Source organism: Bos indicus x Bos taurus, chromosome 26 (genome assembly GCF_003369695.1).
Source record: "Bos indicus x Bos taurus breed Angus x Brahman F1 hybrid chromosome 26, Bos_hybrid_MaternalHap_v2.0, whole genome shotgun sequence".
Taxonomy (NCBI): Eukaryota; Metazoa; Chordata; class Mammalia; order Artiodactyla; family Bovidae; genus Bos; species Bos indicus x Bos taurus.
The window spans coordinates 35,001,561-35,145,739 of NC_040101.1; the positions used below are offsets into that span (position 1 = coordinate 35,001,561).

General features: G+C 39.8%; 1 protein-coding gene across 1 annotated transcript; it reads right to left on the minus strand.

Moving 5' to 3' along the window:
* Positions 1–45,135: 45,135 nt before the first annotated feature.
* On the minus strand, positions 45,136–108,451 carry LOC113884486 (cytochrome P450 2C9-like). The gene is made up of 9 exons (XM_027529109.1): positions 108,224–108,451; positions 105,674–105,836; positions 105,367–105,516; positions 81,647–81,807; positions 80,247–80,423; positions 65,419–65,560; positions 60,849–61,036; positions 46,683–46,824; positions 45,136–45,717 (listed from the first exon to the last, which is right to left on the minus strand). Exons 1-9 carry the CDS (start codon positions 108,389–108,391, stop codon positions 45,536–45,538), a joined length of 1,473 nt encoding a protein of 490 aa, XP_027384910.1. The 5' UTR covers positions 108,392–108,451; the 3' UTR covers positions 45,136–45,535.
* Between the last annotated feature and the right edge of the window lie 35,728 nt (positions 108,452–144,179).

Genomic DNA, 144,179 nt, shown 5'->3' on the forward strand with positions numbered 1-144,179 from the left:
CTTTGTGACCCCATGAATCACAGCACGCCAGGCCTCCCTGTCCATCACCAACTCCTGGAATTCACTCAAAATCATGTCCATCGAGTCAGTGATGCCATCCAGCCATCTCATCCTCTGTTGTCCTCTTCTCCTCCTGCCCCCAATCCCTCCCAGCATCAGTCTTTTCCAATGAGTTAAGGAACTCATTGGAAGTTAAGGAACATGATAAAAAGCTGACCAAACCAAACAAAAGAGGAAGAGATAGAGAGTCTAACTGAAGAGAATTCAGAATAATGATAGTAAAAATAATCCAAAATCCTGAAAACAAAATGGAGTTACAGATAAATAGTCCTGAGGCAAGAATTGAGAAGAGGGAAGAAAAGTTTAACAAGGACCTAGAAGAAATAAAAAAGTCAATCAATAATGAATAATGCAATAAACTGAGATCAAAAGCACTCCGGAGGGAACCAACAGTAGAATAACTGAGGCAGAAGATAGGATAAGTGAGGTGGAATATAGAATGGTAGAAATAAATGAAGCAGAGAGGAAAGAAGAAAACAGAATTTTAAAAAGTGAGGACAACCTCAGAGACCTCTGGGACAATGTTAAACACCACAACATTTGAATCATAGAAGTCCCCAAAGAACAAGACAAAAAGAAAGGCTATGAGAAAGTACTTGAGGAGATTATAGTTGAAAACTTCCCTAAAATGGGGAAGGAAATAGCCACCCAAGTCCAAGAAACCCAAAGAATCCCAAATAGGATAAACCAAGGTGAAACAACCCAAGACACATATTAATCAAATTAACAAAGATCAAACACAAAGAACAAATACTAAACACAGCAAGGTAAAAACAACAAATAAAACACAAGGGGATTCCCATAAGGATAATAGTAGATCTTTCAATAGAAACTCTTCAGGCCAGAAGGGAATGGCAGGACATACTGAAAGTGACATACTGAAAGAGAAAAATCTACAATTCAGATTATTGTACCCAGCTAGGATCTCATTCAAATATGAAGGACAAATCAAAAGCTTTATAGACAAGCAAAAGCTGAGAGAATTCAGTACCACCAAACGAGCTCTTCAACAAATACTAAAGGATCTTCTCTAGACAGGAAACACAGAAAAGGTTTATAAACTTGAACCCAAAATAACAAAGCAAATGGCAACGGGATCACACTTATCAATAATTACCTTAAATGTAAATGGGTTGAATGCTCCAACCAAAAGACAAAGACTGGCTGAAGGGATACAAGACCTCTATATATGCTGTCTACAAGAGACCCACCTCAAACCTAGGGGCACATACAGATCAAAAGTGAAGGGCTGGAAAAAGATATTTCACACAAATGGAGACCCAAAGAAAGCAGGAGTAGCATTACTCATATCAGATGAAATAGACTTTGAAATAAAGGCCATGAAAAGAGACAAAGAAGGACCTACATAATGATCAAAAGATCAATCCAAGAAGAAGATATAACAATTATAAATATATATGCACCCAACATAGGAGCACTGCAATATGTGAGACAAATGTTAACAAGTATGAAAGGGGAAATTAACAGTAACACAATAATAGTGGGAGACTTTAATACCCCACTCACTCCTGTGGATATATCAACTAAACAGAAAATTAGCAAGGAAACACAAACTTTAAATGATACAATGGACCAGTTAGACCTAATTGATATCTATAGGACATTTCACTCTAAAACAATGTATTTCACCTTTTTCTCAAGGGCACACAGAACCTTCTCCAGGACAGATAACATCCTGGGCTATAAATCTAGCCTTGGTAATTTACAAAATTTGAAATCATCTCAAGCATCTTTTCTGATCACAGTACGGTGAAATTAGATGTCAACTACAGGAAAAAAAATATTAAAAATACAAACATATAAAGGCTAAATAACACACTTCTGAATAACCAACAAACCAGAGAAAACACAAAACCCCAAAGCCTATGGGATTCAGTAAAAGCAGTGCTAAGGGGAAGGTTCATAGCAATACAAGCCTACATCAAGAAGCAGGAGAGAAATCAAATAAATAACCTAACACTACACCTAAAGCAACTAGAAAAAGAAGAAATGAAGCACCCCAGGGTTAGTAGAAGGAAAGAAATAATAAAATTTACAGCAGAACTAAATGCAACATAAACAAAGAGACCATAGCCAAAATCAACAAAGCTAAAAGCTGGTTCTTTTAGAAGATAAATAAAATTGACAAACCATTAGCCAGCTCATCAAGAAACAAAGGGAGAAGAATCAAATCAACAAAATTACAAATGAAAATGGAGAAATCACAACAGGTAACACAGAAATACAAAGGATCATAAGAGACCACTATCAGCAACTATATGCCAATAAAATGGACAACTTGGAAGAAATGGACAAATTCTTAGAAATGTACAACTTTGCAAAACTGAACCAGGAAGAAATGGAAAATCTTAACAGACCCATCACAAGCATGGAAATAGAAACTGTAATCAGAAATCTTCCAGCAAACAAAAGCCCAGGACCAGATGGCTTCACAGTGGAATTCTATCAAAAATTTACAGAAAAGCTAACACCTATCCTACCCAAACCCTTCCAGAAAATAGCAGAAGAAGGTAAACTTCCAAACTCATTCTATGAGGCCACCATCACCCTAAAACAAAAACCAGACAAAGATGCCACAAAAAATAAAACTACAGGCCAATATCACTGATGAATATAGATGCAAAAATCCTTAACAAAATCCTAGCAAACAGAATCCAACAACATATTAAAAAAATCATACATCATGACCAAGCGGGCTTTATCCCAGGGATGCAAGGATTCCTCAATATTCGCAAATCAATCATTGTGATACACCACATTAACAAATTGAAAGATAAAAACCATATAATTATCTCAATAGATGCAGAGAAAACCTTTGACAAAATGCAACACCCTCCAGAAAGCAGGCAAAGAAGCAACATATCTCAACCTGATAAAAGCCATACATGATAAACTCACAGCAAATATTTTCCTCAATGGTGAAACATTGAAAGCATTTCCCCTAAAGTCAGGAACTAGAGAAGGATGCCCACTCTCACCACTACTATTCAGCATAGTTTTGGGAGTTACAGCCACAGCAATCAGAGCAGAAAAAGAAATAAAAGGAATGCAGACTGGAAAAAGAAGAAGTAAAACTCTCACTGTTTGCAGATGACATGATCCTCTACATAGAAAACTCCAAAGACTCTACCAAAAAATAACTAGAGCTAATTAATGAATATAGAAAAGTTGCAGAAGATATAAATTAACACACAGAAATCCCTTACATTCCTATATACTAACAATGAGAAAGCAGAAAGAGAAATTGAGGAAACAATTTCTTTCACCAATGCAACAAAGAGAATAAAATACTTAGGAATAAATCTACCTAAAGAAACAAAAGACTTATATACTGAAAACTATAAAACACTGATGAAAGATATCAAAGATGACACAAATGATGGAGAAATATGCCATGTTCATGGAGCAGGAGAATCAATATAGTGAACATGACTATACTACCAAAAGCAATCTATAGATTCAATGCAATCTTTATCTAGCTACCAACGGTATTTTTTCAGATAATTAGAACAAATAATTTCAAGTTTGTATGGAAATACAAAAATCCTCGAATAGCCAAAGCAATCTTGAGAAAGAAGAATGCAACTGGAGGAATCAACCTGCCTGACTTCAGGCTCTACTACAAACCACAGTCATCAAGACAGTATGGTACTGCACAAAGACAGAAATGTAGATCAATGGAACAAAATAGAAAGCCCAGAGATAAATCCACATACCTATGGACACCTTATCTTTGACAAAGGAGGCAGGAATATACAATACAGAAAAGACAATGTCTTTAACAAGTGGTGCTGGGAAAACTGGTCAACCACTTGTAAAAGAATGAAACTAGAACACTTTCTAACACCATATACAAAAATAAACTCAAAATGGATTAAAGATCTAAATGTAAGACCAGAAACTAGAAAACTTCTAGAGGAAAACATAGGCAAAACACTCTCTGATGTGAATCATAGCAGGATCCTCTATGACCCACCTCCCAGAGTAATGGAAATAAAAGCAAAAATAAACCAATGGAACCTAATTAAAATTAAAAGCTTTTGCACAACGAAGGAAGCTATAAGCAAGGTGAAAAGAGAGCCTTCATAATGGGAGAAAATAATAACAAAAGAAGCAACTGACAAAGAATTTTTCTCAAAAATATACAAGCAGCTCCTGCAGCTCAATTCCAGAAAAATAAACTACCCAATCAAAAAATGGGCCAAAGAACTAAACAGACATTTCTCTAAAGAAGACATACAGATGGCTAACCAACACATGAAAAGATGCTCATCATCACTCATTAACAGAGAAATGCAAATCAAAACCACAATGAGGTACCATTTCACGCTGGTCAGAATGGCTGTTATCCAAAAGTCTACAAACAATAAATGCTGGAGAGGGTGTGGAGGAAATGGAACCCACTTACACTGTTGGTGGGAATGCAAACTAGTACAGCCACTATGGAGAACAGTGTGGAGAGTACTTAAAACCTGGAAATAGGACTACTGTATGACCCAGCAATTTCACTCCCAGGCATACACCTGAGGAAAACAGAATTGAAAGAGACACTTGTACCCCAATGTTCATCGCAGCACTGTTTATAATAGCCAGGACATGGAAGCAACCTAGATGTCCATTGGCAGACTAATGAATAAGAAAGCAGTGGTACATATACACAATGGAGTATTACTCAGCTATTAAAAAGAATGCAGTTGAATCAGTTCTAATGAGGTGGATGAAACTGGAGCCTATTATACAGAGTTAAGTAAGTCAGAAAGAAAAACACTAATATAGTATATTAATGCATATATATGGAATTTAGAAAGATTGTAACAATGACCTATATACAAGACAGTGAAAGAGATTCAGATATAAAGAACAGATTTTGGACTCTGTGGGAGAAGGCAAGGGTGGGATGATTTGAGAGAATAGCATTGAAACATGTATATTATCATATGTGAAATAGATTGCCAGTCCAGGTTTGATGCATGAGGCAGGGTGCTCAGGAATGGTGCACTGGGATGACCCTGAGGGATGGGATGGGGAGGGAGGTAGGAGGAAGGGTCAGAATGGGGAACACATGTACACCCATGGCTGATTCATGTGAATGTATGGCAAAAACCACCACAATATTGTAAAGTAATTAGCCTCCAATTAAAAATTTTTAAAAAAAGAAAAAATAGAGTAGCTCTCATAGAGTCAATGAAACAGTCTGAAACTCAGTTGTTGTTGCTAAATCACTTCAGTCGTGTCCGACTCTGTGTGACCCCATAGACGGCAGCCACCAGGCTCCCCCGTCCCTGGGATTCTCCAGGCAAGAACACTGAAGTGGGTTGCCATTTCCTTTTCCAATACATGAAAGTGAAAAGTGAAAGGGAAGTCGCTCAGGCGTGTCCGACTCTTCGCGACCCCATGGACTGCAGCCTACCAGGCTCCTCCGTCCATGGGATTTTCCAGGCAAGAATACTGGAGTAGGGTGCCGTCACCTTCTCTGCTGAAACTCAGTACTTGGGTGCAATATCAAAAACAACAAGACGATTTTGGTTCATTTCCAAGGCAAACCATTCAATATCACATAATCCAAACCTATGCCCCAACCACATTTGAATGAAAATCTTAAATCTTAACTGGTTGTCTTCAGATGGTGGTATAGATCATTGGTGATGCTATTGGTGGTGCTGTTTGTTAGGTTTTGTACTGAAAAACACACACTGTTTTGCTATCTCTTACAGCAGAATTCTTAAACTTTTTAGTTTTCTCTTCTTCTTGAACCTAAGCAGACTTGTTGCTGGAAATCTCTTTTTTGCTTTCCAGAAAAAGGCAGAGGCTTGTGTACAGACTCCCTGCTGAAGTCATAAGGAGAGTCAGCAGGACTGTGTCCTCCATAATGTCCTCTGAAAATTCCTATCTACTGCATTCACTTTCTCCTCTCTGGCCCAGTGATGGTAGTCCTGCTATAGTACTCTGGTTGCTTCTAGAAAGAAATGAGTTTCTCCAGCTGCAACCCACACAACTAAGGTGACCAGGCACTCACTCACTGCTTTCCATCTCCTCCACAGGAGAGGATGCTGCCAGCACACAGCTCAGTCCCAGGTGAGGGGAGGGGTCTACTGTGGAATTCTTCTCTCTCCACTGCATCTAAATTCATATCCTTCTTGCTCTGAAGTTATTTTTGAAGAAATTCTAGGTTCACACAAAACTGGGCAACATGTATTCATCCAACCAACAATTTATCCATGCCCACTTCCCTGTCCCCTCTGAAAACCACTAGTTTGTTTAATATGTCTGTGAGTCTGTTTCAGCTTTGCATACACATTCATTTGCTAAATATCACATTTCTCCCATCCATCCACTGATGGACACTGAGGATTTTCCACATTCGTCTACAGTGAATAATGCCAACTTGAACATGGGTGTGTAATATCTCCTTAGCATCACGATTTCATTTCGTTTATTAAATAGTCCAAAATGGGATTGCTGGGTCGTGTGGTAATTTCATTTTTAGTTTTTTGATTTACCTGTCTTCTGTTTTCCATAGAAGCTGCACCATTTTGTCTTTTCACCAACTGTATATATGGATTTCAATTTCTTCATATCCTTGCCAACACTTTTTTCTTTCTTATAATATTCAGCCTAACAGATGTAAGGAGCTATCTCATTGTGGTTTTGATTTGCATTCTCTGAAGATTACTGATGTTGAGCCCTCTTTCATACACCTGCTTGCCATTCTTGTTTTTCTTTAGAGGTATAGCTCTTCTAGTCCTTTGCCCATATTTAAAATAGGTTAATAGATTTTCTACCTTTTACTATTGAGTTTTAAGAGTTCCTATATGTTTTTGAGATTAACCCCTTATCAGATAGGACTTTCAGATATTTTTCTCCTGTTCTGTAAATTGTCTTCTAACATTTTCGACTGTTTTTGTTTTCTGTGTAGATTTTTGTTTTTATTGTCCCACTTGTCTAAGATCACTTTTGTTGCCTGTGCTTTTAGTGTCATAAGCATGAAATCATTGTCAGAATCAATGTCATGGAGATCACACCCTGTGTTATCTTCTAAAAGTTTTATAGTTTCAGGTCTTATATTTAGTCTTTTTAGTTGACTTTTTGGTCTGGTATAAAATAAGGGTCCACTTTTATTTATTTTTTTTTGCACATGAGTATCTATTTAGTGCTGCACTCAATATGTCAGCAAATTTGGAAAACTCAGCAGTGGCCACAGGACTGGAAAAGGTCAGTTTTCATTCCAATCCCAAAGAAAGGCAATGCCAAAGAATGCTCAAACTACCGCACAATTGCACTCATCTCACACGCTAGTAAAGTAATGCTCAAAATTCTCCAAGCCAGGCTTCAGCAATATGTGAACCATGAACTTCCTGATGTTCAAGCTGGTTTTAGAAAAGGCAGAGGAACCAGAGATCAAATTGCCAACATCCGCTGGATCATGGAAAAAGCGAGAGAGTTCCAGAAAAACATCTATTTCTGCTTTATTGACTATGCCAAAGCCTTTGTGTGGATCACAATAAACTGTGGAAAATTCTGAAAGAGATGGGAATACCAGACCACCTGACCTGCCTCTTGAGAAATTTGTATGCAGGTCAGGAAGCAACAGTTAGAACTGGACATGGAACAACAGACTGGTTCCAAATAGGAAAAGGAGTTCATCAAGGCTGTATATTGTCACCCTGTTTATTTAACTTATATGCAGAATACATCATAAGAAACGCTGGACTGGAAGAAACACAAGCTGGACTCAAGATTGCCGGGAGAAATATCAATAACCTCAGATATGCAGATGACACCACCCTTATGGCAGAAAGTGAGGAGGAGCTAAAAAGCCTCTTGATGAAAGTGAAAGTGGAGAGTGAAAAAGTTGGCTTAAAGCTCAACATTCAGAAAATGAAGATCATGGCATCCGGTCCCATCACTTCATGGGAAATAGATGGGGAAACAGTGGAAACAGTGTCAGACTTTATTTTTCTGGGCTCCAAAATCACTGCAGATGGTGACTGCAGCCATGAAATTAAAAGACGCTTACTCCTTGGAAGGAAAGTTATGACTAACCTAGATAGCATATTCAAAAGCAGAGACATTACTTGGCCAGCAAAGGTCTGTCTAGTCAAGGCTATGGTTTTTCCTGTGGTCATGTATGGATGTGAGAGTTGGACTGTGAAGAAAGCTGAGTGCTGAAGAATTGATGCTTTTAAACTGTGGTGTTGGAGAAGACTCTTGAGAGTCCCTTGGACTGCAAGGAGATCCAACCAGTCCATTCTGAAGGAGATCAGCCCTGGGATTTCTTTGCAAGGAATGATGCTAAAGTTGAAACTCCAGTACTTTGGCCACCTCATGCGAAGAGTTGACTCATTGGAAAAGACTCTGATGCTGGGAGGGATTGGGGGCAAGAGGAGAAGGGGACGACAGAGGATGAGATGGCTGGATGGCATCACTGACTCGATGGATGTGAGTCTGAGTGAACTCCGGGATTTGGTGATGGACAGGGAGACCTGGAGTGCTGCGATTCATGGGGTTGCAAAGAGTCGGACACGACTGAGCGACTGATCTGATCTGATCTGATGTATTTTTCCCGCATTATTTGTAAAAGAGACTGTTCTTTGCCCACTCAGTAGTGTTGGCATACTAGATGATGATCACATGACTCTGCAAACTTGGATTCATTTCTGGGCTCTCTATACTGTTATATTGCTCTGTGTCTATTTTTATGTTAGTACAATACTGTTTAATTACCTTTTAAATATATTCAAAATCAGGAATTGTGATGCCTCCAGCTTTGTCCTTCTTTTTCAAATTGCATTGGCTATTTGGAGTCTTGTGGTTCCACATGAATTTTAATGTTATTTCTATTTTTGTATAAAATGTCATTAGGATTTTGATGCATACTGCATGGAATATTAGATGGCTTTGGGTAGTATGGACACTTTAACAATATTAATTCTTCCAACCTATAAACATGGAATATCTTTCCATTTCTTTGTGTCTTTTGAAAGTTCTTTCAGCAATGTTTTGCATGGCTCGGTGTACAGGCTTTTGTTTTCTTGGTTATTAATTTTTTGATATTTTCCTTGCTACTACAGATGTTATTGTATTTCTAATTAACACATAGGTTATTAGTAGTATATAGAGAAGCAACTGATTTTTGCATATTGATTACCTTATGTTCTGCAAATTAACTGAATTATTCCATTTATTAGTTCATACAGGATTTTATTATGGAATCTTTATGATTTTCTTCATAAAAGGTCATGTCATCTGTGAACAGATAAAATATTAGTTCTTCCTTCTGATTTGAATGCTTTTTATTTTTTTTTCTAATTTCTCTAACTATGATTTCTAATATGATGTCAGGTATCAGTGGTGAGAGTGGATTTCCTTCCTTGCTCCAGAGCTTAGGGAAAGAGCTTTCAGTTTTTTGAAATCTATGATTCTAAGTACTGGTTTTCATATGGACTTATTATTCCTAGTCTGTTGAGTTTTTTTGTAATGAAAGCTTGTTGAATGCTGTCAAATGCTTTTATTACATGCATTCAGAAAATCATGTGATTTTTATTCCTTGTTGTGGTAATGTTGTATATCATACTGTTTGAATTTTGTATGTTGAAGCTGTCCTTCATGACAGGGATAAATCTTGAATAGCTATAATGTATAGTCCTTCTAATTTGCTGTTGAATTTGTGAGACTCTGTCCTTGTCTTTCCTTTTGGCTTTGATGTAGCAGAATTCATACTCACTAAGGGTACAGAAATCTTTCCACTGGTTTCCAAATGGTTATTTTACAAAGAGAATTTATTCATGTTGTTTTGAATCAATGTGCCTACAGGGGAAAGTGTAGTTTAGCACTTCCTACAATGTCACGTTACAGATGTTTTTCATTGTGTACATTTGGTCAGACTGTGTACTTAAGAAATTGACCCGTTTCAATTAAGTCATCAAATTGGTGGACATAGAGTCATTCAGAATACTCTTTCATTATCCTTTTAATGTCCATGGCATCAAAGAGATGACTCCCAATTTCAATGATAGCTTGTGTAATTTCTGTCTTATAGCTTCTTTGAGGGTTCAGTTCAGTTCAGTTTAGTCACTCAATCGGGTCCAACTCTTTGCGATCCCATGGACTGCAGCACTCCAGGCTTCCTGTCCATCACCAACTCTCAGAACCTACTCAAACTCATGTTCAATGCATTTTTGAGGGTAGCCTAACTATAGATTTATCAATTCTATTCAAATTTTCGAAGAACTAGCATTGGTTTCATTGATTCTATTTCGTGATTTCCTTTATACAATCTTATTGATTTCTATTCTGATTTTCAACTGTAGTTTTCCTGGCTTACTTTGGGTTTGAGCATCCCTTGTGGCAAGGCAGTAAAGAATCTGCCTGCCAATGCAGGATACCCAGGTTCAATCCCTGGGTGGGGAAGAACCCCTGGAGAAGGAAACGGCAACCCACTCCAGTATTCTTGGCCAAGATATTATATCCCATGGACAGAGAGACACATGTGCCACAGTCCATGGAGTTGCAAAGAGTTGGACATTACTGGGCAACTAAACAAAAATCAACAGTGATCTCCATAATCCCTACAGGATGAAGATGCTCCTGAAAACAATTTCTTTCACTTTCAAGTCCAACCCTCAAGTAACTCATGGTAACATGCACCTAAGGGAGTTTTTCTACTCTCATTCCCTCTGTCTTTCTCTGTGCATATGAGGACCATGTGACATCCTTGTCTTTTTTTTCTTTCCTCCCTTACCTGAAATATGCACAAAAAGAAGGAAAGTTTGGTACTGGCTTATCAAGTTATGTGTTTTATTAGGAACAGGAATAGCAGAAATAGCTCTGTGTTGTACAGAGAGTAATCATCTTGTTTTATTTTTATGGAGTATATAGTCCTATGCATGTAGATACTCAACATCAGATAATTATGTGCATTATCTGGCAGCCAATATAGATGTTACAGAGTATGAAGAACAGCAGATACATTTCTGCAGTGAAATTGCACAATGAATGAAGAAAGGCCAAAGCAGGCACTCTCCAGAAAGATGAGGGCAAGCAGGTGAATGATACCGCAGATGAGAGGAAGTTGAAGACAACATCACTGAAGAAGCCAGATGATCTAACATTCCTCACATAGGAATGAAACAGAGTAGGTAAAAAGGTGGCACAGAAGCTAACCCATTGACAACTGGGATGATGTCGAGGTCCTTTGGGTCAACCATAGATTTCAAGGTAAATTTTTGTAAAATTGTGGTCAGGAATAAAAACAGCTCCATGCGGGCCAGGCCCTTTCCCAAACAAACACGTTTTCCTGAAAATAACAAACACAGAGAGTACATATTCCTTGAACTCTGTCTTTCTGGCTGTCAGAAAGAGATTATGTTGTAGCCATTTGATGAATGTTTGAATGGATGGATGGAAAGCAGGATGACTAGGGAGACTGATGGACAAAGGACACATATGCTATCCACCTGACATCTTACCATAGCAAATATTATTCTTTCAACAAATATTTACTGACTATTCCAAACACTTCATTAAATTATTCACATATTATAACCGTAATTTCATATTTTCAAGTTTCCGTCTATCTTTTTCTAGAAAGTCACATATACTGGCTGTATTTTCTGATCCCAATCTAGTAGTTCCACATGTTTCTTTCCACTCTTCACAGTGTCTGTTCTCTGCTCTAAGTATACCTACTCTTCATCAACCTCCAACACACCTTGAGATTTTACAACACACGTTTTTTTTGGCTAAGATTTGGTTCTCTTACATTTTCAGTTTCCAGCTCAAGTTTTATTTCTAAATTTGAAATAACTGGGTCACCTCTCCAAAGCTCCAGTAATCTAGCCCAACAATGATGATGTCTTATGAGGAGGGAAAGTGCATGGGCATTGGGATTGCTGTCCCTCATCATGGAGAAAGCATTTCTACCAGCCCCATAGGATTACTATGTAACTCCCAACTGATCCTTAGAAGGTATCTTGTCCTCTAAAATATTGAGGGGGAAAAATTATTACCTGTAGAGAAAGCCATGAAATAGTCACTTTTTCTAAAGTTGCCACTCTGATCCAGGAAGTGGCCAGGATCAAATACCTCAGGGTCAGGGAATTCTTTGTCATCATGTAGCAAAGAAGTCAGTGATGTTAATATATCTGTGCCCTGGAAAGAATAGATGAAGATAAACTAAACTATGGAGAAGCTAGAAGAAATGTTGCAAATCGTTTAGTCCATTCTAAGGATCAATAATGAGGAATCTTCAGTCCAAAGAAGGGCAGTGGTATTTTGAGGCAGACAGAACAAGTAATTAACAAGGATAAGTTTAAGACTAGTGGCATTGATGCTGCTAAAGTGAACTTCAACAGCATCTGAAAACCTCGGTATCTGGGTCCTAAGGTGTCAGACCTCATGAATCCAATTTGTTAATCACCATATTTGGATACAAGTGTCTGTTCCCACCAGGTGCTTTATTTTGTCATTTCAATTCTCACTCATCTCGTATTTGGATTATGGTTTAAAATGGAAGTCCCTATTGAGCTAAAAAGGTCTGGAGTTACCTGTTCATCGTGTTTTTATAAATGGATATATGCTCTTCTGTGATAATAAGAATAAGTTTGGTAACAAATATTAGTGTTTACCATTGCCATGCAGACAGTCTGTATTTATTTAAAAATATATGGTAGGGGTTCCCTGGTAGCTCAGTGGTAAAGAATCCACTTGCCAATGCAGGAGACACAAATTCAGTCCCTGGTCCAAGAAGATCCCACATGCTGTGGAACAGCTAAGCCAAGGCACCAAACTACTGAACCTGTGCTCTACAACTTGGGAACCACAACTAGTAAGCCAAATCACCACAACTAGTAAAGCCTTTGTGCCCTAGAGCACATGCTCCACAACAAGAGAAGTCATGCAAAGTGGGAAGCCCGTGCACTGCAATGAAATTAACCCCCACTCACCACAACTAGAGAAAAGCCTGCACATAGCAACAAAGACCCAGCACAGCCAAAAATAAATGAATAAATAAATAAAATTATTTAAGAAAACAAACATACAGTAGACATCATCACAGATTAATCTTAGATTTGAAACACAGGAAGAATGATAAAACTAGAAAAATCATTTCATACCAATTCATGTTAGTATCATCAATTTAAACAAGTTTTGCTAACAAAGCTAAAACTGTTGGGTAAATGATTAAGAAACACTATACTCTCAATCACCCTGCTTATTTAACTTACATGCAGAGTACATCATGAGAAACGCTGGGCTGGAAGAAGCACCAGTTAGAATCAAGATTGCCGGGAGAAATATCAATAACCTCAGATATGCAGATGACACCACCCTTATGGCAGAAAGTGAAGAGGAACTAAAAAGCCTCTTGATGAAAGTGAAAGTGGAGAGTGAAAAAGTTGGTTTAAAGCTCAACATTCAGAAAACGAAGATCATGACATCTGGTCCCATCACTTCATGGCAAATAGATGGGGCAACAGTGTCAGACTTTATTTTTCTGGGCTCCAAAATCACTGCAGATGGTGATTGCAGCCATGAAATTAAAAGGCGCTTACTCCTTAGGGAAAGTTATGACCAACCTAGATAGCATATTCAAAAGCAGAGACATTACTTTGCCAACAAAGGTTCGTCTAGTCAAGGCTATGGTTTTTCCAGTAGTCATATATGGATGTGAGAGTTGGACTGTGAAGGAAGCTGAGCACCAAAGAATTGATGCTTTTGAACTGTGGTGTTGGAGAAGACTCTTGAGAGTCCCTTGGACTGCAAGAGATCCAACCAGTCTATTCTAAAGGAGATCAGTCCTGGGTGTTCTTTGGAAGGAATGATGCTAAAGCTGAAACTCCAGTACTTCGGTCACCTCATGTGAAGAGTTGACTCATTGGAAAAGACTCTGATGCTGGGAGGAATTGGGGGCAGGAAAAGGGGACGACAGAGGATGAGATGGCTGGATGGCATCACCAACTATATGGACATGGATTTGGGTAGACTCTGGGTGTTGGTGATGGATAGGGAGGCCTGGCACGCTGTGATTCATGGGGTTGCAAAGAGTTGGACACGACTGAGCGACTGAACTGAACTGATACTCTCAAAGCCCTAATATACCATGCAACAGATGTTGGTGTATTAAGTGTAAAAAAAAAAGGACCTCTGCTCTGGAGCAGTCTGGCAAATACCACTTTATCATGTGAATGGCACTGCATAACCAATAATAATGGAATAAGTGACAGTATGGACCCTCACCTCATTTATGAAGAAAAAAGAAAAACACTAGAAAGGTTATTCTAAGAAAATTGGGATATTTTAAGTATAGCCGGTGCATTAGATAATACCATTGCTTCAGTGATAAGCCATGCTATTATTCCTCTGTGTACATAATCACTGTTATTGAGGTATTCATACTGAAGTAAGGAGGTTTTGATGGATAGCTGGATATAGATATGTAAGTGGTTATTAGTGGAAGAAGTTTTCACATATTGCAATATAGTGAAATCATTCTGGCTTATCAATGATTTAACCTGAATTCTGCATTAACTAAAACAACCTGGTATGGTCTACCAAATATATATTGTCCATGCTTCTGCTCAGTAATGTCTGACTCCTTTTGTCCCCATGGGCTGTAGCCTGCCAGGCTCCTCTGGCCATGGGATTTTCCAGGCAAGAATACTGGAGTGGGTTGCCATTTCCTTCTCCAGGGGAGCTTTCTGACCCAGAGATTGAACTGGTGTCTCCTGCATCTCCTGTACTGGTAAGAGGATTACTTTACCAGTAGGCCACCAGACAAACTTCCCTAATTTGGTTAAAAAAAAAAAAAAACAACAAAACAACAAAATATACATAAAACATCATTCCCAATAGTAAGATGTTAACCTCAACTCTCCTTCAGTTCAGAAAATTAAAAAAAAGGATGATACAAAGATATCAACCCAGATAGGCAGGATAATGTATATAGAAATTGCAATTAATTAGAGAGAAATTTTCAGAAATGATTTTAAATTTAGCAAGTTTGCCATATACAGGCCATCAAAATGATAAAATCAATTATATTTTGATATTACATGCAAAAAATAGAAAAGGCATTTAAAAATTTCATAACTACAATAACCACCTTGGCAAAATTGTCCCTAAAATATTCAAGCCAATGCCTGGAATAAATTATTAAAAAACATTACAGAAAGCCCTTTAAAACAGGCAGACTATATCATATTAATATCATGATATTCAGTCTTTCTAAATTGATCTAAAATGTCACCATTCTGTGGTGAAAAATTGAAAGCATTTCCCCTAAAGTCAGGAACAAGACAAGAGTGCCCAATCTCACCATTACTATTTAACATAGTTTTGGAAGTTTTGGCCACAGCAATTAGAGCAGAAACAGAAATAAAAGGAATCCAAACTGGAGAAGAAGAAGTAAAACACTCACTGTTTGCAGATGACATGATCCTCTACATAGAAAACCTTAAAGACTCCACCAGAAAATTACTAGAACTAATCAATGAATATAGTAAAGTTGCAGGATATAAAATCAACACACAGAAATCCCTTGCATTCCTATACACTAATAATGAGAAAATAGAGAAATTAAGGAAACAATTCCATTCACCATTGCAACAAAAAGAATAAAATACTTAGGAATATATCTACCTAAAGAAACTGAAGACCTATATAGAGAAAACTATAAAACACTGGTGAAAGAAATCAAAGAAGACACTAACAGAGGAGAAATATACCATGTTCATGGATCAGAAGAATCAATATAGTGAAAATGAGTATACTACCCAAAGCAGTCTATAGATTCAACGCAATCCCTATCAAGCTACCAATGGTATTTTTCAGAGGGCTAGAACAAATAATTTCACAATTTGTATGGAAATACAAAAAACTTCAGATAGTCAAAGCAATCTTGAGAAAGATGAATGGAACTGGAGGAATCAAACTGCCCGGCTTCAGGCTCTACTACAAAGCCACAGTCATCAAGACAATATGGTACTGGCACAAAGACAGAAATATAGATCAATGGAACAAAATAGAAGGTCCAGAGATAAATCCACACACCTATGGACACCTTATCTTTGACAAAGGAGGCAAGAATATACAATGGATAAAAGACAATCTCTTTAACAAGTGGTGCTGAGAAAACTGGTCAACCACTTGTAAAAGGATGGAATTAGAACACTTTCTAACACCATACACAAAAATAAACTCAAAATGGATTAAAGATCTAAACGTAAGACCAGAAACTATAAAACTCCTGGAGGAGAACATAGGCAAACACTCTCTGACATATATCACAGAAGGATCCTCTATGACCCACCTCCCAGAATATTGGAAATAAAAGCAAAAATAAACAAATGGGACCCAATTAAAGTTAAAAGCTTCTGCACAACAAAGGAAACTATAAGCAAGGTGAAAAGACAGCCTTCAGAATGGGAGAAAATAATAGCAAACGAAGCAACTGACAAACAACTAATCTCAAAACTATACAAGCAACTCCTGCAGCTCAATTCCAGAAAATACACGACCCAATCAAAAAATGGGCCAAAGAACTTAACAGACATTTCTCCAAAGAAGACATACAAATGGCTAACAAACACATGAAAAGATGCTCAACATCACTCATTATCAGAGAAATGCAAATCAAAACCACAATGAGGTACCATTTCACGCCCATCAGAATGGCTGGTATCCAAAAGTCTACAAGCAATAAATGCTGGAGAAGGTGTGGAGAAAAGGGAACCCTCTTACACTGTCTGTGGGAATGCAAACTAGTACAGCCACTATGGAGAACAGTGTGGAGAGTACTTAAAACCTGGAAATAGAACTGCCACATGACCCAGCAATCCCACTACTGGGCATACACACCGAGGAAACCAGAATTGAAAGAGACACGTGTACCCCAATGTTCATCGCAGCATTGTTTATAATAGCCAGGACATGGAAGCAACCTAGAGGTCCATCAGCAAACAAATGGATAAGAAAGCAGTGGTACATATACACAATGGAGTATTACTCAGCCATTAAAAGAACACATTTGAATCAGTTCTAATGAGGTGGATGAAACTGGAGCCTATTATACAGAGTTAAGTAAGCCAGAATGAAAAACACCAATACAGTATACTAACACATATATATGGAATTTAGAAAGATGGTAACAATAATCCTGTATGTGAGACAGTAAAAGAGACACAGATGTATAGAACAGTCTTTTGGACTCTGTGGGAGAGGGAGAGGGAGAGGGTGGGTTGATTTGGGAGAATGACATTGAAACATGTATAATATCATATGTGAAATGAATCACCAGTCCAGGTTTGATGCAGGATACAGGATGGTTGCGGCTGGTGCACTGGGATGACCCAGAGGGATGGTACGGGAAGGGAGGTGGGAGGGGGGTTCAGGATGGGGAACACGTGCACACCCGTGGTGGATTCATGTTGATATTTGGCAAAACCAATACAATATTGTAAAGTAATTAGCCTCCAATTAAAATAAATAAATTGATATTAAAAAAAAACAGTTAGTGAAGGTTTACTTAATATGCCAAGCCCTGGTGAGCAACTGTGGTATAAATATTAATATAATATGGTCTCTGTATTGAAAGAAATTTTCACTTCACAAATATATAATTTTCTATGTTGACAGATGTATTTGAGGGAGAAAATTATGACCATGGATCAATATGATAATTCTTTCCTATATCTGTGGCTCAGATGATAAGGAGTCTGCTTACAGTGCAGGAGACCTGGTTTCGATCTCTGGATTGGGAAGATGCCCTGGAGGAGTGCACGGCAATCCACTCCAGTATTCTTGCCTGGATTATCCCATGGACAGAGAAGCCTGGTGAGCTACAGTCCATGGGGTCACATAAAGTTGGGCATGACTGAGCGACTCACACACACACACATGCACATGTTGACAGATGTATCTGAGGGAGAAAATTATGACCATGGATCAAATATGATAATTTTTTCCTATACTCATATATCATGTTTATAGCATAAATGCATTTTTATATCTGTTCTCTCATTTTTTTTTAACCTCAATTCTTCCTCACTATCATGATATATGGGATGACATGAAATACTATGATTCACATTTGTAGGTGACAAGAGAATTTAATCAACATGATAAAGAGCACAGAGCTGGTCTTTAATGTTTCTACTTCTGGCTCATAGACTAAAACATAAAATCAGTATTTTAGGACTGAAACTATTCTAAAAACACATGAAACACAACCAATATTTTATGGATAAAGTAACTGAGCACCAGAGCAATTAAGTGATTTCTGAGAGGGTAGAACATAGCTCAGCACAGGGTACACCTGTGATGTTTATTTATGTTTCTTACACCGAAAAAAAATCTATTATTTTGACATTCCCAAAGCAATTACCTTGTAGGTTAAGATGCCAAATGAAGCATCAAACTCTCCCTTCTATCCTAGTTGTCCCCTGGCAGCACTCTCCCCCTTGAAGGAGATATTCTCCTCATTAAATGTAGATATTTCTGACAACTCATGTGCTTAAGTAGCAATTGCTCACGCGCGCGTGTGTGTGTGCTAAATCACTTCAGTCATGTCCGACACTTTGCAACCCCATGGACTGTAGCCTGCCAGGCTCCTCCGACCATGGGATTCTCCAGGCAAGAATACTAGAGCAGGTTGCCATTCCCTTCTTCCTGACCCGGGGATCGAACCAGCATCTCACACATCTCCTGCATTGCAGAAGGATTCTTTACCACTGAGCCACCAGGGAAGCCCTAAGTAGCAACTAAGTGGTGCGAAATTAAAATATCTCCTGCCATATAAATAAACAAGAAATGTCATAGCCATTAGCAATTCCTGGCCTCCAAATGTGAATGAGAGCTCTTAAACTGAGATCCGACAGATGCTGCCAGCCCTCGAAGTGACTGCTGAGGAACTGGGGGAATGCAAGAAGAAGCTTAAGGAGACTGCCATTCCTCCAAGTGAACAAGGAAACCAGATCTGGCCCAATAGAGCTGAGGTGCATATGAAAGGAATGAATTCAGTGAGCCAAGAGGCTTGCATCTTCTCATACACAAGTTAAATTCCTTAACTTGGTATCTGATCTTTGATGTTCAAACTGCTTGTTGCAAACTTGTATATAGCCTGACTCTCCTCCTGCTTCCTTGAATAAGTTTTCTCAGGGCTACTGAGATGTGGTCACCCGCATTCAGAGTCCTAACCATTCCCACCAAATAAAATAACTCTCTACTTTCAGGCTGTGACTATATTTTTTAGTCAATAGTGGGGATTGATTGACAAGACTTGTGAGTAATGGGAGACTTTCCAGAAGAATCTGGAAGTCTTTCTACTGCTGTGGGCATCCCTCTGGAGAAGTCACAAAAGTAGTTTCTGGAAATTGGTGGGGAAAACCACTGAACAGTGTCAATAGGACTGAACTGTAGTTCTATATTCTGGGCATGCATTTTCTTGTCTATCATTAAAGGGCTCAACCATCAGCCCCAGATGAACACTCCATGATACTAAGCTCTGGGCAGGACTGTGCTGTTTACACTTTCACCTCACAGCTTGGAGTAGAGAGGGAGATCTGGATCTCATGGAGAAAAGAGCAGAAAAAATTCCTCAAGAAGAAAGGAACTTGGCCTCACCTGAACCCATGGAGAGCTCAGAATCCTGAGGTTTTCATTCAGTTTTTTCCATTAGATTTAGAAAAGTCTGATCTTTATAATCAAACCAGTTCTGGAAAATAATGGAGCAGATCACACTGCAGGGAGCACAGCACAGGATGAAAGTGGGATCTCAGGATGAAGCTAAAAAATCAGAAACAATTTTAAGACATCATTGAAATATACAGATGAAACACTGGGTGTTTGACATAACAGGTAAAAGTAGTTTTAGAAACTTTAAACAATGTCTTATCTATAAAGTCCCTTAACAACATATATTCAACAAACATAAAATCAACCCTTCACTTTTATCTTAACCAAACATAGATTTCAGTGTAGGTAATTCAATCATGGGTTGTTCTTTTATTATTCAATTCATTTCTGTTGCCTTTTCTTGTACCCTTTTCACTCAAGATGCCTGTTAATTTGAAGAGAAAATGGTGAAAATACTTAAAGAGGTCATTTAAAAATACCATTTAATAACTAAAATTATGAGTGGTGCATATCATCTCTATGCAAATCCTATAATTAAGCACTGACATACAACGAAGGAGAATAGTTAGAGACTTCAAAATATTTTTGTTTAATGAGCAGCTGAAAGAATCATATGTAGAATCAGCAGAGGTGAAGCTAATGTTGGGGCCAGTGTGAGGAAAGCAGGAGAGACTCCATCTTGAAGCCTGTCATCCATCTTAAAGACTGGATGTGAACTGGGCCTGAACCCTGCCCAAGAGTGTAGAAACTGTTGCTAGTGAAAACCAGGTCTCCTGGAGACTTTCCTTCCTACAGATGACAAGCAGGGATTATAGTTGAGGTCAGGCTGCCCTGGTTAGATTAACCATGGAGACATCCCCCCTTGATGTATAATCATCATCCCCTGCCCCTCTTAACTGTAATTGTTTGTTCTCCTAGCACGTACTTGTTGTAAAACTCAATCATATACAAAAAGAGGTTCCAACATGTAACCAGTCACATAGTGGGGGGTATTAAACTGGACCTCTCAGAAACATCAGAGTCCTTGTTGGGAACTGATTCCCCTTGGATCCGCTGGCATAATAAACTATACTCCACTGTCTTGAGTGTCATCCTAGGTGTGTTTTGCAACTCCAGATTCCACAACATTTCTGGTGCGTTGGCTAGGAAGCCCTCAGAGAGACAGGGCGCCTGAGCCTCTGCCTCCAGCTTGCTGGGAAGAGAGCCTCCAGGAGGGGAAGGCACCTCCCTCTCCAGGTCTGCTCTTGTTTTAGCAACTTGTCAAATTTTTGAATGAAATCTGAAATGAAACAGTTTCATTATCACTTATCTTCAACCAAAAATCATAGCAAATGGCCATGAAAAGATGTACGATTTGCCTTCTTTCAAGCAGCAACAGTCCTGAATTTTGCCATCTCACCACTTTTTTTTAAATTAATTTTTATTGAAGTATAGTTGCTTTATAATGCTGTGTTAGTTTCTGCTGTACAGAAAAGTAAATTAGTTATACATAAACATATTTCCACTTTATTATTTTTGATATCACTTTATAATGATGTAAGGATTTTTGTTCACGACAAATGTATTACTCTGTTCTAGTTCTGACAATGACAGGCCAAAAAAACAAAAGCAATGGAAAGATCAAAATCAGAAATTTGATGTATGATGCAGGGAACCTAAAGCAGGTGCTCTGTGACAACCTAGAGGAGTGGGATGGGAAGGGAAGTGGAAGGGACTGTCAGGAGGGAGGGCACATATGTATAACTATGGCTGATTCATGCTGATGTATGGCAAAATCCATTACAATTTTGTAAAGTAATTATCCTCCAATTAAAAATAAAATAAAATTTTAAAAAATCCACAAGGAGTGTTTGCTGTAATATGTTCTATTTTAATACTTTGCCTCCAGGAAGATATTTTATTTAAAAGTAAGGATTAATTTCCTTATTCTTTGCAAGACAAGGAAGAAAATAAAACATACTTATATTGCTTAAGGATTTGCTGATGTCCTTAACATCTAACTGTAGGATATTTCCAAGAATTGGGAGAGGCACTTCCCTTTCCCAGAGCTCTGTTTCCAGAGTGAGAGGAGAAGGAGACAAGAGAGACAGAACACCATGACCAGAGCCAGATCCATTGGCGCCTTCTCCTATAAAGTCATCTTGAGCTAGCAGTCCAAGCTTTTATAACATTTCCTGCTAATCTACTTACTCTTTCATTTGGGCTTCCCAAGTGGCTCAGTGGTAAAGAATATGCCTGCCAATGCATGAGACATAAGAGACGCAGGTTCTGTCCCTCGGTTGGGAAGATTCCCTGGAGGAGGGCATGACAACCCACTCCAGCATTCTTGCCTGGAGAATCCCGTGGACAGAAGAGCCTGGCAGGCTACAGTCCATCGGATTGCTAAGAGCCCAACACGACTAAAATGACTTAGCACTCTTTCATTTGCAAACTAACCAATCGCCTAAGTTCAGTTCAGTCGCTCAGTCATGTCCGACTCTTTGCGACCCCATGGACTGGAACACGTCATCCTCACTGTCCATCACCAACTCCTGGAGTTTACTCAAACTCATATCCATTGGGTCTGTGATGCCATCCAACAATCTCATCCTGTGTCATCCCCTTCTCCTCCCTCCTTCAATCTTTCACAGCAACAGGGTCTTTGCAAATGAGTCAGTTCTTCGCATCATGTGGCCAAAGTATTGGAGTTTCAGCTTCAGAATCAGTCCTTCCAATGAATGCTCAGGACTGATTTCCTTTAGAATGGACTGGTTGGATCTCCTTGCTGTCCAGGAGACTTTCAAGAGTTTTCTCCAACACCACAGTTCAAAAGCATCAATTCTTCAGTGCTCAGTTTTCTTTATAGTCCAACTCTCACATCCATACTGGACTACTGGAAAAATCATAGCTTTGATTAGATGGACCTTTGTTGGTAAAGTAAAGCCTCTTCTTTTTAATATGCTGTCTACGTTGGTCATAAAAGAGCAAGTGTCTTTTAATTTCATGGCTGCAATCACCATCTGCAGTGATTTGGGAGCCCCCAAAATAAAGTCTTTCACTGTTTCCACTGTTTCCTCATCTATTTGCCATGAAGTGATGGGACCAGATGCCATAATCTTATTTATCTGAAGGTTGAGTTTTACGCCAACTTTTCACTCTCCTCTTTCACTTTCATCAAGAGGCTCTTTATTTCTTCTTCACTTTCTGCCATAAGGCTGGTGTCAATTGCATATCTGAGGTTATTGATATTTCTCCCAGCAATCTTGATTCCAGCTTGTGCTTCTTCCAGTCCAGCATTTCTCATGATGTACTCTGCAAATAAGTTAAATAAGCAGGGTGACGATATACAGCCTCGATGTGCTTCTTTCCCGATTTGGAACCAGTCTGCTGTTCCATGTCCAGTTTTAACTGTTTCTTCTTGAGCTGCATACAATCAGCCTGATCAATCAACTAGAAGCACTTTAATCTCTCTTCTGAGTGGACTTTGGCCCATTGATAAAGATAGAAGTTAACAGCTGTTTGCTCTTGCTTTTCTTTTTCCCAATGCCTCACCCTCGACACATATTGGCTATGTCCCAGGTAGTGGTAATTTTTTTTAAAAGAAAACCCCAGAGGTAGTTACAGCATATAGCCGGGAGTGAGAATTACTGATGTAACTTATTTGATTAAAAAAACTGCATGATATTCTGCCTTTTCAGACTGATGATCAGTTAGGAAATTAGACTTTGAAAGAGATGAGTTTATCTTAAATCTTATATGTAAAAATTTATCCTATAAAGATTTATCAAATACCAGAATACATTGTCCTGGAAATTAAACACACTGTACTAACATTACAGTCACCAAAACAAACTTGCAAATATAACTCACATATGAATGACCAAACAAGTAGTGACTTCTCTCAAAGTCACTGCAGTGTTCACAAAACAAGATTTCCCATTAAATGGAAGCCCAAGGATAACAGGGTCATAGAAATTCAAGGAATGAAAATCAGATAATGGTTGTCCCTTTCCATCACTAAAGAGAAGAAACTAGCTCAAGGACCTGAGAAAGAGCCCATTTCAGAGAATTTAGGAGGGAGGACTTCCTCCCAGTCACCTTCAGGTACAGTCGCCTCTGTTGCTTTTTTTCCCAATTGTATTCAGAAATAATGGAATGATGTATGCACAGCAAGGAAAGGAGATTCTAAACAGAACAATAGGTGTGGATTCAGTGAAGGATGGGAAGCAGGGACTTCATTAAACTGACCCACAACCCAGCATTAAGACCTGAATAGGAGATGCCATTCAATGACCACGAGATTCTAAATAACAGGGAATAATATACATCTGACCTGTCTCTTGAGAAACCTATATGCAGATCAGGAAGCAACAGTTAGAACTGGACAGGGAACAACAGACTGGTACCAAATAGGAAAGGAGTACGTCAAGGTTGTATATTGTCACCCTGCTTATTTAATTTATATGCAGAGTACATCATGAGAAACGCTGGGCCAGATAAAGCACAAGCTGGAATCGAGATTGCTGGGAGAAATATCAATAACCTCAGATATGCAGACGACACCATCCTTATGGCAGAAAGTGAAGAGGAACTGAAAAGCCTCTTGATGAAAGTGAAAGTGGAGAGTGAAAAAGTTGGCTTAAAGCTCAACATTCAGAAAACGAAGATCATGGCATCCGGTCCCATCACTTCATGGGAAATAGATGGGGAAACAGTAGAAACAGTGTCAGACTTTATTTTTGGGGGCTCTGAAATCATAGCAGATGGTGATTGCAGCCATGAAATTAAAAGAAACTTACTCCTTGGAAGGAAAGTTATGACCAACCTAGATAGCATATTCAAAAGCAGAGACATCAGTGTCTCTTTTGCTGTCTCGTACACCAGGTTATTGTTACCATCTTTCTAAATTCCATATATATGCGTTAGTATACTGTATTTATGTTTTTCCTTCTGGCTTACTTCACTCTGTATAATAGGCTCCAGTTTCATCCACCTCATTAGAACTGATTCAAATGTATTCTTTTTAATGGCTGAGTAATACTCCATTGTGTATATGTACCACAGCTTTCTTATCCATTCATCTGCTGATGGACATCTAGGTTGCTTCCATGTCCTGGCTATTATAAACAGTGCTGCGATGAACATTAGGGTACACGTGTCTCTTTCCCTTCTGGTTTCCTCAGTGTGTATGCCCAGCAGTGGGATTGCTGGATCATAAGGCAGTTCTATTTCAAGTTTTTTAAGGAATCTCCACACTGTTCTCCATGGACTCTGTGGGAGAGGGAGAGGGTAGGAAGTTTTGGGAGAGTGACATTGAAACATGTAGAATATCATGTAAGAAACGAGTTGCCAGTCCAGGTTCGATGCGCGATACTGGATGCTTGGGGCCGGTGCACTGGGATGACCCAGAGGGATGGTGTGGGGAGGGAGAAGGGAGGAGGGTTCAGGATGGGGAACACATGTATGCCTGTGGCGGATTCATTTTGAGATTTGGCAAAACTAATACAATTATGTAAAGTTTAAAAATAAAATAAAATAAAATACTAAAAAAAAAAAAAAAAACTAACCAAAAAAAAAGGAGGAAAAAAAAAAAAAAACCACACAAAAGCAGAGACATTACTTTGCCAACAAAGGTCCATCTAGTCAAGGCTATGATTTTTCCAGTGGTCATGTATAGATGTGAGAGTTGGATGATGAAGAAAGCTGAGTGCTGAAGAATTGATGCTTTTGAACTGTGGTGTTGGAGAAGACTCTTGAGAGTCCCTTGGACTGCAAGGAGATCCAACCAGTCCATCCTAAAGGAGATCAGTCCTATGTGTTCACTGGAAGGATTGATGTTGAAGCTGAAACTCCAATACTTTGGCCACCTGATGTGAAGAGTTGACTCATTGGAAAAGACCCTAATGCTGGGAAGGATGGGGGGCAGGAGGAGAAGGGGACAACGGAGGATGAAATGGCTGGATAGCACCACCAACTTGATAAACATGGGTTTGGGTAGACTCCAGGAGTTGGTGATGGACAGGGAGGCCTGGTGTGCTGCGATTCATGGGGTCACAAATAGTCAGACACAACTGAGCGACTGAAGTGAACTGATATACATTACTAGATCAATAATGACCATGCTTGAATGAGGCATGTTCTGTAAGGAAATTATCATATTGATTTTTGTTCTAAGTTGGCTAATGCAGTTACTTCTAAGCTCTTTTCATAAGGAAAAATTAAGATTTGTTGAGACTCCAGCTACAAAATGTCTTACCCTCACATTTGCAGGAATACTGACAATTAGAAAATTTTCATACCTATCATATCCCTTCAGATTCTCTAGATTAACTTTGCCTAGCATAAAATCATTCCTATTCTAAGGATGAAGAAGCTGGGTCTTAGAAATTTAATACTTTGGCCAAGGACATGGCGTCTGCAGCCAGTAGAGCTGGGGGTGAATTCTTCTGAGGCTTGTATGCTTCCCTCCAAGTAAACCCTGCTGCTGGGAAAGATTGAAGGCAGGAGGAGAAGGGGGCGACAGAGGATGAGATGGTTGGATGCCATCATTGGCTCAATGATATGAGTTTGAGTAAACTCCTGGAGATAATGAAGGACAGGAAAGACTGTAGTCCATGGGGTCACAAAGAGTCGGGCACAACTTAGCAACTGAACAACAACAAAGCAAGCATTCAGTTAAGCAAGGTCACCAACATGCACTGAGTGTGTTCTGTAATTCAGTATTCCATGATTTGCCCTAATCAGTGATGTTTAAAATAAACACTGAGTTAATAATTACAGCATCAGTTGATTAAAATAAGAAACAGAAATGTTGGTTTTAGAACCTTTGGGACTTGAATAAGCCCAGGTAGCAATGAATTTTTTACCCAGGACAAAGAGCTGTGATTTGCTACCTGAATCACATAGTGTACACTCTGAAAGAGCCGAAGTACTTTATTTTGGATTTAAAAAAAAAGAAAAAAAAGCTGAGTTGCTCTCTTTACAGTAATCATTTTATTACTCTGCCCTGATCCTACCTCCATCTGGGAAGGTTTCTGTTGATCCTTTGTCTTTCTGTAGAATGAAAGAATCATAGATATTTCAGAGGCAGGAGGGTCTCAGAAAACCACTAGTCTCATTCCTACTTTGTTTTTAGGAATTTCTGACTTAGTGAGGTGGATTGGCACCAACATATCAGTACAAGTCCCTATCTTAGGGTCTAGGTTTCCCAACACCCAGTTCAAGAATTTCTCCCATCAAAGAAATTTCCTATGGGTGTCCAGGACCTTCCTTCCCTTGTAGTTCAGTCAGTAAAGAATCTGTCTGCAATGCAGGAGACCTGGGTTTGATTCCTGGGTTGGGAAAGATCCCCTGTGAAGGAAATGGCAATCCACTCCAGTATTCTTGCCTGGAAAATTCCATGGACAGAGGAACCCAGTGGGTTACAGTCCATGGAGTTGCAAGAGTTGGGCACGACTTAGCAACTAAACCACCAAGGGTGTCCAGGAGGACATCAACCTGAAGTCCTCCACAGTCAAAGCTTGGGCAGAATTGTAAGTTGAAAGTTTCTTTTTAAATAACCATTTTCATTGAAGCATAATATACCTAGAGAAGGTTGCCTATGTCTTAAATGTACAGCTTGGTGAATTATCATGTGAACATACACTGTGCAGCCAACATACAGGTCAAGAAAAAGAATTAGACAGGACCCAGAAGTGCCCTTATATCCCCTCTACTCACTACTTACCCTGACCTGAAATGCATTGATTCATGCCATAGGTTAGCTTTGCCTGTTTGCAATCTTTAAATAAGTGGAATCATAAATTTTCTTTTTTGTATCCATCTTTTTTCACTTGATAATTCATTTGTGAGTTCAGGCAAATTCTTTACCATCTGAGCTCCCAGGGAAACCCAAGTTTATTTCTTGTTGTTACAAATAATAGTGGTAAGATTTTGCTTTGTGATTAGTGCTTTGTTTTATATGAATAACTATTCTGCAGTTTATTTTTTGCATTGTATTGTTATGGATATTAGATGCTTCTAGATTGGTATTACTTTGAATGGTGTCATTATGAAAATTCTTTTTTAAGATCTAATAACTTTAACATCTCTTTCTACACTACGTTCTGTTTTAAATTCATTTTTATTGGAGTATAGTTGCTTTACAATGTTGTGTTAGTCTCTACTATACAGCAAAATGAATCAGCCCTAGTTATACATACATCCACTTCCTTTTGCATTTCCTTCCCATTTAGGTCACCACAGAGCATTAATTAGAGTTCACTGTTCTATACAGGAGGTTCTCTATGCTATCTTTTTTTTAAGGTTTATTTATTTTTATTTTGGTTATGCTGGATCTTCACTGCTGTGCAAGGCCTTTCTCTAGTCGCAGTGAGTGGGGACTAGTCTCCAGTTGTGGTGCTCAAGGCTTCTCAATGTGGTGCATGGGCTTTAAGGCATGTGGGCTTCAGTAGTTGTGGTACACAGGCTTAGTTGCTTCTCAGCATGTGGGATCTTCCTGGAGTAGGGTTTGACCCATGTCCTCTGCCTTGGCAGGCAGATTCTCAACCACCAGACCACCAGAGAAGACCAATTATCTATTTTTTACACAGTATCAACAGTGTATATGTGTCCATCCCAATTTACCAGTCTTCCTAACCCCTACACCCTTATCCCCCTTGGTATTCATATATTTGTTCTCTACATCTGTGCCTCTATTTCTGCTTTGCAAATAGGATCATCTATACCATTTTTCTAGATTCCACATATATGTGTTAATATATGATATTTGTTTTCCTCTTTCTGACTTACCTCACTCTGTATGACATACTCTAGGTCCATCCACAACTCTACTAATTATCCAACTCTGTTCCTTTGTATGCCTGAGTAATATTTCATTGTATATATGCACCACATCTGCGTTATCCATTCCTCTGTTGATGGACTTTTAGGTTGCTTCTGTGTTCTGACTGTTGTAAATAGTGCTGCTATGAACATTGGAGCACATGTATGTTTTTTAATTATGATATTCTCTGGGTAATATGCTCAGAAGTGGGATTGCTGGATCATAGGGAAGTTCTATTTTTAGTTTTTAAAAGAACTCCATTCTGTTTTCCATAGTGGTTGTATCAAATTACTCTCCCACCAACAATTTTAAGTATGGCTTTTTGATATTCCAATGTACTGCATTTCTGTTCAGTACATACTGACAAGTAGAACTGTTGGATAGGCATGTGTTCACTTTAAGTACATGCATGTGTGTGCTCAGTTGCTGAGTTATGTCCAATTCTTTGTGATGCTATGGACCCACCACGCTCCTCTGCCCATGGGATTTTCCATAGTCAAGAATACTTGAGTGGATTGCCATTAATAAACACTGCCAAATAATTGGCCAAATGATTGAACCAATTTATGGTTTACTTTAAGAGTGCCAGTTCCTTCACTTTCTTGCCAACACTTAGTATAATCTTTTTCCATTTTAATCATTCTGATGGGTATATAATAATACTTCATTGAAGTTTCAATTTGAATTTCTGTGAAGATTGATTAACAATGTGGAGCACTTTTTCAGATGTCCACTAGCAGTATCAATCATTTGTGAAAGGCTTGTATATTTGGAAAGGAACCCATAGTTGGCTCTCTCTATATAAACATACAGATATCTACATAATTATATCGTGCAAGTGTATAGGAAATTTGGTAGTATGTATTTTGAATAGGTTGAGAGTAAAATGGTGACCCAGTGTTCTAAAGATCTGAATACTTAGTATGCATTGTCTTAAAACTAGATGATTTTCCTGCATGACCAGAATACAAACTTAAATACAAACAGGAAATTAATATTGATGCATTTGGACCATCTAATTCTTATCTCTGTTTTTTACCAATACATCCCAAATATATTCCTTATGTCCAGTTTCTTAGAATCACATCCTGCAATTAGTTATCATGTCTCCTTAGTCACATTCAGTCTGGAAGACTTCCTCAGTCTTTCCTTGACTTCCAGGACCTTGTCACTCTTGAAGAGTATAGTCTGGGATATTTGTAAAATGTCCCTCAGTTTGAGTTTGTCTGATGTTTCCTCATGATTAGATTCAAGTTGTGTATCTTTGACAGGAACATTACAAAATGTTTTTTCTGTTTACTGCATCCTGTGAGGTGACAGTTTCAATCTGTTCATTATGGATGCTATTTGCTTTGATTACTTGGTTAGGTTAGTATTTGTCAGCCTCTTCTCATCAAAGTGGATGGGCTATGACTTTTCAAACAAAGTAGCTCCCCCCACCTGCTCCATGTGGGTGCCCTTCTTACCTCTCTTGGCTATGATACTAGTAGGAGTGCTTTCTTCACCCTACTTCATGCTAAGTCCCCTCCCCAGGTTGTCTCATACTTTGCCTCTGCACCTTCATCCCCACCCCAAACCAAGATAGCTCAATAAACAAATATTTTTTAAAATTAATCAAGCTTCAACAATAAAATTACAAAGTAATTTTTAAAATATGCATACCATGGGACTCCCCTCATGATCCAGTGGCTAAGACTTCATGCACCCGATGCAGGGGGTCCAGGTTTGATCCCTGGTCAGGGAACTAGATTCCGCAGGCCTCAACTAAGGATCTCACATTCACATGCCACAATTAATTAACCTCCAATTAAAATAATTTTTTTTTTTTTAAAAAAAAGACTCTGTTGAGGTCCTTTAATGGACCAGAACCTGGTGGTCCAGAGTCGACTGATAAAAAAGTAAAGAAGAGAGAAAGAGGCTGATATTCCTTGGTTTATGCAGAAAGCCAATAAAGCCCCTGACACAGGGCTTGCTCTGTTCATGGAGGCCTCAGGCGCCCTCTCAATGGGGTGAAGGTGCAGAGCGCGTTCTCGAGAGGGTCTTAGAAGCCTGGACAGGAAAGTGAACTCAGAGACCCTCTGTGCTTCAGGGGACCAGCCTGAAAAATAGAGAGAGGGAGAGAGAGAGAAAGCAAGACACAGGGACCAAAGCTCTGATGGAGCAAAGGTGTTTTAATCAACATGGTATGGGCATATATACTGTAGTTATTCTCAGCAAAGACAAAGATTAAAATTCCAGACTTACAAAACATAGGCAATCCATATTAAAGAGAGAGAGAGTTGTAAATAATCACTTTTACCGTATGGTTCACAAGAAGGAAGAGGGTACTTATCACCATATCCCCGTGTCTTTCACTCTCTCTCTCTCTCTCTCTCAGGCTATTTCTTTGGAGCACAGAGGCTCTCTGAGTTCACTTTCCTGCCCGGGCTTCTAAGACCCTCTCAAAAAGGTGCTCTGCACCTTCACCCCATCGAGAGGGTGCCTGAGGCCTCCGTGAACAGAGCAAGCCCCGTGCCAGGGGCTTTATTGGCTTTTTGTGTAAACCAAGGAATATCAGCCTCTTTCTCTCTCCTTTACTTTCTTATTGGTCGACTCTGGACCACCGTGTTCTGATCCATTAAAGGACCTCAACAAGACCCGACACAGCCAAATAAATTTTTTTTAAGTGCATATCTTGTAATGATAATTCACAAAGAAAGAAAAATGAAAGTGCAAGGAGTAGATGAAAGAAGTGATATGGCATAATTATTCATCAGGGATTCACATTTCATGAAAAACGCTAAATTTCAAAAACAGTGATAATTGACAAAGATGTGGGAAACCCAGTACTGCCAGATTCTAAGAAAAATGTAAAAGTACACCCGCTTTGGAAAAAGACAGGTACACATAAGATCTATATGATGTCTGGGGACCATGGGTTGAAGTGACAGCTAGAAAGACAGAACTGCCTATCTCCCAGGCTAGTGGCATCCACTGGCCTGACCTATTCTGGACCCCACAGAAGGGCAAGTTAAGAAGTTTAGGGAGAAGCACACGCTCTTTAATTTTCAGTTTTCACATTTGGACATGAGACTCTCAGCTTCCCATGAAGAGAGCACCCACTCTGGGGGTGTGTGAGTCTGGTTTACATTATCCCCCAAACCTCCCATGAGTGTATGCTTTTCCAGCAGGATTTTAAGCTGTACTTAGGGGAAACTTCTGCAGAGTTCAGAGTTCACTGTGCAACCTCAGCATCAACCAATGATGGCTTTATCCCTGGCTCACTCGTTTCCTTCCTTATTGATTCATCCCACAACCATTGTTAATGCAAGTTTGTGTGCCTGATGCACTGTGAGGCCAAACAAACAGAAAGACTGGAATTTGGAGCAGAGAAATATTTATTGCAACTTGAGGTGGTTCATATCCTAAAAAGCCTTGAGCTCCCTAAACGGTTTTGGCAAAGCCTTTTTTTAAAGGACAGGTGCAGTGGGGCTGGGGGCAGGATGCCATCTGCAGGGTATGTGATCAGTCTTGTGAACAGTTCTCTGACTGGCTGATGATGAGGTAGCAGAGTGGTGTCACAGGGGTTAATATTATCAGTCCTTAGGCTCCAGCAGGCCTGGGGCTATGTATGTGCTTATGGTCATCAATCGGTTCCCCTAATTGTTGGTAAGGGGGATTCACATCTGAAAAAAAAACTCAGGAAATGTGCATCAAATACTAGTATCTAGATAATTCAGAGAGGAGCTAAAGCAGAGGATACAGGGGAAGGCTCCAGAGGGTCCTGCTCAGTTATATCATAAACAGGCACATCCCAGACAGAAGGTCTGCACTTCCCTCCTTCTTCAAAGAAACCCTCCAGTAGAATCCATGAGAATCACAATCTGTCCTTTTACTCTTTATACTTAAAATGGTAAAACATTTTAAATACAAATAAGGCATCAAGACTAGCCCAACCCTATGTACTGAAACTATTACAAACTTAAAAAAGCCTCAGAGTCTCTAAGATGAGCTCCAGTTCCTGTGTTGAGAGTCCAGTCACACCTCTGAAGGAAGCTGGCTCAAGGTCAAATTCCAGGCAGCTCCTCTGCTGGATGTGGGAGTGGGTACAGTAGGTAACATGAAATCAAGGGACAGAGTAAAAGTTAATGATGGGGCAAAAACATCTAGTAGGATGTTGAAGCATTATTGACTCAGTAGTGTCCAGCTCTGTGACCCCATGAACTGTAGCCTGCCAGGTTCCTCTGTCCATGGGATACTCCAGGCAAGAATACTGGACTGGGTTGCCATGCCCCCCTCCAGGGGATCTTCCTGATCCAGGGTTTGAACCCAGGTCTTGTGAATTACAGACAGATTCTTTACCACCTGAGCCACCTGGGAAGCCCAGAGGACTTTGGAGGTAGGTTGCAAGTCAAGTGCTCATTTAACCATTCAAATCAAAGTGAATGCATCCTACACCAACGTGGCTGAGGAAGAGAAATAAAAACCCACCTGACATGTCATCATAAAATTTTCCAGACCAAATAAGGCTCCTCTGAAAGAGTATATCAACATGTTGGGGAAAAAGGAAATTAAATAACTAACGTTGTCAGCATAAAAAAAGGGAGCGCCTGGAGGTATTACCTGATGAGGCAGATTGTGGCTAGGAGCAAGAAGTGGGATTTTTCCTTAAGACCTACAGAAAGTGACTTTAAAAACCTCAAAGAAATACCTCAAAGAATCATTTCTTTACAAAGGCAGATTCTGCTCACTGGAACTAAAATCTTGTGTTCTTTGGTTGAGATCTTGGGAGGTTGGACAAAATCTCTTCATCTGTGGAGAGGAGATTACAGACTTTACACAAAGATCTACCCACCTGTGATTAAAGTCCAGCTTCCAGGCATGGAACCTTAGATAGCTGGTGATTCCCTTGGAGCATGTTTCCCTTCCTGATCCTTGTCCAAGGGTGCTGCCTCCTCTGAGACAGGAGGGCCCCACATTCCTTGCCTGGATCTTCCCCTTAAGGGAAGGCTGTTCTGCTTTCCTCCTAACCTGAAATTTCCCTTGAGTCTGAAAGAGCTGGTGTTAAAATTAAAAAAAGAAAGACTCTCTTTTCCTCACAACCCAACTTCAAGTCCCCACTTTGTGGTGGTGGTAGTTTAGTTGCTTAGTTGTGTCCAACTCTTGAGACCCCATGGACTGTAGCCTGCCAGGCTCCTCTGTCCATGGAATTTTCCAGGCAAGAGTCCCCACTTTAGTTAGAATCAATTTTTGGAAAGCTCTGGATCCCACTGCAGGTCCTGAGAATGAAAAAAACCTTGTGAAGAACCTCACCTCTAAGTGTGGCCCCAGAGGACTCTCCCCTTCATTGTCTGTAGACATGGTGTGATCAGGCATTGAAAGCAGTTAAAACCAGCTGCCCAGCCTTATTCCCAAAGACTCATTCTAGGGCTGGAGCTTGGAATTGGAGAAGAAGTGGGTTATCCTTTCATTTAAGTCCACTGATGTGGTGGAGAAGTTAATCCTTCTGATACCTGGTGGAGTGGCTTGATCAAACCAACTTTGCCACGGATAACAGTGTTTCAACCTAGAGAAATTGTTCACAAGAAAACAGCTCACAGAAGTCACTGCAAAGTCACTTAAATTGGCATGTCCGAGAGAGGATAGAGTGATGGGGTAACACAAGAGGTGGATTCTCTGATGGTAAAGTTTTCCACCCAGGATCAGCTCCCTGAGTGATTTCACTTGTGTTTGCTTCATACCTTGTCAATATTACAGTTTTCTGAACAGTTTTTATTACACAAAATGGTTTACTCATTTATGTTGTTCTTTGGAGAAGGAAATGGCAACCCACTCCAGTGTTCTTGCCTGGAAAATCCCATGGATGCAGGAGCCTGGTAGGCTGCCATCTATGGGGTCACACAGAGTCGGACACGACTGAAGCGACTTCACTTTCACTTGCATTATTTAGATAAGTAGCATTAAAAAAATTTTTTTAACATTTTTGTCTGTGCAGGGATTTTTTCATTTTGGTTCACAGGCCTCTCTTATTGTGGTGTGTGAGCTTAGTTGCCCCGTAGCATGTAAGATCTTAGTTTCCCCTTCAGGGATCAAACCTGCATCAACTGAATTGACAGGTAGATTCTTAACCACTGGACCACCAGAGATGTCCCAATTAGCAGCAAATTTTAATTCAAGAAATCAGTCTACCTTTTCCTAAAAAATACGATATTTTCTGTGAGAGATCAGCCACCAGAATCATTTGAAATGTCCAAACACTCTTCCCTTTTTTAATGTTTTCTAGTGTGAGGAGCTCCAGAGTGCCCCCAGACTTCTCCTCAGATGCATGAGTCCTCCTCAAAGGGCCTGGAAGATCCACGAGACCCTTCACCCAGCCCTCAGCCCAAGAATCCAAGGCCAAGCCCAGGGCAGTGAGGAAAACACTGCTCTGTCACTTGTCCTGAGCCCACTCATTGGGAGCAGTCACTTCGAGCCTGGATCACTCTGTTCCCCTTACACTGGGAGCCCCTGCACAGAGGATGCATGACTTAGAGCTGGCTTGAGGAAGGAGTCCCTGAATCCTCCACCTGCACTCAATAAATGAGATAAAGAACCCATCAGAAAGCATTGTGTGCAAAAACTCTCTACAAACAATTAAATTCACTCAGTACTGTCTGAATCTTTGTGATGCCATGAACCACAGCACACAAGGCCTCCCTGTCCATCACCAACTGCCAGAGTCTATCCAAACTCATGTCCATCAAGTCGGTGATGCCATCCAACCATTTCATCCTCTGTCGTCCCCTTCTCCTCCCCCCTTCAATCTTTTCCACCATCAGGGTCTTTTCAAATGACTCTGTTCTTTGCATCAAGTGGCCAAAGTATTGGAGTTTCACCTTCAGTATCAGTCTTTCAAAAGAAAATTCAGGACTGACTTCCTTTAGGATAGAGTGGTTGGATCTCCTTGCAGTCCAAAGGACTCACAAGAATCTTCTCCAACACCACAGTTCAAAAGCATCAATTCATCGGTGCTCAGCTTTCTTCACAGTCCAACTCTGACATCCATACATGACCACTGGAAAAACCATAGCCTTGACTAGACAGACCTTTGTTGGCAAAGTAATGTCTCTGCTGTGTAATATGCCATCTATGTTAAACAGGTTGGTCATAACTTTCCTTCCAAGGAGTAAGTGTCTTTTAATTTCATGGCTGCAATCACCATCTGCAGTGATTTTGGAGTCCCAAAAAATAAAGTCAGCCATTGTTTCCCCATCTATTTGCCATGAAGTGATAGGGCCAGATGCCATGATCTTAGTTATCTGAAGGTTGAGTTTTACACTAACTTTTTCACTCTCCTCTTTCACTTTCATCAAGAGGCTCTTTAGTTCTTCTTCACTTTCTGCCATAAGGGTGGTGTCATCTGCATATCTGAGGTTATCGATATTTCTCCCGGCAATCTTGATTCCAGCTTGTACTTCCTCCAGCCCAGCGTTTCTCATGATGTACTCTGCATAGAAGTTAAAAAAGCAGGGTGACAATATACAACCTTGATGTACTCCTTTTCCTATTTGGAACCAGTCTGTTGTTCCATGTCCAGTTCTAACTGTTGCTTCCTGATCTGCATATAGGTTTCTCAAGAGGCAGGTCAAGTAGTCCCATCTCTTTCAGAATTTTCCACAGTTCATTGTGATCTACACAGTCAAAGGCTTTGACATAGTCAATAAAGCAGAAATAGATGTTTCTCTGGAACTCTCTTGCTTTTTCAATGATCCAGTGAATGTTGGCAATTTGATCTCTGGTTCCTCTGCCTTTTCTAAAACCAGCTTGAATATCTGGAAGTTCATGGTTCACGTATTGCTGAGGTCTGTCTTGGAGAATTTTGAGCATTACTTTACTAGTGAGTGAGATGAGTGCAATTGTGAGGAAGTTTGAGCATTCTTTGGCATTGCCTTTCTTTGGAATTGGAATGAAAACTGACCTTTTCCAGTTTTTTTTTAACTTCAATTTTTAATTTAATTTGATTTTTTAAATTTAAAAAATTAATTTTTTATTTAATTTAGTTTTTAATTGCTACAAACAATTAACAAGCCAAATACAAATAATGAATCATCATTGCATCCCTGGAATAAATCCCACTTAATCATGGCGTATGATCCTTTCAGTGCATTTTTAAATTTGGCCAGAGTTAGGTGCCCTTCTCATGTCAGGTAAGGAAAGTCTTAATTAGTTTTACATTCTAAGGAGTTCTCAGACACACAGTGATGTGTCTCAGCAAAGAATTTCATCAACTCATACTCTAATTTTCTCAATTTGGAAGAACTGGATCACCTTTCAAAGCCTCAGTGATTTGGCCTAATGATGTATCATGAAGTGGGGGGACTACATTGGCTTAGGGACTGGTGCTTCTGATCACGGACAAACAGCCATCCTACCAGCACCAGAGTGAGCACCATATAAGTTCTATCTGATCTCAAAAAGGTGTCTTGTTCCATGAAATACTGAAGGAAATACATTTTTTTCTGCAAATTGCTCTTTTCCAAGTTGCCACTCTCCTCCAGGAAGTGGCCAGGGTCAAACTTCCTCTGGGTTGGGGAATTCTTTGTCATTATCCAGCACAGAGGTCAGAAATGTAAATATGGTTGTGTCCTGAAATGTGTTATGAAGTCATGGAGCTGGAAGAAATGTTGCAATTCAGCCCATAGATGGGGAAGCCTAGGTCCAAACAAGAGCAGAGGCATTTCAAATCAGATAGACAAAGCAATAGGCATGGATAAGTTTAATGCCATAAGTTTAATGGCAGCAATCTTGTTAAAGTAGCCTCCCATAGCATTTGAAGTACCGAGGACAAGGGTGGTTGGCTACCAGACCTGAATCTGTCCTGCTTTCAGAGAGTCTGGACACTGGTCTGTACCCATCTGCTGCTCTATTTCATTACTTTAGTTTTCATTCACCTCACATGTGGCCTAAAATGAAAATCTCTGCACTTGAAATGTCCAAAGTATCTATTTCCAGGGCCTTTGTAAACATACAAATACATCTGACCTAAAGAAAAAGGAACTCTTCTGAGATAATGAGAAAGAGTTCAATAACAACTAAGGTGTGTTTATCACTGCAGTGTAATTTGTTTCCCTTAATTAAAAAATATGGGGTAAATCATCACTATGGATTGATCCTAGCTTAAAAACACAGAAGAGAGGATAAAGTAGAAAAAAAATTGATCATTTGGCAACAGTTCAGATTAGGACCATCAACAAGTGCAAAAGCTCTTGGGTGAATGCTTTGACTGTAGAATATCTGCAAGGTCTTAAAGTATGATGCCATAAATTTTTATTAATTATGTATTAAATGATGAAACCTCTGCAATGGGGACATCTGGGAATACCTCCTTGTTTAGTGAGGAGTTTGACATAACCAATAATGGGATGCATGATATTATGTGCCTCTATCTTCTCAATGAGATTCAGTGGGACATACATATAGCATCTATGTAGTTCTCTTGCCAAAATAACAGCTGGAATCTAATCCTTAGAAAACAATCAAACATTTCACAGACTACTAGCTTGGAGCCCAAAAAGATAAATGTAACAAATGGGAATAAAGAAACAAAGTGAATTTATTCTTGATTACAGGCTACCAAAGGGAAAAGATAACCAAATTATATGCCATTTTCTTCACTGAATTGCAAAGGGAAAAAAAGCTATGATGGATATTCTAGGAAAGTTAGAAAACTTACATATAGATTATATATTAGATGCTATTGTATCAATAATAAATCCTGAGCACAAAATGTTTGACTGTTATGAATGAGAAGATCTTTGTACTTGAAACATGAATAGTGGTATATTAAGGGATACACGTCTCCAAGTATAAAAGACTAAATCTCATTTGTAATTGAGATTATAGTGATTTCAGTGAGATTCTGACACAGGACAAGATTATGTATGTTTTTAATTTGCTATGCATATACAGTCTCCTTAAAGGTAAATTTCTGAAATAAAATTGTCCATAAAATGTAAAATTACAGACACTGCAAGTTATTTTATATTGAAAAAAGTGGAAGTGTCCAACTCTTTGTGACCCCAGGGAGTGTAGCCCATAAGGCTCCTCTGCACATGGGATTCTCCAGGCAAGAATACTGGAGTGGGTTGCCATGCCCTCCTCCAGGGGATCTCCCTGATCCAGGGATAGAACTTGGATCTCCCACATTAACAAGCAGATTCTCTACTGTCTAAGCCACCAGGGAAGTCCTATTTTTTTTTTTTAATTGTCATAGTTAACTCGAACTTCCATGGTGGCTCAGACAGTAAAGAATCTGCCTGCAATAGAGGAGACATGGGATAGATCCCTGGGTTGAGAAGATCCCCCAGAGGAGGGCATGGCAACCTACTCCAGTATTCTTGCCTGGAGAATGAACATGGACAGAAGAGCATGGTGGGCTATAGTCACAAATGAGCAACTATCACTTTCACTTTTTTCATAGTTAACTTAAATACTATATTAATTTCAGGTGTACAACATGGAGATTAGATATTTTTACAGTTTATATTCCATAAAGAAGCACAAGCTGGAATCAAGATTGCCAGGAGAAATATCAATAACCTCAGATATGCAGATGACACCACCCTTATGGCAGAAAGTGAAGAGGAACTAAAAAGCCTCTTGATGAAAGTGAAGGAGGAGAGTGAAAAAGTTGGCTTAAAGCTCAACATTCAGAAAGTGAAGATCATGGCATCTGGCCCCATCACTTCATGGGAAATAGATGGGGAAACAGTGGAAACAGTGTCAGACTTCATATTTTTGGGCTCCAAAATCACTGCAGATGGTGACTGCAGCCATGAAATTAAAGGACGCTTACTCCTTGGAAGGAAAGTTATGACCAACCTAGATAGCATATTAAAAAGCACTGGCATGACCCGGAGGGATGGTACAGAGAGGGAGGTGGGAGGGGGGTTCAGGATGGGGAACACATGTACACCTGTGGCGAATTCATGTTGATGTGTGGCAGAACCAATACAATATTGTAAAGTAATTAGCCTCCAATTAAAATAAATAAATTTGAATTAAAAAAATAAATAAAAAGCAGAGACATTACTTTGCCAACAAAGGTCTGTCTAGTCAAGGCTATGGTTTTTCCAGTGGTCAGGTATGGATGCGAGAGTTGGACTGTGAAGAAAGCTGAGTGCCGAAGAATGGATGCTTTTGAACTGTGGTGTTGGAGAAGACTCTTGAGAGTCCCTTGGACTGCAAGGAGATCCAACCAGTCCATCCTAAAGGAGATCAGTCCTGAGTGTTCATTGGAAGGACTGATGCTGAAGCTGAAACTCCAATATTTGGCAACCTCATGCATAGAGTTGACTCATTTGAAAAGACCCTGATGCTGGGAGGAATTGGGGGCAGGAGGAGAAGGAGACGACAGAGGGTGAGATGGCTGGATGGCATCACCAACTTGATGCACATGAGCTTGGGTGAAATCCAGGAGTTGGTGATGGACAGGGAGGCCTGGCGTGTTGTGATTCATGGGGTCGCAAAGAGTCAGACATGACTGAGCGACTGAACTGAACTGAAAGTGGTCACAATATACTGGCTATATTCCATGTGCTGTACATTATATCCTTGTATCTTATTAACTTTAATATTATACTTAGTAGTTTGTACTTCTTGGAGTAGGAAATGGCAACCCACTCCAGTGTTCTTGCCTGGAGAATCCCAGGGACGGGGGAGCCTGGTTGGCTGCCGTCTATGGGGTCGCACAGAGTCGGACACGACTGAAGTGACACAGCAGCAGCAGCAGCAGTTTGTACTTCTTAATGCCCTTTCTTTGTCTTACCCTTTACCTCTACCTCTCTTGGCACTGGTAACCACTAGCCTATTTTTTGTGTTGTGAGTCTCTTTCTGTTTTGTTGTATTAGTTCATTTGTTTTATTTATGAGTCCACATCAAAGACTCTTGAGAGTCCCTTGGACTGCAAGGAGATCCAACCAGTCCATCCTAAAGGAGATCAGTCCTGGGTGTTCATTGGAAAGACTGATGTTGAAGCTGAATCTCCAATACTTTGGCCACCTGGTGTGAAGAGCTGACTCATTTGAAAAGACCCTGATGCTGGGAAAGATTGAGGGCAGGAGGAGAAAGGAACAACAGAGGATGAGATTGTTGGATGACATCACCGACTCAATGGACATGGGTTTGGGTGGACTCCAGGAGTTGGGATGGACAGGGAGGCCTGGAGTGCTGCGGTTCATGGGGTCACAAAGAGTCAGACATGACTGAGTGACTGAACTGAACTGAGTAAGTGAAAGTGTCCAGTATTTGTCTTTCTCTATCAAACTTATCTAATTAAGCATAATACCCTTCAGGATTATCCACGTTCTGAAAGTGATAAATTTTCATTCTTTTTTATGGCTGAGTAAAATTCCACTGTGTAAATGATGTTAGCTGTTGGTTTGTCATAAATAGCCTTTCAGACAGCCAGTTCAGTTGCTCAGTCGTGTCCGCCTCTTTGCGACTCCATGAATTGCAACACGCCAGGCCTCCCTGTCCATCACCAGCTCCCGGAGTTCACTCAAACTCATGTCCATCGAGTCAGTGATTTCATCCAGCCATCTCATCCTCTGTCGTCCCCTTTTCCTTCTGCCCCCAATCCCTCCCAGCATCAGAGTCGTTTCCAATGAGTCAACTCTTCTCATGAGGTGGCCAAAGTACTGGAGTTTCAGCTTTAGCATCATTCCTTCCAAAGAAATCCCAGGGCTGATCTCCTTTAGAACAAACTGGCTGGATCTCCTTGCAGTCCAGGGGAATCTCAGGAGTCCTCTCCAACACCACAGTTCAAAAGCATCACTTCTTCGGTGCTCAGCTTTCTTCACAGTCCAACTCACACATCCATACATGACCACAGGAAAAACCATAGCCTTGACCAGACAGACCTTTGTTGGCAAAATAATTTCTCTGCTTTTGAATATGCTATCTAGGTTGGTCATAACTTTTCTTCCAAGAAGTAAGCGTCTTTTAATTTCCTGGCTGCAGTCACCATCTGCAGTGATTTTGGAGCCCCCCCCCAAAATAAATTCTGACACTGTTTCCCCATCTATTTCCCATGAAGTGATGGTACCAGATGCCATGATCTCTGTTTTCTGAATGTTGAGCTTTAAGCCAACTTTTTCACTCTCCTCTTTCACTTTCATCAAGAGGCTTTTGAGTTCCTCTTCACTTTCTGCCATAAGGGTGGTGTCATCTGCATATCTGAGGTTATTGATATTTCTCCCGGCAATCTAGATTCCAGCTTGTGCTTCTTCCAGCCCAGCATTTCTCATGATGTACTCTGCATAGAAGTTAAATAAGCAGGGTGACAGTATACAGCCTTGATGTACTCCTTTTCCTATTTGGAACCTTTACTATCTTGAAATATGTTCCCTTTATACCAAGTCTGTAAAGAGTGTTTTTTTTTTTTTTTTTTTTTTTTATCATGAATAGATATTGAATTTTGTCAAATGCTTTCTCTGCATCGGGGAAGATGATTACGTGATTTCAACCCTTTGTTTTGTTAATGTGGTATATCACTTTGATTGATTTGTAGGTGTTGAATCATCCTTGCATCCCTAAAATTAACCCCACTAGATCATGGTATATGATCATTTTTATGTATTGTTGAATTTAGCTAATATTTCGTTCAGGACTTCTTTGTTTATCAGGGATATTGATCTGTAGTTTTCTTTTTTAGTTTCTTGGTTTGGCATCAAAGTAGTGATGGTCTCACAGAATTAGTTTGGAGGTGTTCCCTCCTCTTCAGAGTTTTGGAATAGTTTGAGAAGGATAGGTATTAACTATTTTTTTCTGGCTGTGATGTGCAGCTTGTGGGTTCTTAGTTCCCCTGACCAGGAATTGAATCTGATCATCAGCTGTGAAAGCACAAAGTCCTAATCACTGAATCACCAGGGAATTCTCAACTATTTTTTAAATGTTTGGTAAAATTCTCCTGTGAAGCCATCCAGTCCTGAATGGTTGTTTGTAGGCAGATTTTTTTTTATTACTACTTATTCAGTTTCAATACTAGTATTACTGCAAGGAGATCCAACCAGTCCATTCTGAAGGAGATCAGCCCTGGGATTTCTTTGGAGGGAATGATGCTGAAGCTGAAACTCCAGTACTTTGGCCACCTCATGCAAAGAGTTGACTCATTGGAAAAGACTCTGATGCTGGGAGGGATTGTGGGCAGGAGGAGAAGGGGACAACAGAGGATGAGATGGCTGGATGGCATCACTGACTTGATGGATGTAAGTCTGAGTGAACTCCAGGAGTTGGTGATGGACAGGGAGACCTGGCGTGCTGCGATTCATGGGGTCACGAAGAGTCGGACACGACTGAGCGACTGAACTGAACTGAACTGAACTGAATTTATCTGTTCTGATTATCTATTTCTTCTTGATTTAGTCCTGGAAGATTGTATGTTTCTAGGAATGTATCTATTTCTTCTAGGTTGTCCAGTTCATTCGCAAATAACTGTTGGTAGTATTCTCTGATGATTCTTTGTATTTCTGTGATATTGGTTGTAACTTCTCAATGATTTCTAATTTTATATGCTCCACTCTTAATTTCCATAAAGACTCTGGCTAAAATTTTATCAATTTTCTTTTCCTTATCAAAAAACCCAATTCTTGGTTTTGTTGGTCTTTTCTATCATTCTTTTTTTTAAAAACTTAAATTTATTTATTTTAGAGGCTAATTACTTTACAATATTGTATTGGTTCTGCTTTTAGTCTCTGTTTTACTTATTTCCACTGTGATTTTTATTAATTCCATCTTTATGCAGACTATGGGCTTTGTTTGGTTTTTATAATTCCTTTATATGGCACCATTGTTCAATATTCCATGATTCACACTAATTCCATGATTCACACTAATCAGTGACTTTCAAAATAAATATTAATACAGTTAATAATTACAGTGTCAGCTTATTAAACTGGAGTCAGAAAAGTTTGGTTCTATAACCTTTAGAATTTAAATGAACCCATGTCTCGGGGAACATTTTAACCAGGACAAACCAAAGTACTACTTCCTGTCTAACTCACATGGTTCTAACTCTAATAGAACCAGATCAGCTTCTTTTGAATAAAAAAGCTATCACTCTCTTGAAGTAACCATTTTATTCCATGAATAAGGGGTGTCCTGCTTGGTACCTCCTTCCTTCTATGTGCACTTCCTCTTCCAGATGTGGGAAGTTTTCTGCCATTGTTAATTTCAATTAGCTTTCTGGTCCTTTCTCTTTCTCTCCGCTCTGTCTATGACTCCTATACTGCATGTATTGATCTACTTGATAGTGTTCTATAAGTTCCTTAAATTTCTTTTCTTTTTTCTCTCAACTGAATAATTTCCAATGACTTATCTTCAAGTTTTCTGATCTTTTGTTCTGCTTGATCTAGTCTATTGTTACATTCTCTAATGATTTTTTTAAATACAAAAAGTAATCTTCAGCTCTGACTTCTGTTTTACGCCTTTGAATTTTCTGCCCTGTTGTTGAAATTCCTACTTCATTTCTTTACTGTTCTCCAGACCACAGTGAACAACTTTATGACTTATTTTGAATGATGTTTTAGGTCAATCATACATCTCTTTTTTCTAAATTTTCCTTGACTCTCTGCATTGCAGTTTGCACATTAGACAATAGCCAGTTTCAGTCTTCACTGACTAGTCACATGGAGGAGAAAAACTTCACCAATCAGCTCAGCCAGAGATTCTGGAGGTCTCTCAAACCTGTGTGCTAGCCCAGCCTGCTTCTTATGTCCTAGAAACTCCTAGGTATCTACAGCTTGCTGAGTCCTTTCAGTGCTCCAAGACAGGTAACACAGAGGTCAGTTCCTCATGAAACTCCCCACAGCTGTGAGAGGTTGGAATGTCAGATGTGCATGCCAACTCCTTTGCTCCTCAAGGAGAAGCTGAGAGCTGGGAGGGGGATACCTGCCCAATTATAGGGCACATTGTTGGGCTTGGTAGTTGTGATGAGAGAGGATCTGCTTCTCTTTCTGGCTTTGATGTGGCTAGGTTCACATTCACTAAGGGTACAGAAGTCTTTCAACTAGTTTCAACTAGTTGGTGTTACTCTTCCAGATGTGAATTTTGACAGATTGTGTGTGAAATTAACCTATGTCATTGAACTTCTCAAACTGGTGGGCATACAGCTTCATAATAATCCCTTATGATCCTTTTAGTGCTCTGGGACTTAAAGTTATGGTCCCTCTTTTAGCAATGATATTAATAATGTGTCTTCTCTCGGAGTGGGGAATAGGTTACATATGGGTTTATCAATTCTATTCAACTTTTCAGAGAATTAACTTTGGTCTCATTGATTTTTATCCTGATTCCTTGTTTGCAATTTCACTGATTTCTGCTCTAATTTTCATTTGTAGTTTTCTGTGGCTTACTTTGGATTTAATTCCTTAGTATCACTGATCTCAATATTTTCCTACTGAGGCACTCCTGGACACAATCTCTTTCAGTTGCAAATCCAAACCTCAAGTAACTCTAGGTGACATGCAGCTAAGAGAACTTTCCTGCTTAATCTCTGTAGTCCTCTGTGCTGATCACTATGAGACCAACATGACTTCTTTGAATTACTTTCCTTCCTTTCTCACGTGTATTAGGCACACCATAAGGAAACTCTGAGAACTGGCTCATCAAATTATGCTTTTAATTAGGAACATGCATAGAATAATAACTCTCCATTGCCATACACTAATCATCTTGTTCTATTTTGTATTGACTGCATAGTGCTACTCGGTAATAGATAAAGCATTAGCATATGTGACGGCCAATACAAATGTTATATAGATAAAGCATTAGCATATGTGACGGCCAATACAAATGTTATATAGATAAAGCATTAGCATATGTGACGGCCAATACAAATGTTACAGGACATGGAGAATAGCGGATACATTTCTGCAGTGAAACTGCACCATAACAAGAAGAGAGATTGAGAAGGCATTCCTAGGCAGAAGAATGAAGAGGAAAGGAGGTGACCAATGCCTCAGATGAGAAGGAGTTGAAGACAACATCATAGGAGACAAGTCCTTACAGAGGAATGAAGCAGAGCTTGTAAGGAGGTGGCACAGAAGCGAACCCATTGGCAATTGGGGTGGTGTCGATGTCCTTTGGGTCAACCACAGATTTCAAAGTAAATTTTTGTAAAATCGCTGTCAGGAATAAAAACACCTCCATGCGGGCCAGGCTCTCTCCTGCACAAATCCGTTTTCCTGAAAATAACAAACACAGAGAGTACATACTCCTTGAACACTGTGTTTCTGGTTGTTAGAAAGAGTTGGCATGCACATCTGGTATTACAACCTCTCACAGCTGTGGGGGAGTTTCATGAGGAACTGGCCAATGTGTTACTTATCAGTGGTTAGAAAGTAACAATTGATGAATGGTTGAATGGATAAATGTAAGCCACAACAGTTAGATAGGCAGACATAGAATGGATACACATGCTGTCCACATAATTTCATATCTTAATGGCTACCCTGGCATTGGAGAAGGAAATGGCAACCCACTCCAGTGTTCTTGCCTGGAGAATCCCGGGGACAGGGGAGCCTGGTGGGCTGCCATCTATGGGGTCGCACAGAGTCGGACTCGACTGATGTGACTTAGCAGAGCAGAATGGCTACCCTTATTTACACAAATTTTTAATGAGCTTTGGCACTATGCCAAGTACTTCATTAACAATTCTCATGCAATTTGATATTTCATGTTTTCATCAACCTTTTTCTTCTCCTGGAAACACACAGTATAGTTGTAGTTTATGTTCTTAGTCTGATGTCCCTATCATCTTTATTTCTACTCCTCACAGCCTCTGTTCTCTGCTCTAACTACATCTTCATCATTCTTCAACACATCTTGAAGTTTCAAGTTTTACAACACATGGTTCCTTATGGATAAGGTGCACTTCTCTTATATTTTCAGCACCTAGCTCAAATTTTATTTCTGAATTTGAAAGAATTGGGTCATCTTTTCAAAGCTTTGGTAACTTAGAGCAATAAAGAGCATATATTATGAGAAGGGAAAGTGTGTGGGCATTGCAATTCCTACACCTGAGTATAGGAAAAGAGCAGTCCAACCAGCCCCTGAGTGGGAATTTTATAAGAAGTTCCAACTGATCCCCCCCACCCCCGCCCCCAAAGCATCTTGTCCTTTGAAGTAACGAAGGAAAAAATTTTGTTACCTGCTGAGAAAGGCATGAAGTGGTCACTCTTTTTAAAGTTACCACTGTCATCCAGGAAGTGGCCAGGGTCAAACATTTCTGGGTTAGGAAATACTTTGTCATCATACAGCACAGAAGTCAGTGATACTAATACACCTGTGCCCTGGGAAGAAAAGATGAAGATAAACTGAATTATAAAGAAGTCATGGAACTGGAAGAAATGTTATAAATTATTCATTCCAATATTATGACCTACAGGTGAGGAATTCTAGGTCCAAAGAAAGACAATGGCATTTTGAGCCAGACAAAGAAGTAATAAATAAGGAATAAGCTTAAGGCAAGTGACAGTGGTATTTGAAGTGGTGAGTTCATGGATCCTAGTGTGTTAGACCTTCTGAATCCATTCTGCTTATCATACTGGTGTCTGTCCCCATCAGCTGCCTTATTTCACTACTTTAGTTTTCACTCATCTAATATGTGGATTATGGTTTAAAACGGGGAGACTCTTAGAGTTTGGGATGTCTGGATTATAAGTTCATAAGGCTTTTATAAACAGATTTCTCATCTAATTAATAATAAATTCTGTGATAATAACAATAAGTATAATAACAACTGCTAGTATTTATCATTGCCATGCAGATTGTTTGTATTAAAGTATATGGCAGGGTTCATTAGAGATGGATGCTAGCTTAAAAACATATAGAAAGGGCGGGGGGGCGGTCCTAAGATGGCAGAGGAATAGGACGGGGAGACCACTTTCTCCCCCACAAATTCATCGAAAGAACACTTGAGCCCTGAGCAGATTCCACAGAACAACTTCTGAATGCTGGCAGAGGATATCAGGCACCCAGAAAAGCAGCCCATTGTCTTTGAAAGGAGGTAGGACAAAATATAAAAGGTAAAAAGAGAGACAAAAGATGTAGGGACTGAGATCCATCCTGGGAAGGGAGTCTTAAAAAAAGAGAAGTTTCCAAACACCAGGAAACACTCTCTCCAGGCGGGTCTGTGGCGAGCCTTGGAATCTCAGAGGGCAAAATAATCAGGAGGAAAAATAAATAAATAATTAAAACTCACAGATTACCTGCATAACAGCAACTTCCAGCTGTGCAACAGCCCAGAGGCTCGCATCCCCCACTAGCAAGCGGGGGAGGAACAGGGAGGAGCAGGCTGCACTGCTTAAGATAAGGACCTGGCCTGAATCCCCTGAGGGCAATCTGAGGAAACTAGCTTGAGATAGCAACCCAGACTGTGGAATAGCTATCCTGTGATCCTGGGAAAAGCCCTAACCACCGCCAGGCATGCTTACAGAACAAAGGACTGAGCAGAGCTAGCTGGTTGTGGACCCAGTCTATCCCCTGTCAGAGACAGGCAGGTGAGGGCAGCCAGAGCTGGAAGGGGGCAATTGTGGCCCCAAGGAGGCATCCTACACCAAACTGCAAGCAGACTTCCTTGATAACCAAGACTTTCTGGGATTCTGGACGGTCGACATCCACTGGCAGGGTGGCAGCCAGAGATCAGCTTCCCAGAAGAGACACACAGCACACCTGAGAAAGTGCGCCTGTTGTACACCCAGAAAACCAAGTGGCTGGGACGGGGGAGGAGATAAGTCGCAACCTTCAACTGAGGGTGACTACGCGTGTCAAGGACCTGGCCACCTGAGTTGCTCGGACCTGGGATGGGTGCAAAATGCAGGCCCAACAAAGTCCGCCTTTGTGGAGTACCCAAGAACATGAACCTGAGCGGCTTAGACGTGGGACGTGCATGCAAACCAGGGCCCACATCAGACAGTTCCCAGCAGAGCAACATGGAGTCTGAGCAGTGTAGACTGGGAAAGCACACACGCTGTGATTCACTGTGGCTGAATCACTGTGAACACACACCAGTGATATTTGTTTGCAGTGTTCCTCCCTCCCCAAAGCACGACTGAACAAGTGAGCCTAAAAAAAAGTGACCACCACCGCGCCCCTTGTGTCAGGGCAGAAATTAGACACTGAAGAGATCAGTAAACAGAGGAAGCTAAAATAAACAGAGGGAACTGCTTTGGTTCAGGTGCAATAGATTAAAACTGTAGTTAGCACCGATTACATAGGAAGGGGCCTATAGACTGCAAGAAGTACAAGCCAGACCGAGGAACTATCTGAAAATGAACTAACCCCACACTGTCCGCAATGGCTCCAGAGAAATTCTTAGATATATTTTTACTAGTATTATTTTTTTAATTAAAAATTTTTTATTTTATTTTATTTTTTTGGTTATTTTTAAGTCCCCATTACTCCTTTAATTTTCATTTTTATAACCTACTATTACCTTGCAAAAATAAAAAAGAAAGACTCTATTTTTAAAGCAAACTTCATATATATATATTTTATAATTTCTGTGACTTTGTGTTTTTTTGTTTGTTTTTTGTTTTTGGGGGGTTTTTGTTTTTGTTTTTTAATATTGTATTTTTGAGAATCTAACCTTTATTCAAGATTTTTAATCTTTGCTTATTGATATTTGTTATCAACTTTGTACCTTTAAGAACCCAATCTACAGGACCCATTTTTACTTGGGAGTGAGATCACTGGCCTGATTGCTCTCTCCCCCTTTTTACTCTCCTTTTTCTCCAACAGGTCGCCTCTATTTCACCCCTTCCCCTTTTCTTCTCTACCCAAATCAGTGAATCTCTTTGTGTGTTCTGGGCTGTGGAGAACACTCAGGGAACTGATTACTGGCTGGATCTGTTGCTCTCCTTTTGATTCCCCCTTTTATCCTCCTAGTCACCTCTGTCTCCTTCCTCCCTCTTCTCTTCTATGTGCAACTCCATGAACATCTCTGGGGGATCCAGACTGTGGAGAGCACATAGGGAAGTGATTACTGGCTAGCTTGCTCTCTTCCCTTTTGATTCCCCCTCTTCTCCTCCTGGTCACGTCTATCTCCCTCCTCCCTCTTCTCTTGTCCACGTAACTCTGTGTACCTCTCCAGGTGCCCATCACTGTGGAGAAACTTTTCATCATTTACATCAATGGTTTATCACTGGTGCTGTATAGAAGGTGAAGTCTTGAGGCTACTGTAAGAATAAGACTGAAAACCAGAGGCAGGAGGCTTAAGGCCAAATCCTGAGAACACCAGAGAACTCCTGAACCCAGGGAACATTAATCGATAGGAGCTCATCAAATGCTTCCATACCTACACTGAAACCAAGCACCACCCAAGGGCCAACAAGCTCCAGAGCAAGACATAACACTCAAATTCTCCAGAAACATAGGAACATAACTCTGAGCCGCAATATACAGGCTGACCAAAGTCACACCAAGCCCATTGACATCTCAAAATTTTACTGAACACTTCATTGCACTCCAGAAAGAAAAAATCCAGCTCCACCCACCAGTACACTGACACAAGCTTCCTTAACCAGAAACCTTGACAAGCCACCCATCCAACCCCACCAACAGTGAGGAACTTCCACAATAAACAGGAACCACCAAACGGCAGAATACAGAAACACCACCCCCAAATGCAGCAATATAAACAAGATGAAAAGGCAGAAAAATACCCAGCAGGTAAAGGAACAGGATAAATGCCCAGCAAACCAAACAAAAGAGAAAGAGATAGGGAATCTACCTGATAAAGAATTCCAAATAATGATAGTGAAAATGATCCAAAATCTTGAAAAAAAATTGGAGATATAGATAAATAGACTGGAGACAAGGATCAAGAAGATGCAAGAAAGGTTTAACAAGGACCTAGAAGAAATAAAAAAGAGTTAATATATACTGAATAATGCAATAAATGAGATAAAAAACACTCTGGAGGGAAACAAAAGTAGAATAAGGGAGGCAGAAGATAGGATAAGTGAGGTAGTAGATAGAATGGTAGAAATAAATGAAACATAGAGGAAAAAAGAATTAAAAGAAATGAGGACAATCTCAGAGACCTCTGGGACAATGTTAAACACCCCAACATTCAAATCATAGGAGTCCCAGAAGAAGAAGACAAAAAGAAAGACCATGAGAAAATACTTGAAAAGATAATAGTTGAAAACTTTCCAAAAATAGGGGAAGGAAATAATCACCCAAGTCCAGGAAACCCAGAGATTGAAAACTTCCCAAAAATGGGGGAAGGAAATAATCACCCAAGTCCAGGAAACCCAGAGATTCCCAAACAGGATAAACCCAAGATGAAACAACCCAAGACACATATTAATCAAATTAACAAAGATAAAACACGAAGAACAAATATTAAAAGCAGCAAGGGAAAAAAACAAATAACACACAAGAGGATTCCCATAAGGATAACAGCTGATCTTTCAATAAAAACACTTCAGGCCAGAAGGGAATGGCAGGGCATACTTAAAGTGATGAAAGAAAATAACCTACAGCCCAGATTTCTGTACCCAGCAAGGATCTCATTCAAATATGAAGCAGAAATCAAAAGCTTTACAGACAAGCAAAAGCTGAGAGAATTCAGCACCACCAAACCAGCTCTCCAACAAATGCTAAAGGATCTTCTCTAGACAGGAAACACAGACAGGGTGTATAAACTCGAACCCAAAACAATAAAGTAAATGGCAATGGGATCATACTTATCAAGAATTACCTTAAATGTAAGTGGGTTGAATGCCCCAACCAAAAGACAAAGACTGGCTGAATGGATACAAAAACAGGACCCCTATATATGTTGTCTACAAGAGACAAACCTAGAAACAAGGGACACATACAGACTGAAAGTGAAGGGCTGGAAAAAGATATTCCACACAAATAGAGAACAAAGGAAAGCAGGAGTAGCAATACTCATATCAGATAAAATAGACTAAAACAAAGGATGTGAAAAGAGACAAAGAAGGACACTACATAATGATCAAAGAAGATATAGCCATGATAAATATATATGCACCCAACATAGGAGCACCACAATATGTAAGACAAATGCTAACAAGTATGAAAGGGAGAATTAACAATAATACAATAACAGTGGGAGACTTTAATACCCCACTCACACCTATGGATAGATCAACTAAACAAAATTAACAAGGAAACACAAACTTTAAATGACAAAATAGACCAGTTAGACCTAATTGATATGTATAGGACATTTTACCCCAAAACAATGAATTTCACCTTTTTCTCAAGCACACACGGAAGCTTCTCCAGGATAGATCACATCCTGGGCCATAAATCTAGCCTTGGTAAATTCAAAAAAATTGAAATCATTCCAAGCACCTTTTCTGGCCACAATGCAGTAAGATTAGATCTTAATTACAGGAGAAAAACTATTAAAAATCAAAACATACGGAGGCTGAAAAACATGCTGCTGAATAACCAAAAAAATCACAGAATAAATTAAAAAAGAAATCAAAATATGCATAGAAATGAATGAAAATGAAAACACAACAACTCCAAACGTATGGGACAGTGTAAAAGCAGTGCTAAGGGGAAGGTTCATAGCAATACAGGCATACCTCAAGAAACAAGAAAAAAGTCAAATAAATAACCTAACTCTACACCTAAAGCAACTTGAAAATGAAGAAATTATGAACCCCAGCGTTAGTAGAAGGAAAGAAATCTTAAAAATTAGGGGAGAAATAAATGCAAAAGAAACAAAAGAGACTATAGCTAAAATCAACAAAACCAAAAGATGGTTCTTTGAGAAGATAAATAAAATTGACAAACCATTAACCAGACTCATCAAGAAAGGGAGAAAAATCATCATCAAAGGGAGAAAAATCAAATCAACAAAATTAGAAATGAAAATGGAAAGATCATAACAGACAACACAGAAATACAAACGATCATAAGAGACTATTATCATCTCACAAGCTAGTAAAGTAATGCTCAAAATTCTCCAAGCCAGGCTTCAGCAATATGTGAACCGTGAACTTCCTGATGTTCAAGCTGGATTTGGAAAAGGCAGAGGAACCAGAGATCAAATTGCCAACATCCGCTGGATCATCGAAAAAGCAAGAGAGTTCCAGAAAAACATCAATTTCTGCTTTATTGACTATGTCAAAGCCTTTGACTCTGTGGATCACAATAAACGGTGGAAAATTCTGAAAGAGATGGGAATACCAGACCACCTGATCTGCCTCTTGAGAAATTTGTATGCAGGTCAGGAAGCAACAGTTAGGACTGGACATGGAACAACAGACTGGTTCCAAATAGGAAAAGGAGTTCATCAAGGCTGTATATTGTCACCCTGCTTATTTAACGTCTATGCAGAGTACATCAAGAGAAACACTGGACTGGAAGAAACACAAGCTGGACTCAATATTGCCGGGAGAAATATCAATAACCTCAGATATGCAGATGACACCACCCTTATGGCAGAAAGTGAATAAGAACTAAAAAGCCTCTTGATGAAAGTGAAAGTGGAGAGTGAAAAAGTTGGCTTAAAGCTCGACATTCAGAAAACAAAGATCACGGCATCCGGTCCCACCACTTCATGGGAAATAGATGGGGAAACAGTGGAAACAGTGTCAGACTTTATTTTGGGGGGCTCCAAAATCACTACAGATGGTGACTGCAGCCATGAAATTAAAAGGCACTTACTCCTTGGAAGGAAAGTTATGACCAACCTAGATAGCATATTCAAAAGCAGAGACATTACTTTGCCAACAAAGGTTCATCTAGTCAAGGCTATGGTTTTTCCAGTGGTCATGTATGGATGTGAGAGTTGGACTTTGAAGAAGGCTGAGCATCAAAGAATTGATGCTTTTGGACTGTGGTGTTGGAGAAGACTCTTGAGAGTCCCTTGGACTGCAAGGAGATCCAACCAGTCCATTCTGAAGAAGATCAGCCCTGGGATTTCTTTGGAAGGAATGATGCTAAAGCTGAAACTCCAATACTTTGGCCACCTCATGCGAAGAGTTGACTCATTGGAAAAGACTCTGATGCTGGGACGGACTGGGGGCAGGAGGAGAAGGGGACGACAGAGAATGAGATGGCTGGATGGCATCACTGACTCGATGGACGTGAGTCTGAGTGAACTCTGGGAGTTGGTGATGGACAGGGAGGCCTGACGTGCTGCGATTCATGGGGTTGCAAAGAGTCGGACACGACTGAGCGACTGATCTGATCTGATATGTAAATAAAGTGGACAACTTGGAAAATATGGACAAATTCTTAGAGAATTACAACTTTCCAAAATTAAACCAGGAAGAAATAGAAAATCTTAACAGACCCATCACAAGCACGGAAATTGAAACTGTAATCAGAAATCTTCCAACAAACAAAAGCCCAGAACAGACGGCTTCACAGCTGAATTCTACCAAAAATTTAGAGAAGAACTAACACCTATCCTACTCAAACTCTTCCAGAAAATTCCAGAAGTTGTGTCTGACTCTTTGCGGCCCCGTGGACTATAGTCTACCAGGCTCCACCCTCCATGGGATTCTCCAGGCAAGAGTACTGGAGTGGGTTGCCATTTCCTTCTCCACCAGAAAATCGCAGAGGAAGGTAAGCTTCCAAACTCATTCTATGAGGCCACCATCACCCTAATACCAAAACCTGACAAAGATGTCACAAAAAAAAGAAAACTACAGGCCAATATCACTGACGAACATAGAAGCAAAAATCCTTAACAAAATTCTAGCAAACAGAATCCAATAACACATTAAAAAGATCATACATCATGACCAAGTGGGCTTTATCACAGGGATGCAAGGATTATACAATATCTGCAAATAAATCAATGTAATACACCACATTAACAAATTGAAAGATAAAAACCATATGATTATCTCAATAGATGCAGAGAAAACCTTTGACAAAATTCAACATCCGTTTACGACAAAAACCCTGCAGAAATCAGGTATAGAAGGAACATACCTCAACATAATAAAAGCTATATATGACAAACCCACAGCAAACATTATCCTCAATGGTGAAAAATTTGAAAGCATTTCCCTTAAAGTCAGGAACAAGACGAGGGTGCCCACTGTCACCACGACTATTCAACATAGTTTTGGAAGTTCTGACCACAGCCATCAGAGCAGAAAATGAAAAGGAATCCAGATTGGAAAAGAAGAAGTAAAACTCTGACTGTATATAGATGACATGATCCTCTACATAGAAAACCCTAAAGACTCCACCAAAAAATTACTAGAGCTAATCAATGAATATAGTAAAGTTGCAGGATATAAAATTAACACACAGCCATCCCTTGCATTCATATACACTAACAACGAGAAAACAGAAAGAGAAATTAGGTTTAATTAGGTCCCATTAGTTTATTTTTGCTTTTATTTCCAATATTCTGGGAGGTGGGTCATAGAGGATCCTGCTGTGATGTATGTCGGAGAGTGTTTTGCCTATGTTCTCCTCTAGGAGTTTTATAGTTTCTGGTCTTACAGTTAGATCTTTAATCCATTTTGAGTTTATTTTTGTGTAAGGTATTAGAAAGTGTTCTAGTTTCATTCTTTTACAAGTGGTTGACCAGTTTTCCCAGCACCACTTGTTAAAGAGATTGTCTTTAATCCATTGTATATTCTTGCCTCCTTTGTCAAAGATAAGGTGTCCATAGGTGCGTGGATTTATCTCTGGGCTTTCTATTTTGTTCCATTGATCAATATTTCTGTCCTAATTAAACTTAAAAGCTTCTGCACAACAAAGGAAACTATTAGCAAGGTGAAAAGGCAGCCTTCAGAATGGGAGAAAATAATAGCAAATGAAGCAACGGACAAACAACTAATCTCAAAAATATACAAGCAACTCCTACAGCTCAACTCCAGAAAAATAAATGACCCAATCAAAAAATGGGCCAAAGAATTAAATAGACATTTCTCCAAAGAAGACATACAGATGGCTAACAAACACATGAAAAGATGCTCAACATCACTCATTATCAGAGAAATGCAAATCAAAACCACTATGAGGTACCATTTCACGCCAGTCAGAATGGCTGCGATCCAAAAGTCTACAAGCAATAAATGCTGGAGAGGGTGTGGAGAAAAGGGAACCCTCTTACACTGTTGGTGGGAATGCAAACTAGTACAGCCACTATGGAGAACAGTGTGGAGATTCCTTAAAAAAACTGGAAATAGAACTGCCTTATGATCCAGCAATCCCACTGCTGGGCATACACACTGAGGAAACCAGAAGGGAAAGAGACACGTGTACCCCAATGTTCATCACAGCACTGTTTATAATAGCCAGGACATGGAAGCAACCTAGATGCCCATCAGCAGATGAATGGATAAGAAAGCTGTGGTACATATACACAATGGAGTATTACTCAGCCATTAAAAAGAATACATTTGAATCAGTTCTAATGAGATGGATGAAACTGGAACCTATTATACAGAGTGAAGTAAGCCAGAAAGAAAAACACCAATACAGTATACTAACGCATATATATGGAATTTAGAAAGATGGTAACAATAACCCTGTGTACGAGACTGCAAAAGAGACACCGATGTATAGATCAGTCTTATGGACTCTGTGGGAGAGGGAGAGGGTGGGGAGATTTGGGAGAATAGCATTGAAACATGTATAATATCATGTATGAAACGAGTCGCCGGTCCAGGTTCGATGCACGGTACTGGATGCTTGGGGCTGGTGCACTGGGACGACCCAGAGGGAGGGTAGGGGAGGGAGGAGGGAGGAGGGGTCAGGATGGGGAACGCGGGTATACCTGTGGCAGATTCATTTCGATATTTGGCAAAACTAATACAATATTGTAAAGTTTAAAAATAAAATAAAATTAAAAAAAAAAAGAAAAGAAAGAGAAATTAAGGAAACAATTCCATTCACCTTTGCAACGAAAAGAATAAAATACTTAGAAATATATTGACCTAGAGAAACAAAAGAACTATATATAGAAAACTATAAAACACTGGTGAAGGAAATCAAAGAGAACACAAATAAATGGAAAAATATACTGTGTTCATGGATTGGAAGTATCAATATAGTGAAAATGAGTACATTACCCAAAGCAATCTATAGATTCAGTGCAATCCCTATCAAGCTACCAATGGTATTTTTCAGAGGGCTAGAACAAATAATTTCACAATTTGTATGCAAATACAAAAAACCTCGAATAGCCAAAGCAATCTTGAGAAAGAAGAATGGAACTGGAGGAATCAACCTACCTGACTTCAGGCTCTACTACAAAGCCACAGTCATCAAGACAGTATGGTACTGGCACAAAGACAGAAATATAGATCAATGGAACAAAATAGAAAGCCCAGAGATAAATCCACACACCTGTGGACACCTTATCTTTGGCAAAGGAGCCAAGAATATACAATGGAGAAAAGACAGTCTCTTTAACAAGTGGTGCTGGGAAAACTGGTCAACCACTTGTAAAAGAATGAAACTAGAACACTTTCTAACACCATACACTAAAATAAACTCAAAATGGATTAAAGAGCTAAACATAAGACCAGAAACTGTTAAACTCCTAGAAGAAAACATAGGCAAAACACTCTCCGATATAAACCACAGCAGGATCCTCTATGACTCACCTCCTAGAATATTGGAAATAAAAGCAAAAATAAACAAATGGGACCTAATTAAAATTAAAAGCTTCTGCACAACAAAGGAAACTATAAGCAAGGTGAAAAGACAGCCTTCAGAATGGGAGAAAATAATAGCAAATGAAGCAACTGACAAAGAATTAATCTCAGAAATATACAAGCAACTCCTGCAGCTCAATTCCAGAAAAATAAACAACCCAATCAAAAAATGGGCCAAAGAACTAAACACATTTCTCCAAAGAAGACATACAGATGGCTAACAAACACATGAAAAGATGCTCAACATCACTCATTATCAGAGAAATGCAAATCGAAACCACAATGAGGTACCATTTCATGCCTGTCAGAATGGCTGCTATCCAAAAGTCTACAAGCAATAAATGCTGGAGAAGGTGTGGAGAAAAGGGAACCCTCTTATACTGTTGGTGGGAATACAAACTAGTACAGCCTCTATGGAGAACAGTGTGGATATTCCTTAAAAAACTGTAAATAGAGCTGTCTTATGACCCAGCAATCCCACTGCTGGGCATACACACTGAGGAAACCAGAGTCAAAAGAGACACATGTACCCCAATGTCCATCGCAGGACTGTTTATAATAGCCAGGACATGGAAGCAAGCTAGATATCCATCAACAGATGAATGGATAAGAAAGCTGTGGTATATACACACAATGGAATATCACTCAGCCATTAAAAAGAATACATTTGAATCAGTTCTAATGAGGTGGATGAAACTGGAGTCTATTGTACAGAGTGAAGTAAGCCAGAAAGAAAAACACCAATATAGTATACTAATGCATAATGTGGAATTTAGAAAGAAGGTAACAATAACCCTGTATGTGAGATAGCAAAAGAGACACAGATGTATTGAACAGTCTTTTGGACTCTGTGGGAGAGGGTGAGGGCAGGATGATATGGGAGAATGGCAATGAAACATGTAAAATATCATATGTGAAATGAATCGTCAGTCCAGGTTTGATGAATGCATGATACAAGGTGTTTGGGGCTGGTGCACTGGGATGACCCAGAGGGATGGGATGGGGAAGGAGGTGGGAGGGGGGGTTCAGGATGGGAAACACATGTACACTCATGGCAGATCCAAGTCAATGTATGGCAAAACCAATACAATATTGTAAAGTTAAATCAATAAATTAATTAATTAAAAAATAAAATTAAAAAAGAAACATACAGAAAGGATGAAAAAATAGAAAAATCATTTTATAACAATTCAGCTTAGGGTCACCGACTTAAGCAACATTTACCTATTAATGCTAAAAATGTAGGGTGAATGATAAGCATGAAATTTACCAAGTTCTAGTACTATGCCATAGATTTTTATTAATTAAGTGTAAAAAAAAGCCAGAATATAGGCCATGGAAAAACCTGACAGATACTATTTTATTATGTGAACAACAGTGCATAACTGATAACGAGATAAATGACATAATGTGGCCTCCCACCTTCCCAACGAATTTCAGTGGGAAACACAAAGCACCTATGTAGTTCTCTTGCCGAATCATAACTGGAATCTAATTTCTAGAGAACCAGCTTGAAGAATATTTTACATGAGTATTGGCCTGGACACTTCACAAAGTGAAATGTACTAAAAGAAAACAAAGAGGGCAAAGAGAACTCATAATGGAAGACTAAAAAGTGAAGATAGCCAGATTTCATGCTTGTTCTTTGGCTGGATATTGAATTAAAAAGGGAAAAAAAGACCATAAAGGATATTCCAGTAAAAGTGGGAAAATTTGAAATACAGGCTGGGGGGACCTCCCTGGTGGTCCAATGGTTAAGACTCATGCTTCCACCGCCTTAACATCTAAAGTTATTAATAATTTTAGTTTATATCAATGCCCACATTTTATTTAAAAGGGAGGTGTTATATCATTCCAAATATCCACTAGGAGAAGGATGAACTTTTTGTGGAAGAATATAAACATCGTCTGAAACTCAGCATTTTCTCATTTATAACAATTGATACTCGACAAAAAGTTATTAGGCACTTCAAAGGCACAGCTAGGTGACCACAAGTAGAAGAGGGGAAAACTTATAAAATATGTCCACCATAGGGAACATTTCTCATCTCACTTTATAAGGACAACATTATCTCAATATCAGAAATCTGACAAGAAAATTTTGAGGAAGAAATATAGACCAAAATTCTTTACTCTAAACAGCAAAGTTCTGAACAAAATGTAGCAAACCAAATTCAGCTGTGTGTATATTTATAGTATGTATATTTAGTGGGAAATTGGGGCCATACAATCATAGCAATAGTTGTAGAAATCAATATGAAAAAATTATATAGCAATTATAACCTATAAATCATAAAAAATAAAGAGGGTAAATTTTCCTAATCTAAGTTTTAAAATCTACCAAAATGTACATAAAACATGCTCAGTAGTGAGAGGTTAACCTCCACTCTCCCATAGATCAGAAATGAAACAAAGATGAAACACGGATATTAACCCAGATTACAGGGCAATGTATATAGAAATTGCAATTAATTTAGAGAAAGATTATTAGTAATGATTTTAAAATTATCAAGTTTCTTACCATTAAAATCATCAAATGATAAAAGCTGATTATATTCCCATATTCCAGATAAAAGAAATAGAAAAGACTAAAAAGTTTATAAAAGCAAGAATGATATTAAGCACCTAGGGGGGAAACAAAACAACAAAAGATTTGCAAGCCAATCAGTACACTGAAAAAATTTGAGAGAACTATAAACCCCCCAAAACTGGAAGTATATACCATATTTATTAACACAAAGATAAAATGAGTCATGATGTTAAACCTTTCTAAATAGATCAAATATAACACTGATAAAAATCCCAGCAGGGAGCTTTGATAAATTGACAAACCAGTACTAACATTGTTTGGAAAAGTAAACAGCTAAGATCAGGAAAACAATATTAACAAAGCAGAACAAATTTGGAAGACTTACACTGCTACCTGTCAAAATCTGTTATAAACTTTCTAGACTAACCTGGAAACAATACACAAACCATTGAATTGCTACACATATGATTTTTGTGCTTCTCTCATCTGTGTTCATTAAGGATTGCACCCATACTGAGAAAGTCATTTCCTAGGCAGGTTGATAAGGAGTCTAGGGGTCCCCAAGGAGAGAGGGGTCTGGAATTCTCAAGGAGGAAGAAAGGACAAACTTTTTTTTCCTTCTCTACATTCCTTAGGATTATATAACAATAATGTGTCCTGCCTGAGGACAATCTCTGGATTAAACCTTCTGGCTAATTCTGTTATCTTAAAATGTAAATTATGGGAGTAGACCTGGTCTTTACAAGGATTATATAACAATAATGTGTCCTGCCTGAGCACAGTCTCTGGATTAAACCTTCTGGCTAATTCTGTTATCTTAAAATGTAAATTATGGGAGTAGGTCTGGTGAGGTCTTTACAACCTCCAGACATTCTTTGGATTCATTGGCAAGTATATAACTTCATTGCTAACACTAGCAAGTGGGTACTCTTTCTGCCCCCTTCTGATGCCTATGTCAGAAGCTTTCTCTATCTCCTTTATACTTTAATAAAACTTTATTACACAAAAGCTCTGAGCGATCAAGCCTCGTCTCTGGCCCCAGATTGAGTTCTCCTCTGGGGGCCAAGAATCCCGGTGTCTTCGTGTGATTCAACAACAACCTTTCAATACCATGAAATGGGAATGTCAAGACCACTGAAGTCACTGTAAGAGAAACCAATCTAACCTTGGGGATGATATAGTTTCTGAGTTCAATGTCATGGGTCACCATATGGGGCAGACTGGAAGGGACCAGGTCAATGTATCTCTGGATCTCGTGGACCACAGCATCCGTGTAGGGCATGTGGCTTCTGTCCTGCATGCAGGGGCTCCGGTGTCTTCCAATCACATGGTCAATCTCTTCCTGGACCTTAGCTGATAAGAGATAGTATGACTAATGCAAAAAAGAAAAATGCATATCACATTTGCATACCAATTCAGGGATCAGTTCAGTTCGGTCGCTCAGTCATGTCCGACTCTTTGCGACCCCATGGACCTCAGTACACTAGACTTCCCTGTCCATTACCAACTCCCGGAGCTTGTTCAAACTCATGTCCATTGAGTTGGTGATGCCATCCAACCATCTCACCCTTTGTCATCTCCGTCTCCTCCCGCCTTCAAACTTTCCCAGCATCAGGGTCTTTTCCTTTTGTTTTGTTTTGTTTTTTTTTTTCCAGGTGCTGATTTTATTTTTATTTTTTAACTTGACAATATTGTATTGTTTTTGCCATATATCAACATGAATCCGCCACAGGTATACATGTGTTCCCCATCCTGAACCCTCCCCACTCCTCCCTCCCCGTACCATCCCTCAAGGTCTTTTCCAATGAGTCAACTCTTTGCATGAGGTGGCCAAAGTATTGGAGTTTCTGCTTCAGCATCAGTCCTTCCAATGAATATTTAGGACTGAGTTCAGGGATACACGAGGCATTATGAAGGTATTCCAACATCATTATAAACATCAGTTAGGACTCCCCTGGTGGTCCAGTGGAAAAGAATCTGCCTGCCAATGCAGGGAGCACATGTTTAATCTCTGGTCTGGGAAGATTCCATATACTGTGGGGCAACTGAGCCCGTGCCTTGCAATTACTGAGCCTATGTGTTGTAACTACTGAAGCCTGTGTGCCCTAGAGCCTGTGCTCCACAAGAGAAGCCACTACAATGATAAGCCTGAATGCAGCAAATAGAAAGTAGCCCACAGTTGCTAAAACTAGAGAAAGTCCACATGCAACAACAAAGACCCAGCAGAGCCAAAACTAAATGAATAAATAAACAAAAATTAAAAAAAAAAAAAATCAGTTAAATGCCCAGAACTACACCCAGACATAGAGAGAAAATGACTGTAATATAGATGTGTGCACGTTTCCTACAAACTAGGCTTAAGATACATCTATACATATCTCTATATTAACATATATGATAAAACAAATGATGAACTGTTTCAAAATATAAACCAAACATAACCTCAAGACATTATAGTCCTTGCTGAAAGAAAAATAGGAATCAGATGTTAATTTTTAACAAAATAATATAGAGGTAGAAATGTTAAATTATACATTTTGTGTATTTGTACAATTTGCAATGATACTCTTTTCATCTTCCAATTTCCATAAGCCACCACACTGAGTATTCTAGCAGTTTCTTCTGAAATTGATGCTATATTTCTAAATAATAATTCACTGTTTCTATTTTTAACATACCTATTTCTAGACAATATTGTCCTGTGGGAGATGAGAATTTATTAGTATAGCTCCATCTCCACTTCATACAGAACACACATAATTCCTGTTACTCCATTTCCCCCAATATATTTAGATCACAACTTTTGGCTGTTAGAATTTCATTTTATCATCATTCTGACTACATAAACAAAGTTTCCTGATCAGAAAACTATGATTATGTTTCATTTTTTATATTTTCTTGGACTTAAATATGTCTATTTCATCTTATAAATTTCTGCATCTTGATCTACAATTATTTCCAAATACTGAGATAAATATTCCAAACTCCAAATAATAATTTTCCTTTTATAAGGAAATCTCAGATCATCAATTACTTCTCTATTGTTTGGTCTCTCCCTTCATAGCTGCTTTATCTATCTAATCCATTTTGAAGCAGATATTTTCTATGCCTGATACCTAGCAATAGCCCTGACACTTTCATTCTCCTTCATGAGTTCTCAAGATTTCTGGAGCCATGATTTCCTATGACATGACTTCAGGCATTTGGATGAGAAAAGGGAAAGAGTAGGTAAAAATTTTGTCAAACACACTGGTCTGAAAACACCCTTTATAAAATCAATACCCAGTTTGATAGTTGCTCTTGAATTCTGATGCTGTTGTGAACTCTAATCCTTTATCTATGACCTGCTACATTTCTCTGAAAGTTTTTGCAATTTTCTCTTTTATCCTGGTGTTCTGAAATTTCATGACCCTCTGTCTTGAGGTGAATGTTTTTATTTCATTCACTCTGCTAGACATATCAAGAGAATTATCTATCTACATGGCAATAGTTAGAGGTCTTTTCTCCAGAGTGTTCATGCTCTGGAGTTTTTCTCTTGCTGCTGAATTTCAGGAAGCAGGGTGCAGAACGGAGCTGAGTCTGAATTCAAGATGTGGATTCTTCCCTAAACTTTCTTCCATGCCACACTATTTCCTCCTGTCTCTGCCCAGTGTCCTGGGTGTAGGGCCTCTTAGATACCACTTCTGTAGAGAGTAAACCTCTCTCATTCTATTGGGGGAACACAGTGATCTGATAAAGTGAAAGTGTTAGTGTCTCAGTTATGTCCAACTCTGTGATCCCATGGACTGGAGCCTTCCAGGTTCCTCTGTCCATGGAATTTTCCAGGGAAGAATACTGGAGTGGATTACCTTTCCCTTCTCCAGGGGATCTTTCCGACCCAGGGATTGAACCTGGGTCTCCTGCATTGCAGTCAGATTCTTTACCTTCTGAGCCACTAAGGAGTTGTCAAAGAGCTGTGGCTAGATGAGCTACTTTTATCAGCCTTTGTCTCCCCCTATTCTGTTTGACACCTGCTACTTCTAAATGCTGAAACTTACAGGATGGTAGGGATATAAATAACTTTTCCTAATTATGTATCTTCCTTTTCTGATATTTAGGACACAACTTAATTTTCTCTGTGCTGTGCTTAGTCACACAACTGTGTCCGACTCTCTGTGACCCCATGGACTGTAGCCCGCCGGGCTCCTCTGTCAATGGGGTTTCCAGGCAAGAACACTATAGTGGGTTGCCATGCCTTCCTCCAGGGGATCTTCCCAACCCAGGGATCAAACTCAGGCCTCCCGCATTGGAGATGGATTCTTTATCACCTGAGCTACCAGGGAAGTCCAAGGATACTGGACTAGGCAGACTATCCCTTCTCCAGGGGAACCTTCCTGACTTGGAAATCAAACCGGGGTCTCCTGCATTGCAGGTGGGTTCTTTACCAACTGAGCTACCAGGGCAGTATCTTCCTTTTCCGATATTTAGGACACAACTTCATCTTCTCTACTGACTTCATTATCACCCCTCAATATGTCCTCTGTGTTTTAGAAATTTGTTAAAGATCTATCTGTTGCTGTTTCCTGGCCTCTTCTTGTCCAACTTTAGAAGACTAATTCTCATTTGTAATAGTTCATAGTCATTGTAGAGACATCCTGACACATGACAGGACATTGTTTCTAAATTGCTATGAACAATCATAGCTCTTTAAACGTAAATGTCTTATACAATGTTCTTCGTAAAAGATAAAATTATAGACTGCCAAAGTTCTTATTTTGGCAAGCACTGTTTCTCTATAACCAGACTTCTGGACTAATAAAATACCTGTACAGGCACCTTAAACCTGAATAGTACAATTTCTTGTGAATCTAAATTTTTAGATCACTTCCAAGAAAGTAGATGTTATATCTGGCTACCTCACTAAATTTCTAGGATTTCCATTTAGGCTTCAGTAAGGAGAGTATCCTGGAGAAGGCAATGGCACCCCACTCCACTACTCTTGCCTGGAAAATCCCATGGACGGAGGAGCCTGGAAGGCTGCAGTCCATGGAGTCTCGAAGAGTCGGACACGACTGAGCGACTTCACTTTCACTTTTCACTTTCATGCATTGGAGAAGGAAATGGCAACCCACTCCAGTGTTCTTGCCTGGAGAATCCCAGGGACAGTGGAGCCTGGTGGGCTGCTGTCTATGGGGTTGCACAGAGTTGGATACAACTGAAGCGACTTAGCAGCAGCAAGGAGAGTATCCAGAGAAGGAAATGGCAACCCACTCCAGTATTCTTGCCTGGAGAATCCCAGGGACAGAGGAGCCTGGTGGACTGCCACATGGGGTCACACAGAGTTGGACACGACTGAAGCGACTTAGCAGCAGCAGCAAAGAGAGCTTCCATTTTCCCTGCCCTGGCTTTAGAACATTGCATTTTCAGAATGAGGTGGTAACAAATTGGCCTTTCCATAATAAAGACATTATGCAGCCCCAGGCCAATTCATGCTGGGAGTGCCAGCTACACATGACCTCCCATGAAATCCAGATGCTGCTTTATTGCTTTTGTTATTTTCCACAGTGTTTCACTCCTGTCTGTCATCCTCCTGTATTATGTAAAGATGTCCCAATACCATCCCTTCGTTAAATCTGAAAACATTAAGCTGCTCAAACAGAGATTTACATAATTCTCGAAGAGCAAGAAGATGGAAAACACTTCGAGTCTTTTTTCAATATCTCTTCTGCAGTCACCCTGCTCACCATGTACCATACCTGTGACCTCTGGGTGCTTCAGCAGCAGGAGGAGCCCATATCTCAGAGTGGTGCTCATTGTCTCTGTCCCAGCTCCAAACAAATCAAATACAGTGGTTGTCAAGTTTTCCAAAGTAAACTCCAATTGTTGATTTTGTTTTTCCTAGGAATGATTTGATAAAATTGTTTGACAAGCTAGTTTATCAGAATTGCCCTTAATCCAAAATAGCTCATGGTGTTTTAGAGTTAAGGCAACATACGAATTACTTGGCAATTACAGGAAAAAAAAAACCATTGTATAGAAAAACAAAATACTATAGATCAGTTGACTTAAATGTTATTTTCTCCTGCCTTATTCCTCATTTGCCTAAAAGTTCCATTCATCAGCCTCTTCTGCATTTAGGTAGTGGTTCAGATAGTAAAGAATCTTCCTGCAATGCAGGAAACTCAAGTTTGATTCCTGGGTAGGGAAGATCCCCTGGAGAAGGCAATAGCTTCTCCATCCCCCAGATATTGGAATGGCTACCCACTCCAGTATTCTTGCTTGGAGTATTCCATGGGCAGAGAGAAGCCTGGTGGGCTACAGTCCGTGATGTTGCAAAGAGGCAGACACAGCCGAGTGACTAATACATTCACTTTCAGGCTATGCAGCTTAATTTTTTGCCAGCAAGATATAAATAGAAACCTACTGGTACACTTCCTCTTTCTTACTCAAAACAAGTATTTGATAGATTGAAAGTGATTTCCGTAGAAATGGAAATCAAAAGAAAGCTGGAGTAGCAATACTCATATTGGACAAAATAGACTTTAAAATAAAGACTGGGGTTTTGCTGGTGGTCCAGTGACTAAGATTCTGCACTCCCAATGCAGGGGGCCCAGGTTTGATCCCTAGTTGGGGAACTAAATCTCACATGCTGCAACTAAGTGTTCACATACCACAATTAGAAGATCCTGCATGCCACAACTAAGACCTGGCACAGATAAATAAATAAAGATAAACAAATAAATTAAATAAAGACTGTTACAAGAGACAAGGAAGGACAGTACATAATGATCAAGGATCAATCCAAGGGGGAGGAGCCAAGATGGCGGAGGAGTAGGACGGGGAGAACACTTTCTCCCCCACAAATTCATCAAAAGAGCATTTAAACGTCGAGTAAATTCCACAAAACAACTTCTGAATGTCGGCAGAGGACATCAGGCACCCAGAAAAGCAACCCAACTCTTCGAAAGGAGGTAGGAAAAAATATTATAAACAAAAAAAAAGAGACAAAAGAGGGAGGGACGGAGTTCCGTCCCGGGAAGGGAATCTTAAAAAGAGAGAAGTTTCCAAACATCAGGAAACCTTCTCACTGCCGAATCTGCGCCGAACTTTGGAAGCACAGAGGGCAATATAACAGGGAGAAAAAATAAATAAACAATTTAAAACTCGCAGATTGCGAGCCCTACGGTAACTCCCCCAGCAGAGAAGCAGCGCAGACGCCTGCATCCGCCATTGGCAAGCCGGGGCTGGGCAGGGAGGCGCGGCGCGGGCTGCATCGCTGAGAGTAAGAATCTGGCCTGAATACCCTGAGCGCTATCTGAGCGAAATAATTTGGGCTAGCAAACCAGACTGTGGGATACCTACCACGCGAAAAGCCAGCCCTAACCTAAGACCGCCAGGCCCGCGCACGGAACAAAGGACTGAACAGAGATAGCCGGCTGCAGACCTTGCCCCTCTGGCGACAGGCAGCCAGAGCTGGAAGGGGGCAATCGCAGCCCCAGAGAGACATTATCTATTAAACTGTAAGCAGGCTTCTTTGCTAACTAAAACTTCTTGGGGGTCTGGACGGTCAACATCTGCCTGAGAAGGTGCGCCGGTTTTACATCCAGATATCCGAGTGGCGGGGAGGCGATAAGTCGCAGCATTGGCGCTCGCCTGGGAAGAGCAAATTGGCGCTCGGACCTGGGAAGAGCACAAAACGCAGGCCCAACTGAGTCTGCGCCTCTGAGGACTACCCGAGTGCCTGAACCTGAGCGGCTTGGACCTGGGAGGTGCATGCAGCCCAGGGCCAGCCTCGGATTGTTCCCGGCGGAACAACCTAGAGTCCGAGCAGTGTGGACAGGGAGGCTACACGCGCCGTGAGCGGGGGCAGACCCAGGGTGGCTGAGGCACTGCGAGCCCACGCCAGTGTTATTTGTTTGCAGCATCCCTCCCTCCCTCCCCACAGCGCGACTGAACAAGTAAGCCTAAAAAAAAAAAAAAAAAGTGTCCTCCACTGTGCCCTTTGAGTCAGGGCGGAAACCAGATACTGAAGAGACTAGCAAACAGAAGAAGATATAACAGAGGGAAACGCCTTGGAAGCTACAGGCAATAGATCAAAACCCTGTGGTTACTACGGACTACATAGGAAGGGGCCTATAGATCTTGAGAAATATAAATCTGACCAAGGAACTAGCCAAAAATGAACTGAACCCACAACACCCACAAAAAAAAAAAAACCAAAAAAGCCCTAGATATATTTTTATTATTTTTACGATCATTCTTTCTTTTTTTTTTTTTTAATAAAAAAAAAAAAAATTTTAAGTCCTCTATTGTTCCTTTAATTTTCACTTTTATAACCTATTACTTTGCAAAAAAAAAAAAAAAAAAAAAAACCCTATTTTTTTTCCTTCTTCAGCAAACTTCATATATATATATTTTATAATTTTTTGACCTTTTTTTTTTTGTTGTTTGTTTTTTTCTTCTTTTCTTTAACACTGTATTTTTGAAATTCCAAACTCTACTCTAGATTTTTAATTTTCGCTTTTTGGTATATGTTATCAATTTTGTACCTATAGTTTTTTTTATATAATTTCTGTGACTTTTTTTTTTTTTCTTCTTCTCTGTTTCTTTCTCTTCTTCTTTTATATAACATTGTATATCTGAAATTCCAAACTTTACTCTAGATTTTTAATTTATGCTTTTTGGTAATTGATATCAATTTTGTACCTGTATTTTCTTTATAATTTTTGTGACATTGTTCGTATTTGTTTGTTTGTTTTCTCTCTTTATTTTTCTTCTTCTTCTTCTTTTTTTTTTTTTAACATTGTATTTTTGAAATTCCAAACTCTACTCTAGATTTTTAATTTTTGCTTTCTGGTATTAGTTATCAATTTTGTACCTGTACTTTCTTTATAATTTTTGCGACCTTGTTTGTTTTTGTTTGTTCGTTTTTTCTTTCTTTTCCTTCTTCTTTTCTTTAACATCGTATTTTTGAAATTCCAAACTCTACTCTAGATTTTTAATTTTCGCTTTCTGGTATTAGTTATCAATTTTGTACCTGTACTTTCTTTATAATTTTCACGACCTTGTTTGTTTTTGTTTGTTCGTTCTTTCTCTCTTTCTTTTCCTTCTTCTTTTCTTTAACATCGTATTTTTGAAATTCCAAACTCTACTCTAGATTTTTAATTTTTGCTTTTATGTATTTGTTACCAATTTTGTACCTTTAAGGACCCAATCTTCAGGACCCATTTTTCACTAGGGAGTGAGATTACTGGCTTGACTGCTCTCTCTCCCTTTGGACCCTCCTTTTTCTCCACCAGGTCGCCTGTGTCTCCTCCCTAACCCCTCTCTACTCTACCCAACTCTGTGAATTTCTGTGTGTTCCAGACGGTGGAGAACACTTAGGGAACTGATTACTGGCTGGATCTGTCTCCCTCCTTTTCATTCCCCCCTTTTATCCTTCTGGCCACCTCTGTTACCTTCCTCCTTCTTCTCTTCTCTGTATAACCCCGTGAACATCTCTGAGTGGTCCAGTTGTGGAGTGCACATAAGGAAGTGACTACTGGCTAGCCCAATCTCTCCACTATTGATTCACCTCATCTCATTTGGGTCACCTCTAACTCCCTCCTCCCTCTTCTCTTCTCCATGTAACCCTGTGAACCTCTCTGAGTGACCCTCACTGTAGAGAAACTTATCATCTTTAATGTAGATGTTTTATCAGTGGTGCTGTATAGAAGGAGAAGTTTTGAAACTACTGTAAAAATAAGACCGATAATCGGGAGCAGGAGACTTAAGTCGAAACCCTGACTCCAGGGAACTCCTGACTCCAAGGAACATTCATTGACAGGAGCTCATCAATTGCCTCCATACCGACACTGAAACCAAGCACCACACAAGGGCCAATAAGTTCCAGGGCAAGACATACCAAGCAAATTCTCCAGCAACAAAGGAACACAGCCCTGAGCTTCAAGATACAGGCTGCCGAAAGTCACCCCAAAACTATAGACATCTCATAACTCATTACTGGACATTTCATTGCACTCCAGAGAGAAGAAATACAGCTCCACCCACCAGAACACCGACACAAGCTTCCCTAACCAGGAAACCTTGACAAGCCACCTGTACAAACCCACACACAGTGAGGAAACGCCATAATAAAGAGAACTCCACAAACTGCCAGAATACAGAAAGGACACCCCAAACTCAGCAATTTAAACAAGATGAAGAGACAGAGGAATACTCAGCAGATAAAGGAACAGGATAAATGCCCACCAAACCAAACAAAAGAGGAAGAGATAGGGAATCTACCTGATAAAGAATTCCGAATAATGATAGTGAAATTGATCCAAAATCTTGAAACTAAAATGGAATCACAGATAAATAGCCTGGAGACAAGGATTGAGAAGATGCAAGAAAGGTTTAACAAGGACCTAGAAGAAATAAAAAAGAGTCAATATATAATGAATAATGCAATAAGTGAAATTAAAAACACTCTGGAGGCAACAAATAGTAGAATAACAGAGGCAGAAGACAGGATTAGTGAATTAGAAGATAGAATGGTAGAAATAAATGAATCAGAGAGGATAAAAGAAAAACGAATTAAAAGAAATGAGGACAATCTCAGAGACCTCCAGGACAATATTAAACGCTACAACATTCGAATCATAGGGGTTCCAGAAGAAGAAGACAAAAAGAAAGACCATGAGAAAATACTTGAGGAGATAATAGTGGAAAACTTCCCTAAAATGGGGAAGGAAATAATCACCCAAGTCCAAGAAACCCAGAGAGTACCAAACAGGATAAACCCAAGGAGAAACACCCCAAGACACATATTAATCAAATTAACAAAGATCAAACACAAAGAACAAATATTAAAAGCAGCAAGGGAAAAACAACAAATAACACACAAGGGAATTCCCATAAGGATAACAGCTGATCTTTCAATAGAAACTCTTCAAGCCAGGAGGGAATGGCAAGACATACTTAAAATGATGAAAGAAAATAACCTACAGCCCAGATTATTGTACCCAGCAAGGATCTCATTCAAGTATGAAGGAGAAATCAAAAGCTTTTCAGACAAGCAAAGGCTGAGAGAATTCTGCACCACCAAACCAGCTCTCCAACAAATACTAAAGGATATTCTCTAGACAGGAAACACAAAAACGGTGTATAAACTCGAACCCAAAACAATAAAGTAAATGGCAACGGGAACATACTTATCAGTAATTACCTTAAATGTAAATGGGTTGAATGCCCCAACCAAAAGACAAAGACTGGCTGAATGGATACAAAAACAAGACCCCTACATATGTTGTCTACAAGAGACCCACCTCAAAACAGGGGACACATACAGACTAAAAGTGAAGGGCTGGAAAAAGATTTTCCATGCAAATAGGGACCAAAAGAAAGCAGGAGTAGCAATACTCATATCAGATAAAATAGACTTTAAAACAAAGGCTGTGAAAAGAGACAAAGAAGGTCACTACATAATGATCAAAGGATCAATCCAAGAAGAAGATATAACAATTATAAATATATATGCACCCAACACGGGAGCACCACAGTACGTAAGACAAATGCTAACAAGTATGAAAGGAGAAATTAACAATAACACAATAATAGTGGGAGACTTTAATACCCCACTTACACCTATGGATAGATCAACTAAACAGAAAATTAACAAGGAAACACAAACTTTAAACGATACAATAGACCAGTTAGACCTAATTGATATCTATAGGTCATTTCATCCCAAAACAATGAATTTCACCTTTTTCTCAAGCGCACATGGAACCTTCTCCAGGATAGATCACATCCTGGGCCATAAAGCTAGCCTTGGTAAATTCAAAAAAATAGAAATCATTCCAAGCATTTTTTCTGACCACAATGCAGTAAGATTAGATCTCAATTACAGGAGAAAAACTATTAAAAATGCCAACATATGGAGGCTGAACAACACGCTGCTGAATAACCAACAAATCACAGAAGAAATCAAAAAAGAAATCAAAATTTGCATAGAAACGAATGAAAATGAAAACACAACAACCCAAAACCTGTGGGACACGGTAAAAGCAGTCCTAAGGGGAAAGTTCATAGCAATACAGGCACACCTCAAGAAACAAGAAAAAAGTCAAATAAATAACCTAACTCTACACCTAAAGCAACTAGAAAAGGAAGAAATGAAGAACCCCAGGGTTAGTAGAAGGAAAGAAATCTTAAAAATTAGAGCAGAAATAAATGCAAAAGAAACAAAAGAGACCATAGCAAAAATCAACAAAACCAAAAGCTGGTTCTTTGAAAGGATAAATAAAATTGACAAACCATTAGCCAGACTCATCAAGAAACAAAGGGAGAAAAATCAAATCAACAAAATTAGAAACGAAAATGGAGAGATCACAACAGACAACACAGAAATACAAAGGATCATAAGAGACTACTATCAACAATTATATGCCAATAAAATGGACAACGTGGAAGAAATGGACAAATTCTTAGAAAAGTACAACTTTCCAAAACTGGACCAGGAAGAAATAGAAAATCTTAACAGACCCATCACAAGCATGGAAATTGAAACTGTAATCAAAAATCTTCCAGCAAACAAAAGCCCCGGTCCAGACGGCTTCACAGCTGAATTCTACCAAAAATTTAGAGAAGAGCTAACACCTATCCTGCTCAAACTCTTCCAGAAAATTGCAGAGGAAGGTAAACTTCCAAACTCATTCTATGAGGCCACCATCACCCTAATACCAAAACCTGACAAAGATCCCACAAAAAAAGAAAACTACAGGCCAATATCACTGATGAACATAGATGCAAAAATCCTTAACAAAATTCTAGCAATCAGAATCCAACAACACATTAAAAAGATCATACACCATGATCAAGTGGGCTTTATCCCAGGGATGCAAGGATTCTTCAATATCCGCAAATCAATCAATGTAATACACCACATTAACAAATTGAAAAATAAAAACCATATGATTATCTCAATAGATGCAGAGAAAGCCTTTGACAAAATTCAACATCCATTTATGATAAAAACTCTCCAGAAAGCAGGAATAGAAGGAACATACCTCAACATAATAAAAGCTATATATGACAAACCCACAGCAAACATTATCCTCAATGGTGAAAAGTTGAAAGCATTTCCTCTAAAGTCAGGAACAAGACAAGGGTGCCCACTTTCACCATTACTATTCAACATAGTTTTGGAAGTTTTGGCCACAGCAATCAGAGCAGAAAAAGAAATAAAAGGAATCCAAATTGGAAAAGAAGAAGTAAAACTCTCACTATTTGCAGATGACATGATCCTCTACATAGAAAACCCTAAAGAGTCCACCAGAAAATTACTAGAAATAATCAATGACTACAGTAAAGTTGCAGGATATAAAATCAACATACAGAAATCCCTTGCATTCCTATACACTAATAATGAGAAAACAGAAAGAGAAATTAAGGAAACAATTCCATTCACCATTGCAACGGAAAGAATAAAATACTTAGGAATATATCTACCTAAAGAAACTAAAGACCTATATATAGAAAACTATAAAACACTGGTGAAAGAAATCAAAGAGGACACTAATAGATGGAGAAATATACCATGTTCATGGATTGGAAGAATCAATATAGTGAAAATGAGTATACTACCCAAAGCAATTTATAGATTCAACGCAATCCCTATCAAGCTACCAACAGTATTCTTCACAGAGCTAGAACAAATAATTTCACAATTTGTATGGAAATACAAAAAACCTCGAATAGCCAAAGCGATCTTGAGAAAGAAGAATGGAACTGGAGGAGTCAACCTACCTGACTTCAGGCTCTACTACAAAGCCACAGTTATCAAGACAGTATGGTACTGGCACAAAGACAGAAATATTGATCAATGGAATAAAATAGAAAGCCCAGAGATAAATCCACGCACATATGGACACCTTATCTTCGACAAAGGAGGCAAGAATATACAATGGATTAAAGACAATCTCTTTAACAAGTGGTGCTGGGAAATCTGGTCAACCACTTGTAAAAGAATGAAACTGGACCACTTTCTAACACCATACACAAAAATAAACTCAAAATGGATTAAAGATCTAAACGTAAGACCAGAAACTATAAAACTCCTAGAGGAGAACATAGGCAAAACACTCTCCGACATACATCACAGCAGGATCCTCTATGACCCACCTCCCAGAATATTGGAAATAAAAGCAAAAATAAACAAATGGGACCTAATTAACCTTAAAAGCTTCTGCACATCAAAGGAAACTATTAGCAAGGTGAAAAGACAGCCTTCAGAATGGGAGAAAATAATAGCAAATGAAGCAACCGACAAACAACTAATCTCAAAAATATACAAGCAACTCCTACAGCTCAACTCCAGAAAAATAAACGACCCAATCAAAAAATGGGCCAAAGAACTAAATAGACATTTTTCCAAAAAAGACATACAGATGGCTAACAAACACATGAAAAGATGCTCAACATCACTCATTATCAGAGAAATGCAAATCAAAACCACTATGAGGTACCATTTCACACCAGTCAGAATGGCTGCGATCCAAAAGTCTACAAATAATAAATGCTGGAGAGGGTGTGGAGAAAAGGGAACCCTCTTACACTGTTGGTGGGAATGCAAACTAGTACAGCCACTATGGAGAACAGTGTGGAGATTCCTTAAAAAACTGGAAATAGAACTGCCTTATGATCCAGCAATCCCACTGCTGGGCATACACACTGAGGAAACCAGAAGGGAAAGAGACACGTGTACCCCAATGTTCATCGCAGCACTGTTTATAATAGCCAAGACATGGAAGCAACCTAGATGTCCATCAGCGGATGAATGGATAGGAAAGCTGTGGTACATATACACAATGGAGTATTACTCAGCCATTAAAAAGAATACATTTGAATCAGTTCTAATGAGGTGGATGAAACTGGAGCCTATTGTACAGAGTGAAGTAAGCCAGAAGGAAAAACATAAATACAGTATACTAACGCATATATATGGAATTTAGAAAGATGGTAACAATAACCTGGTGTACGAGACAGCTAAAGAGACACTGATGTATAGAACAGTCTTATGGACTCTGTGGGAGAGGGAGAGGGTGGGAAGATTTGGGAGAATGGCAATGAAACATATAAAATATCATGTAGGAAACGAGTTGCCAGTCCAGGTTCGATGCATGATGCTGGATGCTTGGGGCTGGTGCACTGGGACGGCCCGGAGGGATGGTATGGGGAGGGAGGAGGGAGGAGGGTTCGGGATGGGGAGCGCATGTATACCTGTGGAGGATTCATTTTGATATTTGGCAAAACTAATACAATTATGTAAAGTTTAAAAATAAAATAAAATTGGAAGAAAAAAAAAAAAAAAAAAAAGGATCAATCCAAGAAGATGTAACAATTATGAATACATATGCACCCAACATAGGAGCACCTCAGTGTATCAGGCAAATGCTAACAGCCATTAAAGGGGAAATCTATAGTAACAAAATAATAGTGGGCAAATTAAACTTATAGCACTGGACAGATCATCCAGACAGAAAATTAAGAAGGAAACACAAGCCTTAAATAACCCATTAGACTAGATACATTTACTGTCCTAGATATTAATTGGGAAGTCCATTCTAAGGCACCAGAATACACTTTTTTGTCAAGCACACATGGAACATTCTCCAGGATCTCATCTTGGGTCACAAATCAAAACTCAGTAAATTTTAGAAAATTGAAATCATATCAAGAAACTTTTCCAACCACAAGGCTATGAGATTAGATATCAATTACAGAAACAAAATGTATAAAACACAAACACATGGAGGCTGAACAATATGTTATTAAATAACCAATGGATTGAACATGACTGAGCACACACCCACCACATTGCAACCAACGGTATTATACATGATACTATACACAGAAAATCCTAAAGATGCTACCAAAAAACTACTAGAGCTCATTGATGAATTTGGGAAAGTTGCAGGATACAAAATTAATACATAGAAAAGAAATCTCTTTCATTCCTATACACTAACAATGAAAGATCAGAACGAGAAATCAAAGAAACAGACTCATTTGCCATCACACCAAAAAGAACAAAGTAGCTAGGCATAAACCTACCTAAAGAGGTAAAAGATATGTACTCAGAAAACTATAAGATCCCAACAAAAAAATCAAAGATGACATAAACAGATGGAGAGATATATCATGTTTGTGGATCAGAAGAATCAATATTGTGAAAATGACTGTACTACCCAAGGCAATCTACAAATTCAATGTTCAGTTCAGTTCAGTCACGCAGTCATGTCTGACTCTTTGCGACCCCATGAATTGCAGCACGCCAGGCCTCCCTGTCCATCACCAACTCCCGGAGTTCACTCAAACTCATGCCCATCTAGTCGGTGATGCCATCCAGCCATCTCATCCTCTGTCGTCCCCTTCTCCTCCTGGCCCCAATCCCTCCCAGCATCAGAGTCTTTTCCAATGAGTCAACTCTTCGCATGAGGTAGCCAAACTATTGGAGTTTCAGCTTTAGCATCAGTCCTTCCAAAGAACACCCAGGACTGATCTCCTTTAGAATGGACTGGTTGGATCTCCTTGCAGATTCAATGTAATCCCTATCAAATTACCAAGGGCATTTTAAAACAAACAAACATAAAAAGCACTTGACAAGTAAAAGAAAGCAGGCTGTTCTAAGTACTGAGTAGAAGGGACTGTTAACATGCAAAAACATTGTCCTTAGGCCAGTATTAATTTCACGATGCATTTGTAACCTCCAGTGGTCCAGTGCCATGTCTAATATTAAGTAATAAACACCCTCAAGGGAGACCAAACACTCTGAATGAGTATACTTTTTAGAAAAAGAGTCATCGCCTTTGACTTTACACAAGCTATAAGCTTGTCAATTCAAAACTATTCTGAAGTCAGTAAGAAATGCAGTGAACTCATAAAACAGTACTAGTATTTTGATTTCTTGAACTGGATTTGAAGATAAAGCCGTTACGTGTACATAGCCTATCATTATTAGGCTATAGAAAATACTGCTGAAAGGAATTATATAAAACAATGTTGAAAGATTAAAGAAAGCCTTATAAATAAAGGGCTTCCCAGGTGGTGCTAGTGGTAAAGAACCCACTGGCCAGTGCAGGTAGATGGAAGAGACACAGGTTTGATCCCTGAGTTGGGAAGATCTCTTGGAGGAGGGTGTGGAAACCCACTCCAGTATTCTTGCCTGGAGTATCCCATGGACGAGGGAGCCTGGCAGGCTGCAGTCCACAGATAGTACTGAAGTAAGTTAGCATGTATACAAATAAAAACCTTCCTTGATATAGATCAAAAGCACTCAGTATTATTATGATAGCATTACTGAATTAATGTCACAAAGAAGGCAGATAAGAAGTTTCAAAAATCCATCCCTCCACTGAAACAACAACTGGCCATGCACAAAGTGTCTGAGCAACTACTTTGGGACTCTGGAAACTAGTTAGACACTTGCAGCTGATGTGCTTAAGTGCAGTGTCTGATAAATGTGACATCTCCCATGCTGACTAACATTCCTCATAACCCAGTTCCAAGGCAGACAGTTATAGAAAGTGTGGGCTGTATTTGTGGTGCAGCCAGTGGATCTCAGAACAGGAAACTGGACCACATTCTTCTACATTGGGATTGTGTGTTTGGATCACCAAGAGGCTGGCACAGAAAGCAGCCATTGTTTCAATATCCATGGCTTTCATTGAAAACACAAAGAGAATGCTTTCTTTTCCCATTTATATTTATGCAATGGCACCCCACTCCAGTACTCTTGCCTGGAAAATCCCATGGATGGAGGAGCCTGGAAGGCTGCAGTCCATGGGGTCGCTGAGGGTCGGACACGACTGAGCGACTTCACTTTCACTTTCATGCATTGGAAAAGGAAATGGCAACCCACTCCAGTGTTCTTGCCTGGAGAATCCCAGGGATGGGGGAGCCTGGTGGGCTGCCGTCTATGGGGTCGCACAGAGTCGGACACGACTGAAGTGACTTAGCATAGCACAGGTATTTAAGAGAATCTCTGTAAGGTCACTATCTGACTATGGAGATAACAGAACAGAGAGTCAATTGACCACACAAGATAAGAAAATAGTCTTGGCAAAAATAATCTGGAAAAGTTACTACACAAAGGAATTAATACAGTCTTCATCAAATAAAAATAACAATTGTTAGAAGAGTGTAAAATATTATTTCCAGAGTTACCACATTATATTATATAAAACATGTAAGTATGGTCCATTAACAGCTGAAAAAAGATTGACACAAACCACTGTTGAGGAAACCCAGACACTGGACTTACTGGATTAAAAACTATAAGATACATGTCTTAGGTATGTGCAAAGAGAAGAAGGAAACCATGTTTGAAGAACTAAGAATATAAAAAAAGTATAAGAATAATTAGGGAATATCAATAATGAGAACAGCATTGTAATAAAGAACCAATAGAAATTCAGGAGCTAAAAATACAATACTAAAAATTTTTAAACTTACCAGAAAGTTTCTGGTATTGTACTTTTTACAATAAAAAGTAGTATACTGAAGTAAATCATTCACTACATCTAATCATTATAAACTATGTAGATAAATATCCTATTTATAATAGAATATAATATAACCATAAAAAGGAAGGAAATACTGCCATTTATGATTGCATGGATGGGACTTGAAGGCATTATGCTAAATGGAATAAATCAGGAAGAGAAAATAAAATATCATATTATCTCACCTATATATGGACTATGGGCTTTCCCAGTGGTGCAGTGGTAAAGAATCTGCCTACCAAAGCAGGAGACACAAGAGACCTGGGTTCGATCCCTGGGTCAGGAAGATCCTCTGGAGTAGGAAATGGCAACTTATTCAGTATTCTTGCCTGGAGAATCCCATGGACAGAGGAGCTTTGTGGGCTACAGTCCATGGGGTCGCAGAGTCAGATACAACTGAGCGACTGAGCACACACACATATGTGGACTATAAAATAAAAATCTGAACTCATAAGTGCAGAGAACACATTGATGGCTGTCAGAGACAAAAAGGGGTCAGAATGAATGAATGTGGTCAAAAAGTACAAACTTCCAGTTGTAAAATATAAATAAGTCCTGGGGATGTACTATACAGCATGATAACTGTAGTTAATACCTTATTGTAAATGTACAAGTCACTAGGAGGGTAAATCTTAAAACTTCTTATCACAAGAAAAAAATGCAATTATATCTGAGATGGATGTTAATTAGACTTATCGTGGTGATCATTTTGCAATACATGCATATATTGAATCTTTGTGTTGTACATCTAAAGCTAATATGTTATATGTTTATTATATGAATTCTAAATTTCTAATTTTTATTAGAAATAAAAATCTACATTGTCTACAAGTCACTTAAGACCCCAATACACAAATATGTTGAATGTGAAAGAAGAAAAAAGATATTGCAAGATTGAGTAGACAAATAAAGTCTTAAGAAGGCCTGTCCTCAAGAGAAGCTAGTTAACCAGAGCCTCACCTGCTGAGGTTTTATCAGATACTAACTGACCTGAGGGTAGAGAAATATCCCATCCAATTAGCTCTAGCTGTGGGAGAAGTGAAATTCCCAGCTCTGGCCCACTCTCACTTTCCCGCCCCATCTAAGGAGGGAGAAAAACACTGAGGAACACACATGAAGTTAACAGTCTAGAGGCATAGGCTCACTAAAATTTTGCGACCCCTAGCAAAATCACTTTCTTGGTATAAACTGACAAGTTTATTCTAATATCCACATGGAAATTTAAGAGACCACAAAAGCCAAAACAATCTTTAGAAAGAACAACAAAGTTAAAGGACGTCTCAATTTCAAAACTAACTACAAATCTAGTAATTAAGACCACCGGATGATGTGACACTGACATAAAGACAGAGATTATCAAAATAGAGTTGAGATTACATAAATAACCCTCCACATTTTGAGTCAACTGATTTCTGACAGGGATGACTCATGTGGAAAAAACAGTCTTTTCCACAAATGGTGCTCACAGACACCAGCTTCCAACTCCATATCTATGTCAATCCGTTTTACTTTACACTCAATTAAGGTTTCTCTCTTCCATCCACCTACTCTTTCCCATCACACTTCTCTGCACTGCTGAATACAGCATATACCCATCTGAAATTCCCTCCCCTGTCTTTCAATGCGAATATATTATTATATTCACAACCGCTGGACATACAGGAAGGCCAGCTGCCTCAAGCCATTCTTTTCCAGTCCATCACACAGTGTGTGCAATTACCATGACCGTCTTCATATTACAGCATGATATTTTGTATTTTCTCAAAATAATAGGACACAACTTAGCAAATAAACAACAACTTGTTTGTAATTGTTTACATTTCACCTGAGGTGTTATTCTGTCTCTCTTTGGGTAGATTCTTATTACACAAAGAGCGGGATCAATTTTTCTACTTATCATGCACACAATATGTATTTAAACTGCTTGACAGCATTGCCTCCCTGACCATTAAAATAACTCTGGTAAATACAGAACTAGTCAATGAACCACAGAATGCACAATCGATCAGATAACTGAACTGTCATTAACATTTTACCTGCTCCATTCTGATTAGGAAACAATCAATATAGTCCCGAGGGTTGTTAATATCCAGGGATGCTTTGTGTTCCATTGCTTTCTCCAACACAAAACTTTTTAAATTAGCAACATTTTTAAGTACTTTGTTATGACTTCCTGGTAAATAATCAAAGAGTGCGGGGAAATTATTGCAAACCTAGGAGAGAAACAACTGTTTATTAATGAAGATCACTTTAATAATACTTCTATACCATATGCCAAAACCTTGTCAGAAATGGTATTATAAGTATTAATATAATATGGTCTCTGTATTGAGGGAAATTCTTATCTTACAGGTACATAATTTGCTATACTGATAGATATATATGAGGGAGAACATTCTGACCAGGTATCAAATATGATAATCATTTCCTATAATCATATATTATATGTATAGTATAAAAGCACTGTTATAAAAGTTATCTCATTTTCTTATATCAACTCTTCCCTTCTATCATGAAATATGGGATGGCATGAAATACTATGACTCATATTTTGTAGATGACAAACAACAGAGGTTAAGAGAGTTTGGACAATCTGATATACAGCTCAGGGCTGGTCTCTGATGTTTCTACTGCTCTCTCATAGACTCAAACATAAGATCATATTTCAGGACTGAAATAATACTAAAAACCATGAAACTTAACTCAATGCGATAAAGTCACTGGTCCCCAGAGCAATTAAGTGACCTCTGCAAGGTCACATCATTGTCTTTTAGGTAGAGGGCAGAACATGTCAGCTCAGCAAAGGTGATGAGATTGTTGTTGGTTTGGTATAGGAACCACAAACCAACAACACCTGTGATGTTGGTTTGTGGTTCCTACACCAAACAACCCCAATCACCTTTGTCATCCCCAAAGCAATTACCTTGTCAGTTAAGATGCCAGCTGAAGCACCAAACACTCCTATCCTAGTCAGTGTCCCCTGGCAGTACTCTCCCCCTTGAAGGAGACATTCTTTTTCTTTCCAAACACAGATATTTCTGCCAACTTAATGTGCTGAAGAAGTCCTTAAGTGGTGACTGGGTGAAAAGGCTTGTGGGCAATGGAAGCTTTTCCAGAAGGACATGGAAGTCCTTCTACTGCTGTAGGCATGTTTTGGGGAAGCTACCAAAATAGTTTATGGAAAGTGGCTTTGGAAATTGGTGGGAAAACCACTGAACAGTGTCAATAGGACTGAATTACAGTTCTGTATTCTGGGCACGAATTTTCCTGTCTATCATTAAAGGGCTCCACCATCATCCCCAGATGAGCCTTCCATGATGCTAAGCTCTGGGCAGGACTGTGCTTTTCACACATTCACCTCACATCTTGGTGTATCTGGACCTCATGGAGTAAAGAGCAGAAATGATTCCCAGAGAAGAAAGGACCTGGGCCTCACCTGAACCCATGGAGAGCTCAGAATCCTGAGGATTTCGTTCAATCTTTCCATTAGATCTAGAAAAACTGGATCTTTATAATCAAAACGGTTCTGGAAAATAATGGAGCAGATCACATTGCAGGGAGCACAGCCCAGGATGAAAGTGGGGTCACAGGGCAACCCTAAAGAATAACAAACAATTTAAACACGTCATTAAAACATATAGGAGACATTTGTATTTAAGATAACAGGTAAAGGTAATTTTAGAAACTCTAAAGCAATATTTTCGGCTTCCTTGTGGCTCAGCTGGTAAAGAATCTGCCTGCAGTGCGGGAGACCTGGGTTCAATCCCTGGGTTGGGAAGATCCCTTGGAGAAGGAAAAGGCTACCCACTCCAGTATTCTGGCCTGGAGAATTCCATAGATAGTCCATGGGGTTGCAAAGAGTCGGACACAACTGAGTGACTATCATTTTCACAAAGCAATATTTTACCAGCTAATTGCATTAATAGAAAGTATTCCACATGCATAAAATCAACATATCACTTTTACCTTAACCTGAGTAGGTAATTTCACCCTAGCTATGTAAATAATGGTTTTTGAAAAGAAAAAAGTCAATTAAAATCCACTGCTTTAATGTGTACTCTTTTCACGCAAAGGGCCGGTTAAGTTGAATGGGGGAAAAAAAGAAAACAGTTTAAAAGACTATTTTTATATCATTTTATAACCTATATTTATCAGTGCTGAATATTATCTGTTTGCAAAGCCTGTAGAAAATAAAGCACTGATAAAGAAAAAAGAGAATAGTTGAGAACCTCAAAATGCTTTACATAATGTATAGTTGAAAGAATCATCTCTAGAATCAACATGGAAGTTAAACAGAGATTGTAGGTGAATTCATGTATTTAAAGGAACAGATTTTAAAAAGCAGCAAGTATCCATGCTATATGAGAAAAAACTAATACAAATGAACAATGTTGGCCACCACAACATTCTAAAGCAAAAACCCTCCAATAAAAAACAAATAAAATAAATGAGAACAAGAAAAATAACTTTTTATAAAATGGGTTTCTTGTCTAAAATATGAATTGTTGTTATTGTTCAGTCACTAAGTCATGTCTGTCTCTTTGTGACCTCACAAATTGCAGCACACCAGGCTTCTTTGTCCATCATTATCTCCCTGGATTTGCTCAAGCTCATGTCCATTGGGTCAGTGATATCATCTAATCATCTCATCCTCTGCAACACCTTGCCCTCAATTTCCCCCAGCATCAGGGTCTTTTCCAATGAGTCAACTCTTTGCATTGGTTTGGCCAAAGTATTGAAGCTTCAGCTTCAGCATCAGTCCTTCCAAAGCATATCCAGTGTTGATGATACCACTTTAATGACTGAAAGTGAAGAACTAAAGAGCTTCTTGATGAAGGTGAAAGAGGAGAGTGAAAAAACCTGGCTTAAAACTCAACATTCAAAAAACTAAGATCATGGCATCTGATCCTATCTCTTCATGGCAAATAGACTGGCACAAACTGCAGCTACAAAATTTAAATATGCTAGATCCTTGGCAGAATAGCTATGCCAAAGCCAGACAGTGTTTTAAAAAGCAGACATCACTTTGCCCACAAAAGTCCATATAGTCAAAGCTATGGTTTTTAAAGTAGTCATGTATAGATGTGAGAGTTGGACAATTCTTTATTGCCTTCTTTAGGCTGAGAGCTGAAGAACTGATGCTTTGAACTGTGGTGCTGGAGGAGACTCTTGAGAATCCCCTGGAGAGCAAGGAGATGAAACCAGTCAAACCATACCAGGTGATCTGGTATTCCCATCTCCTTAAGAATATTCCACAGTTTGTTGTGATCCATGCAGTCAATAGAGAAAAGGAAAGTTTAACCCACCAGAATAAAAGTTCCAAAGAATAGCAAGGAGAAATAAGAAAGCCTTCCTAAGTGATCAATGCTAAGAAATAGAGGAAAACAATAGAATGGGAAAGACTAAAGATCTCTTCAAGAAAATTAGAGATACCAAGGGAACATTTCATGCAAAGATGGTAACAATAAAGGACAGAAATGGCATGGACCTAACAGAGCCAGAAGATATTATGAGACGTGGCAAGAATACACAGAAAAACTATACAAAAAAGATCTTAATGACCCAGATAACTATGATGGTGTGATCACTCACTTATAGCCAGACATCCTAGAGTGTGAATTCAAGTGGGCCTTAGGAAATATTATGTGAAAAAGATACTGGAGGTGATGGAATTCCAGCTGAGCTATTTCAAATCCTAAAAAATGATGCTGTTAAAGTGCTGCACTCAATATAATAGCAAATTTGGAAAACTCAGCAGTGGCCACAGGACTGGAAAAGGTCAGTTTTCATTCCAATCCAAAAGAAAGACAATGTCAAAGAATGTTCAAACTACTGCACAGTTTCACTCATTTCACATGCTAGCAAAATAATACTCAAAATTCTCCAAGTGAGGCTTCAACAGTATGTGAACCAAGAACTTCCAGATATTCAAGGTGGATTTAGAAAAGGCAGAGGAACAAAATGTCAAATTGCCAACATCCGTTGGATCTTAGAAAAAGCAAGAGAATTCCAGAAAAACATCTACTTCTGCTTCATTGACTACACTAAAAGCCTTTGACTGTGTGGATCACAACAAACTGGAAAATTCTTGAAGAGATGGGAATACCAGACCACCTCACCTGCTTCCTAAGAAACCTGTATGCAGGTCAAGAAGCAACAGTTAGAACTGGACATAGAACAATAGACTTTTCAAAATTGGGAAAGAAGTATGACAGGGTTGTCTATTGTCACCCTGCTTATTTAACTTCTATGCGGAGTACATCATGGGAAATGCTGCGCTGGATGAAGCACAAGCTGGAATCAAGATTGCTGGGAGAAACATCAATAACCTCAGATATGCAGATGACACAACCCTTATGGCAGAAAGTGAAGAAGAACTAAAGAGTCTCCTGATGAAGGTGAAAGAGCAGAGTGAAAAAGTTGGCTTAAAACTCAACATTAAAAAAACAAAGATCATAACATCTAGTCCCATCACTTCATGGCAAATAAATGGGGAAAAGTGGAAACAGTGACAAACTTTACTTTGGGGGGCTCCAAAATCACTGTAGATGGTGCCTGAAGCCATGAAATTAAAAGACGCTTGCTCCCTGGAAGAAAAGCTATGAGAAACCTAGACAGCATAGTAAAAAACAGAGACATTACTTTGCAACAAAATTCCATCTTGTCTAAGCTATGGTTTTTCCAGTAGTAATGTATGGATGTGAGAGTTGGACCATAAAGAAGTCTGCGTGTGGAAGAGCTGATGCTTTTGAACTGTGGTGTTGAAGAAGATTGTGCTGGAGTCCCTTAGACTACAATGGAACCAAATAAGTCAATCTAAAGGAAATCAACCCTCAATATTCTTTGGAAGGACTGATGCTGAAGCTGAAGCTCCAATGCTTTGGCCACCTGATGCCAAGAGCTGACCCATTTGAAAAGATGCTGATGCTTGGAAAGATTGAAGGCAGGAGGAGAAGGGCACAGCAGAGGACGGGATGGTTGGATGGCATCAGTGACTCAACGGACATAAGTTTGAGCAAGCTCCAGGAGATGGTGAAGGACAAGGAAGCCTGGCATCCTGTGGTCCATGGAGTCACAAAGAGTTGGACACAACCAAGGGACTGAACAACAACAATACACAGTTAAAAGCATTAGCAGAGTCAATGAAGCAGAAGCAGATGAATGTTTTAGAATTCCCTTGCCTTTTCTATCATCCAAAAAATCCTTTAAGCTAGGCTTCAGCAGTATATGAACTGAGAACTTCCAGATGAACAAGCTAGATGCAGAAAAGGCAGAGGAACCAGAGATCAAATTGCCAACATATGCTGGATCATAGAAAAATATGAATAAAATTTAAAATTTCTATTTCAAACATAAATCCAAGGTAAATGAAGCAGAAAAGGTAAATTGATGATTTTTTAAAAATTATCTCCTTAGGAATTAAATGTTAATCATTTCCTTTCAGATCAAAAATTAATTATTTGGGCAGAGTTGCCCTATGTGAACATCTGGGATATTGTTCTGTGTAGCTAGCAACAGAATAATATATTTCAATCAGTTTTAAATGCATCATTTAAATAAAAATTATCATATTTCCAATAAAGAAATCACATTAGAGGAAAAGTTTTCTTTTTTGGTAGGACATCTATAAAACAAAATTGCTGCAATGAAATAATCAATGAAAATTCATTATGTGGAATGATAAAATGTTCATATCTATAGATTAATAATTACTTGAATAAAAAATATACTGACAATAAAATAAATATATATATATATATATATATATATATACTGACAGAGTGACATCAGGAAGATGGTGTCCTTGCCCTTTTTCTCCCATAGAAACACTGATTTAGAAATGATAAATGCAATAAAAATTTTAATGAGGTTTTCAGAATCCAGTTAAGTGTTGCAGTAAGATAGATGAGTACACAGCTAAGAACAGACATATTAAAACTTATAAAAGTGCAATTTCATTTTTCCTGTATTAGCAACTCCCCCAACCTGGCACAACTCAATGCTGGAAGAGCATGGCCAAGGTGGTGACTACTCCATTGCAGGAAAGAGAAGGATGAAGCATGCATCCAATGAACTGACTTTTCAGGGGCCTCTTAGGAAATGGTTTCTGTCTTAACTAACTTGGGGTGCTCTCAGAACTATGATCGTATGGATGTCTGGGACCACTGAGAATAAAGGAAAGTGAGGATTGTGGTTTGCTATATATGGCCAGCATGGCTTGGTACAATCTAGAGAAAGTGAACTACTTCAGGCTTTTTCTTGAAGGGGATGGGAGAGGAGTAGAGCTTACATCTGGTACTCTGGCTCTTTGCAGGGCTACCCAAGGGAATGGTATCTGTCTCATCTGATTCAGGGTATTAAGCGGGAACTTGCTGCAGACAGACAACAAAGGGAACAAAAGATTACCTGAAATGAATTTGGCAAGCTTCACTAATTGTGAAATTCTACACTCAAGGCCTTTTTTCATACTGTTCATGAGGTTCTCACGGTAAGAATACTGAAGTGGTTTGCCATTCCCTTCTCCAGTGGACCACATTCTGTCAGATCTCTCCACCATGACCCTCCCGTCTTGGGTTGCCCCAGGGGCATGGCTTAGTTTCATTGAGTTAAACAAGGCTGTGGTCCTAGTGTGATTAGACTGACTAGTTTTCTGTGAGTATGGTTTCAGTGTGTCTGCCCTCTGATGCCCCCTTGCAACACCTACCATCTTACTTGTGACATTGTACAGGAGACAGGGATCAAGACCATCCCCATGGAAAGGAAATGCAAAAGAGCAATATGGCTGTCTGGGGAGGCCTTACAAATAGCTGTGAAAAGAAGAGAAGTGAAAAGCAAAGAAGAAAAGGAAAGATATAAGCATCTGAATGCAGAGTTCCAAAGAATAGCAGGAAGAGATAAGAAAGCCTTCCTCAGCGATCAATGCAAAGAAATAGAGGAAAACAACAGAATGGGAAAGACAAGAGATCTCTTCAAGAAAATTAGAGATACCAAGGAAACATTTCACGCAAAGATGGGCTTGATAAAGGACAGTAGTATGGACCTAAAAGAAGGAGAAGATATTAAGAAGAGGTGGCAAGAATACACAGAAGAACTGTACAAAAAAGATCTTCATGACCAAGATAATCATGATGGTGTGATCACTCATCTAGAGCCAGACATCCTGGAATGTGAAGTCAAGTGGGCCTTAGAAAGCATCACTACGAACAAAGCTAGTGGAGGTGATGGAGTTCCAGTGGAGATATTTCAAATCCTGAAAGATGACACTGTGAAAGTGCTGCACTCAATATGCCAGCAAATTTGGAAAGCTCAGCAGTGGCCACAGCACTGGAAAAGGTCAGTTTTCATTCCAATCCCAAAGAAAGGCAATGCCAAAGAATGCTCAAACTACCGCACAATTGCATTCTTTTCACACGCTAGTAAAGTAATGCTCAAAATTCTCCAAGCCAGGCTTCAGCAATACGTGAACCATGAACTTCCTGATGTTCAAGCTGGTTTTAGAAAAGGCAGAGGAACCAGAGATCAAATTACCAACATCTGCTGGATCATGGAAAAAGCAAGAGAGTTCCAGAAAAACATCAATTTCTGCTTTATTGACTATGCCAAAGCCTTTGACTGTGTGGATCACAATAAACTGTGGAAAATTCTGAAAGAGATGGGAATACCAAACCACCTGACCTGCTTCTTGAGAAATTTGTATGCAGGTCAGGAAGCAACAGTTAGAACTGGATATGGAACAACAGACTGGTTCCAAATAGGAAAAGGAGTATATCAAGGCTGTATATTGTCACCCTGCTTATTTAACTTCTATGCAGAGTACATCATGAGAAATGCTGGACTGGAAGAAGCACAAGTTGGATCAACATTGTCGGGAGAAATATCAATAACCTCAGATATGCAGATGACACCACCCTTATGGCAGAAGAAGAACTAAAAGGCTTCTTGATGAAAGTGAAAGTGGAGAGTGAAAAAGTTGGCTTAAAGCTCAACATTCAGAAAATGAAGATCATGGCATCCGGTCCCACCACTTCATGGGAAATATATGGGGAAACAGTGGAAACAGTGTCAGACTTTATTTTTTTGAGCTCCAAAATCACTACAGATGGTGACTGCAGCCATGATATTAAAAGACACTTACTCCTTGGAAGGAAAGTTATGACCAACCTAGATAGCATATTCAAAAGCAGAGACATTACTTTGCCAACAAAGGTCCATCTAGTCAAGGTTATGGTTTTTCCTGTGGTCATGTATGGATGTGAGAGTTGGACTGTGAAAAAGGCTGAGCACCGAAGAATTGATTCTTTTGAACTGTGGTGTTGGAGAAGACTCTTGAGAGTCCCTTGGACTGCAAGGAGATCCAACCAGTCCATTCTGAAGGAGATCAGTCCTGGGATTTCTTTGGAGGGAATGATGCTGAAGCTGAAACTCCAGTACTTTGGCCACCTCATGCGAAGAGTTGACTCATTGGAAAAGACTCTGATGCTGGGAGGGATTGAGGGCAGGAAAGAAGGGGATGACAGAGGATGAGATGGCTGGATGGCATCACTGACTCAATGGACATGAGTCTGAGTGAACTCCGGGAGTTGGTGATGGACAGTGAGGCCTGGCGTGCTGTGATTCATGGGGTCGCAAAGAGTCAGACACGGCTGAGTGACTGAACTGGACTGAACTGAACACTCGAGGCCAGAGAAATTGCATCTTCATTTTCAAAAGAAAAAGATTTCAGAGGCCCCCAGAATCCCTAGCCAAGATACCTGGTGAGAGTTTTGCCTTATATAAAGACTGGGCCACAATAATGTGAAGCAATTATCCTCCAATTTAAAATAAATTAATTAAATTTAAATAATTTAAAACGAAGGCAGAATCAGCTGTGAACTACCCATTAAAAAAAAAAAGAAAGACTGGGAGGGTTGGCAATTTTTTTTTTTCAAAATCCTGGATTTCAACATGAAGTCACAAAAACAAAAAGAAGCAGGAAACATGGCCCAAAGGTAGAAAATAAATCTCTGGAAACTGATCCTAAAGAAATGGAGATATTACTTATATGAACAAAGAATTTTTAAAAATGTGATAAAGATGCTTCATCAGTTCAAGAGGATGATTCATGAACAAAATGAAACTGTCAACAAAGAGACAAAACACAAAAAAGAATCATACAAGGACTTCCCTGGTAGTCCAATGGTTAAGAATCCGCCTTCACATGCAGGAGACATGGGTTCCATTCCCAGTTGGGAAACCAAGATCCCACATGCCTCAGAGTAACTGCTGCTGCTGCTAAGTCACTTCAGTCGTGTCCAACTCTATGCCACCCCATAGATGGCAGCCCCCCAGGCTTCCCCATTCCTGGGATTCTCCAGGCAAGAACACTGGAGTGGGTTGCCATTTCCTTTTCCAATGCATGAAAGTGAAGTCGCTTAGTCATGTCCGACTCTGGCGACCCCATGGACTGCAGCCTACAAGGCTCCTCCGTCCATGGGATTTTCCAGGCGAGAGTACTGGAGTGGGGTGCCATTGCCTTCTCTGCAGAGTGACTAAGCCCATGCTAATAATCAGAAGATCAAAAGGGAAAACTATGAAAAAGAATGAAGAAATCCTAAGGAACTTACAGAACACCAATAATTACATCAATATGCATATTGTGGGGAAGAGAGATAGAAAGGGACAAAAAGCTTATTTGAAGAAATAGTGGCAAAAACTTGCCATATCAGGGGGAACACTGACACTCAGATTCTAGAAGGCCAACACACTCTAACTAGGATGAACAAAATAATCCACATTGAAATACATTATAATCAAATTGTCAAAAGTCAAAGATAAAGAGACGAGTGTGATAACAGCAAGGAAATAGTGATTTGTCTCTTACAACAGAAGCATCATACAACTAACAACAGGCTTCTAAGCAGAGGTGTTGTGGGCCAGAAATGAGTGGGATGATAAAGCAAAAAGAAGAAAAAAATGTCAACCAAGAAAACTCTTAACATATCTGGCAAAACAATTCTCCAAAAAAGGACAAAAAAAAGCTGAAGGTGTTCATCACCACTAGACATGTCTTACAAGAAAGGCTAAAACGTGTCATTAAAGTTGAAACAATAGGGCACTGAACAGAAACACAAAGGCACAAAGGTATAAAGCTTGCTGATATAGGTAAATATATAGACGAATCCAGAATACCACATAATGTAGAGGTGGTGCATAAACCACCACTACCTCTAGTATAGAAATTCAAAGATAAACTGACAAAACTTTACCTAGATTACCTAAAAAAAGAGAGGGGAGGTGGGGCAGGGACTTCTCTGGCAGTCCAGTGGTTGAGACTGCATTTCCAATACAGGGGGCATGTGTTTGATCCCTGGTCAGGGAACAAAGATCCCACATGCCATGCAGCCAAAACACAACAAATAAATAAATGGATGAAAAGGTGTACAAGAAAATCTCAATCAAAATAACAAATGCTATCTAAAATTTTTTAATTAAAAAAGAGAAAATTCAAATGAAAAACAATCAGAAGTGAAGATGAGACATTACAATTGATACCACAAAAATACAAAAAATGTTGAAGCAAGTACTATGACATCAACAAATTGTATAGCATAGAAGAAATGGATAGACAAGCTGTTAGGACTGAATCATGAAGAAACAGAAAATCTCACAAACCAAAAATAATAAGGTTGTCAAATCAGTAATCAAAACCCAACAACAAAAAAAGCCTAGAACCAGATGATTTCACTGGTGAATTCCACAAACATTTAAGTATTAGAAACATTGCCAATCGTTCTCAAACTCTTTTGAACATACGCAAATTTATCAATGCAATATATCACATTATTAAAATGAAAAGCAAAAATCAACACAATAGATGTAGAAAAAGCATTTGACAAAATTAGAAATTCTTTCTTGATAAAAACACTTCTATATTACTCAACATAATAAAGTGATATATGACAAACCTACAGTTAACATCATACTCAAAGGTGACAGTCTGAAAGCTTTTCCTCTAGGATCAGGAAAAATATAAGATTGCCCCCTCTTAACACTCCTATTCAACATAGTACTGGGGGTCCAGGCCAGAGCTATCTCTCCGTAAAAAGAAATAAAATGTGTCCAAAGGAAAAGGAAGAAGTAAAAACTGTCTGCTTGCACATCTTACAATCTTATGTATGTAAAGCCCTAAAGTTCTACTAAAAGCTTAGAACTAATCAGTGAATTCAGTAAAGTTGCAGGATATGAAGTCAACAGAAAAAATGAGACATTACAACTGAAAGTGATCTATGACAACCCCCCAGCTAACATTGTACTCAAAGGTGACAGATCAAAAGCTTTTCCTATAGGATCAGGAACAATAAGAATGCCACTCTTACCACTCCTATTCAATATAGTACTGGAATCCTAGCCCCAGCAGTCTCTCAGTGGCAACCCACTCCAGTATTCTTGCTTGGAAAATTCCATGGAAGAAAAGACTGATCGGCTACAGACCCTAGGGTTGTAGAGTTAGACATGACTGAGCATGCATACACACACAAAGGAAAAGAAAGAAGCACAAAAGTCTTCCTGCACATGCTATGATCTTATATATGGAAAACCCTGAAGACCCTACTAAAAACTGTTAGAACTAATCAGTGAATTCAGTAAAGTTGCAGGATATGAAGTCAACATAAAAAATGATTTGCACTTTTGTACATTAAAAACAGTCTGAAAAAGAAATAAAGAAAACAATCCCATTTTTCTCACAATAAAATGATTAAATGCTTAGGAATAAATTTAACCAATGAAGTAAAAGTGTTATACTGATCTCTCAAAGACACTGATGAAAATAATTAAATAAGGCATGAATAGCTATTTAGTGTCCATGAATCAGAAGTATTAATACTATTATTATGTCCATAATATCCAAAGCAGTCTGTAGATTCATTGTAATTCTACCAAATTCTATCAAATTCTAATGGCATTTCTTACAGAAATACAAAAAAATCATTCTAAAAATCCACATGTATTTTTAGAAAAAAAAATCCAAATATTAGAAATTTTAGGAAAAAAATTAGAAATTTTAGAAAAAAAAATCCAAATATTAGAAAAGACCCCAAATACCCAAAGAAGTCCCAAGAAGAATGAAAAATGCTTGAACACATTAAAATTTCTGATTTCAAACCATATTACAAAGCTAAGATATCAAGAGAATATTGTACTGGCATAAAAACAAACACATAAACCAATGCAACAGAATTCAGAGCCCAGCAATAAACCCGTACGTATATTATCAACTAATATTTGACAAGGAAGCCAAGAATACTCAATGGAGAAGGATAGTCTCTTCAATAAATAGTGTTAGGAAAACTACAAATTCACATGCAAAAGAATGAAACAGGACCCCATCTTTACCAATCATAAAAGTTAACTTTAAGTGGATTAGAGACTTCAATGGAAGACCTGAAAGCATAAAACCTCTAGAATTTAAAAAAAAACAAAAAACAAAAAAAACCTCTAGAATTAAACTTAGAGAAAACACTCCTTGAGAACGGTTTTGGCAATGTGATTTTTTAAATGTGACACCAAAAGGACAAGCAATAAAATCAAAAGTAAACTAATGGGACTACATCAAAGTAAAAAGCTTTTCTGCACAGCAAAATAAGTAAGAAAGGAAACCTACAAAATGTGAGAAAATTTTTGCAAACCATATTTCTTTTTTTTTTTTTTTTAATTATCAAACTTTAATTGATAGACTAATCTTACAGGATAAACAATAATAAGACAGCTAGTCAAGGTTACACTTTAAAAAAAAAATTTTCCAGCAGCGCAAATCTAATAGACTAAATACATTCATCTCCTCCCAAACAGGCATTTGATTAAAAACAAAAACCAGAACAGAGCGTACACCACAAGGAGAACATGGTACTTACGTACATTGTCAAATAAATCAGCAGAACTCTTTAGGAAAGAAAAAGAGATTCTTAGAAATTCATAAAGCAGTAGAACCACCCAGCCTGGCAGGTCAACTGACCAGATGTGACACACACTGGAGGGCTCCTGACCACCTGCGACTTCAGAAAGGCCACCAGGCCCCGCGAAGAAGGGAACAGGTGCCAGTCCTAACTGGAGATGACTTGATCACAAAGCCTGAAGACAAAAGGACTATCCTTCCCAAGACAACAGGCCAGGAGAGAAAGAAGCGCCCTCAGAGGACAGGGTGGAAAGCAAGCCGCCCTTGGCACACAGGGTCCTGCCTCTGGCAAAGAGGGCGGGGCCAAGTGTGAGTGCCCGGGACCGTTCCTCCAGGCACCTGGTGGAAGGGAGAGGAAGAAGCAAGGCAGCCCCTTCCAGCTGAGATCCGGCAACTGAGTGGCGAAGGGCGTCTCCCTGGCCCTCGTCATGGAAAGCAGGAGCCTACAGAGGCCTCACCTGGCCCACCATGTCTGTGATACAGCAAAGTGCACCCTTAGCTCAGCTTGACTTTCTTTTTAAAAAGAGCTGACGCTACTTGCAAAAGGCCCATCATCGATTAAAACAATACCAAATAGTTGAATACTGAATACCAAAGAGTCGGAGCAAGTCTCGAGACCATCTCTCTCAGTTTTCTGAAAAGGCTGACTGAAACAGAGCTGAGAGCAGGGATACCTCGTCACTAGTCTGCCAAGTGGCGGAGGGGAGGGAAGGAAAGGCTTGTTGTCCTGCGAAAGGGCTGCCAGCTCCACGAGAGAAGGCAGCCTCACCCCCTTGTCCACCCTCAGAGTCCCGCGAGGGGTCCTGCCCCCTCCCCAGCGAGGACTCCACGTGGAAAGAAGCCTGAAGGAGAATGAACACTGTGATGCTACCGAAGGGGAAGGAGTGTCTGAATTTGCTAACACAGATTTAGTCAGTACATCCTGGACCATAAGAAGATGACGACGAGCCCGCTCACGGGCCAAGTGACAGACTAGTGAGCGCTGCTGGGACCCAGGCGCGGCTTCTCTGCTCGCCGGGGCTTCCTGCAAGGGCTCCACATGGATGGGGCGGCCAGAGCCCAAGATCGGGCCAGCACTGTTCGTGGGCTCTGGAAAGCAACGCTCGAACAGGTCCGTACGAAAAGATGTCATTTACAGTATTTATATAGAAGATCTCCAAGTAAGGAAAAAAGCACCATTTTTACTTCAAATAAAAAGGCTCACACAGGCTTTGGTCCTGTTTTGAGACGACACCGGCCTGAGCGAGAAGCGGTTTGGCCCTTGGGGAGCAGGGAGTCGGTACGCACGCTGTCACTGGGAGGAAGGGGCATCAGGTGGCAGGGATGGGCGGGGGGCAGCCGCCCGAGCAGGGCGAAGGGGGAACCTGGTGGGAAGGGCCTTGGGGAGCAGCCCCACAAAACGGGGACAGGATGCCTGCTTCAAGAGCGGGCGTGTGGCACTGTCTGGACAAGCCTCTGGGACAGGCAGGCTGGCCAACAGAAAGAGCAGCATTCAAACCGCGCCGCCACTCTGCGAGCACGCGAGGCCTGTCAACTGCAGAGCAAGGCTTCCACGAGCAGCAAAGACATGCTCTTTCCTCCAAGGACTGTGGACTGACAAGGACAGAAGAGCTACAGGTACTGCGCCTTTTGCAAGGGGTGGAAAACAGGCCATCTCCTGGATGCTACACTTCCCAGACGAACTTGTACCCCCCAGAAAAGCAAGAGGAGTTTCCTGCCTAGATCCGTAACCTGGCATGGACAACACCATGAAAAGCAAGAGTTGGTCTGGATGGGCTGGATTCTTGAACTACGGACCACAGCTTTCTTATCCATTCATCTGCTGATGGACATCTAGGTTGTTTCCATGTCCTGGCTATTATAAACAGTGCTGCGATGAACATTGGGGTACACGTGTGTCTTTCAATTCTGGTTTCCTCAGTGTGTATGCCCAGCAGTGGGATTGCTGGATCATAAGGCAGTTCTATTTCCAGTTTTTTAAGGAATCTCCACACTGTTCTCCATAGTGGCTGTACTAATTTGCATTCCCACCAACAGTGTAAGAGGGTTCCCTTTTCTCCACACCCTCTCCAGCATTTATTATTTGTAGACTTTTGGATCGCAGCCATTCTGACTGGTGTGAAATGGTATCTCATAGTGGTTTTGATTTGCATTTCTCTGATAATGAGTGATGTTGAGCATCTTTTCATGTGTTTGTTAGCCATCTGTATGTCTTCTTTGGAGAAATGTCTATTTAGATCCTTGGCCCACTTTTTGATTGGGTCATTTATTTTTCTAGAGTTGAGCTGTAGGAGTTGCTTGTATATTTTTGAGATTAGTTGTTTGTCGGTTGCTTCATTTGCTATTATTTTCTCCCATTCTGAAGGCTGTCTTTTCACCTTGCTAATAGTTTCCTTTGATGTGCAGAAGCTTTTAAGTTTAATTAGGTCCCATTTGTTTATTTTTGCTTTTATTTCCAATATTCTGGGAGGTGGGTCATAGAGGATCCTGCTGTGATGTATGTCAGAGAGTGTTTTGCCTATGTTCTCCTCTAGGAGTTTTATAGTTTCTGGTCTTACGTTGAGATCTTTAATCCATTTTGAGTTTATTTTTGTATATGGTGTTAGAAAGTGTTCTAGTTTCATTCTTTTACAAGTGGTTGACCAGATTTCCCAGCACCACTTGTTAAAGAGATTGTCTTTTATCCATTGTATATTCTTGCCTCCTTTGTCAAAGATAAGGTGTCCATATGTGCATGGATTTATCTCTGGGCTTTCTATTTTGTTCCATTGATCTATATTTCTGTCTTTGTGCCAGTACCATACTGTCTTGATAACTGTGGCTTTGTAGTAGAGCCTGAAGTCAGGTAGGTTGATTCCTCCAGTTCCATTTTTCTTTCTCAAGATCGCTTTGGCTATTCGAGGTTTTTTGTATTTCCATACAAATTGTGAAATTATTTGTTCTAGCTCTGTGAAGAATACTGTTGGTAGCTTGATAGGGTTTGCATTGAATCTATAAATTGCTTTGTGTAGTATACTCATTTTCACTATATTGATTCTTCCAATCCATGAACATGGTATATTTCTCCATCTATTAGTGTCCTCTTTGATTTCTTTCACCAGTGTTTTATAGTTTTCTATATATAGGTCTTTAGTTTCTTTAGGTAGATATATTCCTAAGTATTTTATTCTTTTCGTTGCAATGGTGAATGGAATTGTTTCCTTAATTTCTCTTTCTGTTTTCTCATTATTAGTGTATAGGAATGCAAGGGATTTCTGTGTGTTGATTTTATATCCTGCAACTTTACTATAATCATTGATTAGTTCTAGTAATTTTCTGGTGGAGTCTTTAGGGTTTTCTATGTAGAGGATCATGTCATCTGCAAATAGTGAGAGTTTTACTTCTTCTTTTCCCATTTGGATTCCTTTTATTTCTTTTTCTGCTCTGATTGCTGTGGCCAAAACTTCCAAAACTATGTTGAATAGTAATGGTGAAAGTGGGCACCCTTGTCTTGTTCCTGACTTTAGAGGAAATGCTTTCAATTTTTCACCATTGAGGATAATGTTTGCTGTAGGTTTGTCGTATATAGCTTTTATTATGTTGAGGTATGTTCCTTCTATTCCTGCTTTCTGGAGAGTTTTTATCATAAATGGGTGTTGAATTTTGTCAAAGGCTTTCTCTGCATCTATTGAGATAATCATATGGTTTTTGTTTTTCAATTTGTTAATGTGGTGTATTACATTGATTGATTTGCAGATATTGAAGAATCCTTGCATCCCTGGGATAAAGCCCACTTGGTCATGGTGTATGATCTTTTTAATGTGTTGTTGGATTCTGATTGCTAGAATTTTGTTTAGGATTTTTGCATCTATGTTCATCAGTGATATTGGCCTGTAGTTTTCTTTTTTTGTGGCATCTTTGTCAGGTTTTGGTATTAGGGTGATGGTGGCCTCATAGAATGAGTTTGGAAGTTTACCTTCCTCTGCAATTTTCTGGAAGAGTTTGAGCAGGATAGGTGTTAGCTCTTCTCTAAATTTTTGGTAGAATTCAGCTGTGAAGCCGTCTGGACCGGGGCTTTTGTTTGCTGGAAGATTTTTTATTACAGTTTCAATTTCTGTGCTTGTGATGGGTCTGTTAAGGTTTTCTATTTCTTCCTGGTCGAGTTTTGGAAAGTTGTACTTTTCTAAGAATTTGTCCATTTCTTCCTCGTTGTCCATTTTATTGGCATATAATTGTTGATAATAGTCTCTTATGATCCTTTGTATTTCTGTATTGTCTGTTGTGATCTCTCCATTTTCGTTTCTAATTTTATTGATTTGATTTTTCTCCCTTTGTTTCTTGATGAGTCTGGCTAATGGTTTATCAATTTTATTTATCCTTTCAAAGAACCAGCTTTTGGCTTTGTTGATTTTTGCTATGGTCTCTTTTGTTTCTTTTGCATTTATTTCTGCTCTAATTTTTAAGATTTCTTTCCTTCTACTAACCCTGGGGTTCTTCATTTCTTCCTTTTCTAGTTGCTTTAGGTGTAGAGTTAGGTTATTTATTTGACTTTTTTCTTGTTTCTTGAGGTGTGCCTGTATTGCTATGAACTTTCCCCTTAGGACTGCTTTTACTGTGTCCCACAGGTTTTGGGTTGTTGTGTTTTCATTTTCATTCGTTTCTATGCAAATTTTGATTTCTTTTTTGATTTCTTCTGTGATTTGTTGGTTATTCAGCAGGGTGTTGTTCATCCTCCATATGTTGGAATTTTTAATAGTTTTTCTCCTGTAATTGAGATCTAATCTTACTGCATTGTGGTCAGAAAAGATGCTTGGAATGATTTCTATTTTTTTGAATTTACCAAGGCTAGCTTTATGGCCCAGGATGTGATCTATCCTGGAGAAGGTTCCATGTGCGCTTGAGAAAAAGGTGAAATTCATTGTTTTGGGATGAAATGTCCTATAGATATCAATTAGGTCTAACTGGTCTATTGTATCGTTTAAAGTTTGTGTTTCCTTGTTAATTTTCTGTTTAGTTGATCTATCCATAGGTGTGAGTGGGGTATTAAAGTCTCCCACTATTATTGTGTTATTGTTAATTTCTCCTTTCATACTTGTTAGCATTTGTCTTACATACTGCGGTGCTCCTGTGTTGGATGCATATATATTTATAATTGTTATATCTTCTTCTTGGATTGATCCTTTGATCATTATGTAGTGACCTTCTTTGTCTCTTTTCACAGCCTTTGTTTTAAAGTCTATTTTATCTGATATGAGTATTGCTACTCCTGCTTTCTTTTGGTCCCTATTTGCATGGAAAATCTTTTTCCAGCCCTTCACTTTCAGTCTGTATGTGTCCCCTGTTTTGAGGTGGGTCTCCTGTAGACAACATATGTAGGGGTCTTGTTTTTGTATCCATTCAGCCAGTCTTTGTCTTTTGGTTGGGGCATTCAACCCATTTACGTTTAAGGTAATTACTGATAAGTATGATCCCGTTGCCATTTACTTTATTGTTTGGGGTTCGAATTTATACACCATTTTTGTGTTTCCTGTCTAGAGAATATCCTTTAGTATTTGTTGGAGAGCTGGTTTAGTGGTGCAGAATTCTCTCAGCTTTTGCTTGTCTGAGAAGCTTTTGATTTCTCCTTCATACTTGAATGAAATCCTTGCTGGGTACAATAATCTGGGCTGTAGGTTATTTTCTTTCATCATTTTAAGTATGTCTTGCCATTCCCTCCTGGCTTGAAGAGTTTCTATTGAAAGATCAGCTGTTATCCTTATGGGAATTCCCTTGTGTGTTATTTGTTGTTTTTCCCTTGCTGCTTTTAATATTTGTTCTTTGTGTTTGATCTTTGTTAATTTGATTAATATGTGTCTTGGGGTGTTTCTCCTTGGGTTTATCCTGTTTGGGATTCTCTGGGTTTCTTGGACTTGGGTGATTATTTCCTTCCCCAGTTTAGGGAAGTTTTCAACTATTATCTCCTCAAGTATTTTCTCATGGTCTTTCTTTTTGTCTTCTTCTTCTGGAACCCCTATGATTCGAATGTTGTAGCGTTTAATATTGTCCTGGAGGTCTCTGAGATTGTCCTCATTTCTTTTAATTCGTTTTTCTTTTATTCTCTCTGATTCATTTATTTCTACCATTCTATCTTCTAATTCACTAATCCTATCTTCTGCCTCTGTTATTCTACTATTTGTTGCCTCCAGAGTGTTTTTAATTTCATTTATTGCATTATTCATTATATATTGACTCTTTTTTATTTCTTCTAGGTCCTTGTTAAACCTTTCTTGCATCTTCTCAATCCTTGTCTCCAAGCTATTTATCTGTGATTCCATTTTAATTTCAAGATTTTGGATCAATTTCACTATCATTATTTGGAATTCTTTATCAGATAGATTCCCTATCTCTTCCTCTTTTGTTTGGTTTGGTGGGCATTTATCCTGTTCCTTTATCTGCTGGCTATTCCTCTGTCTCTTCATCTTGTTTAAATTGCTGAGTTTGGGGTGTCCTTTCTGTATTCTGGCAGTTTGTGGAGTTCTCTTTATTGTGGCTTTTCCTCGCTGTGTGTGGGTTTGTACAGGTGGCTTGTCAAGGTTTCCTGGTTAGGGAAGCTTGTGTCGGTGTTCTGATGGGTGGAGCTGTATTTCTTCTCTTTGTGCAGTTGCGCTGTGGGGAGGGAGGGAGGGATGCTGCAAACAAATAACACTGGCATGCTCTTGCAGTGCCTCAGCCACACTGGGTCTGCCCCTGCTCACGGCGCGTGTAGCCTCCCTGCCCACACTGCTCGGGCTCTAGGTTGTTCCGCCGGGAACAATCCGAGGCTGGCCCTGGGTTGCATATACCTCCCAGGTCCAAGCCGCTCAGGTTCAGGCACTCGGGTAGTCCTCAGAGGCGCAGACTCAGTTGGGCCTGAGTTTTGTGCTCTTCCCAGGTCCAAGCAGCTCAAGTGATGAGGTGTTTGGCGAGCGCCAATGCTGCGACTTATCGCCTCCCCGCCACTCGGTTATCTGGGTGTAAAACCGGCGCACCTTCTCAGGCAGATGTTAACCGTCCAGACCCCCAAAAAGTTTTAGTTAGCAAAGAAGCCTGCTTACAGTTTTATAGATGATGTCTCTCTGGGGCTGCGATTGCCCCCTTCTGGCTCTGGCTGCCTGTCACCGGAGGGGGAAGGTCTGCAGCCAGCTATCTCTGTTCAATTCTTTGTTCCGTGCGCGGGCCTGGCGGTGTCTTAGGTTGGGGCTGGCTTTTCGCGTGGTAGATATCCCACAGTCTGGTTTGCTAGCCCAAATTATTTTGCTCAGATAGTGCTCAGGGTATTCAGGCCAGATTCTTACTCTAAGCGATGCAGCCCGCGCTGCGCCTCCCTGCCCAGCCCCCGGTTGTTAATGGCGCGTGCAGGTGTCTGCGCTGCTTCTCCGCTGGGGGAGTTACCATAGGACTCTCAATCTTCGAGTTTTAATTGTTTATTTATTTTTTCTTCCTGTTATGTTGCCCTCTGTGCTTCCAAAGCTTGGCACAGATTCGGCAGTGAGAAGGTTTCCTGGTGTTTGGAAACCTCTCTCTTTTTAAGACTCCCTTCCCGGGACGGAACTCCGTCCCTCCCTCTTTTGTCTCTTTTTTTGTCTTTTATATTTTTTCCTACCTCCTTTCAAAGAGTTGGATTGCTTTTCTGGGTGCCTGATGTCCTCTGCCGGCATTCAGAAGTTGTTTTGTGGAATTTACTAGACGTTTAAATGCTCTTTTGATGAATTTGTGGGGGAGAAAGTGTTCTCCCCGTCCTACTCCTCCGCCATCTTCGCAAACCATATTTCTTATAAGGGGTTAGTATCCAAAATATGTAGAGAACTCATACAACGCAATAAAAAGAAAAGCAACCTGGTTAAAAGTGGGCAGAGGAACTGAACAGACATCTGTCAAAAGACATGTAAATGGCCAACAAGTGCATAAATGCTCTCAACATTACCATTTGTCCGGAAAATGGAGATTAAAACCACAAAACACACGTTAGAATGGCTGCCATCAAAAGTCAAGAAATAACAAGAGTTGACTGGGATGTGGAGAAAAGGGAACACTTAAACACTATTGGCAATGGCACCCCACTCCAGTACTCTTGCCTGGAAAAGCCCATGGACAGAGGAGCCTGGTACACTGCAGTCCATGGAGTCGCTAAGAGTCAGACACGACTGAGTGACTTCACTTTCACTTTTCACTTTCATGCATTGGAGAAGGAAATGGCAACCCACTCCAGTGTTCTTGCCTGGAGAATCCCAGGGACGGGGGAGCCTGGTGGGCTGCCGTCTATGGGGTCGCACAGAGTTGGACACGACTGAAGTGACTTAGCAGCAAACACTATTGGAGTGAATGTAAACTTCTATAGTCACTATGTAAAACAGTGTGGAGGTTCTTCTATATATTAAAAATAGAACCACCATATGATCCAGCACTGCTCCTTCTGAATGAAATGAAAGCAGAATATCATAGAGGTTTCTATACCTCATGTTTATTGCAGCATTATTTACAGTATCTAAGATATGGAGACAAACTGAGTCTCCATCAACTGTTGAATGGATAAAGTAAAAATAAATATACACACAAAGAGTTGACCCTTGAACAACATGGGGATGGAGCACTGACCCGCATCCCACGTGGCCACAATTCAAAGTCCATGCACAATTTTACAGTTGGCCTTCCATATCTGCAGTTGCATGTTCCAGGATCCAACCAAGCATGAATCATGTGGTACTGTAGCAAGTACTTACTGGTAAATAAACACATATCAGTAGACCAATGAGTTCAAACCCATGTTGTTCAAGTGTCTACTGTATATACATCACTTTAAATGCAGCACTTGAGTGATATATACATACACACACACAATGGAATACTATTCATCCATGAGAAGAAGTAAATCCTTGTATTTGCTACCACTGAATGGATAGTGAGCATATTATGCTGAGTGAAATAAGACAGACAAGACAAATGCTATATGAAATCACTTATATGTGGAATGTAAAAAAAAGAAAAACTAACTCATAGAAACAGAGTAGAAGGATGGTTTCTATGGGGCAGGAGGTTGGGGAAATAAGGAGATGTTGCTCAAAGAGTACAGATTTCCAGTTAGAAAATGAATCAGTTCTGGGGAATCTAATGCACAACAATATTAATAGGATTAACATAGCCATATTCAGTTCAGTTCAGTTCAGTTCAGTCACTCAGTCGTGTCCGACTCTTTGCGACCCCATGAATCGCAGCATGCCAGGCCTCCCTGTCCATCACCAACTCCCGGAGTTCACTCAAACTTACGTCCATTGAGTCGGTGATGCCACCCAGCCATCTCATCCTCTGTCATCCCCTTTTCCTCCTGCCCCCAATCCCTCCCAGCATCAGAGTCTTTTCCAATGAGTCAACTCTTCGCATGAGGTGGCCAAAGTACTGGAGTTTCAGCTTTAGCATCATTCCTTCCAAAGAACACCCAGGGCTGACCTCCTTTAGAATGGACTGGTTGGATCTCCTTGCAGTCCAAGGGACTCTCAAGAGTCTTATCCAATACCACAGTTCAAAAGCATCAATTCTATATATCTAAAAATTGCTGAGAAATTAGATTTTACATGTTTTCTCAAGAAAGGTAATTATGGGACTTTGATGGAGGTGCTAGACAATGCTATGGTAGTAATCTATTTCAATATATGAGTATATAAAATCAACATATTGTATGCTTTAAACTTACACAGTATCAATTACATCTCAATGAACCTGGGGGAAAATATTGAGTGTAGACCACATCCATTCAGGAAGTTGATTTTTTAAAAATCTGGATATGTAGGTGTAGTTACAGCTACCAAGTAGGGAAAATGTATGGTTCAGTAGAAAACTATGCACTATCTATATAGCTCACTGTTTTGTAATTCTATGGGAGATATTTTGCAACTTTTTCAATTTTCAACAATAGTGACACAAAATAATTCTTGTCTCTAGACATACAAACTCTGTTCTATAGAGATTCATTTGACTTTCCTAGCTAGTTTTGTCTTCATTTGCACATCCATATCAACATTTTTTCACTCTAAATTTGTACTTTTCCACCCTTGTCCTATAACCTGGTTGGAACACTCTGTTACTACTTGTTGTAACTTATTTCCTCATTAATGAGTTATACAATATTTTTAACTTGTGTTCATTTAAAAAAATAAAGAAGATTGGTCAATAGGTATGTAAGACGATGCTGACATCACTAATCATTAAGTTTTGTGCTGGCCTCAGCTTATCAATAACCAATGGTGTGGTTGGACCAGCCCTTGTGCTCATATTTTGACTGTGGAGGCTCCTCAAAAAACAGAAATATTCAATACAATTACTATACTACCCAGAAGTCCCACTTATGAGTTTTTATTAAAAAGAACTGAACTTATTTGGGATCTCAAATAGATATAGCCATGGAGTGAAAGAACCTAAATATCCCTCAATAATTAGCAAAAAAGAAAATATGTAAATACACACACTGGAGTACTATTCAGTCATAAACGTGAAAGAAATCTTGTCACATACTACAATATGGATGACACATGAGCATATTTTGCTAAATAGAAAAGTCAGTCGTGAAAGGATCAATGTTGCATGATTCCACTTAGATGAAGTAGCCAAAGAAGTCAAACTAACAGAAATAGAAAGTAGATTGCTGGTTAGCAGGGCCTTGGGGAAAGGAAATGGAGAGTTCAATGGGTAGAGAGTATCAGTCATGAAGGATGAAAGTTCTAGAGACCTACTGTGTGATCACAGTTAATAATACTGTCCTGCACACAATAATATGTTAATAGGATAGATCTCATGTTATATGTTGTTTGCTATAAAAATTTTTTTAAGCATTGCAAAGAAATAGTAGGGCATGGAACAAAAGGAAAATGTATACTTAGTGGTTCCTATGCCAAGCTCCTTTATATTCCAGGCTTGTAAGGTTAAAATAAAGTTTATTTTACTTTACAGGTAGAGGGTAATTTTGAAAACTTTGGGAAATTTCTTCATCTATATGTGATTCACATGAAATCTGATTTTCAGTCTTTAATTCTGAAGAAAAAAATTAAAACAGTGTAATTTGTAATACAAGCTGAAAAATCAGTCATTATGACAAACACTTTGTGCCTGGTAGTGGGAAGTAAATATTTACCACAAATTTGTTATCAAAATCCAATAATGATGGAGCAAAGTTTGGTAAACCAAAAACAGAGTCAAATTCTAGTTCGAGAAAACAGGGTAGAAAGGTGTTAATTAGGTTGAAATCTAGTTAAATAAAACATTTCATATTAATCACTTGGTTTGGTGTATTGTGCTGATGTGTAGCATATATTTTTTCAAAATATAAATATAGTGAGTATTGGGTAGCAAGAAATCATTGATGCTGATATCTTTAAATAGTGCTGCCTTTACAGAGAGGGCTTCCCAAGTGGAGCTAGTGATAAAGAGCCTGCCTGCCAATGCACGAGACTTAAGAGGGAGACACAGGTTCAATCCCTGGGTTGGGAAGATACCCTGGAGGAGGGGACAGCAACACACTCCAGTATTCTTGCAAGGAGAATCCTACGGATAGAAGAGCCTAGTGGGCTACAGTCCATAAGGTCACAAAGTGTCCGACATGACCAAAGGGACTTAGCATGGACTCATGCCTTTACAGAGAACTCATGATTGAGGAGAACTGCACTGAGATAGATATTCCTAATGGACTGAAATCATAGATGACAGAACTATTGACCAGAACTTCAGGCCTGGGTCCTGGAATAACTCTCAGATGTGTCTGTGAGACTGAATATAAGAATATAGTTCAATTAAGTAAACACATATGACACTTGTTTCATGCTCCATAAGGGCAGGAGGAGGTCATTCCCACCCTGTCCACTTAACAAGTATTCCCTGGTGAAATGCTCTAAAACAGACAACCACATTTGTGATATAGGAAAACCACTGCTCTCTCTTTCATGAAATGATTCAAAACTATTCTTAGTGATTTCTGATATTAAAACAGGGCTCAGGAGACACTATGAATAAATGACCTTTTGTAACCACACAGCATGTGTAATCATAGAAGTCCACACAGCAAGCATAGATACACAAAAGCCCGCTTGGTTCTCTGCTTCAAACTCTCTCTCCTCCACATGAGGGCTGACAGTCATGACCCATAGGAAACATGTGGCCCATCCTGAAATGCTTCCAAGGGGCATCATTGGAGAGAGAGAAGACTATTAAAGATAGAGCTATAAGAGCATAGAATTGCTCACCATTGGTTTTTCTCAACTCCTCCACCAGGCAGCAGGCTTCCTCTTGAACTCGGTCCTCAATGCTCCTCTTCCCCATCCCGAAATTTCTCAGGGTCATGAGGGAGAAGCGCCGTATCTCCTTCCATGTCTTCCCATTGCTGAAAAGGATTCCTACCAGGAGGAGAAACAGAAACTAGGAGGCAGGTCCTAGGGAAGGAGAAGTAAGCTGGCACTTGGCAGGCCCCCATATGGACCAAGCTCTGCTGGAGAGCTCTTCAAATTCCTGTTTCCATTCTGCCCACTCCCATTGCCAATGCTTAACACATACCATTTACTATACTAGCTCTTTCAGCCAATGGAAACATTCCTCTTCCAGAAAACTCCTCTCCCAGATCAATCAGGGCTTCTTTCACTGCTTCATATCCATGCAAGACCACGATGGGCTTCATGCCAAAATACACAGTGAACACAGGGCCATAGACTTTTGAAAGCTGTGAAAGGAGGTACACATAATAACAAAAGAAGTCAACATTTGAAACTATATTGTGCCTGAGGCATAATGTATTATCATCCTACTATTATGCTTTCATTCTGCCACATACAGCCTAAATATTTCTGAATTATTAAATTCTGCATTAGCGTAAGTATGATGGCAATTGTTACTGTTTCCATTTCCATCTGTTATGCTAGGCAATGGCCCAAGTAACTGGTACCCAGATTACAATGAATTCTCATATCAGCACCTTCAGAAGGTGTATTTGCCTGGCTTATAAATAAGGAGTATATCATGAGAAATGCCAGGCTTGATGAAGCATGAGCTGGAATCAAGATTTTGAGGAGAAATATCAATAACCTTAGATATACAGATGACACCACCTTTATGGCAGAAAGCAAAGAGGAACTAAAGAGCCTCTTGATGAAAGTGAAAGAGGAGAGTGAAAAAATTGGCTTAAAGCTCAACATTCAGAAAACTAAGATCATGGCATTCGGTTCCATCACTTCATGGCAAATAGATGGGGAAACAATGGAAACAGTGACAGATTTTATTTTCCTGGGCTCCAAAATCACTGCAGATAGTGACTGCAGCCATGAAGTTAAAAGGAGCTTGCTCCTTGGAAGAAAAGCTATGACCAACCTAGACAGCACATTAAAAAGCAGAGACATTACTCTGATGACATAAGTCTGTCTAGTCAAAGCTACATTTTTTTCAGTAGTTATGTATGGATATGAGAGTTGGACCATAAAGAAGGCTGAGTGCTGAAGAATTGATGCTTTGAATTGTAGTGTTGGAGAAGACCCTTCAGAGTTCATTGGGTTGCAAGGTGATCAAACCAGTCAATCCTAAATGAAATCAACCCTGAATATTCATTAGAAGGATTGATGCTGAAGCTGAAGCTCCAATGCTTTGGCCATCTGATGCGAAGAGGTGACTCATTTGAAAAGATCCTGATGCTGGAAAAGATTGAAGCCAGGGGGAGAAGGGAATGACTGAGGACAAGATGGTTGGATGGCAGCACTGTCTCAATGGACATGAGTTTGAGCAATCTCCGGCAGATGGTGATGGACAGGGAAGCTTGGCATGCTACAGTCCACAGGGTCGCAAAGAGTCAGACATGACTGAGCAACTGAACAACAAAAACAATAAATAAGGAAACAGGTTGTGGAATTCCATTTCCTTTCCAGTGTCCCATGGCTACTACATAGAAGATTTGAATTTGAAACTCTTATTCACTGTCTGATCCTTAAGGAGCAAGGCATCAATCCCTGAGGCCCACCTTTAAACCATCACCTAGCTGACTGCTTCAGAACCACGTGCAGTGTTCTTCCAATGGGAATTCATATTCGCTAGCCCTGATTAATACTAGAATTCCATATTTTAAAAAATGAATTCAGATAACTCTAATGCCCAGCTTAGTTTGAGATCCAGTGGTGTCACTAACACAGAAAGGGAGGAAGCATCATAGAGGCAGTGTCAGGACATGCGTATCTCATGGAGGAACAGCATCTTCCATCCTGCAGTATTTACCCGGTACAGATAGGACCTTCTTGCAGAATCCAAATGAGTGCTTCTGGGACCCTGACTGGTGACTTCTTTCTCTCATTCACTCATGCTTGTGCTGAATGCAGAGCTATTTCCTTAATACCAAGCACAATGCACTTCTTCAGAAAAGTTCTATTTTCATAGCCAACTGAACAATACATACAGCTTATATAGTAAAAGACTTCTGCAAGGAAATCTCTAATCACAAAAAGCTTATCATTTACTTTCAGTCCCAAATCATAGAAAATGGCTGTGAAATGAAAAAGGGAAGTAACACTTGCAGCTTTTGCCACTTCATTATTTTGATTCTATTACATGTGCAAAGACAAATATTTCTCTGCTCACAAAACACATTACTTCTTTTCTCTACTTATGACAATGACAGGCCAGAAAAGGCAACAGAAATACCAGAATTTACAGGGGATAATTTGCTGATCTGTTTTAACAGTGTGCCCAGGACTTCCCTGGTGGTCCAGTGGTTAAGATTTCACCTGCTGATGAAAGTTCAATCCCTGGTGCAGAAAGATTCCTTATGTCCAAGGGCAACTAAGCCTGTATTCCACAACTCCTGAGTCCATGTGCCCTAGGACCAATGCTCCACCACAATGAGCAGCCTGTGTGCTGCGACTAGAGAGTAGCTCCAATCTGCCACAACTAGAGAAAGCTTGTGCACAGCAAGGAAGACCCAATGCACTAAAAAATAAATAAATACAAATTTAAAAGTAAAAGAAAAAAAAAAAAAAAACAATGTGCCCAGAGAAATATATATTATTTTTAAAACTAGGCTTAATTTACTTACCCTTTTCAAGCCACTGGAGGAGCATAAAGTCTACTTACATTGGTTAAAGATTTGCTGATGTTTTTAACATCTAACTGTAGGATGTTTCCAAGAATCGGCAGAGGAGTGGGGCCCGGCGGGAGCTTCCCTTTCCCAGAGCTCTGTTTCCAAAGTGAGAGGAGAAGCAGACAGGAGAGACAGAGCACCAGGACCACAGCCAGATCCATTGACGCCTTCTCTTCTTACTCAGACGACTGTGAGCCTGAAATCTAAGTCCCTGCTATTCAACCTGGGTCTCTCTGAGGACTAAAGATATCAATCAATCACATCCACTTTATACTCTATTCTGAGTGGACTTTGCCACTGATAAAGATAAAATTAAAGTGTCCTTTAGTCTTGTTTTTCCTCTGTCCAGGAATGACTTTGGAGACTTTCATTTACTTGTACTGGGCTGGGATCCACATTTGATAATTAAAAAAAATGTCCACTGTGCAGTCAGGATTGAGAACCACTGAAATAAATAATTTGATACCAAAAAACAGCTCAAAACTCTGGATTCAAGTCAACGATCAGTTGCAAATTTATGACTTTGAAGACAATCAGTATATTCTATACCATTTTTATTTACTTATTACCAAATTAAACAAGTTTATTGGAGTATACTTGATTTACAAAAGTTAGTTTCAAGTATGCAGCAAAGTGAATAGGTTGTACATATACATATATCCACTTTTTTTATCCTTTAGATTATTTTCCCATATAGACAATTATAGAATATTGAGTAGACCCCCTGTGCTATATAGTAAGTTCTAGTTAGTTATCTATTTTTTTATTTTTAAATATTTTTAATCCTTTAAATTATGAAAGTATGATATCACATTTACAGGCGACTTGGAAAATATAGAACAAATTTGCGTATAGTTCCACTGTGTATTGCAATTATTTTTTTAAGTAGATAAATTAAGGTTTTTAGTTGGAGATTTTTAGTTGGAGATCAAATTCTCAAAAATTAATAAATGAATAGAAAGAAAAGTAGAAGTATACAGTAGATCTAAAAAGCACTATGAATCAATTCAACATAGTTAGATTTATACAATTTTCACACAATAGCAGGATAAAAATTCTATTCAAGTTCCCATATACTATAAACCAGGAGACAGTGGAACATATCCAGGGACATAAAACAAGGTGCAAAAATTTCATGATCTAAAGATATTGACATCATACAGAGTGTGTTCTCTTACCACTGTGGATTATGTCAGAAATCAATATCAAAAGATATTTTAAAATAGCTCACATATTTTCAAGTGCAATGTGACATTTATCAAGACAGATCTTTGACTTAGCCATTGAAAACCTTAAAAAGGTTAAAAGAAAAAGCACAGAGGGTGATTGAAGAGAAGAAAGCATCTAAATGAGAAATTAATATCAAGGATACTCTAAAAACTCTAAGTATCTGGAAATTAAATATCCACTTTTACATGATGGGTATATCTAAGAAGCAATAACAAGGAAAATTAAAAAATATTTGTAATGAAATAAAAATGAAAAGAGCATTTATCAGAATTTGCTGCATGCAGCTGAAGCAGCTCAAGGCAACTAAATACAATGTGGAATCTTGAATAAGGTATGAAAACAAACAATGGACACTAGCATAAAATTTTGTGAAATTTGAACAAAATCTGTGCTTTAGTTAATACTGTGCTGTGCTGTACTGTGCTGTGCTGAGTTTTGCTGAGTTGCTCAGTCATGTCCAAGTTGCTTTGTGATCCCATGGACTGTAGCCTACCAGGCTCCTCTCTGTCCATGGGGATTCTCTAGGTAAGAATACTGGAGTGTGTTGCCATGTCCTTCTCCAGGGGATCTTCACAATCCAGTTGTCAAACCCAGGTCTCCCACATTGCTGGCAGATTCTCTACTGTCTGAGCCACCAGGGAAGCCCAAGAATACTAGAGTGGGTAGCCTATCTCCAGGGGATCTACCCAACTCAGGAATGAACTGGGGTCTCCTGCATTGCAGGCAGAATCTTTGCCAGCTGAGCTACCAGGGAAGCCCAGTTAATACTGTACCACATGTTAATTTCCTGGTTTTTTTTTGTGTGTTTGTTTGTTTTTTTTACAACACAGTATCTCTTAACTATTTTTAATAATTGGATTAGAAGTTTCAAGCCTCATTTGAAATTTTTAAAAAATCACTAAGATAATAAGCTTTCTAGAGTTTATTCTAGCATTCTATTCATACATAGTAAATTTATTCATACATAGTAAATACTATTCTATTCATACATAGTAAAACAAGTGGAACCAAAATGTCATATATTTTTTAGCTAAGCAAAAATTCATAAGTTTTCTAAAATATATATATTGTATTATACATATATAAATGAAACCTTTTCTGATAAAGGTTTGAGAAAGAACAACAACAAAAATGGACAGAGAAATTGGAAAACATAAACTAAATGAAATGGGAACACTGAATATGAAAGAGAAAAAGTGAAATAAACTAGATAAAAATAAAAAATTATCACATAATCCAGTTACTTTTAAATATGGCTGCTCACTAGAATCACATCTGGAACTTTGGAGAAAATAACAATACCTAAGCATTTACATTTTTCAAAAAATTCGAAGATAATTCTAATGTGCATCTGGACTTGAAAAAGTGATTATGGGTTTTTCTATTAAGTGGTAGTTTTAGTAATATAGAATTCTATTATTTTCTGTTGACCAATCATGACACAATGGTATTAAATGAACAGTAGTCACCTAATCACAATAACGAGAGATGTTTATCAGTTTTCACAATTAATAGCCAGACAAAAAGTACATAATTGCAGTTGCAAGCCATAATGGAAACATGATTAACCTAAAAATAAAAAATAATTACATTTTGAGGGCTTAAGTAGAGTGATGTGGTAAGTGGAAATGCATACATGCATATATTTCATCTTTCATCCACCCAGACTGTCTTTAGGCTGGTGCATTTAATCCATTTACATGTAAGATTATTATCAATATATATGCTCCTATTACCATTTTCTTAATTGTTTTGAGTTTATTTTTTGTAGGTTCATCTCTTCCTTCTCTTGTGTTTCCTATCTAGAGAAGTTCCTTTTTCATTTGTTGTAAAGCTGGTTTGGTGGTGCTGAATTCTCTTAACTTTTGCCTTTGTAAAGCTTTTGATTTCACCTTTAAATCTGAATGACAGACTTGATGGGTAGAATATTCTTGGTTATATCTTCTTCCTTCTCATCACTTCGAATATATTGTGCCATTCCCTCTGGCTTGTAGAGATTCTGTTGAGAAATCAGCTGATAAACTTACAGGAGTTCCCTTGTATGCTATTTGTCATTTTTTCCCCTTGTTTTTTAAATATTTTATCTTAGTCTTTAATTTTTGTCAGTTTGATTACTATGTGTCTTGGTGTGTTCATCCTTGGGTTTATCCTGCCTGGGACTCGCTGTGCTTCCTAGACTTGGCTGAGTATTTCTTTTCCTATGCTAGGGAAGTTTTCAGCTATTATCTTTTTGAATGCTTGCTCAGATCTGTTCTCTCTCTCTTCTCTTTCTTGTTCATTGTTGAATCACTCAGTCATGTCCGACTCTTTGCAACCCCATGGACTGCAGCACTCCAGGCTTTCCTGTCCTTCACTATCTCCTGGAGTTTGCTCAAGCTCATGCCCATTGAGTTGATGATGCCATCCAACCATCTCACCTCCTCTCTCCCCCATCTTCTCCTGCCCTCAATCTTTCTGAGCATCAGGATCTTTTCCAATGAGTCAGCATCAGGTTGTCAAAGTATTGGAGATTCACCTTCATAATCAGTCCTTCCAATGAAGGACTCAGCTTCATCAGGAGACTCTTTAGTTTCTCTTTATTTCTCTCATTAAGGTGGTATCATCTGCATATCTGAGGTTATTGGTATTTCTCCCTGCAATCTCGATTCCAGCTTGTGATTCATCCAGCCCAACATTTTGAATGGCGCACTTTACATATAAGTTAAATAAGCAGGATGACAATATACAGCCTTGTCATATTCCTTTCCCAATTTTGAACCAGTCTGTTGTTCCATGTACAATTCTAACTGTTGGTTATCGACCTGCATAGAGGTTTCTCAGGAGGCAGGTAAGCTGCTCTGGTATTCCCATCTCTTTAAGAATTTTCCACAGTTAGTTGTGATACATGTGGTCAAAGGCTTTAGTGTAGTCAATGAAGCAGAAGTAGATGGTTTTCTGAAATTCCCTCGCTTTTTCTATGATCCAATGGGTATTGGCAATTTGATCTCTGGTTCCTCTGCCTTTTCTAAATCCAGTGTATACGTCTGGAAGTTGTCTGTTCACATACTGTTGAAGCTTAGCTTGGAAAATTTTGAGTATTACTTGGCTAGCATGTGAAATGAGTGCAATTGTGCAGTAGTATGAATATTCTTTGGCATTGCCTTTCTTTGGGATTGGAATGAAAACTGACCTTTTTCAGCCCTGTGACCACTGCTGCTAAGTCGCTTCAGTTGTGTCCGACTCTGTGCGACCCCAGAGATGGCAGCCCACCAGGCTCCCCCATCCCTGACCACTGCAGAACTTTCCAAATTTGCTGGCCTAGTGAGTGCAGCACTTTTACGAGCTTCATCATTTGGGATTTGAAATAGCTCAACTGGAATTTCATCACCTCCACTAGCTTTGTTCATAGTAATCCTTCCCAAGGCCCACTTAACTTCTCACTCCAGGATGTCTGGCTCTAAGTGAGTGAGCACACCATCGTTGTTGTCTGGGTCATTAAAACATTTATTGTATACTTCTTCTATGTATTCTTGCCACTTCTTAATATCTTCTGCTTATGTTAGATCCATATCATTTCTATCCTTTATTGTGCCCATCTTTGCATGAAATGTTCCCCTGGTATCTCTAATTTTCTTGAAGAGATCTCTAGTCTTTCCCATCCTATTGTTTTCCTCTATTTCTTTGCTTTATTCATTTAGGAAGGCTTTCTTATTTCTCCTTGCTATTATTTGAAACTCTTCACTCAGATGGTTATATCTTTCCTTTCTCCTCTGCCTTTCACTTCTCTTCTTTTCTCACCGATTGGTAAGGCCTCTTCAGACAACCATTTTGCCTTGTTGCATTTTTTTCCCCTTGGGAATGGTTTTGTTCACTGCCTCCTGTACAGTGTTGCGAACCTATGTCCATAGTTTTTCAGACACTCTATCAGATCTAATCCCTTTAATATATTTGTCACTTCTGTTGTATAATTGTAAGAGATTTGATTTAGATCATATGTGAATGATCTGGTGGTTTTTATCTACTTTCTTCAATGTAAGTCTGAAGTTTGCAATAAGGAGTTCATGATCTGAGACACAGTCAGCTCCCAGTCTTGATTTTTTCTGACTGTATACAGTTTTTCCATCTTTGGTTGTGAAGAATATCATCAATCTGATTTTGGTATTGACCATCTGGTGATATCCATGTATAGAGTTTTGTTGGAAGAGAGTGTTTGCTATGACCAGTGTGTTATCTTGGCAAAACTCTGTTAACTTTTGCCTTGCTTCATTTTGTACTCCAAGACCAAACTTGCTTGTTATTCCATGTATCTCTTGACTTCCTACTTTTGCATTCCAATTCCCTATGATGTAAAGGACATAATTTTTTGGTGTTAGTTTTGGAAGGTCTTGTAGGTCTTCACAGAACCATTCAACTTCATCTTCTTCAGCATTAGTGGTTGGGGCATAGACTTGGATTACTGAGATATTGAATTGTTTGCCTTGGAAATGAACTGAGATCATTCTGTTGTTTTTGAGATTGCACCCAACTACTGCATTTCAGACTCTTTTTTTTGACTAAGGGTTACTCCTTTACTTTTAAGGGATTTTTGCTTGCAGTAGTAGATATAATGGTCATCTGAATTAAATTTGCCCATTCTTGTCCATGTTAGTTCACTGATTCCTAAAATGTCGATGTTCAGTCTTGCCATCTCTTGCTTGACCACTTCCAACTTACCTTGATTCATGGTCCTAACATTCCAGGTTCCTATGCAATACTGTTCTTTGCAGCATTGGACTTTGCTTTCACCACCAGTCACATCCACAACTGGGTGTCATTTCTCTCTCTCTCTCTTTTTTTAAAATTTTATTTTATTTTTAAACTTTACATAATTGTATTAGTTTTGCCAAATATCAAAATGAATCCGCCACAGGTATACATGTGTTCCCCATCCTGAACCCTCCTCCCTCCTCCCTCCCCATACCATCCCTCTGGGTCGTCCCAGTGCACTAGCCCCAAGCATCCAGTATCGTGCATCGAACCTGGACTGGCAACTCGTTTCTTACATTATATTTTACATGTTTCAATGTCATTCTCCCAAATCTTCCCACCCTCTCCCTCTCCCACAGAGTCCATAAGACTGTTCTATACATCAGTGTCTCTTTTGCTGTCTCGTACAGGGTTATTGTTACCATCTTTCTAAATTCCATATATATGCGTTAGTATACTGTATTTATGTTTTTCCTTCTGGCTTACTTCACTCTGTATAATAGGCTCCAGTTTCATCCACCTCATTAGAACTGATTCAAATGTATTCTTTTTAATGGCTGAGTAATACTCCATTGTGTATATGTACCATAGCTTTCTTATCCATTCATCTGCTGATGGACATCTGCTTTGGCTCAGCCTCTTCATTCCTACTGGAGCTATTTCTCCCCTCTTCTCCAGTAGTATATTGGTCACCTACCAACCTGGGTTTTCATATTTCCATGTCATATCTTTTTTCCTTTTCCTTTTCATTCCTGTTCATGTGGTTCTCAAGACAAGAATGCTGAGGTGGTTTGCCATTCCCTTCTTCAGCGGACCATGTTTTGTCAGAATTCTCCACCATGACCCCATCCATCTTGGGTCACCATACATGTTTCATTAAGTTCCACAAAGCTGTGATCCATGTGATCATTTTGGTTAGTTTTCTGTGATTGTGGTTTTCATTCTGTCTGCCCACTGACGGATGAGGATAAGAGGTTTGTGCAAGCTTTCTGGTGGGAGGGGCTGGCTGTGGGGAAAGCTAGGTCTGCTTTGATGGGCAGGGTCATGCTGAGTAAATCTTTAATCCAATTTCTGCTAATCAATGGGGCTGTGTTTGGCCTAGGCCAAACTATGGTAGGGGAAATGGTGACCTCCCCCAAAAGGACTTATGAAAGTATGTCCTCGGGCTTCTGCTATCAGTGCCCCTGACCCCATGCTGGCCATTGTCAACCTACAGCTCCGCTGGAGACTCCTGGACACTCACAGGCAAGTCTGACTTAGTCTCTTGTGCTGTCACTGCTCATTTCTCCTGGGTTCTAGTGTGCACAAGGTTTCGTTTATGCCCTGCAAGACTCTCTGTTTCCCCAGTCCTGTGGAAATTCCATAATCAAGTCCCACTAGTTTCAAAGTCAGGTTTCCTGGGGATTGTAAGTCCCTTTGCTGGATCCCCAGGCTGTGAAGTCTGTTGCGAGCCTAGAAATTTTGTAACACTGTAAGAACTTCTTTGGTATAATTGTTTTCCAGTTTGTGGATCACCCACCTGACAGCTCTATATTATTAATGGTGACCTCCTCCAAGAGGACTTATGCCGCATGTCACACCTTCCAGGACTGCTGCTACCCTGTCCCTGCAGTGGGCCACTGCTGATCCATGCCTCTGCAGGAGACCCTCAAACACTCAAAGGCAGGTCTGGCTCAGTTTCTTGTTGGAGTCACTGCTCCTTTTGCTGGGTCCCGATGTGCACAAGGTTTTGTATGTGCCCTCCAAGGATCTCTGGTGGGTATGAGGCTTGATTTTATATATGATCACACCCCTCTTACCATCTTGTTTCAACTTCTCCTTTGTCCTTGGACATAGGGTATTTTTTTTTTTTTTTTTTTTGGTAGGTTCCAGCATTCTCCTGTAGATGGTTGTTCTTAACAGCCATTTGTGATTTTGGTGTTCTCACAGGAGAAGATGAGTGCACATCCTTCTACTCTCCCTTCTTGAACCTGTCTTCCTGTCTTCTCCTTCTGGAACTCTTATAATGCAACTGTTTGTGTTTTTAATGTCTCAAAAGACTCCTAGGCTATCTTCATTTTTTTTTTTTTTCATTCTTTTTTTATATTCTGTTCTACAGCAATGTTTCTACCTTTCTTACCTGTTCTTATCTGGTCACTTATCTGTTCTTCTGCTTCAGTTATTCTGCTCTTAATTCCTTCCAGTGCATTGTTCATCTCTCTTTACTTGTTTTTTAGTTCTTCTAGGTCTTTGGTAAACATTTCTTGCATCTTCTCCATTCCTTTTCAAAGATCCTGGATCATCTGCACTATTATATCAAGTCTTAGCGTTTACAGGCTCTATGATAGGGTTTTCATTCTGTCTTCCCTCTGATGGAGAAGGATAAGAGGCTTATGGAAGCTTCCTGACGGGAAAGACTGACTGAAGGGGAAACTGGGTCTTGTTCTAATGGGCAGGGCCATGCTCTGCTAAGTTGCTTCAGTCGTGTCCGACTCTGTGCGACCCCATAGACGGCAGCCCACTAGGCTCCCCCACCCCTGGGATTCTCCAGGCAAGAACGGAGTGGGCTGCCATTCCCTTCTCCAATGCATGAAAGTGAAAAGTGAAAGTTAAGTCGCTCAGTCGTGTCCGACCCTCAGCGACCCCATGGGCTGCAGCCTACCAGGCTCCTCCGTCCATGGAATTTTCCAGGCAAGAGTACTGGAGTGGGGTGTCATTGCCTTCTCCAGTTCTCAGTAAATCTTTAATCCAATTTTCTGTTGATGGGCGGGGCTGTGTTCCCTCCCTGTTATTTGACCTGAGGCCAAACTACGGTGGAGGTAATTAAGATAATGGTGACCTCCTTCAAAAGGTCCCATGCACCCACTGCTGCACTCAGTGCCCCCAACTCTGCAGCAGGCTGCTGCTGACCCAAATCTCTGCCAGAGACTCTTGGATGCTCATAGGCAAGTCTGGGTCAGTCTCTTGTGGAGTTACTGCTCCCTTCTCCTGGGTCCTGGTGCACACAAGATTTTGTTTGTGCCTTCCAAGAGTCAGTTTCCCCAGGCCTATGAAAGTTCTGGTGGCTCTATGGTGGGGTTAATGGTGACCTCCTCCAGGAGAGCTTATGCCATACCCAGGTCTACTGTACCCAGAGCTCCTGCCCCTGCAGCAGTCCTCTGGTGACCTGTATCTCCGCAGGAGATACTCAAAACACAGTTCTTCTCAGTCTCTGGGGGTTTTTGGCTTCTGGTGCACCCAGTGTTTGTTTGGGCACTCTGAGCCTCTCTGGAAGGTATGAGGTTTGATTCTAAATTGATTTTGCCCCTCCAACGGTCTTCCTGGGCTTTTCCTTTGCCCTTGCCCTTGGACATGGGGCCTCTCCTCAAAGTTGCTTCAGTACCATGCAGGCGCTGGAGAAGACTCTAAACATGGACATCACCAGATGGTCAATACTGAATCAGACTGATTACATTCTTTGCAGGCAAAGATGGAAAAGCTCTATACAGTCAGCAAAAACAAGACTGGGATATGACTGTGGCTCAGATCATGAACTCCTTATTGCCAAATTCAGAGTTATATTGAAGAAAGTAGGGAAAACCACTAGACCATTCATGTATGACCTAAATCAAATCCCTTATGATTATACAATGAAAGTGACAAATAGATTCAAGGAACTAAATCTGATAGAGTGCCTGATAAACTATGGATGGAGGTTCATGACACTGTACAGGAGGCAGTGATCAAGACCATTCCCAAGAAAATGAAATGCAAAAAGGCAAAATGGTTGTCTGACCAGGCCTTACAAATAGCTGTGAAAAGAAGAGAAGCAAAAGGCAAAGAATAAAATGAAAGATACACCCTTTTGAATGCAGAGTTCCAAAGAATAGTAAGGAGAGGCAAGAAAGCCTTCCTCAGTGATCAAAGCAATAAAACAAAGAAAAACGATAGGCTAGGAAAGACCAAAGATCTCTTCAAGAAAATTAGAGATACCAGGGGAACACTTCATGCAAAGATAGGCACAATAAAGTACAGAAATGGTATAGACCCAAAGAAGCAGAATATATTAAGAAGAGGTGGCAAGAATGCACATAAGAAGTATATAAAACAGCTCTTCATGACCCAGATAACCATGATGGTGTGATCACTCATCTAGACCCAGACATCCTGGAATGCAAAGTCAAGTGGGCCTTAGAAAGAAAGCATCACAATGACAAAACTAGTGGAGGTGATGGAATCCCTGTTGAGCTATTTCAAATCCTAAAAGATGATACTGTGATAGTGCTGCACTCAATATGCCAGTAAATTTGGAAAACTCAGCAATGGCCACAGGACTGAAAAAGGTCAGGTTTTATTCCAATACCAAAGAAAGGCAATGCCAACGAATGCTCCAACTACCACACAATTGCACCCATTTCACATGCTAGCAAAGTAATGCTCAAAATTCTCCAAACCAGGTTTCAAAGGCACGTGAACTGTGAACTTCTAGCTGTTCAAGCTGGATTCAGAAAAGGCAGAGGAACCAGAGATCAAACTACCAAAATCCATTGGATCATTGAAAAAGCAACGGAGTTCCAGAAAAACATCTATTTCTGCTTTATTGACTATGCCAAAGCCTTTGACCGTATGGATCACAATAAACTGTGGAAAATTCTGAAAGAGACGGGAATATCAGACCACCTTACCTGCCTCCTGAGAAATCTGTATGCATGTCAAGATGCAACAGTTAGAACTGCACATGGAGCAACAGACTGGTTCCTAATCAGGAAAGGAGTACGTCAAGGCTGTATATTGTCACCCTGCTTATTTAACCTACATGCAGAGTACATCATGAGAAATGCCAGACTCGATAAACCACAAGCTGGAATCAAGATTTCCGGGAGAAATATCAACAACCTCAGACATGCGGATGACACCACCCTTATGGCAGAAAGTGAAGAAAAACTAAAGAGCCTTTCAGTGAAAGTGAAAGAGGAGAGTGAAAAAGTTGTCTTAAAACTCAACATTCAGAAAACTAAGATCATGGCATCTGGTCCCATCACTTCATGGCAAATAGATAGGGAAACAATGGAAACAGTGACAAAATTTATTTTGGGGGAGCTCCAAAATCACTGCAGATGGTGACTACAGCTGTGAAATTCAAAGATGCTTGCTCCATGGAAGAAAAATTATGACCAATCTAGACAGCATGTTAAAAAGCAGAGACATTACCTTGCCAACAAAGGTTGATCTAGTCAAAGCTATGGTTTTTCCAGTAGTCATGTATGGATGTAGAGCTGGACTATAAAGAAAGCTGAGCACAGAAGAATTGATGCTGTTGAACTGTGGTGTTGGAGAAGACTCTTGGGAGTCACTTGGACAGCAAGGAGATCTAACAAGTCCATCCTAAAGGAAATCAGTCCTGAACATTCATTGGAAGGACTGATGCTGAAGCTGAAACTCCAATACTTTTGCCACTTCATGTGAAGAAATGACTCATTTGAAAAAATCCTGATGCTGGGAAAGGTTGAAGGCAGGAACAGAAGGGGATGACAGAGGATTAGATGGTTTAATGGCAACACTAACTCAATGGACATGAGTTTGAGTAAACTCTGGGTGTTGGTAATGGACAGGGAGCCCAGGTGCTTGCAGTCCATGGGGTCACAAAGAGTCGGACATGACTGAGCAACTGAACTGAACCGAATGATAGGGTTAATAGCAATTTCTCAAGAGGTCACTTGCCAAGAGGCTCCTCCCAGGACTGCTACTACCATTGCCCCTGGACTGTGTGGATCACAATAAACTGTGGAAAATTCTGAAAGAGATGGGAATACCAGACCACCTGATCTGCCTCTTGAGAAATTTGTATGCAGGTCAGGAAGCAACAGTTAGAACTGGACATGGAGCAACAGGAAAACTCCAAATAGGAAAAGGAGTATGTCAAGGCTGTATATTGTCACCCTGCTTATTTAACTTATATGCAGAGTACATCATGAGACATGCTGGACTGGAAGAAACACAAGCTGGAATCAAGATTGTCGGGAGAAATATCAATAACCTCAGATATGCAGATGACACCACCCTTATGGCAGAAAGTGAAGAGGAACTCAAAAGCCTCTTGATGAAAGTGAAAGAGGAGAGTGAAAAAGTTGGCTTAAAACTCAACATTCAGAAAACGAAGATCATGGCATCTGGTCCCATCACTTCATGGGAAATAGATGGGGAAACAGTGTCAGACTTTATTTTTCTGGGCTCCAAAATCACTGCAGATGGTGACTGCAGCCATGAAATTAAAAGACGCTTACTCTTTGGAAGGAAAGTTATGACCAACCTAGATAGCATATTCAAAAGCAGAGACATTACTTTGCCAACAAAGGTTCGTCTAGCCAAGGCTATGGTTTTTCCAGTGGTCATGTATGGATGTGAGAGTTGGACTGTGAAGAAGGCTGAGCACCAAAGAATTGATGCTTTTGAACTGTGGTGTTGGAGAAGACTCTTGAGAGTCCCTTGGACTGCAAGGAGATCCAACCAGTCCATTCTGAAGATCAGCCCTGGGATTTCTTTGGAGGGAATGATGCTAAAGCTGAAACTCCAGTACTTTGGCCACCTCATGCGAAGAGTTGACTCATTGGAAAAGACTCTGATGCTGGCAGGGATTGGCGCAAGAGGAGAAGCGGACGACAGAGGATGAGATGGCTGGATGGCATCACTGACTCAATGGACGTGAGTCTGAGTGAACTCTGGGAGTTGGTGATGGACAGGGAGGCCTGGCGTGCTGTGATTCATGGGGTCGCAAAGAGTCGGACATGACTGAGCGACTGATCTGATCTGATCTATGTTGCTGCAAGTAGAATTATTTTGTTCTTTCTATGGCTGAGTAATAGTCTATTGTATATATGTATCGCATCCTTTTTATCCATTCCTCTGTTGATGGACATTTAGGTAGATTTCATGTCCTGGCAACTGTAAATAGTGCTGCAGTGAACATTGGGGTGCATGTTATTTTTTGAATTATTTTCTATGAGTATATGCCCAGGAGTGGGATTACTTGATCATATGATAGCTCTATTTTTAGATTTTTAAGAAACCTCCATACTGTACTTCATAGTGGCTGTACCAATTTATATTCCCATCAACAGTATAAGAGAGTTCTCTTTTCTTTCCATCCTCTCCAGCATTTAGTGTTTGTAGATTTTGATAATGGCCCTTCTTACCAGTGTGAAGTGACAATTTATGATAGTTTTGATTTGCATTTCTCTAATAACTAGTGATGTTGAGTATCTTCGTGTGTTCTTTGACCTTCTGTATGTCTTCTTTGGAGAAATGTCCATTTAGATCTTTTGCCCATTTTTGGATTTTTTTTTTTTTTATATTGAGCTGCATGAGCTTTTTGTATATTTTGGAGATTAATCACTTGTCAGTTGCTTTCTTTGCGAATATTTTCTCCTATTTTGTGAGTTGTCTTTGTTTTGTTTATGGTTAGCTTTGCTGTGCAAAAGATCCCAATGCCTCTGATCTCACCAGTAAGTAATCATTCCAAGTCTCAACCAATTTTTTTCTTAACAAAAGCACCTTATTTTCTGTGAGCTTCAATTGTAATTTTTAAGTTTTTTTTAAGCTTTTTTTTTTTTTTTTGCCAAGTTGTGAGGTGTGCAGGACCTTAGATCCTTGACCAGGAATGGAACCTGTGCCCCCTGCAGTGGAAGTATGGAGACCTAACAAATGGATCTCCAGGGAATTCCCACCAATCATAATTCTGACAAACAATTTATGTAGCTCTGCAGTTTTTTGCCTTTATAAGCTTCTCCCATTTGGTAATCTTGTGGGACTCAATTCAAGTGCTTCTTGAAACTGTGTCTCCTGGGCTGCAGTCCTAATAAAACTCAATTAGACACATCTTTATTTCAACCAGGTTTCTGTTCTTGTAATTCTTGGTTAACACTAACATAATTCAAGCATCTTAAATGACCAAACACAAATTGATTAACTAACTAAATTACATGAAATCTTCCCCTTTCCTCTAAAAATAATAAAATAAAATAAACAGAAATTATTTTTTCATACTTTTCAAATGAGTGAAATGAAGCCTCTGGGAGAGCAGGAGAGCTTTCCAGGGTCACACAGCTATATTTAATAAAACTAGGATTGAAACTGAGATCTTCTGGTGCCCATTTCTAGCACTCAGTTATTACCAAAGAAGAAAAACTTTAGTAAAAAATCAAACTAAACTGCTGCCAACACAATCAATTAGTTCAGTTTAGTTGCTCAGTCATGTCTGACTCTTTACAACCAAATAGCCTGCAGCACACTAGGCTTCTCTGTTCATCACCAACTCCTGGAGCTTACTCAAACTCATGTCCATCAAGTTGGTGATGCCATCCAGCCATCTGATTGCCATCCCCTTCCCCTTCCGCCTACAATCTTTTCCAGCATCAGGCTCTTTTCCAATGAGTCAGTTCCTCGCATCAGGTAGCCAAAGTATTGGAGCTTCAGATTCAGTATCAGTCCTTCCAGTGAATATTCAGGACTGATTGCCTTTAAGAGTGACTGGTTTGATCACCTTGCAGCCCAAAGGACTCTGAAGTATCTTCTCTAACACCACAGTTTAAAAGCATCAACTTTTCAAAGCTCAGTTTCTTTATGGTCCATCTCTCACATCCATTCATGACCACTGAAAAAATCATAGCCTTGATTAGACAGACTTTTGTTGGCAAAGTAATGCCTCTACTTTTTAATATGCTGTCTAGGTTGGTCATAACTTTTCATCCAAGGAGAAAGTGCCTTTGAATTTCATGGCTGCAGTCACCATCAGTGGTGATTTTGGAGTCCCCCCCCCCCCAAAAAAAAATAAAGTTTGTCACTGTTTCCATTGTTTCCCCATCTATTTGACATGAAGTGATGGGACCAGATGCCATGATCTTAGTTTTTTGAATGGTGAGCTTTCAGCCAGGTTTTTACTCTCTTTCACTTTCAAGAGGCTCTTTAGTTTCTCTTCACTTTCTGCCATAAGGGTGGTGTCATTTGCTTTTCTGAGGTTATTGATATTTCTCCCAGCAATCTTGACTTCAGCTTGTGCTTCATCCAGTCCAGCATTTGGCATGACGTACTCTGCATATAAGTTAAATAAGCAGGGTGACAATATACAGTCTTGACATACTCCTTTCCATTTTGAACCAGTTCATTGTTTCATGTCTAGTTCTAACTGTTCCTTCTTGACCTGCATACAGATTTCTTAAGATTGGTCAGATAGTCTGGTATTCCCATCTCTCAAATAATTTTCCACAGTTTATTGTGATCCACACAGTCAAAGGCTTTGGCACAGTCAATAAAGCAGAAGTAGATTACTTTCTGGAACTCTCTTGCTTCTTTTATGTACCAATGTATGTTGGCAATTTGATCTCTGGTTCCCCTGCCTTTTCTAAATCCAGCTTGAACAGCTGGAAGTTCTTGGTTCATGTACTGTTGAAGCCTGGCTTGGAGAATTTTGAGCATTACCTTGCTAGCGTGTGAGACAAGTGCAATTGTGCAGTAGTTTGAGTATTCTTTGGCATTGCCTTTCTTTGGGATTGGATGAAAACTGACCTTTTCCAGTCCTGTGGTCACTGTGGAGTTTTCCAAATTTGTATATTGAATGCAGTGCTTTAACAGTGTCATCTTTTAAGATTTTAAATAGCTCAACTGGGATTCCATCACCTCTACTAGCTTTGTTTGTAGTGATGCTTCCTAAGGCCCACTTGACTTCACATTCAAGGATGTCTGGCTTTAGGTGACTGATCACACCATCATGGTTATCTGGGTCATGAAGATCTTTTTTGTATAGTTCTTCTGTGTATTCTTGCCACCTCTTCTTAATATCTTCTGCTTCTGTTGTGTCCATACCATTTCTGTCCTTTATTGTGCCCATCTTCACATGAAATATTACCTTGGTATCACTAATTTTCTCGAGGAGATCTCTAGTCTTCCCCATTCTATTGCTTTCTTCTATTTCTTTACATTTATCACTGAGGAAGCCTTTCTTGTCTCTCCTTACTATTCTTTGGAACTCTGCATTCAGATGAGTATATCTTTTCTTTCCTCCCTTGCCTTTCACTTCTCTTCTTTTCTCAGCTCTTTGTAAGGCCTCCTCAGACAACCATTTTGCTTCTTAGAATTTCTTTTTCTTGAGGATGGTCTTGATCACAGCTTCCTGTACATTGTCATAAACCTCCATACATAGTTCTTCAGGCACTCTGAAGATCTAATCTCTTGAATCTATTTGTCACTTCCACCGTATAATCGTAAGAGATTTGATTTAGTTCATACCTAAATGGTCTAGTGGTTTACCCTACTTTTTTCACTTTAAGTCTGAATTTTGTGACTAGGAGTTCATGATCTGAGCCACAGTCAGCACCTGGTCTTGTTTTTGCTGACTGTATAGAGTTTCTCATTTTCAGCTGCAAAGAATATAATCAGTCTAATTTTGGTATTGATGATCTGGTGATATCCATGTGAAGAGTCGTCTCTTGTGTTGTTGGAAGAGGGTTTGGTATGACCAGTGCATCCTGTTGGCAAAACTCTATTAGGCTTTGTCCTGCTTCATTTTGTACTACCTTGCCAAACTTGCTTGTTATTTTAGATATCTCTTGACTTTGTACTTTTGCATTCCAGTCCCCTATGATGAAAGGACATGACTTTTTGGTGTTAGTTCTAGAAGGTCTTTTGCTGCTGCTGCTGCTGCTAAGTCACTTCAGTCATGTTCGACTCTGTGCGCCCCCATAAACGGCAGCCCACCAGGCTCCCATCCCTGGGATTCTCCAGGCAAGAATACTGGAGTGGGTTGCCATTTCCTTCTCCAATGCATGAAAGTGAAAAGTGAAAGTGAAGTCCCTCAGTCGTGTCCTACTCTTAGCGACCCCATGGACTGCAGCCTACCAGGCTCCTCCGTCCATGGGATTTTCCAGGCAAGAGTACTGGAGTGGGGTGCCATTGCCTTCTCCGAGAAGGTCTTTTAGGTCATCATAAAACCATTCAACTTCAGCTTCTTCAGAATTAGTGATGGGGCATAGACTTGGATTATGGTAATATTGAATGGGTTTCCTTGGAAATGAACAGAGATCATTCTCTCATTTCTGAGATTGCACCCAGATAATCACGATGATGTGATCACTCACCTGGAGCCAGACATCCTAGAATGTGAAGTCAAGTGGGCCTTAGAAAGCATCACTACAAACAAAGCTAGTGGAGGTGATGAAATCCCAGTTGAGCTATTTCAAATCCTAAAAGATGATGCTGTGAAAGTACTGCACTCAATATGTCAGCAAATTTGGAGAACTCAGCAGTGGTCACAGGACTGGAAAAGGTCAGTTTTACTTCCAATCCCAAAGAAAGGCAGTGCCAAAGAATGTTCAAACTACCGCACATTTGCACTCATCTCACATGTTAGTAAAGTAATGTTCAAAATTCTCCAAGCCAGGCAGGCTTCAGCAATACGTGAATCCTGAACTTCCTGATGTTCAAGCTGGTTTTAGAAAAGGCAGAGGAATGAGAGATCAAATTGCCAACATCTGCTGGATCATCGAAAAAGCAAGAGAGTTCCAGAAAAACATCTATTTCTGCTTTATTGACTATGCCAAAGCCTTTGACTGTGTGGATCACAGTAAACTGTGGAAACTTCAGAAACAGATGGGAATACCAGACAGCCTGACCTGCCTCTTGAGAAACCTATATGCAGGTCAGGAAGCAACAGTTAGAACTGGACATAGAACAACAGACTGGTTCCAAATAAGAAAAGGAGTACGTCAAGGCTGTATATTGTCACCCTGCTTATTTAATTTATATTCAGAGTACATCAGAAACTCTGGGCTGGAGGAAGCACAAGCTGGAATCACGATTGCCGGGAGAAATATCAATAACCTCAGATATGCAGATGACACCACCCTATGGCAGAAAGTGAAGAAGAATTAAAGAGCCTCTTGATGAAAGTGAAAGAGGAAAGTGAAAAAGCTTGGTTAAAGCTCAACATTCAGAAAACTAAGATCATGGCATCCGGTCCCATCATTTCATTGCAAATAGATGGGGAAACGATGGAAACAGTGGCAGACTTTATTTTCTTGGGCTCCAAAATTATTGCAGATGTTGATGAAGTCCTGAAATTAAAAGACGCTTCCTCCTTGGAAGGAAAGTTATGACCAATCTGAGAGCATATTAAAAAGCAAAGACAGTGCTTTGTCAACAAAGGTCTGTCTAGCCAAGGCTATGGTTTTTCCAGCATTCATGTATGGATGTGAGAGTTGGACTATAAAGAAAACTGAGTGCAGAAGAATTGATGCTTTTGAAATGTGGTGTTGGAGGAGACTCTTGAGAGTTCCTTGGACTGAAAGGAAAACCAACCAGTCCATCCTAAATATCAGTCCCGGGTGTTCATTGGAAGGACTGATGTTGAATCTGAAACTCCAATACTTTGGCCACCTGATGCGAAGAGCTCACTCATTTGAAAAGATCCTGATGATGGGAAATATTGAGGGAGGGAGAAGGGTTGACAGAGGATGAAATGGTTGGATGGCATCACCAACTCAATGGACATGGGTTTGGGAAAACTCCAAGACTTGGTGATAGACAGGGAGGCCTGACATGCTGCAATTCATGGGGTCACAAAGAATCGAACACGACTGAGCAACTGAACTGAACTGAACTGTATTTCAGACTCTTTTGTTGTCTATGAGGTCTACTCCATTTTGTCTAAGGGATTCTTGCTGACAGTAGTAGATATAATGGCAATCTGAATTAAATTCACCCATTCCAGGCCATTTTAGTTCACTGATTTCTAAAATATCGATGTTCACCCTTGCCATTTCCTATTTGACCACTTCCAATTTACCTTGATTCATGGTTCTAACAATCCCAGTTCCTATGCATAAATTATTGTTCTTTATAGCATCAAACTTTACTTTCATCACCAGTCACATCCACAACTGGGAATTGTTTTTGCTTTGGCTTCATCCCTTCATTCTTTCAGGAGTTATTTCTCCACAATTCTCAGTAGCATTTTGGGCACCTGCCAACCTGGGCCATTCATAATAATAAACAAGCAATAAGCAGTCTATGATAAAGAATTAAAGTGAAAGTGAAAGTCATTCAATCATGTCCAACTCTTTGTGACCCCATGGACTATACAGTCCTTGGAATTCTCTAGGCCAGAATACTGGAGTGGGTAGCCTTTCCTTTCTCCAGGGGATCTTCCCAACCCAGAGATCGAAGCCAGGTCTCCCACATTGCAGGCAGATTCTTTAACAGCTGAGCCACAAGGGAAGCCCATAATACAGAATAGAAGAGTATTATCTGTGTCAAACTGAGAACTATAGCCCAGGAGACAGTCTCTCAGTAGCCTTGAGAAACTGCTCCAGACAAGGATGGTTTCATCACAGTTTTCTATCTCATCAGAGGAAAGGTCATACATCAAACATGACAGGGGTACATACCTTCAAGGTTTGAAAAGAGACAGATTAGCATTTACACAACGAGGTAGTGTGACCTCGGCATCTGAGAAGGAAACCTTATCTTCAATGGACTACTAGTATGAGTACCATAGGAAGGGAGGCATTTTACCCCTATTTTCAAAGTGAACATTCTTTACTTCTGAATTTTATCTTCTTTTCATTAATGGTTAAAGTAGATGTACAACATATGATAAAGCCATAAGACAGGCTCTTCTAGTTATCCTAAAGTTCAGGTTAAATCATGTATAAGCAGAATGACTTCCCTGCATCTCAATTCATGATAATTTCTTCAATCATCTCCAAACATGTTACTCTGAATGTACACCCCACTGACTGTTCACAAAAACTAGACTGCATATTAAATAGATGCCTCTTGACTCCAAGGATTAAAGGGTCATAGATTCTCAAGAGAGAAAATAAAAGATAGGAATTCTCCCCTCTCCATCACTGCAGAGGTGAAACTTGCTCAGGTACTAAGGAAAGAGCCAATCTCAAGATTTTAGTGGGGACAGTTTGAAAAACTATGGCTCAAGCCTCCTAGCAGCCTTCAGACACACAATTGCTTCTGTTCTTTTGAAGTCTGTCTTTGTCAGAAATAATAGAATGAAGTATGCACAGTGTTAACAAAAATCTAGAAAATGAAGACCTGATTGAAATTAAAAAGTGTTTATTGGAGGTTTGTTAGTACTGTACCCTAGGAGACAAAGACACAAGAAACACTTGAATTGTGCTTCCCTGGACTACAAAATAGGGGAAACTTATAAGTGTGAAGATTGCAAAGTTACAGTTAGTAACATGAGTTGTTTATCAAGATGTATAATTGACGGTGGAAAGAAGTAAGTGTTCTTACTGAAAAAGTATTGGTTGGTGTCTCAAATGGTTGCACAGTTAAAAGGGGAGACCTTGAGAATACGAAGATGCAGCTGGTATGTGTTGTTCTGAATAGGGCTAGTCCTGTCCTTGGGTTTGGATCAGGTCAAAGAAATGCCAAGTTCTCAGTGATACAAAGACATACCCAAGACCACATCCCCAAAAGCCCACTGACTCCATTTTTGTATGTCTGAACTGTAATTATTCCTTTATAATATCAATTTGTCATCAAGAGCAAGGAAGGGAGATTTTACATAGAACAACAGGTGTGGATTCAGTGGAGGATGGGAGACAAGGATTTCATTAAACTGATGCTCAGCACAGAACTACCAGACATGCAGACCTGAACAGGAGAGGATAGTTAGTGGTCATGAAGATCTAAATATCACTGGGATGGTAAACATCACTAGATCACTAATGCTGGTACTTTACAAACATATATTCTACAAAGATATCTTCATATTAGTTTAAGGTGATAAGTGTATTTATTTCTAAGGACTTTTAGTAAGGAAAAAAATAAGTTTCTGTCAAGACCTAATTACAAAATGTTTTGTTCCTAATGTTTGCATGGATTCATGTTTTATTCCTCATGTAACTGAGAATTGGCATACCCGTGATAACTCTTTGGATTCTTTCAGTTACCTCTTCCTGAGACACTCACGCTTCTCTCTAAGCAAACATTCAATTCTCCAGGTGCTGATTATGTACTATGACTCAATATTTTGTCATTTATTCGAGTAATGATTTTCCAAATATATCAATTTGGTTAATAATTACAGCATCAGTTGAATAAAATGAGGGTCAGAGAAGTTTAGCTTTGTATATGAACTTTAAACTTTACTGACTCCAAGACTCTGTGTAATATTTATTTAGGACAAAGAGAATCAGTAATTTTCTGCCTAACTCACACAGCTTTATACTGTAAAAGAGGTACACCAGTTTATTTTGGATCAAACAAATTTGGTCACTTTCTCTAGAGCAATTATTTTATTCTTTGGGGAAATATTGTCCTTGTTCTGTCCCACTTCCCCTCTGTTGAAGCCCATTTCCTTTTACAGAATTAAAGAGTCAAATGTAACTTAGAAATACAAGGAATCTCTGAGATCAATTAGTCTAATCTTTATCTCTCCTAAAGAGCAATTGGTGAGATAAAGTGTCATCACTGTGTTAGTACAAGACCTTGTCTTACAAACTCTAGTTTCCCAACTTTCAGTTCATCGGCACTGCACATCAAATAGCATTTCCATTGCTTTTCAAATGATCAGGAGGTCATCAACATCAAGCCCTCCATTGTCACAGACTAATGAAAACCAGTTCGACTAGTTTGACTAGAGTTGTGGATTAGGGATTTTTTTTTATTAATACAATTTTTTAGAACAGTTTAGGTTCACAACAAAACTAACCAGAATGTACATAGTTCTCACACCACACTTCCCCCACCCAATACAGTCTCTGCTACCACCAACAACCCTCACCAGGGTTGTATATTTGTCACTATTGGTGAAACAACATTGATACATTATAAACCAAAAGTCCATAAATAACATTAGGGCTCACTCATAATTTTGAGACTTCTATGGATTTTGACCACTGCGTAATGACATGTATTCACCACTAAAATAATACAGAATAGTTTCACTGCTTTAAAAACTGTCTGTACTTCATCTATTCATCCATCCATCTACCCAAGACCCTGATAACCACTGATTTTTTAATTTTCTCCAAAGTTTTCCCTTTTCTAAAACATTATAGAGTTGGACAATAATGGCATGAAGTCTTTACATACATTTCTTTCACATAGTAACATTCAGCATGTCTTTTCCTGGCTCGATACTACATTTCTTTCTATGAGTGAACAGTATTCCATTGCACTGATGTATCACAGTTTGTTTATACATTCACCAATTGAAGTATTTCTTGGGTGTTTCCAAGTTTTGATATAAACATGAATAAGGTAACTATAACTACTTGGTTAATGAGTAAACATAAATATCATTTTGCTCATACACATACATTTATGAACAAAGCAACTATAAATGTTCATGTGCAAGTAAGCAAGGGAATTCCAGAAAAACATCTATTTCTATAAAGCCTTTGACTGTGTGGATCACAACAAATTGGAAAATTCTTAAAGAAATGGGAATACCAGAGCAGCTTACCTATCTCCAAAGGAACCTGTATGCAAGTCAAGAAACAACAGTTAGAGCTAGACTTGAAACAACTGATTGGTTCAAAACTGGGAAGGGAGTATGACAAGGCTGTAGATTGTTACCCTACTTATTTAACTTATATGCAGAATACATCATGGGAAATGCTGGGCTGGATCAATCACAATCTGGAATCAAGATTGCCTGGAGAAAAATCAACAACCTCAGATATGCAGATGTTGCTACCCTAATGGCAGAAAGTGAAGGAGAACTAAAGGGCCTCTTGATGAAGGTGAAAGAGGAGAGTGAAAAAGTTGGCTTAAAACTCAACATTCAAAAAATGAAGATCATGGCATCAGCGGATGCCATGCCAAATGGAAACTGACAGACTTTGTTTTCTTGGTCTCCAAAATCACTGAAGATGGTGACTGCAGCCATGAAAGTCAAAGATGCTTGCTCCTTGGAAGAAAAGCTGTAACAAACCTAGATAGCATATTAAAAAGCAAAGACATCACTTTGCTGACACAGGTTCATCTAGTCAAAGCTATGGTTTTTCCAGTAGTCATGTATGGATGTGAGAGGTGAATCATAAAGAAAGCTGAGGGCCAAAGAATTGATGCTTTTGAACTGTAGTGCTGTAGAAAACTCTTGAGAGTCCCTTGGACTGCAAGGAGATCAAACCAGTCAATCCTAAAGGAAATCAACCCTGAATGCTCATTGGAAGGACTGATGCTGAAGCTGAAGCTTCAGTACTTTGGCCACCTGATGTGAAGAGCCAACTCACTGCAAAAGACCATGATGCTTGGAAAGACTGAGGGCAGGAGAAGGGTGAAACAGAGGATGCGATGGTTGGATCGCATCATTGACTCAGTGGACATGAGTTTGAGCAAACTCTGGGAGATAGTGAAGGACAGGAAAGCCTGGCATGTCCCAGAACAACCACAAATCACATGTGCATTAGGCAAACATTCTATCCCAGTCTGTTGCTTATTATTCCCTTGGCTGTGTGTTTCACAAAGCAGAAGTTTTTAACTTTAATGAAATCCAAGTTATCAATTCTTTAATGGATGATGATTTTAATGATGTATTTAAAAGGTAATCATCAAACTCAAAGTAATCAGATTTTCTCCTTATGGTGTCTTTTAAAAGTTTTGCATTCTGCATTGAGTTCTATGATCCATTGTTGAGTTAATTTTTGTAAAGTATATAACATCTGTGTGTAGACCTTTTTTTTTTTTTTGCGTATAAGTGTCCTGCTGTTTATCAAGTCAAGGAAGTTCCCTCCTTATTCCTGCTTTCCAGAGAATTTTTATCCTGAATGACTTTTATTTTGCCAAATTGTTTTCTACATCTATTAGTATCATCATGTTGATTTCTCTTCTTTAACCTGTTGCTATTGAACCTTAATTGATCCAAATGATGGATCAATCTTGCATACATAAAGTAAATCCCACTTGGTCATAGGCTATAAATCTTTTTATATATTCCTGAATTCTATTTGCTGTTTTCCTAAAAGCTATACTGAATTCTTTAGTGACTAGATCATAATAGTCCATGGATTTGTGCTTAATTCTTAGCTGCTGAGTCAAGTCCAACCCCACGGACAGCAGCCCACCAGACTCCCCCGTCCCTGGGATTGTCCAGGCAAGAACACTGGAGTGGGTTACCATTTCGTTCTCCAATGAATGAAAGTGAAAAGTGAAAGTGAAGTCACTCAGTCGTGTCTGACTCTTAGCGACCCCATGGACTGCAGCCCACCAGGCTCCTCCATCCATGGGATTTTCCAGGCAAGAGTACTGGAATGGGTTGCCAGTGCCTTCTCCGTAGTTGTTAGAGAATCACTGATTTCTTTTGGCAATGGCTTGTTGCCTTAATTTTTCATGTTCTTATAGTTTTGTTTTGTTGCTTTCATATTTGAAGTAGCAGACACCTTCTTAAATCTTAATTGGTTGCCTACAGATGGTGGTATTATTTATTGGTGTTTCTCTATCTGAGGTGTCCTAGGTTTTGTACTGAAAACTCACATTCTTTCTTTGTTCTCTCTTATGGCAGAATTCTTAATCTTCTATTTTCTCTTGTTCTTAAAACTAATCAGACTGCTGGTGGAAACCTCCTTTCTGTTTTCCAGAAGATAGGACTAAGGCTTCATTTTATAGTTCCTCACTTCTCCAACACACCCTGGTCTGATTTTCAGAGAGTACTCTGATTGCTAGTTCTGCCCACACCACTAGAATAGACAACAGACATTAGTATCCAACTATAATGTGTAAGTACTGGATTTAGCACTCCAGGCAGTGGTAGTGCCTGCAGACCTTGTGGGGAAACCCTCAATGCGAGGCATTGCCAGAGGCTTGTGGGCAGACTCCCTGCTGAAGGACTCTGTCCCTTATAACATCCTCTGAAATTTTTATCTGCTTTTCTGCCCCTGGTCATGGGAGTCCTGCTGTAGTACTCTGGTTGCTGCTGGAAAGAAATGAGTTTCTCCAGTTGCATCCCACATAACTAAGGTGGCCAGGCACTCACTCACTGCTTTCCACCTTCTCCACGGGAGAGGACGTTGCCACCACACAGCTCAATCTCTGGCAGAGGGGCAAAGGGAGGGGTCTTTGATGGAGTTCTTCTCTCTTCACTATATCTAAATTCAAATCCTTCTTGCTCTGATGCTATGCTGGAATTGTCCCTCAGACACACTAGACTTCTAGAAATTCCCTCTCATCTGTGGATATCTGCCAAAGTCAGCACTCTCCATGTTTTTACCCTGATGGCAGCAAGAGGTAATGGGGCAGTTTCACTGACTTCTTTGCATTGTCAGCCATTACTGAGGTCTGTCTATTTTGGGGGGCACACGTGGCTCCACAGTTCCCACTGATGCACATTATTCATGGATAGCTCTTTAAATGATTGTTGTTAAAGTGAGGAGAGAAAGGAGGAACATTTTAAGTCAACATGATGATGACATCTCTCATCCTCTGTCTTTTCTGATTACTTATACTTGCTTTTGGAGAAGGCAATGGCACCCCACTCCAGTACTCTTGTCTGGAAAATCCCATGGGCGGAGGAGCCTGGTAGGCTGCAGTCCATGGGGTCGATAAGAGTCGGACACGACTGAGCCACTTCACTTTCACTTTTCACTTTCATACATTGGAGAAGGAAATGGCAACCCACTCCAGTGTTCTTGCCTGGAGAATCCCAGGGATGGGGAGGACTAGTGGGCTGCCGTCTATGGGGTCGCACAGAGCTGGACACGACTAAAGTGACTTAGCAGTAGCAGCATCAGATCAGATCAGTCGCTCAGTCGTGTCTGACTCTTTGCGACCCCATAAATCGCAGCATGCCAGGCCTCCCTGTCCATCACCAACTCCCGGAGTTCACTCAGACTCATGTCCATTGAGTCAGTGATGCCATCCAGCCATCTCATCCTCTGTCATCCCCTTCTCCTCCTGCCCCCAATACCTCCCAACATCAGAGTCTTTTCCAATGAGTCAACTCTTCGCATGGGGTGGCCAAAGTACTGGAGTTTCAGCTTTAGCATCATTATTTGCAAAGAAACCCCAGGGCTGATCTTCTTCAGAATGGACTGGTTGTATCTCCTTGCAGTCCAAGGGACTCTCAAGAGTCTTCTCCAATGCCACAGTTCAAAAGCATCAATTCTTCGGCGCTCAGCCTTCTTCACAGTCCAACTCTCACATTCATACATGACCACAGGAAAAACCATAGCCTTGACTAGACAAACCTTTGTTGGCAAAGTAATGTCTCTGCTTTGGAATATGCTATCTAGGTTGGTCATAACTTTCCTTCCAAGGGGTAAGCGTCTTTTAATTTCATGGCTGCAGTCACCATCTGTAGTGATTCTGGAGCCCAGAAAAATAAAGTCTGACACTGTTTCCACTGTTTCCCCATCTATTTCCCATGAAGTGGTGGGACCGGATGCCATGATCTTCGTTTTCTGAATGTTGAGCTTTAAGCCAACTTTTTCACTCTCCACTTTCACTTTCATCAAGAGGCTTTTGAGTTCCTCTTCACTTTCTGCCATAAGGGTGGTGTCATCTGCATATCTGAGGTTATTGATATTTCCCCCGGTAATCTTGATTCCAGCTTGTGCTTCTTCCAGCCCAGCGTTTCTCATGATGTACTCTGCATATAAGTTAAATAAGCAGGGTGACAATATACAGCCTTGACGAACTCCTTTTCCGATTTGGAACCAGTCTATTGTTCCATGTCCAGTTCTAACTGTTGCTTCCTGACCTGCATAAAAATTTCTCAAGAGACAGATCAGGTGGTCTGGTATTCCCATCTCTTTCAGAATTTTCCACAGTTTACTGTGATCCACACAGTCAAAGGCTTTTGCATAGTCAATAAAGCAGAAATAGATGTTTTTCTGGAACTCTCTTGCTTTTTCGATGATCCAGCGGATGTTGGCAATTTGATCTCTGGTTCCTCTGCCTTTTCTAAAACCAGCTTGAACATCAGGAAGTTCACGGTTCACATGAAGCCTGGCTGAAGCCTGGCTTGGAGAATTTTGAGCATTACTTTACTAGCCTGTGAGATGAGTGCAATTGTGCAGTAGTTTGAGCATTCTTTGGCATTGCCTTTCTTTGAGATTGGAATGAAAACTGACCTTTTCCAGCCCTGTGACCACTGCTGAGTTTTCCAAATGTGCTGGCATATTGAGTGCAGCACTTTCACAGCATCATCTTTCAGGATTTGGAATAGCTCAACTGGAATTCCATCACCTCCACTAGCTTTGTTCGTAGTGATGCTTTCTAAGGCCCACTTGACTTCACATTCCAGGATGTCTGGCTCTAGGTCAGTGCTCACACCATCATGATTATCTGGGTCGTGAAGATCTTTTTTGTACAGTTCTTCTGTGTATTCTTGCCATCTCTTCTTAATATCTTCTGCTTCTGTTGGATCCATACCATTTCTGTCCTTTATCAAGCTCATCTTTGCATGAAATGTTCCTTTGGTATCTCTGATTTTCTTGAAGAGATCCCTAGTCTTTCCCATTCTGTTGTTTTCCTCTATTTCTTTGCATTGATCACTGAAGAAGGCTTTCTTATCTCTTCTTGCTATTCTTTGGAACTCTGCATTCAGATGTTTATATCTTCCCTTTTCTCCTTTGCTTTTCGCTTCTCTTCTTTTCACAGCTATTTGTAAGGCCTCCCCAGACAGCCATTTTGCTTTTTTGCATTTCTTTTCTATGGGAATGACCTTGATCCCTGTCTCCTGTACAATATCACGAACTTCATTCCATAGTAGCAGCATACCTGCTTTGTTACTTCTTTTCTGATTGTTTCCCTAGGGCTCCCCTAGTGGTCCAGTGGTAAAGAACCCATGTGCTAATGCAGGAGACTTAAGGGATGTGGGTTTGATCCCTGGATCAGGAAGATCCCCTGGAGGAGGGCATGGCAACCCACTCCAATAGTCTTGCCCAGAGAATCTCATGGACAGAGGAGCCAGGCAGGCTACAGGCCATGTCCAAGTCCACTTTAAAATAATTTAATAATGTTTTATAGCAGGTACAAACACCTTGTAACAGAATATGTCTAAGACTTCTCTCCCCTTACTTGTATCATTTTTTTCATTTATCTCACTTTTCCTAAGATAATTTCACAAAATACATTATTGCTATATTTTCAAATAGACTATTCTATTAAATCAATTAAAAATAACAAAAAAGTTGTTATGTTACCTTCCATTATATCATGAGAAAACATACAAGAATAAACTCAAAATGGATTAAAGATATAAATATGACCATAAAACTCCTAAAATGAGGGGATTGGGAGGGTCCTAAGATGGCAGAGGAATAGGACAGGGAGACCACTTTCTCCTCCACAAATTCATCAAAAGAGCATCTGAATGCTGAGCAAATTCCACAAAACAACTTCTGAACGCTGGCAGAGGACACCAGGCATCCAGAAAGGCAGCCCATTCTCTTTGAAAGAAGGTAGGACGAAATATAAAAGACAAAAAGATAGACAAAAGAATTAGGGACAGAGACCCATCCTGGGGAGGGAGTCGTGAAGGAGGAGAAGTTTGCAAACACCAGGAAACCCTCTCACCAGCGGGTCTGTGGGGAGTTTTGAAATCTTAGAGGGCAACATAACCAGGAGGAAAAAAAAAAAAAAAAAAAAAAAAACCCCACAGAATACATGCCTAACCACAACTCCCAGCAGAAAAGTAGCCCAGACACTCACATCCACCACCAGCAAGCGAGGCTGAACAGGAAGGCGAGGGTTGCATGCTTAGGGTAAAACTGGGCCTGAATGCCCTGAGGACAATCTGAGGGAGCTAACGTGAGATAGCAACCCAAACTCACGGATAGCCAGAGAGAGGGAAAAAGACAGAGAGAGAACTTACCACGAAAAGCTCTAACCTAAGGCACACACAGCCTGGCCTGCTCACAGAACAAAGGACTTGAGTGAATACCAAAGGAGAGCTAGTGGGCTATGGATCAGCCCATCCCCCCACCAGCAACAGCCAGAGCCAGCCAGAGCCAGAAGGCGAGGGGCAATCTCAGCCCCAGAGACACCCAACTGTGAGCCACCAAACTGTGAGCAGGCTCCCAGTCGCTAACCAAGTCTTACTGGGATCCTGGACGGTTGACACCTGCCAGGAGGGTCGCACCCTGAGATCAGCTCACCAGAGGAGACACACAGGACACCTGGGACGGTGCCCTTGCGGTGCACCCAGGATACCAAGTGGCCGGGACTAGGGAGGTGATTAAGATGCACAGCCCACTTGGGACAGTGTGTTTGCCAAGCAAAGGTCACCTGAGCGGCTCGGATCTGGGAAGGGCACAAAACGCAGGCCCAACCAAGTCTGTGTCCTGTGGAGTACCCAAGAACCTGGACCTGAGCAGCTTAGACCAGGGAAGTGCATGAATCCCAGGGCCTGCTTTGGATAGTTCCCCTGCAGAGCAACCTGGAGCCTGAGCAGTGTAGACCAAGAAAGCACACACCCCGAGAGCTGGGCAAACCTAGTGTGGTTCATACACTGCAAGCACTGCCCACACATGCCAGTGATATTTGTTTGCAGTGTTCCTCCCTCCCCACATCACAACTGAACAAGTGAGGCTAAATAAGTGACCTCTGCGCCCCCTTGTGTCAGAGCGGAAATTGTGCACTGTAGAGACCGGCAAACAGAGAAAGCCAAAATAAAGAGGGAACCGCTCTGGAAGTGACAGGTGCAACAGATTAAAGCAGTGTAGTCAGCATTGACTAAGCATTGGAAGCGGGAGAAGGCGATGGCACCCCACTCCAGTACTCTTGCCTGGAAAATTCCATGGACGGAGGAGCCTGGTGGGCTGCAGTCCATGGGGTTGCTAGGAGTCGGACACAACTCAGCGACTTCACTTTCACTTTTCACTTTCATACATTGGAGAAGGAAATGGCAACCCACTCCAGTGTTCTTGCCTGGAGAATCCCAGGAGCAGCAGAGTCTGTGGGCTGCCATCTATGGGGTCGCACAGAGTTGGACATGACTGAAGCAACTTAGCAGCAGCAGCAAGCATTGGAAGGGGCCTATAGACCTTGAGAAGAAATATAAGCTGGAACAAGGAGCCATCTGAAACTGAACTGACCTCATACTGCCCTCAACAGCCCCAGAGAAATTCACAGGTATGTTTTGTTATCATTTTTTAATTTTTTTATTTTTAGGTTCTTTTTTGTTCCTTTAATTTTCATCTTTATAACTTACTATTACCTTGCAAAAAAAAAAAAAAAAGACCCTATTTTTAAAGCAAGTTTCACATTTATATATAATAATTTTTGTGATTGATTTTGTTTTGTATTTTTAATATTGTACTTTTGAGAGTCTAACCTCTACTACAGATTTTTAATCTTTGCTTTTGGGTATTTGTTATCAATTTTGTACCTTTAAAAATCTAATCTTCAGTACCCATTTTTACTTAAGGGTGTGATTACTGGCTTGATTGCCCTCTCCCCTTTTGACTCTACTTTTTCTCCCAGGTCACCTCTATCTCCTTCCTCCCACTTCTCTTCTCTACTTAACTCTGTGAATCTCTCTGGGTGTTTGGGGCTGTGGAGAATACTTAGGGAACTGATTACTGGCTAGATTGGTCTCTCCCCTTTTGACTACCAGTCTTCTCCTTCTGGTCACCACTATCTACCTCCTCGCTTTTCTAGTCTCTATGTAACTCTGTGAACCTCTGTGAGTGTTCCAGACTGTGGAGAGCACATAGGGAATTGATTACTGGCTAGATTGCTCCCTAGCAATCTAGAAGAGAAGACTCCCCCTCTTCTCCTTCTGGTCACGTCTATCTCCCTCCTCCCTCTTTTCTTCTCCATGTAACTCTGTGAAATTTTCTGGGTGTCCCTCACTATAGAGAATCTTTTCATCATTAACCGAGATGTTTTATAATCTGTGCTATATGGATGGAGAAGTCTTGAGGTTACTGTAAGAATAAGACTGAAAGCTAGAGGCAGGAGGCTTAAACACAAAACTTGGGAACACCAGAAAACTCCTGACTCCAGGGAACATTAATCGATAGGAGCCCTTCCAAAAGGCTCCATGCTGCTGCTGCTGCTGCTAAGTCGATTCAGTCGTGTCTGACTCTGTGCGACCCCATAGACGGCAGCCCACCAGGCCCCGCCGTCCCTGGGATTCTCCAGGCAAGAACACTGGAGTGGGTTGCCATTTCCTTCTCCAATGCATGGAAGTGAAAAGTGAAAGTGAAGTCGCTCAGTCATCTCCGACTCTTAGCGACCCCATGGACTGCAGCCCACCAGGCTCCTCTGTCCATGGGATTTTCCAGGCAAGAGTACTGGAGTGGGGTGACACCACCTTCTCCAAAAGGCTCCATACCTACAATGAAATCAAGCTCCACCCAAGAGCCAACAAGTTCTAGAGCAAGACATACCAAACTAATTCCCCAGCAATGCAGGAACATAACCCAGAGCATTAAAATACAGGTGGCCAAAAGTCACACCAAACCCATAGACACCTCAGAACTCACTACTGGGCACTTCATTGCACTCCAGAGAGAAGAGATCCAGCTCTGCCCACCATAACACTGATGCAAACTTCCCTAACCAGGAAACCCTGAAAAGCCACTCGTCCAACCATGTCCACAGGGAGCAACTTCCACAATAAAGAGCAACCACAAACTTCCAGCATACAGAAAGGCCACCCCAAACACAGCAATCTAAACAAGATGAAAAGGCAGAGAAATATTCAGCAGGTAAAGGAACATGATAAATGCCCACTAAGCCAAACAAAAGAGGAGGAGATAGGGAGTCTACCTGGAAAAGAATTCAGAATAATGATAGTAAAAATGATCCAAAATCTTGAAAACAAAATGGAGTTACAAGTAAATAGTCTGGAGACAAGGATTGAGAAGATGCAAGAAATATTTAGCAAGGAACTAGAAGACATAAAAAAGAGTCAATCAATAATGAATAATGCAATAACTGAGATCAAAAGCACTCTGGAGAGAACCAACAGTAGAATAACTGAGGCAGAAGATAGGATAAGTGAGGCGGAAGATAGAATGGTGGAAATAAATGAAACAGAGAGGAAAAAAGAAAAAAGAATTAAAAGAGATGAAGACAAACTTAGAGACCTCTGAGACAATGTCAAACACCCAAACATTCGAATCAGGAGTCCCAGAAGAAGAAGACAAAAAGAAAGGCCATGAAAAAATACTTGAGGAGATAATAGTTGAAAACTTCCCTAAAATGGGAAAGGAAATGGCCACACAACACCAAGAAACCCAGAGAGTCCCAAACAGGATAAATCAAAGGTGAAACAACCCAAGACACATATTAATCAAATTAACAAAGATCAAACATGGAGATCAAATATTAAAAGCAACAAGGGAAAAGCAACAAATAACACACAAGGGCATTCCCATAAGGATAACAGCTGATCTTTCAATAGAAACTCTTCAGACCAGGAGGGAATAGCAGATGTACTTAAAGTGATGAAAGAGAAAAACCTACAGCCCAGATTACTGTACCCAGCAAGGATCTCATTCAAATATGAAGGAGAAATCAAAAGCATTACAGACAAGCAAAAGCTGAGAGAATTCAGCACCACCAAACCAGCTCTTCAACAAATGCTAAAGGATCTTCTCTAGACAGGAAACAGAGAAAAGGTGTATAAACTCGAACCCCAAACAACAAAGTGAGGGCAATGGGATCATCAGTTCAGTTAAGTCGCTCAGTCGTGTCGGACTCTTTGCGACCCCATGAATCACAGCACGCCAGGCCTCCCTGTCCATCACCAACTCCCGGAGTTCACTCAGACTCACGTCCATCCATTCAGTGATGCTATCCAGCCATCTCATCCTCTGTCATCCCCTTCTCCTCCTGCCCCCAATACCTCCCAACATCAGAGTCTTTTCCAATGAGTCAACTCTTCGCATGGGGTGGCCAAAGTACTGGAGTTTCAGCTTTAGCATCATTATTTGCAAAGAAACCCCAGGGCTGATCTTCTTCAGAATAGACTGGTTGTACCTCCTTGCAGTCCAAGGGACTCTCAAGAGTCTTCTCCAACACCACAGTTAAAAAGCATCAATTCTTTGGGGCCTAGCTTTCTTCACAGTCCAACTCTCACATCCATACATGATCACAGGAAAAACCATAGCCTTCACTAGACTGACCTTTCTTAGCAAAGTAACGTTTCTCCTTTTCAATATGCTGTCTAGGTTGGTCATAACCTTCCTTCCAAGGAGTAAGCGTCTTTTAATTTCATGGCTGCAGTCACCATCTGCAGTGATTTTGGAGCCCCCAAAAATAAAGTCTGACACTGTTACCCCATTCATTTCCCATGAAGTTATGGGACCAGATGCCATGATCTTCATTTTCTGAATGTTGAGCTTTAAGACATTTTCACTCTCCTCTTTCACTTTCATCAAGAGGCTTTTGAGTTCCTCTTCACTTTCTGCCATAAGGGTGGTGTCATCTGCATATCTGAGGTTATTGATATTTCTCCCGGCAATCTTGAGTCCAGCTTGTGCTTCTTCCAGCCCAGCATTTCTCATGATGTACTCTGCATATAAGTTAAATAAGCAGGGTGACAATATACAGCCTTGATGTACTCCTTTTCCTATTTGGAACCAGTCTGTTGTTCCATGTCCAGTTCTAACTGTTGCTTCCTGACCTGCATATAGGTTTCTCAAGAACCAGGTCACGTGGTCTGGTATTCCCATCTCTTTCAGAATTTTCCACAGTTTCTTGTGATCCACACAGTCAAAGGCGTTTGCATAGCCAATAAAGCAGAAATAGATGTTTTTTCTGGAACTCTCTTGCTTTTTCGATGATCCAGCAAATGTTGGCAATTTGATCTCTGGTTCCTCTGCCTTTTCTAAAACTAGCTTGAACATCAGGAAGTTCACGGTTCACATATTGCTGAAGCCTGGCTTGGAGAATTTTGAGCATTACTTTACTAGCCTGTGAGATGAGGGCAGTTGTGTGATAGTTTGAGCATTCTTTGGCATTGCCTTTCTTTGGGATTGGAATGCAAACTGACCTTTTCCAGTCCTGTGGCCACTGCTGAGTTTTCCAAATGTGCTGGCATATTGAGTGCAGCACTTTCACAGCATCATCTCTCAGGATTTGAAATAGCTCCACTGGAATTCCATCACCTCCACTAGCTTTGTTCATACTGACACTTTCTAAGGCCCACTTAAGTTCACACTCCAGGGTGTCTGGCTCTAGGTGAGTGATCACACCATCGTGATTATCTTGGTCATGAAGATCTATTTTGTACAGTTCTTCTGTGTATTCTTGCCACCTCTTCTTAATATCTTCTGCTTCCATTAGGTCCATAGCATTTCTGTCCTTTATCAAGCCCATCTTTGCATGAAATGTTCCCTTGGTATCTCTAATTTTCTTGAAGAGATCTCTAGTCTTTCCCCTTCTGTTGTTTTCCTCTATGTCTCTGCACTGATCGCCAAGGAAGGCTTTCTTATGTCTCCTTGCTATTCTTTGGAACTCTGCATTCAAATGGGAATATCTTTCCATTTCTCCTTTGCTTTTCACTTCTCTTCTTTTCACAGCTATTTGTAATGCCTCCTCAGACAGCCATTTTGCTTTTTTGCATTTATTTTCCATTGGGGTGGTCTTGATCCCTGTCTCCTGTACAGTGTCATGAACCTCCATCCATAGTTCATCAGGCACTCTGTCTATCAGATCTAGTCCCTTAAATGTATTTCTCACTTCCACTGTATAATCATAAGGGATTTGATTTAGGTCATACCTGAATGGTCTAGTGGTTTTCCCTACTTTCTTCAATTTAAGTCTGAATTTGGCAATAAGGAGTTCATGATCTGAGCCACAGTCAGCTCCCAGTCTTGTTTTTGCTGACTGTATAGAGCTTCTTCATCTTTGGCTGCAAAGAATATAATCATTCTGATATCAGTGTTGACCATCTGGTGATGTCCTTGTGTAGAGTCTTCTCTTGTGTTGTTAGAAGAGGGTGTTTGCTATGACCAGTGGGATCATACTTATCAATAATTACCTTAAATGTAAATGGGTTGAATGTCTCAACCAAAAGACAAAGACTGGCTGATTGGGTACAAAAACAAGACCCCTATATATGCTGTATACAAGAGACCCACTTCAAAACAAGGGATACATACTGACTGAAAGTGAAGAGCTGGAAAAAGATATTTCATGCAAATGGAGACCGAAATAAAGCAGGAGTAGCAATAGTCATATCAGATAAAATAGACTTTAAAACAAAGGCTATGAAAAGAGACAAAGAAGGTCACTACATAATGATCAAAGTATCAATCCAAGAAGAAGATATAACAATTATAAATATATATGCACCCAACATAGGAGCACCACAATATGTAAGCAAATGGTAACAGGTACGAAAGGGGAAATTAACAGTAACACAATAATAGTGGGAGACTTTACTACTCCACTCACACCTATGGATAGATCAACTAAACAGAAAATTAGCAAGGAAACACAAACTTTAAATGATACAATGGACCAGTTAGAACTAACTGATATGTATAGGACATTTCACCCTAAAACAATGAATTTCACCATTTTCTCAAATGCACATGGAACCGTCTCCAGGATAGATCACATCCTGAGCCATAAAATTAGCCTTGGTAAATTAAAAAAAAAAAAAAAATCAAATCATTCCAAGCATCTTTTCTGATTACAATGCGGTAAGATAAGATGTCAACTACAGGAAAAGAAACTATTAAAAATACAAACATATGGAGGCTTAACAATGCACTTCTGGATAACCAACAAATCACAGAAGAAATCAAAATATACATAGAAATGAATGAAAATGAAAACACAGCAACCCCAAACCTAAGGGATTCAGTAAAAACAGTGCTAAGGGGATCAGATCAGATCAGATCAGTCACTCAGTCGTGTCTGACTCTTGCGACCCCGTGAATCGCAGCACGCCAAGCCTCCCTATCCACCACCAACTCTCGGAGTTCACTCAGACGCACGTCCATCGAGTCAGTGATGCCATCCAGCCATCTCATCCTCTGTCGTCCCCTTCTCGTCCTGTCCCCAATACCTCCCAGCGTCAGGGTCTTTTCCAATGAGTCAACTCTTCGCATG

Excerpts from the sequence above, each read along its gene's own strand:
- LOC113884486 (XM_027529109.1), bottom strand. The coding sequence starts at position 108,391 with ATGGATCTGGCTGTGGTCCTGGTGCTCTGTCTCTCCTGTCTGCTTCTC. Across the intron at positions 105,517-105,673 it reads AAGAGCTAGTATAGTAAATG|GAATCCTTTTCAGCAATGGG; the intron begins GTATGTGTTAAG and ends TCCTCCTGGTAG. Across the intron at positions 65,561-80,246 it reads TCCTAATCAGAATGGAGCAG|GAAAAACAAAATCAACAATT; the intron begins GTAAAATGTTAA and ends AATCATTCCTAG.